A 144,179-nucleotide genomic window follows, 5' to 3' on the forward strand; every position below is an offset into this window, starting at 1 on the left:
GATTTAGGGGTTTCCCCTGTTTGCCCCAGGGTTTGGCCCTAAGGTTTTGCTTTGTATATTCCCTTAGGTCTTTGACCAAAAGGGTGAAAACTCTTTAAACTTCAAAAACATTGGAAAAAGTTTTAAAAACTCAAAAATATTAGAAATTTAAAACATAAAAAAAAAACATATGAAAAACCTTAAAAAAAAAAGGCTTAAAAGTGTTGAGTGTTTCTTTTAGAATTGTAGTTTGAGAGTTCGTTTCGAACTACGTTGGCTTGATCCTCTTCCACGAGGTACGTAGTGCAGCTTGGGAATTTCATCCCAAGTCCAGCCAAACTTTGTAAATAAAAAAAAAATGCTTTAACCCTTCAACTTTAAAACCTTGTTTTTAACAAAAATCTTCCTCTAGAGTTAGGAGTTTGTCCTAGATAGAGAGTTTTAGAGTTAGGAGTTCGTCTTTGATTTGTTGTGTGCTTGTTTGTGTTTGTTTTAGAATTAGGGGTTTGTCCTAGCTAGGAGCACCTCCGTCCGGTCAGTTGGCGATTCACATCGCCGACTGATGACTAGGTCTTGGATATGTTAGCAATCCTATTGTTTTTCTTAGGGCACAGCCTAGTTACACATAGGTTGTAGGAACCACCTGCATTAGCCTAGGGCTAATCTGCATTTAGTTAGGGCATATAGGGTGTCCTAAAATTCATAATTCACTGGAATTTAAATAATCGTACAATAAACTTTAATAATTGGTCCGGTCTTTTAGATCGAGTTTAGGATAGAGGGCTAGGTGTCTTAGGCATCATAGCTTAGAATAGGCGCGAAGAACTACGTTGCCTTGATTCTCGTGGAGGCGAGGATACGTAGGCTTCTTTGGATGAATACCAGACCATCCGAGGACTCGGGCTAATAATTTAGAGTCTTAGGATTTATTGTGTAATTATTGTATGATTTGATATGTTTTCTTACTTTTTAGTACTGATCCTATACCTTTAGCTATAGGTTGCATGTGTTTGCACATCAGAATTTAGACACCCATTAGACATGTCACTCATAACCTAGCTTTGCTTAGGTGACACATTTTTCATTTCATTTTGTATGCTTATTTCTTTATCCTCAGGAAATGCATGCTTAGGTAGACGATTCTTGAGAATTGTTCCTATTTCATATGATTTTCGCCCGAAACTCTTTGAGGTTAATAATAAATGGCATAAGAGACCAAGTGCTTGCACTTGGACGAATTGGGGGTGCTCTCAGACCTTCTCCATTCGTAATCAGGCACGGACCCATATATATTTCTGGTTATCCATGGTATACAGAGCATATTTTTGTTTAAAGGATCCATGGCCGTATACCGTGGATGGCGACTCTGAGTTTGTTTAGGTACGTTTCGAATCCGGATTTGTTCCCGAATCGAAAGGTATCTCTTTTATATCGCCACTCGTGCTATGCTATGAGGGTGGCATCCGTTTCGAGAGTTCCTTGGTAGAGCTCTCCTTCACACGTGGATGATCCAGATGGTGTTAGGGACCCGTTCCCTCGCCGCCTCTCTCGGATCGGGGTCCACAGGCTGGCGACTCTGCTGGGGAGTTCTTGGAACATTGCCTAACTCTATAAAAATGCCATTTGTTACTAACTTTGAAGAATTTTGGGCTAAAATCATTATAAAGGGGAATTTAATCGATTAGAATCCAGGGGCGCCAATTAAATGCGTAAATAAAACAAGGGTTCACACATCACTTTCATCCATGCATATATTATCTGTTTTGTGGTTATTTTCTGCTATGGTTTGCTTTGGATATACTATCAGATGACCTATTCGAGATACTATGAGTAAGAGCCGTGAGGGCTATACCCGCCTTCTAGTGCCACCGCACCAGTAGTATACTCAGCACCTGGACACTTCATGTGTAAAACGGACATAGTTCGTACACTGGACTCTATGTCACAGTGTACAAGTAACTATGCACCCGGCCAGGTGGACCTCACATCGGTACCCCTTCTATATATTGCATTGTCCTCTTGTTTGCATATAAGGACGAACATGTGTTACTTACACTTGTGGAGCCTAGAGTTAGGGGCCTTGTCCTATCTATAGATTAGGGTAGCTCACTTCATGTGGTTACAGACGCAGTTGTAGTACACTCATCAGTCTGTCCAGAGTCAAGATTTTCTTGACTCTGCTAAATTAGACTAGTGATGGTGCCCCTGGTTAGGGTGTATGCATGTATATATATATTTATATTTATTGATTATTAGATTAGGGCCTACTTATTTAGTGAGGTTCCTTATTTAATCCAATCAATCATATCAATCATTTTTTTTCAGATTTAGACCTAGCCATGTGGTTCTTTCTTTGTCACCCTTGTGGCTATGGTCTATCTTTTGATTCTTTCATGGTAAAGTCGATCCTATTAGACTCGAGCCTACTCTTCTTGTGAGGTTTCCTTGTCTAAGTTTATCATTAGTATCAGTTCATCTTTCGGATTTGGACCTGGTCAGTGGATTCTATTTTGACACTATTATGGCTATGGCCTCCATCTTGTTTCGTTGATGATAAATTCAATCTTGGTATTTCTTGATTCTTAGACCAGGACCTACTTCTTAGTAAGAGCTTCTTATCTAAGTTGATCAAATATATCCATCCATCACGTAGATTTTAGATCTGGTCCTTGACCTTACTTTGTCATTCTTATGACCATGATCTATCATCCAGTGACTATCCGTTTGATCCATATTTTACCCTTGGATCCTATCGAGATCATTGATGGAAAAGTTTGATCCTGTTTGTATCCTACCTGTATCCTTTGAGCATGTGATTTTTGTCAATACCTTTCCTTTTGTATCTCAATATTTAGAGTCGACCTCATTCTCATTTTATTTACCTTCCTTGATTATCAGGTGATTTATCATGTCTAATGAAGTGTTGAAAGAGTGGATTTCTGATCGTAGAGGTGGTCGCCTTAGTTTCTCTGGTCATGACTTTTCCCATTTCTACCGTCTGGCTACCCATAAGATTGACTGGAACCTCCTTAAGGCGGCTGCCACTTTTTGGCAGCCGGATGTCCATGTGTTTCGATTCGGCATGCAAGAGGTCTGCCCCATTTTTGACGAGTGGTGTTATTTGATGGACCGTGATCGCTCTGGCCCCTTGGTCAAAATTGATACCAAGTTAGGTTATAATCATATCTTTGAGCAGCTTATCTCCTCTCAAGTTGTTCCAGTTAAATCCATCTTAGGGGAGAAAGGTGTATCCATTAAGCAATTGGTCAAATTTTTTGCTCAGCCTGGTAAGCTAACCAAGGAATTCCAAACCAGCCGTAGTCATGCCCTGGTTTTGTGTGTTTACGCCAAATGGTTACTTTCCCAAGATATCCATTATGCTTCCCCTAAACTTTTGGACTTTGTATATCAAATTTCCAAAGGGAGTAATCCAATCCCCACCATGCTTGCAGAAACCCTAAATGGATTTGATGACATTGTCAATGGAGTCCGTACCACTTTTGCTGGATCCCCAGTCCTTCTGTACATTTGGCTCTGTTTAAAACTCCAAATTTATGTACCTTTGCAAAACAAAGACTTTACCTTGTCCAAGTTTGACCAATGGGAACAGAAAACTTTTTCTTATTCTAAGGCTGAATGGATTGAGTGGTTAGCTTCCCGTCAAGCTGATCAAATTGCTTGGTGGTTCCCTGTTTATCATCAGTTCGTGACCCAGACCCGAGCTAGTAGAATTGTTCAATTTCTTGGTCTGGAGAGAACCTCATTCTATATCCCAGACCGTATCTTCCGTCAGCTCGGAGGATTTCAAACTGAATGTTCGCATGGGGATTTTCGAACTGAGTTTTATATTCCAGCACCTGATCGTCCTCTTGTGCAATTCAATCGTCATATTGCCGAAGAAATCTGTAGAGATTGGGATCATAAAGTAATGCGATTATCGTGGGGCTTGCGAGGCAAGACTTATTGTGGAGTATCCGAGGGGTATTATCAGTGGTTATTGGAGAACATCGAAAATCGTAAACCTAAGAGGGCTAGGTTGGAAGAAAAAGACGATTGAGAATCTTCATCTATCTTGTCCTGAGCATCTTATTGTTCAGAATTTCACTGTTTTGGCCAGGCTATCCTTTCTTTTACCAGTTCAACTGTTGTAATCACAGTTCAAATTTTATCAATGAAAGTGTGTTTGTTGTCTCTTATTTTTATTTGCTCAAAATATCTTATTTCATTCATCACTCATTTAATCTAATATGTTAATTTCCAATCAGGATTCTGAAAGAGAGCAACCATCGCTCCATCAAAAGAAAACCAGTCCAAACCTACCTGGTCTAGATCTTCCTCTGTTTCTAGACTTGTCCGTCATTTTGACTCACCTATATCATCCAGAGAATCTTTATCCCCTACCTTTGAGTTATCTAACTCATCTGAGTCTGACCAAATGGCTGATATAACTGATCCCATGATGGTCATTCAAGAAATGTTGAGAAACATGTCTCGAGATATCTCGGGATTGAAAGAAGAAATGGCCGTGCTGAAATCTCAGAATACTGACAAGACCTCTACTTCTAGAGCGCCTGTCATCCAGCCTACTCCTTCTGCATTTCCTGCTCCCAATAGACCTCATCTTCCTGCTGAGGAGATTGACCTCGACGAGGGCCAATACGCTGAAGAGTATTGCGCTCCGCAGACAAATAGGGAGAATGAGTTATTCAATATGTGTCAGAAGATGGCCAAGGACATTGAAAACATGAAGTTCCAAGGGCCGAAGAGGTTTGATATTTCGGAGTACTTTGAAACTCCGAGTGTTACTTTGCCGCCAAAGTTCAAGGCGCCGGATTATGATAGGTATGATGGCACTGGATGCCCGAGGAACCATGTCAGATGGTTCATTACCCTTTCTCAGCAACACGGGTTGAGCCGTGAACAAATGGCTCAGCTATTTCCCATGTCTCTCATAGGAATAGCTAAGAAGTGGTTTCTGAGGTTAAAGCCTGAAGAAACCAGATCTTTGGATGATATATCGAACCTGTTTGTTGAACAGTTTTCGATGGAGGAAGGGATCGAGATAACAAAGAGAGACCTGAAGCAGCTAAAGCAAGGTCCTCAGGAAACTTTCACGTTGTTTATCAGGCGCTGGAGGCGCAAGTCTGCACAGTTGAGTCAGAGGATGTCAGAAGAAGATCAGATCAAGTTAGTGATCAAAAGCTTGTCTCCGCAGTACTTTCATTTCATCGCACCCCAGCATTATCCCAGTTTTGATCATTTGATAAAAACTGGCACCCAGACAGAGGACGCTATAGCCAAAGGGCTTAGAGCGAAGGCGTTGTCCGATGTGCGGGAAGGCAAGAGGCCTATGGCCCCACCTAAAGAGATTCATGCAGTGAACTATTTCAAGCCAGCATTCAGACCAGAGGTCAAAGCTGTTGCTGAGGTGGCTAGACCAGTAAGGAAAAATGTTTTCAGGCAATTCGATCCCCTCCCTTATCCTTTACCAATGATATTGAAAAAGCTGGTGAGGGACAAAAAGATAAAGCTTCCGGATCTGAAACCTGTGCCAAATCCATTACCACCATACTGGAGGCTAGATCAGCATTGTGAGTATCACAGGAATTCTGGTCATCTAACTGAAAATTGCCTCGCCTTGAAGCATGCAATTCAAAATCTGATTGATAAAGATGAGCTCTCAGTTAAAGGGCCGAATATTACTCAGAATCCTCTCCCGAATCATCGTGCTGCTCCTCCTCCTACAGTAAATGCCATCTTTCGTGATGAGCCCATTCTTGATCCATCCACCCTTATATGTGCTATCATGACAGATAACACATATGTTTTGGAGTTCGATGAGGAAGAACTTCAGGATGTGAAAGGGAAGCAGCCCTATGTTTTGTCATTCAGTGACATAGAGATTGCGGAGTCTTCTTCATCTCAATCGTATCTTTCTCATAATGATGACACGAGGAAAGGAAGAAAGACCGCATATGTTTTAGAAATGGATGACTTTGAGCAGGAAGATGTCAGAGTTCCTTATGTTTTGAGTATGGATGATGATGAATTACTGTTGCTGGATGATCAATGTGACGAGATGCGTCATATGACCAGAGGAGGGAGAGTCTTTAAACCTCCTGAGTTGAGCGCTGACAATCCGGCAGAGATTGCAAGAGCTGCTGATGGTCAGAGGCAGAATCGGTTCGTGGTGAATGAAGAAGATGATAATCTTCTGAAGCAGTTGAAGAAAACCCAAGCAAATATCTCTGTTTGGGGTCTATTGATGTCATCTTCGAAACACCGGAAAGTGGTGTTGAAAGAGTTGAATTCTGCCCAGGTGTCTGTTGAGATAACTCCTGACGAGCTTGTCAGCGTAGTTTCCGTGGCCAGAACAGCAAAGACTCTTTCGTTCACAGACAGTGATTTGCCCCCAGAGGGGAAAGACCATACGAAGCCGCTTCGAATTACTGTCGTTTGTAATAAAAAGAAAGTGCCCGAAGTCCTTATTGATAATGGGTCTGCACTGAATGTATGCCCTCTTAGTACAGCGACTACTCTTGGTTTCGGACCTGAGAGCTTTGTTCCTTCTGACCAGGGTATTCTGGCTTATGATGGGACCAGAAGAGATGTGATCGGGACTCTAGTCACAGAGGTATTGATAGGAGGAGAAGAATTTGATATCGAATTCCAAGTGTTAGATATTAAAGCCTCCTTTTTGTTGCTCTTGGGGCGTCCTTGGTTACATAAAGTTGGAGCTGTCCCATCCACCTTGCATCAGAAATTGAAATTTATTTTGAACCATAAGGTGGTCACTGTTAAAGGAGACCCGGATTTGGAAGTGGGTCAAATTTCGCAGGAATTGACCCTGGGAAGGGAGGGAGATATTAGTTTGACTGGTTTCTCCTTAGAAGTGGCAACTATAACTATTAAAGAGGCAATGAATGAAGAGATTTTCTTCTTGAGCAGTACAAATTCCAAAGTTGTCAGAATGATCCGTATGCAGGGTTACATCCCAGGGGCAGGACTTGGCAGATACCATCAGGGTATGACTGAGTGGCCAGTGTTCAAAACCTTTAATGGTTTGTTTGGGCTTGGGTATGAACCAACCGGGGCAGAGGTTAAAGAGATGAAGCGGTACATGATGAAATGGGCAGAGTGTCGCCGCAGAGGTTTGGATTTGCCGATGGGACCATTTGATTTAAGAATGAATGGGCGTTTCCGTAAGGAAGGAGCAAATTTCCCTTTCTGTGGCTTTACAGAAACCTGGATAGATGAGTCTACTGGGCAGAGACTTCCTGGGTTGGAGATTTTCTTTGACTGTGATTTAGAGGATGAGCCGGTAAGCTTACAAACCGTTGAAATAGACTGGGCAGATACAGTAGGGTCGAATGCACTGAGCTCCCTTTTCCATGAGAGTTCGCAGACTGTAGCCGTGATCAGCAAGAGCCCGCTCATACTGAATCCTACTCACCTTATCACCCCGGCTGATGGACCTTTGACTAATTGGACCTCTCAGGTCCTACCTCAGGTTACTTTTCAGTCCTGTCATTCTCCCTCAAAAGAGTCAGTTGTTTATAAGTATGTGTCATTCTCTGAGTCTAATTCAGAGTCTTCCATTTCTAATGATTCTTTTAATGCAGGTACCGTAGAGGTCAAGTCTAGTTCTGAGGTCGGTGATGAGTCCATCTCACCTAGTGAAGTCAATTTGGAGGCTGTTTCTGCTGATGAGCCTGGCGTTTCTTCTTTACATTTGTTTGAATCGGTTGATGCTGATGTCAACCTATCATTTGAGTCTGTAAATACATTTCATGAGTCCATTGTAAAGCCTGATGTGGGCCATTCGTCATTGGATGTATTCAATTCTACTTTCAATGAAATAAAGGAGTTTTCTTCTGTGTACATTCCTGTTTCTGTTTCATCTACTGAATCTGCTTTAAAATCTGATAATAATAATGATAATCAAGATTCCCCCTCTGATGAGGATGCCGACGAAACTTCCCCTGAAATCAAACACATGATTCAACAGGAGGAGAGTCGCCGAGCAAAACCACTAGAAGAGGAAATTGAAATCGTGAATATTGGTGATGAAACCTTAATTCGGGAAATAAGGATTGGCAAAACTTTATCTCTTGAGGAGCGCAAAGAATTAATCTCTTTACTTAAAGAGTTCAAGGAGGTTTTTGCTTGGTCTTATGATGACATGCCGGGATTGAGTGAGGAGATTGTTCAGCACAAATTACCCTTGATCCCTGGCATTAATCCAAAGAAGCAAAAACTCCGAAAACTCAAAACTGAATGGGAGTTGAAAGTTTATGAAGAAGTCAAGAAGCTCCTAGAGGTGAAATTCATCCAAGTGGTTGAATACCCTGAATGGCTCGCTAATGTAGTACCAGTGCCCAAGAAGGATGGGAAGGTTCGAATGTGTGTTGATTTTCGAGACCTGAACAAAGCAAGTCCAAAGGACGATTTTCCATTGCCAAACATTGATCTCCTGGTGGATAATACTGCCGGACATGCTCTGTTATCCTTTATGGATGGGTTCTCGGGATATAACCAGATCAAGATGGCACCCGAAGACATGATGAAAACAGCGTTTATCACTCAGTGGGGTACTTACTGCTACAGAGTAATGCCATTTGGTTTAAAGAATGCTGGTGCAACTTATCAGAGGGCAGCAACTACTCTTCTTCATGATATGATTCACAAAGAAGTTGAAGTCTATGTAGATGACATGATCGTTAAAGCAAAGACTAGACCGGAGCATACAATTGCTTTGAGAAAATTCTTTGAGAGAATCAAGAAATATCAGCTTCGCTTGAATCCCAACAAGTGTGTATTTGGAGTTACATCAGGGAAACTCCTTGGATTTATGGTCAGTGAAAGAGGAATTGAGGTTGATCCTCAAAAGATCAAGGCAATCCAGGAAATGGAGCCGCCAAGAACAGAAAGGCAGATCAGAGGTTTCCTTGGAAAAGTTCAATATTTGAGGAGGTTCATATCTCATTTAACTATGACATGTGAACCAATTTTCAAGCTTTTAAAGAAGAATTCCTCGAAGAAATGGAACGAGGAGTGTCAGGAAGCTTTTGAAAAAGTTAAACAATGTTTATCTTTGCCTCCTGTTTTATCTCCTGTTATTCCAGGTGAACCATTATTGTTGTATTTGTCCGTCACAGCGACAGCGATGGGTTGTATGCTTGCTCAGCGAGATGCAGGGTCTAAAAGGGAGAAGCCAATTTATTACATCAGTAAGAAGATGCTAGAATATGAGTTAAAGTACACTGTTTTGGAAAAGACTTGTCTAGCATTAGTTTGGGCTACTCAAAGGCTTAGGCATTATCTTTTGTCGAATAAGGTACTTTTACTTTCACGGATGGATCCGTTGAAGTACTTGTTTGAGAAACCCGCCCTTACAGGCAGAACTGCAAGGTGGTTATTATTGTTATCTGAGTTTGACATCATTTATGTCACTCAGAAATCCATCAAAGGACGGGTTATAGCTGAGCAGCTGGCTGATTTTCCTACAGAGGAGAATGCTTTTCTGAAAACTGAGTTTCCTGATGAAGAGATCATGGATATTGAAGAGGAAACTCCGAGTACCAGATGGTCGATGTATTTTGACGGAGCAGTCAATAACCGAGGTCAAGGAGTGGGTGCCGTTTTGATATCTCCGAAGAAAGAATATATCCCTATATCCATCAAGCTGCAGTTTGAGTGCACGAACAACATGGCAGAATATGAAGCTTGTATTGCAGGGCTTGAGGCAGCTTTAGCTCTTCAAATTCAAGACATAGATGTGTTTGGGGGCTCAATGCTCATTATTTGTCAGATCAATGGGAAGTGGAAAACTCGAGAGGATAAATTGATTCCTTATAACACATACTTGGAATATCTGGTTAAAAAATTTAAGAATATCATTTTTACTCATTTGTCAAGAACCAGGAACCACTTTGCTGATGCTTTGGCTACTTTGGCTTCGATGCTTAACATCTCTGCAACTATGGAGGTCCAACCCTTAGCTGTTAGATTACAGTGGGCTCCTGCGCATGTGAATGCAATTGAAATATTAGCCAGGTGTCCAGATGGGAAGCCGTGGTTTATTGACATCAAGACCCTCATTTCTGGTAAAGGACATCCTCCTGAAGCTTCGAGCAAAGAGAGGAAGACTCTTCAGAGATTAGCTGCCAACTTCATCATTTGTGGTGAAGAGCTGTACAGGCGATCTTTTGATGGTATTCAACTCTTGTGTGTGGATGAGGACAAAGCAGCAGAGCTTATTGAGCAGACTCATGAAGGAGTTTGTGGTCCTCATATGAATGGGAAAATGTTATCCAGAAAGATTTTGAGACTTGGATTTTATTGGCCCACAATGGAAGCAGACTGCTTTGCCTTTGTGAAGAGATGTCACAAGTGCCAAGTCTATGCGAATCTCATTCATATTCCTCCTTCAGAGTTGCATTCTTTGTCTTCACCATGGCCATTCTCAGTATGGGGGATAGACATCATTGGGAAGATTTATCCGAAGTCCTCAAGCGGGCATGAGTACATTTTGGTGGCTATCGACTACTTTACGAAGTGGATCGAGGCTGCATCTTATGCTTCCATAACTTCGAACACAGTTGCGAAGTTTATCCGTACAAATATTATTTGCAGATATAGAGTACCTCACGAATTGATTTCAGATAATGGATCACATTTCAAAAAAGAGGTTTTACACCTGTGTGAAGAATTTAAGATCAGACATCATAAGTCGTCTCCTTACAGACCTCAAACAAACGGGGCTGTAGAGGCAGCGAACAAAAATATCAAAGTCATTATCAGTAAGATGACTGAGACTTATAAAGACTGGTCGAGCAAACTTCCATACGCTTTATGGGCTTATCGGACATCGATCAGGTCTTCGACAGGTATGACCCCGTATTCTTTAGTGTACGGAATGGAAGCGGTTTTGCCGGTTGAGCTGAGAATTCCCTCTTTGAGAGTGATGATGGAGGCTGATTTACCAGAGTCTGAGTGGGCAAAAGCCAGACATGATGAGCTGCAGATGATAGATGAGAAGAGGCTGAGAGCCTTATATCATATTCAGGGATATCAAAGGCGGATTGAGAGAGCTTTCAACAAGAAAGTTCGTGTCCGAGACTTGAAGCCTGGAGATCTTGTTTTGAAATCCAATAGAGCACCAATATTTGACCCGAGAGGAAAATTCAGGCCAAACTGGTCTGGTCCTTATATTATTGATGAAGTCCTGCCTGGAAAAGCCGTAAGACTCTTCAATGAAAATGGAGAAAAATTAAATGAACCTACAAACCTGGATCAGCTAAAAAAATATTACGCCTGATATACCAGGAGGCTATTTTTGATCAATTTGAGCTTTGAGCCAACAACCTATATGTTTAAAACCATTTGCAAACCCTTTGAGCCAATAAAAAATATATTTCCTTTCTTTGACAAACTCAAAACCAGGGGCATCTTTTATGACTTGCGTCATAAAAGATATTGAACCTGAACTACGTTATGACCTGATCCCTTTTTAAGGGTACGTAGGTAGCCTGATTAATTCAGGTTCGGTCAAATCTTTCGTAACATTTTGAAAAAAAGAAAAGAAATCTTTGAAACCCCAAAAGGGCGAACTACGCAGACCTGATTCCCATTTTCTTCAGGGATACGTAGGCAGTCTGGAAGGTCCAGATTCGGTTTAAAAACATTCAAACACACCAATGTTTATCCTGCTTGAACCTAAACCTACCTGAAAGTCCTTTTGATGTATTTTAGGTCCAGGTTTGTAGAGAAACAGAAAGAAAAAAAATGATGGAGTCTTAGACCCGCTAGACCGAAAACCCGCAAGGGCAGTCTAGGCAAAAGTTAGGGTCATTCACCCGCTAAGTTGAAAACCCGAAAGGGCGGCTTAGGCAAAAATTAGGGTGCAGAGCCTGCTGGATCGAAAATCTGCAAGGGCAGACAGTCCAGGCAAAAATTAAGGCATACGGTCCGCTAAATCGAAAACCTGAAAAGGCGATTTGGTCATAGCAGTGACTTCATGCAGAAAGGACAATTCCAAGAGCCAGTTAACTTTCTTCTTCTTTGGCCCTACTTTAATGTTTGAGTAAGCACTAGCAAGGCTTTCTTTGATACTCTTTGATTTAGGGAGGTTCAGACTAAGCAATCCAAAGAGATAATAACCATGACTGAAATACCGAAAAAAGGAATAAAACACCTTTAAACGCGGTATTCAAAAGATTCTGAGAGTGGTCGACTTTTAACCTTTTTTAAAAAAAAAAATTATCAGTCTAAGAAGCAGATTCAGTATCTCTTAGTGTAAAAGTCATGTGTTGTCAAAGTCTTCGTTTGTTTTGTCAAAGTCTTTCCTCTGTTGAGTCGAGTTCAAGTTTTGAAGTCTTGTTAGTCAAAGTTCTCCCAAAGCTGAGGTGATAAAAAAAATCCCTCAGAAAAGAAGAGAAATAGCGGCTCCTGTGGATAATGTGAGACTGAGCAGAGTTCAGAAAGTGGCAGACTCTTAAACTCCTTTGCAGTATCAGCAGATGGCAGAAATGAAGAGAATTTCGAGCAGAACAAGTTTCTTGTACCCTATGAAAAGCCTTGTAAATTCAAGTGTTCGTAAGAAGAATCTTTTGTAAATCCCAAGTGTTTGATAATGAAAAACCTTTGGCCTATTTTTCTTGTGTTGCTCTATGATGAATCTTGTTGTGGAAGTAATCATACTAGGGGCATCTTTTATAACTTACGTTATAAAAGATGTCAATCAAGTAATGATTTCTGAGATGGATATTTTCATTGGATAGCGACTAGAGAAGTTTGAGCGTGCTCTTTTAAGTCTAATTCCTCAGTCCGGTTGTTCTCCTTTGAAGTCAAGTATTTTTTTTGAAAATTCTCTACCCCAGTGGAGTCTAGAATTCATTCTGGCAATCTTCAAACCTTTGTTGAATGTTTTTTTTTTTACTTTTGAAAAAGAGTTGATACCCGAGAATTTCTTCAAGTTACTCGAGTCCGGTCTTTGACCGAGATTTTTTTTTAGTTACTCTTTGTGAGAGATGATTTGTTCATCAATGAAATCTATAAGAGTCAATCTTTTGCTTCTTTGTTTTGAGATTTTTTTTTTAAGGTAGAAAGTTACCAGAGTCTGTATCTCATGGCCTGGTACTTTTCTTTCATCAATTTGAAAGTTTTTAATGCCTTTTCCTTCAAATCATCCATTTGTGTTAAGTTTCTATTAAGATTAGAATTTGAATGCTCCGTGTTTCACGGTCTTGGTTTTCATTTAGCGTTTTGAGAAGTTTCCAATGAAGTTGGAAATTACCGGAGTTTGTGCTATGCGGTTTGGTCTTTTTCTTTAATTTTTAAAATGAGACTCTTTGAGTGTTTGGTTTTATAATCTGTTTTGGTGAAGTTTTTCTTACTCTTTGAGTGTTTGGTTTTGTATCTGTATGGAGCTGGTTTATGCGGCACCATACATCCGTAATGTGTCGCTACCTAACTGGTTAGGAGTCAGGCATATCTGCGAAGAGGTTCATATGGATCTGATTTTTGCAGAATCATATGAATCTGGGTTTACATGGAGCTGGTTTATGCGGCACCATATAAATCTTAGGTGATTCGCTACCTTGAAAGAGAGGAGTCAGAGTTACCTGGATAACTAAACAGATGGATTTTCAGCAATGGTCTGTATAGTTATCGCCCTGGTTTTAAACTCTTTGAGTGTTTGGTTTTATGCTTATTATCGTATATCTGTGAAGGACTTATATGGATCTGATTTTTGCAGAACCATAAGAGTCTGGAAATATGAGAAGCTAGTTTATGCAGCATCATATATAAAAAAAAAAACTCTTTGAGTGCTTGGTTTTATGTTTGTTTTAGTATGTCTAAGAGGAGGTTCATATGGATCTGGTTTATGCAGAGCCATATGAATTTGGATTTCTATGGAGCAACTGGTTTATGTGGCACCATGTAAAACAAATTTTCTCTTAGTGTTTGTGATTTCAAAAAAATAAAAAAAAATAAAAAAATAAAAATGAAGGAGTGTTTGTGTTTTCTGTTTGTTGAGTTGAGTCATAAGCATTAGAAAAATGTTGTCTATTAAGATATCATGGTTACCTTTCTTTTTAAGGGTTAGTGAGAGATCACTTCCCTATTTGCTTTGAGTCTTGTAGTTTCTTGTTGTTGTTTTACTTTTGTGAATATCATTTTTGAACCAAAAAATCAAAAATTACTTTCTTTTGTTTTTAGGTCGATCAAAATGTGTTGTCTGTTCGACTTTGGCATTCGCGTGACAAGCATGCTCTGCCAAAGAGGGGCATCTGTAGACACCCCATTTTGACCGTACCCCAAACTTCCCGTGTTTGTGTAAAACCCCATCAAATCAACTAGGTAAGATCCCAAACTTCACCCTAGGGTAGTTTAGGATCCTAGGAAAGTTCCTTTAAAATTTCATTTAAATCTGTCGCAGTTTACCTAGCGAGCGAGAGAGGCAGGTGGTGTAGTGTGTATGTTATAGAGATAAGGGGTGTGCATTATCCTGACCAGGAGGTGGCCTGTTAGGATTAATATGTGGGTATTTTTACAATAGATGGGTGTTCTTGGGTAATTAAAAGGGTGCGAATTTGTTTTTTATTTTTCATTAAAAAATTTTCTTGTGGACCACCACATTTATTTCAAAACAAGTTAGAATAATTTGAAAAGGGGCTGTCCAGAGCACATTTGGGGGTTGAAAAATTTTTAAAAAAAATCTATAAATAGTAGTGAGGGCTTTCGTTAAAAAAAAAAGAAAAAAAAATCTTCTTAAATCTAGAGAGAGAAAGAGCGAGAGAAAGAGAAGATTTTAGAGAGGGAAAGAAGATCTGATCTTCTCCGATCATCCTCTCCGGCAACATCGTCGGAGTTCCGTCCAAGAAAATTTGTTCATCTTCTTCCTCATCTTCCGCAGAGTTTGTTGATTTTGATTTTGATTTTTTTTGTTTCCATTTCAGAAATTTTAATCCCATTTTCTTTCTTCTCCGGCTGTACTCCGGCTAATCTCCGGTGAAACTCCGGTTTTTCTTTGTTATTGTATTCACTGACTTCGATCCTTGCTTCATTTCTAGGTCTAATGTTTTTATTGTTCTTGAGAAAGAGAAATCCCTAAATCCTCGAAAACCTAATATCTTTCATCATCTTCTTTGATCTTACATCGGCCATTTTTTCCGATCATCTTCTCATCTCCGATCACATTCCGGTGAGATTCCGGCAAGATCGCCAGTTATTCTTCCTTCACCACAGATCGCACTATTTCCTCTTTTACTCCAATCTTTAAGCCCTAGCTTCTAACCGTAACCTTAGATCTCATCGATCTTCACTTTCTTTGATCGATATTTTCTTCATTTTCCAGATTTGAAACCCTAGCTCCTTCTTCTTCGGCTCGATCCGGCAAACTCCGGCCGGTTAATTCAGTTTTTCATTCCTTTTTCTTTCTTTCTTCTTCTTCTATCATCTTTTCTACTTCTTTCAAACCCTAGAGCTATAGATCTGCCATTGCAAAATCTTTGAATGAGATGATTTTCTAGATTTCTATTATTAAAGCCTAGACCTAAACTTTTAAAGTCTAGATCCGATCATTATTTTTTTTTTTACCTAAAACCTTAGATCTGTTTTTCCTTTTCTAATTAATCCCTAAGTCTGAGAGATTCTTATTTTGTCTTGGAATATCTACACTCGAACCTCACTTTTCGTGCTCAGGAAAGGCATAAGTTTGAGATCAGAGCTTTGTTCAAAGGTGAAAGCGAATTTTTAGCTCAAGAAAGAGAGCAGTTTGGTGAAAGGTATGTTTATTTTATATAGAGTGTAAGGATTTGTTCGCCTATGAATTGATTATATATATATTTTTTTATTATTATTCTTCTTCGCATGATTTCTACGATTTAATATTTCTTTCTGTGAAACTTGTTTTCGGTAACTATCTCTACGATTCCTCATCTTTGTTGTAGATTGTGAGAGATATATAGTAATAAAATTTGTTCTTTAGTTGGGATATATATGATGAGAGATCCATGTTATATAATTTCTGTCATCAATTTTATGAGACTCATGAGATCTGTTTGTGATAAGCTATGAATTGTATATATTTGTCCATAGCTTTTATAAGATTTTTAGAGGTTTAATGCTTTCATATTTTGACCTGACTAGTGACACGAGTCTCATTGTTTCAATTTTTTTATGAACTTTTACTTTATATGTCAAAGAAATTTGAGTATTGTGTGGCTGAATAAAAAATATAGAGGCAAGTGTTTCAGGATCAGATTTTAAGATGATTGATGGTGTTCAATGTTTGAGTTGGTTTTAGAAAGGTTCATCTCAGTTTTGAGCCATAGGCAATATTGTAATGGTTGATTTTTTTTTACCATGGATTTGATCTATTTTTGAATATGCTGAGATTGCATGTGGATTACGATTTCTTTATGCTATGCAATTTTAAATTAATTTGAATAACATTGGGAAACAGAATGCTCATTAAATTGTGATGTACAGCTAGAATAATCAGTTTTCCTTTTGAATGATGAACATAGGATTTGTGTATAATTTAAAAGATGATTTTTTCTGTTTTGAATCTCACATTCTAAAAAAAATGGTATGGTTATTTACCTTGATGTTTTTATATAAGTCTTTAGTAGTTGTCCCTGTATTGATAAAAAAAAAATGTGTAAATGAGTTTATTTTAAGAAAAAGAGAAAATCAATTGGTAGGTCCTTTGTAATCCGAAAATGTAGGATTAAGGTCAGTAAACGTTATGATTCACTATGTTCATGTTGTAATTTCTTTTGCAAGATCATTTTTTTTTCTCCTTCTTTTGCCTTCTATAAGTTTCAGCGTGTATTATTTTTATAATGATTTATTCTGGCAAAACCTTTAATTTTTGTTCATGGTTGATTGATTGCTCATTATGATCTTTTAGAAATTGCAATAGCTCAGGTGGCTGTTTGAGAATAATTCATGAAATACGGTTATGCCTTATATTTTGGTGAAATATGTGGATGATATCACTCAGTTCGTTCGTTGAAGGTTGAAATGAAAATCATAGTGATTGAATTGTCATGCCTGAGCTGTTAAAATTCTTCCCTAATTAGCTGTGCTGAAATGAGACAGACTCATGTGTTGATAGATATGTAAGTCTTGTTTGCTTTCCCCATTTTTCTTCTTACTAGTTATGCCATATATATTTCCTTTGTTTTTGTATTTTATACGGTGTGTTTTCAGGATTTTAAACTTCATTAAAGAGGGCAAATTTATCTTGTCTCCTGTGCAATGATATGTACTATAGGGTTGATAGTAACATCTCCTTAATTTTTTTTCTACACTATTGCATCAATTTTTTCAGCCCATTGTAGATGAGTATAACACTTTAAAATCTTTCCCAATTCAGCCTACAGTTTTTTGCGCAAATCTGCCCCTGTTTGGCCTCAGGTTCTGTCCACAAAATATGCCTTGTTTTGGCATTAAAATCAGCTCTCATTTCAACCTTGTTTTACACAGATCCAACCCCATTGCCACCCCTGTTTCAGCGTAAATTCTATCCCTAGTTCTGTCCAACACTTCAGCCCTCTGTTTAAGTATAATGTTCACCCACTTCAGCCCCCTATTAAAGCACAGCTTTTCACCCACAAATCTGCCCTGTTTTAACACAATGCACACACGTAAATCTGTCCCTGTTTAACACAGTTTATGCATATAAATCTGTCCTTTGTTTGGCACAATTTTGTCTATCATTTCAGCCCATGTTTGGATATTGCGCAGCCTTGATTTTCTATAGATTAATATCAAATCCTTTGTATAAAATTTAGTTCACATTTTGGCCTAGCTATTACCTCAAGTTTCTACCCATAATTTTCTACTGTTTGGTACAGGTTTTAGCTCATTTTTTTACACAAGATTTATACATGCAAATCTGTCTTGGTTTGGCCTCAATTTTTACATAAAATTTGTCCAGGTTTCGTACCCATTTTTAGTCCACAAAATCTGCACAGTTTTAGGTACAAGATTTGCTCGTTTTCTGCACAATTTCAGGTCCGATTTCTGTACATTTCTGCTCACAATTTAAAGCCTAATTTCTGTACATTTCTGCTCACAACTTAACCCCAGTTTCTGTATATTTTTGCTCACAACTTCAGCCTCTTGCTTCAGCACATTTTTCACCCATTGCTGCCCCAGGTTTGAGCCCAAGTCTGCCTCTGTTTGAGCCCAACTTTTAGCCCCGAATCTGTCATAATTCAGCCCCTGTTCAGCCCTGTTTTGGATCAGCTTTTGTATCTTGATAAGAATTGTATAGTCCTTGCTTCAGCCCCTATTTGAATCAGCCTTTGTTTTACCCCATAACAGTCCTTGCTATTGCTAAGAGCTACTTGTTAGATGTACATCCATGTTTGTTGCAAGTTTACCTGATCCTTCTTTGAGTATATGTGGTTGATTTGCATTTTGTAAGATGCTAAAATTTGTATGACAGCATCGATTGTAATGATTTCATTTAGAATTCAATGTGGACAACATGATTTTTTAGAATTATTTATATTTGGTTGTGCCATGTCTGACAAAATAATGCCCATTACCCAATTTATGCTTATGTTGGTCAATCATTTAATCATGATAACAAGTTCTACCAGTTTAGTTTTGTTCCTTGAATCATTTTGCAAAATTTGGATTTAAATTGAAATTTATCTCAAGTGTATTTGAAGATAAGGAAATGATATCAATACTAGCTGCTGTCCCTACAAGTTTTCACACCCTTTAACTTTCATTTATACATATTAAACACACACACACATATACACAATTAGGTGTTGATAAAGTTCATGTCAAATGATTATCTCTCTGTTATTTAGATTATTTTTTCCAAAATTTCAAGAAGTAAGAATGATTTTTGATAGTGGTTGTGATGCTAAAACAGGGCATGGCCTATGCCATTGTTTCTTGTGGAGAATATAATCATTCATGTATAATGTCACCCCCACTTTGTGTTAATTGCCAAATGATTTTGGATGCGTGGTGGATTGATGTGATGTTGACACCATTTTTTTTAGTTAGTACAACTTTATCTGTAATTTACATCACTTAGACTTATGTTCTTCTTTCTCAACTAATTTATAAGAAGCTTTTAAAGTAGCATGTGCATATGATAGTATTTTTGAATATTATAAAACAGCATGTCTTTGTGGAAGTTTTTTAAAAAACAAAACATGGTAATGTTGTTATCAGCCCACCCATTTATCTGATCATATCTTGTTGGTGTGTTTAGAATATTGAAAGGGAAGGCCAACTTGTAAAACCTTGCCAATTCAATTGTATTGATAACAAATTTGTGAGGCATTCTTCTAACTTGTCATTTTTTTTATTAACAGTTCAGAGCAAAGTCCCTTAATTTGAAATTGTATTCTTAATGTTTATAGAATATCCCTTATGGCCCTGTGTTTCTAATGTATGTCACCTCTGATTTTTTGTTCTCATCATTATCCTTAACTTCAATTTAATCATAAACTTATCCTACTTTTATCAACCAAAAGTTCACACTTTTAGTAGGGTATCATGATCTTGTACCTTCACACTTTGTCTGTTATATCTATTTCAAAATGTTTTAATGATCATTTCTCTTTATATTAAAATAAATGAGGATATTTTAGACAGAGTGTTCATTACCTGTTAATAATTAAGGGTGGTTTATATTTCCTTTATCGTAGTATTTGGCTGTTTCATTTTTGCATAAAAGTCTGTTTGTTTTGTCATTAATTCATTGGATAATCGATTGCAATCTAGACCTGTTAAGGCACCTTATTGAATGATTCTTGCTGTGATTTACATTGTATAACTTGGAAATTTCTAGGATTTGTCAAGTAAGATATCTCCATTTTTTTTTCCCTTTAGAAGGCTTATCTAGCCTCATGTTGTCTCCCTCATTTCTAGAGCGAGTCTTTGGCTCATTTACCCTCCTTTATAGAACAATAGAGAATTTTGGACTCATTGGCTTCCCATTTAGAATTGGTTATCCTGCATGTTGGGAATTCGCCCCGTAACCTTTTAGTTCGTCTTTTAGATAGAAGTTTATCATTTAAGTTGTTTTACCTGTTAGGATTCTTAGATCATTTTCTTTGTTCTTGAGATTTTTGTCTACTTGTTTGTGGATTATTACAAATTGTTTTGAAATACTAGTTTGTTGGTTTGGGGTTTCCCCTTTACCCTAAGGGTTTTACCTTAGGGTGTTTCTTTGTGTGTTCCCTTTGGCCTTTGACCAAAAGGTTGAAAACATTTAAAATTTTAAAATCCATAAACCATTGAAATCTTAAAATCACAAGAGCATTGAAGTCATTTAAAATCAAAAAAAAAAAAAAAACTTAGAAAAATTGAAACCTAAAAACAATTGAATATTTAAAAAAATAAAAATAAATAAAAAACAAAAAAAAAAATTTGAAATATCATTTAATGTGTTTCTATAATCTGTTAGAAATTTAATATTTCTCTTTCATACTAAGCTTTGAGTTAGGGTTTGAAGATGGTGATGAATGAATTATTCAGGTGAGACTATCTAGAAGTTTATTATATTTGTTTCTCTTTTATTTAAATAAATTGTTTAATTGAAGAAGGAAATCAGATGACTACTCTATTCGATATTATCGACATGAGTACTGTCTGATTTCAAGGCGGTTTGTAGGAATATTATTATATGTGTATTGAAATCAGATGATTACTTTGGCATCATCTGATTTCGCTGAGTCCCCGTATTGGGGTTTGCGGTTGGCATTGAAGTGTTTGATATTGTTTTACTTTATTAGGCTATCCAGCGGCTGGTCTGGACTAATTAATGTTGTTTATCATTTTATGATTGCTATTCTTACAGATTGTGCGCTCTTTAGTTGTAAATCATACTTTGCTAATACTTGATTTGTTTTTTTATAATAATTGAATGGAAATTTGAGATTACCTGGTAGCCTTTTTCTTCTCTTTAGTTGTCGTTGCTCTTATTTGTCTTAGACTAGCACAGTCTCATTAGAGCTTGGCCTCTTGAGGTCCTTTCTTTTTCCTTGCCTTTGGCATTTGATTACTTGATTTAGGGGTTTCCCCTGTTTGCCCCAGGGTTTGGCCCTAAGGTTTTGCTTTGTATATTCCCTTAGGTCTTTGACCAAAAGGGTGAAAACTCTTTAAACTTCAAAAACATTGGAAAAAGTTTTAAAAACTCAAAAATATTAGAAATTTAAAACATAAAAAAAAAAACATATGAAAAACCTTAAAAAAAAAAGGCTTAAAAGTGTTGAGTGTTTCTTTTAGAATTGTAGTTTGAGAGTTCGTTTCGAACTACGTTGGCTTGATCCTCTTCCACGAGGTACGTAGTGCAGCTTGGGAATTTCATCCCAAGTCCAGCCAAACTTTGTAAATAAAAAAAAAATGCTTTAACCCTTCAACTTTAAAACCTTGTTTTTAACAAAAATCTTCCTCTAGAGTTAGGAGTTTGTCCTAGATAGAGAGTTTTAGAGTTAGGAGTTCGTCTTTGATTTGTTGTGTGCTTGTTTGTGTTTGTTTTAGAATTAGGGGTTTGTCCTAGCTAGGAGCGCCTCCGTCCGGTCAGTTGGCGATTCACATCGCCGACTGATGACTAGGTCTTGGATATGTTAGCAATCCTATTGTTTTTCTTAGGGCACAGCCTAGTTACACATAGGTTGTAGGAACCACCTGCATTAGCCTAGGGCTAATCTGCATTTAGTTAGGGCATATAGGGTGTCCTAAAATTCATAATTCACTGGAATTTAAATAATCGTACAATAAACTTTAATAATTGGTCCGGTCTTTTAGATCGAGTTTAGGATAGAGGGCTAGGTGTCTTAGGCATCATAGCTTAGAATAGGCGCGAAGAACTACGTTGCCTTGATTCTCGTGGAGGCGAGGATACGTAGGCTTCTTTGGATGAATACCAGACCATCCGAGGACTCGGGCTAATAATTTAGAGTCTTAGGATTTATTGTGTAATTATTGTATGATTTGATATGTTTTCTTACTTTTTAGTACTGATCCTATACCTTTAGCTATAGGTTGCATGTGTTTGCACATCAGAATTTAGACACCCATTAGACATGTCACTCATAACCTAGCTTTGCTTAGGTGACACATTTTTCATTTCATTTTGTATGCTTATTTCTTTATCCTCAGGAAATGCATGCTTAGGTAGACGATTCTTGAGAATTGTTCCTATTTCATATGATTTTCGCCCGAAACTCTTTGAGGTTAATAATAAATGGCATAAGAGACCAAGTGCTTGCACTTGGACGAATTGGGGGTGCTCTCAGACCTTCTCCATTCGTAATCAGGCACGGACCCATATATATTTCTGGTTATCCATGGTATACAGAGCATATTTTTGTTTAAAGGATCCATGGCCGTATACCGTGGATGGCGACTCTGAGTTTGTTTAGGTACGTTTCGAATCCGGATTTGTTCCCGAATCGAAAGGTATCTCTTTTATATCGCCACTCGTGCTATGCTATGAGGGTGGCATCCGTTTCGAGAGTTCCTTGGTAGAGCTCTCCTTCACACGTGGATGATCCAGATGGTGTTAGGGACCCGTTCCCTCGCCGCCTCTCTCGGATCGGGGTCCACAGTGGTGCAACAAATGGACAAGCTTGGAACTAATGGTGTAACTGGATATTCGAAAATTCGATAACCGTCCACATCCGAATCCGTTTAAAGCGAAAATTATCTTTATCCGTTTAAAGTGGATATTATCCGAATCCGTTTATGAGATATCCGGCTCTTAGCCGATGCGAATCTGGTAAATGGTATATACGGTCCGTTTAACATCCGAATCCAAGAAGTACATCATTTTTATTTATTATTAATAATATCATTCATATTCATTTTTAGTAATGACACACTATCTTTTGTTTCTAAAAGAAAAGTGAAATTTCTTTTTAGAAAAAAAAAAACAAAAAGTGTTTTGGGTAGGAAATGGAGTAATCTCTTATTTTATGGGCATTCTTGGTGTTTGACACGACTTCTTTATGAAGCAACAAATGTGAACTGTATGATTAAAGAGACAAATGGATGATGGTGATTGAAAGAAGATAGCATAGCTTCTAGAGAATTCTAAAGCAAAAAGGCCATCTAGGTCATTGATGGTAAATGCACGGCTTGGATCAATTTTCCAACTTAGGGTTGTATAAAACCCAAAATGCAATTAAAAGAGAGGACTTCTAAGGTTTGCAAGAAGAAGCAAGAGAGAGGAGAAATGCCTTTTACGATGGTCCTTAGCAAATCCCATTTTATTTTGTGTGATATCTTTTATTTAAATAAGTTTTCACCTCATCATTCTTGTTAGGGCTGCAACTCGAGCCGGGTTGAGCATTCAAAAGCCCGCATGAATCTCGGGTCGAGCCGGGTTTAAAGGGGCCCGACCCGATCCGACCCGACCCGAGTTACATAAGTTATAGTAGTTACATTTTTTTCTATTGTTAGTTAAAAGTTAAAAGTGAAAACCCACGCACCCACTGTTATTGCATGTGAGTGTAATTTCTGCTTCTATGAGTTGAGTTGATTCAAGTGTTTGATTCAGCATTGTAATTACAACATCGTTTGATTACAGCATTGTTTGATTCAAGTGTAATGTGAGTGTAATTACATCATTGTTTGATTCAAGTGTAATGTAAGTGTAATTTCTGCTTCTATGAGTTGAGTTGCCTTGCCAAACAAGAATTTTCCTTAAAAAATTGCGTCAACGTGAAAAAATCCGAACCGACCCGACCCGAGATTTATCATGGGTAGGGCCGGGTTTGGGAATCGTGGGTTTTCCGAAAACCCGACCCGCCCGACCCGAGTTGCAGCCCTGATTCTTGTCTATAGTCCTCTGGAAGCAAATCTCTCATTTCTTCAACCCCTGAAAAACCCGTCTGTCTTTTCATCTCTAAACACCCAACAAGGAAAAAAGACCCAAAAAAGAAAAAGAAACAGAGAAACATAACCATGTCTTCTCCAAGCAAACGCCGAGAAATGGACTTGATGAAACTGTAAATTCCCTCAAAACCTCTTCTTTATTTTATTCTCATTTTCCCAGAATTTTTTATGAGCTCTATGTTCATTTTTCTGTAGGATGATGAGTGATTACAAGGTAGAGATGATCAATGATGGCATGCAGGAGTTTTATGTCGATTTTCACGGACCTAGTGAGAGTAAATCACCAATTCCCATATCCTATTAGCTCTTTTAATTTCGTGTCTTCGGGTTTTAGTTTTATGGAATTCTAGTCCTTTTTGTGATGTATGTTAAGTTTTTAATTTCATGTCTTTGGGTTTGTAGATTTGATGTCGGTTCTGATGAAATTATTATCATCCTTACCCATATCTCAATTTTCTTCTTTTTAATCTCAATATGGAAGAAATAACTGCATTATTTTCTTAAGCTCTGTTTGGATTGCAAGATTTTTTTTGGAAAAGTTTGGAAAGGAAAAATATTTCTAAAAGAAAAAATTTCCAATCCACAATCCAAGCCTCTGCTTTGCTGTCCTCGGAACATCCACCCGTTACCCAACCTCTCTTGAGACCCTTTTCTCTCGACTTTCCATTTCCTTTGCCTAACACTCTGTTCACCAACTGTTTGCAGGAATGCCATAGAGAAGCCCCTCTATGCTTCCCGCAGGAGAACCCCCCATTGTGCGGGTTCCCTCCCTCCCAATCTCAGCTGATGACCTCCCCCACTCCCTCCCAATCCCAGCTCATGACGTTCAGGAAATTACAAACCTGCTTCACTTTAGCAACTCCATGACAAATCTCACTGAATCATTCAAGATCTGGGTCCTATGGGATGCTTCCCTCTCTATAAGCCGGATCTCCTCTAATAACCTAGCTTTGATAGTCGAGCTAGTCCATATGCAGAGTGGCTCTAAAGTCTTGATGTCACACATTTATGCTAGTTGTTCCACCTTGGGTAGGATAGAGCTATGGAGCTACCTTAGGGAATGCAGCCAGTCCTCCTCAAAAGCATAGATAGTAGGCACGGACTTTAATGCCCTACTCCCTGATGATGAAAAACTAGGAGGAAAGCCTCCTAACCCTAACCCCACATCCTGCAAAGATTTCAATCAGCTATAGATGATGCTGGCCTCATTGATGCAGGGTACATTGGAAGCAAATTCACAAGGTGCAGCAAACGCAGGAATGAACAGTGTATCAATTTGACTTCCATTGGCTAAACTCAATCCCCTCAACCGCTGTTTCCCATCTTTCCCACACTTGCTCGGACCATTGCCCCTTCTAATAAATATCCGCCCCACGTCAGCACCCCAAATAAAACCATTCAAGTTCCAAGCAATGTGGACTAGACATCCCCAATTCCATTTAATTGTGAAAGAAGCTTGGTCTATCGATGCCCTAGGCAACCCCCTTGAGATCCTGTCTGCAAAACTGAAAAACAGAAAGAGAATTCTTAAAGCCTGAAACAAAGAGATTTATGGTGATGTCTTCCAATACATCAAAATCAGGACAATGTCCTCAAAGCGGAACTTAGCCACCAATCAAACCCAAATCCTGACACCACTGAAACCTTAACCGAAGCCAGATGCAAGCTAAAAGAAGCCATCGTCCATGAGGAAATCTCCTCAAACCGAAGACAAAAGAGAAGTTGTTAAAAGAGGGGGACGGAAATAGTAAATTCTTCCACACTGCATTGCACCGCCACCGAAACCTTGGTGGAGTCTCCAAGATCAAACATGAAGGATCGTGGATCATTGACAGACGTAGGATAAAAACATGGCTTGTGCCTACTTTGAAAATGCCTTAGCAGAGGACAACCAGTTAGTTATGGCTGATCCATCGGAAGAAGAGATCAGAGAGACCATCTTTAGCAGCCCTCTTGAGTGTGGTTCAGGGCCGGACGGTATGTCAGTTCAACTTGATAGAACCTCTTGCGAAAAAGGTCGATTTTCTCCCTTTTATGCCTTTTCCACAAGAAATAGATTGTGATACGGCGGAACTTGGAATTCCTCTTGTTAGTCCCCATTTCGTGTCAGTTCAGTATAGCCAATCCATGCTTGCATGGATGAGTTCCCATTTTATCATGAATTTTGGCAGCTTATATCCAAGTCCGCGGTTTATATGTTGGGAAAAATAACAACAGTCCAATTTTTTTATTTGCTGAGTTGGCCGTTGACTGTTTTTGGTTTGAGGTTTTTCTGTTTAGCAGGGAAATATATTTGCATTGTGTTTAGGGTTGATTTCTGGTTGTAATGAAGTTCTGATGGAAAACAAATGGATATTTGTTGAACGGATTCCAGTTTAATTAGTGGGGCCAGTTGTATGAGATGGGCGGAGAGGGAAAGACTTGGGAGTGTGAGTGAGGGGAGCATGAAAAAACATATTGAAGATGAGTAATTATTTTTTTCGATGTTATTAGGGAATCATCATGCTCCATCAATGCTATTCTTAAGAACGGGTTAGTTGTGTGGGATTTTAAATCCCGTCAGAACTTCCTAAACTGTGGGTCACTCTAAAGAAGTCCAACAGATTGTGGGTAACTCTGGGAATGCGTGGGACTCCTCGAACAGAGACTTTAGTCTGGATTTTAGTGACTGAGGTTTTGGAGTTTTCCGCTAGTCGTGAAGAAATGGGGAAGTGTAAAGTTCTTAAAAGTTTTACATTCTATTTTTTTACCATTACAATAAGGAGTTTGTGGTCCCTAATTGTAGATCCAAATGAAATGAATAAATAAATGTTGCAAGCCCTACTAAAGGATTCCAAATATTTCTAGTAACACTTAATTTGATTAGTATTTTTTAACCTATGGAACATCTAAGTTGGAATTTGGGACTAGTCGCTTGGATCGGCGATGTAGTCATCAATTGATTTGACCTCATCAATTCTTCATTTATTAGGTCTTTAGAACACTGCTGGCTCCAAGTCTTTGGCCCCGGTAGGTTTTGGATTTTTAGAATAAATTTTGAATTCAAAACTGATTACTGGAGTCAAATTGTGTTTATGACTGAAAATCCAAAACATAAACGAGCTTAGAAAATTCCATGACTAACCATTTGTAGTGAATGAGAGTTTGCATACGTGTCAGAAAACGGGTCACAAGGAGTCTAGGCATTGGAGTTACTAGTTAAGTCGCTATTTGTTTTGGATTTAGAGAATCATTTTTTAGTCCAAAAACTGGTTATACTTTGGACTAAAAATCAATTCACCCCAGGCCCCGCCCTTTTAGAATAGATTTTTAGTCCAAAACTGATATTATGACTCAAAATAAAACTTAATTACAGTCCAGTAATCGGTTTTGAATGCAAAATTGATTCTAAAAAATCCAACACCAACAGGGCTGAAAGCTCTGGGCTGATATCCAATCTAAAGACCTAATAAATGAATGAATTGATGAGGTCAAGTCAATAGATGACTCCATCGCCCGTTCATGTAACACGTACGTGGAAATTAGGAGTTCAAATTCCATAAAAAAAAACGTTAGATAAAATGTAGTTGTTAGTAAATGCAACATCAATTCGTTCTGTATAAAGGTCGAGTGTGATCAAATGAAATTGGGAGACAAAAAATAAATAAAATCTTGTCTTTGCTCAGCACAAGAACAGCTTCAACCCGGATGGAGCTACCAGGTATGAGTCTTCTTAGTGTGCTTTGGTCATTTATCTTCTCTGTAAATCTCTTCTTTGCCATGAACGTAGTACATTCGAATTCTGCAACCACCACCACCTTACTAGGAAATGAAACCGATCGAATGGCTCTGCTCGCTTTTAAGGATGGGATAACAAGTGATCCTCTTGGAGCCTTATCATCATGGAACCATACTCTCCATTTCTGCCAGTGGAGTGGAGTCACGTGCGGTCGGAGGCATCAAAGGGTCACTGTATTGAACCTTAGTGGGCAGAACTTGCTTAGTGGGCAGAACTTGCTTAGTGGGCAGAACTTGGTGGGTACTCTATCTCCTGCCATATCCAACCTCACCTTCCATTATGGAAATCCACCTCCAAGAAAACAGCTTTAATGGCCAAATATCCCAAGATATTGGCCGTCTATTCAGACTGCGACATCTTAATATGAGGGGAAATTCCATCCCATCTCACCCACTGTAGGGACCTCACAGTCATCGAATTGGGTTCCAATGAGTTGACAGGGAAAATTCCCATCCAACTTAGCACTCTACCGAAGCTATCCCGTTTCTTGCTAATAATAATCTTACAGGGAGCATTCCACCTCAACTAGGGAACGTTTCATCTCTCACCCGTCTCTATCTATTTGAAAATAGTTTGGTGGGACACATCCCAGATGACCTGGCCCGAATTAATAACTTGAAATGGATCGTCCTTTCTGTAAATTTATTATCCGGTACGGTTCCTTCCTCTTTTTATAATAATCTCTCGTTTCTTGTGGCCTTTAGGGGTGTAAATGGATATTCGGAAATTCGATTACCGTCCGCATCCGAATCCGTTTAAAGCGAATATTATCCGAATCCGTTTCAAGCGGATATTATCCGAATCCGTTTATGAGATATCCGGCTCTTAGCTGATGCGAATCTGGTAAATGGTATATCCGATCCGTTTAACATCCGAATCCGAGAAGTAAATCTTTTTTAGTTATTATTAATAATATCATTAATATTTTTTTTTAGTAATGACACACTATCTTTTGTTTCTATAAGAACAGTGAATATTCTTTTTAGAAAAAAATAAAATAAAAACAAAAATAGCCCAAACCCATTCCATCAAAATAACCCAAACCCATTCCATCAAAATAACCCAAACCCATTCCATCATATACAAAAAAAAAGGAAAAACCCAAAGACCACTACCAACACTATCATCTATCCCCATCGCCTCCCTCTCTCTCTCTCTGCCTTTGTTTTAAAAGGAAGAAGAGGATCTCATATATTTTAGGGTTTGAGAGTTAATTTTGTGAAGAGAATGTAGAGGTCTAGTTTTAGGGTTTGGAAAATTCATTCGAGTAAGTAGGAGAAAAAAGATAAAGTGCTGCAATAAAATGTTCGAATTTACCGGATAAACGGATACGGATAATATCCGAATTCGAACAATATCCGACGGATACGAATTCGGTAATAGATATTAAATATCCGTCGAATCCGAATCCAAATCCGAATTCGGATAGTGTATACTGTAATCGAATTCGGACATAGCCATATCCGCTCCGAATTCGATCCGTTTACACCCCTAGTGGCCTTTGAGGTGGCAGGCAATCAATTTACCCGACACATTCCACCCAACATAGGATTCTCTCTTCCTAATCTCAAATATCTACTTTTAGCAGGCAATCAATTTACCGGACACATTCCAAATTCATTATCCAATGTTTCAAGTCTTGAATGGCTTGAAATGGATTATAACCAGTTTAGCGGACCAGTACCTGAAAATATTGGATGGGCAAGGAATCTACTCATATTTGAATTGAGCTATACTTACCTAGGCCTTGGTAGAGCTGATGACTTGAAATTTATCACTTCTTTGACCAACTGTAGTTATCTAAATTTGTTGGGCATAGAGAGATCATTTTGCTGGCCCATTTCCCAACTCAATAGCCAATCTCTCAACTCACCTTTATCTGTTGGGAATAGGACAAAACCAAATTTCTAGTAACATCCCTAGTCAGATCGGGAATCTCATCAACTTAAAAGCTTTGGGTAAATATTCAACCTTCATCACGGGTTCTATTCCCACTTCAATTGGGATGCTCCAGAACTTACAACGACTCTACTTGGGAAGTAATAGTTTGTCCGGGAAAATCCCATACAATATTGGAAATATTACTCAATTGACCAACCTCCATTTAGAATATAACAACCTGCAAGGAAGCATACCTCTATCTCTTGCAAAGTGTACAAAACTTTTAGCATTGAGCCTTTCTCGAAATAACCTTACAGGTATGATACCAAAACAAATTATTGGACTTTCTTCGCTATCAATGGCACTCTATTTGTCTCAAAAAATTTTTACTGGCTCCCTCCCATCAGAAGTGGGTAACTTGAAAATTCTAGAGCTATTGGATGTTTCTCAGAACAAATTGTCAGGTGAAATCCCAAGCACTCTTGCAAATTGTAAGAGCATGCGAGTACTTTATATGCAGCGTAACGCCTTCCAAGGAGATGTTTCGTCAGTTTTTACTACATTAACATCCATTGAAGTCCTTGATCTGTCATACAATAACTTCGCAGGAAAAATTCCAAAATATCTAGAGGGGTTTACGTTTCTACAGTATCTAAACTTGTCTTTCAATCATTTTGAGGGTGAAGTACCAAAACAAGGTGTCTTTGGAAATGCTAGTGCAATTTCAGTCGTGGGAAATGATAATCTTTGTGGTGGTATCCCAGAATTAAAGTTGCCTACATGCCCAGTGGTAGCTAATGACAAACGAGGAAAAGCCCACGTTTCTAGAGTAATCATCCTAGTAGTAAGTGTGGTTGTATGCTTGGTTTTCTTATTGTGTGCCCCTGCTTCACTTTACTGGATAAGAAAGTCAAGGAAGAAACCATCTTCTCTATCTTCTATGGACGGCTGGCATTTAAAGGTTTCTTATTCAGAGCTCTTTAAGGCAACAGATGGGTTCTCTTCAGCCAATTTGATAGGCACGGGAAGTTATGAATCAGTGTATAAGGGAATCCTAAGTCGCATTGAAAATGTTGTTGCTGTCAAAGTGCTCAACCTTCACTTGAGGGGAGCTTCAAAGAGTTTCATAGCTGAATGCAACGCATTGAGAAACATTCGTCATCGAAATCTTGTGAAGATCATAACTTCTTGTTCAAGCATCGATTTTGGAGGTAATGATTTCAAAGCTCTCGTGCTTGAATTCATGCCAAATGGGAGTCTAGAGAAGTGGTTGGATTCAAAATTAGATGGTGTAGACACCCCATTTTGACTGTGCTCTAAACCTTTCAAGTTTGACCTAAACCCCATCAAATGAATGAGTTAAGGTCCCAAGCTTCACCCTAGGTTGGATTATGGTTTTCTCTTCCCCCCTGCAAAATTTCATCGAGATCAGGGTTCGTTTGCTTAGCGAGCAGATTGAGAAGATATGTGTAGTGCAAGGAGAAGGTGGCCCGCATTGTTTCCTTGATTTACCCCAAAAACCTTGTATTTTAGAAAAAACCAAACCAAATCAAGCCCCTAAGTGCCCATGAATACATTTTTAGAAGCCTTATAACCTCAGAAAAATCCTCGCAAAATTTCAGAAAGTTTCGCCAAAAAAATTCGGAAAAGACAAGCGGAGTTAGTGCAGTTATCAAGCTGTAAGGGGGTGAATCATCCGGTCAGATTCGCGCATTTGTGCAATTATCAAATAGTAGTGCCGTTATCAATTTCCTTTTTGCCTATAAAGATAAAAAAATTTCGTTTAGAAGAGAAGAGAATTTTTCCAGATCTGGAATTTTCGAAATCCCGAGATCCATTTCCCTCTTCTTCTCCGTTTGTTTTCCGGCGAAGCTCCGGTCATGATCCATTTTCTCCGGCAAGGTGACTGGAATTTCGTTTATTTTCACCATGATGTCTGACTATCCTCTTCAGCCATTACTCTGTAACTCTAACTTCAGCTGAGAAAACCTAATCTTTCATGCTTCTTTTCCGATCGAAATCCGGTGAGATTACGATCATTTTTTGATCAGATTCTTCTTCCACAAACCTTTGTAACCTATTCTATTATCAAGATCTAAACCCTAGCTCCTCTGAAATTCCTAGATTTGTAATTTTCCCTAAATTCCTAAACCCTAATCTCTCTTCCTTTCTTCTCCGGCAAATCCACCTCCTCCGGTGAGCTTGAGCTCCGGCCGATCATCTTTTCCCACAAGTTTACTAGATCTGTGAGAAAGAAAGAGAGAGAAAGTGTGTTCCGATCATCTTCTCCGGTGTGCTCCGGGAATTAGAGTTCTTTGATTGGCTATCACGGTGGAAGAGTAAGGGAATCAGATCTTGCATTGAATTCGTAAAAAAGAAAATCAGGTCATTCTCTTCTCCAGATCTGGTTCTTTTTCTCTTTTTACCTGCAATTCTCGTTGAAATTTTTTTAGATCTTACGCATTTTTTTTGAACAGGACATCGTATAAATCTCGTTTTCATGCTTTTTTATATTCTTTTCCTTGCCGTGTGATGTAAATTTGAATACGGAGATTTTATCGATCTCTATCTGCATTTTCGTTGAATCCTCCATAGATCTTGTAAATGGAGAGTTTCTTCGATGTTCTTGGGTACTGGAAGTTTGTTTAGACAAATTGGATATACATAGTGAGAAATCTTTCCGAGAAACAAGAATTCGTTATGTTGAGAGTCAGCTAATGTAAATTAAGCGTTTGATTCTACAGAAGCTTCTGGTGTATGTTTGAAATATACTTTGGATTGTGAAGATCTTGTAAAAGATGGAGGTTTCTAGTGGAAATATTTGTAGAGTTGCTTTGGATTCTTCGGAAAATGAAGGATCTGAAGAATCAGGGTTACAGAGCCCGAAATTCGAACTCTCTGGATGTGGTATCCCGCAGAGCTTTGGTTCTGGCCAACGTTTTTACTCAATGAATGCACTGGAGATCTTGGGAGAAACCATTAGGATCCTTCGTTTCAATTCCATAGGTTTCGTGGTGATAGTGGCAGTGCTTATTTGCCCCATATCTGCAATCATCCTCTCAAATTCACTAGTCAATCAGTCCTTTGTAAAGAGATTATCCATTAGATTTTTGTTGATCGCTTGGTCGAGTGGACTTCCTTTGAATCATATAGTCAAGCGGTCCTGCCAACGTTTATCCGAAATGGTTGTCTCCCGCATATTCTGTTTCCCTCTATTCATCTCATTCTCTCTGTTATCCAAAGTCACGATTGTCTACTCAGTAGCCTGCACATATTCTGGTAGAAAGGTTGTTACTTCCAAGTTCTTTGCTGTTGTTATCAAAATCTGGAGGCGTGTATTTTCAACATATCTATGGGTGTGTATGATGGTTGTGGGTTGCCTAGTCTTGTTTCTCGTTCTCTTGGTCACTGTCTGCAACACATTTGCAATGTTAGGTTTTCCTTCGGAGCTAATTCTCTACCCCGCATTTGTAGTGGCAGTTGTATTTTAAGTGGTTTTCGTTCATGCGATTATTGTCTGTAGTCTTGCCAGTGTCATATCTGTTTTGGAAGAGGTATCAGGACCACAGGTTTTAGTTAGGTCAGTTTTTCTGATAAAGGGTCAGACTCATGTGGGGCTTCTGATATTTCTTAGATCCTCGATCGGGATGGCTTTTGTAGAGGGGTTGTTTGAGCATCGAGTGAAGACTCTGGAATATGGAGACGGGTCTTCCAGGATATGGGAGGGACCTCTGTTGGTGATTATGTATTCCTTCGTGGTGCTCATTGATTCTATGATGAGTGCAGTGTTCTACTTTACTTGTAGATCTTCTAGTATGGAAGCATTGGTTGGAGATGATCAAAACCTTGAAGAATTAAACACAATTTCCCCTTGATCCAACCTGCTGTTGTCATTTAGTAGCCTTATCATTGCTAGGGCGATGAAGGCGATAGCCCAAGCCCATCTTTAGATGGATTTACCTGGTCATGGTAGTCCCCCCTTCTTTCTTCTTCACTCTCTATAGACTTACATAGTCTTTAGAAACCTTTAGAATTTGTCCTTTCATTGCAAGGGCAATGAAAGAGTCATCTAGAGCCTTCTCTTAGGAGACAAGCTGTGTCTCAGAAAAATCAAACCCCTTTTGGAGATAGGCTTTGTCTCATCGGCCCCACTATTTGCACAAATCTGCTTAAATTTCACTCTCACAGTTTTTACATTTGAATCTGCACAAGTTGATGCCCTGTTATGTATTAAAATTTGTACAAATTGAAAATATCATTTAATGTGTTTCTATAATCTGTTGGAAATTTATTACTTCTCTTTCATACTAAACTTTGAGTTAGGGTTCGAAGACGGTAATAAATGGGTTGTTCAGGTGAGATTATCTCAAAGCTTATTATATTCATTCCTTATTATTTAAATGAATTGTTAATAGGAAGGAGGAGATCAGATGACTACTCTATTCGATATCATCGACATGAGTACTGTCTGATCTCAAGGCGGGATTAGAAATATTATCATGTGTATATGATATCAGATGATTACTTTGGCATCATCTGATTTCATTGGAGTCCCCGTATTGGGGTTTGTGGTTGGTTTTGAAGTGTTTTGATATTGTTTTTACTTTATTAGGCTATCCAGCGGCTGGTCTGGACTAATTAATGTTATTTATCATTTTATGATTGCTATTAGATTGTATATTCTTCTTTGCTTAGCACTTGATTTATTCTTAGAATAAAATTTGCGATTATCTGGTAGCCTTTTCTTCTCTTTTTGATAGACTAACACAGTCTTATAGATTTCTGTTAAAATTCTTTGATATTAGAATTCCCTCTCGTTGCAAGGGCGATGAAGGCGCTAGCCTAAGCCCATCCTTAGGGGACTCGCTTAGTCCAAATAGCATTCTATTTTCTCAAAAGACTTGCCTAGTCTTTTAGATCCAAATCTTTGGAGACAGGCATTGTCTCATTAATGAATCAACCTGAGTTAACCTCTAGAAGACTACCTCTAGTCTCATAGGTCTTAAACCCTCCTTTTTGTGCGTCGTTTGGTTTTGGGAGAACACCCTGCCCGGCTTGGCAACATACCCCTTACCCTTATGGGTATTGGGTTGCACATTTGTTGCACCCTAGGGCTAGGTAGCTGTCCGGCCCGGCTGGGTGTTTTACCTTTGCCAAATATGCACAAGGTCTCTTTTTCCTTGTTAGTATTTTTCTCTATCCTACCTCTGTGTCTAAGAGACTTACCTAGTCTCATTTTCTTGCTAAACCTCCTCTTTGTGCGTCATTTGGTTTTGGGAGAACATCCTACTCGGCTTGGCAACATACCCCTTACCCTTATGGGTATTGGGTTGCACATTTGTTGCACCCTAGGGCTAGGTAGCTGTCCGGCCCGGCTGGATGTTTTACCTTTGCTAAATATGCGCAAGGTCTCTTTTTCCTTGTTACTTGTGAGTTTTATCTTAGCTTGATAGTCTCACTAGCACCCTTCTTTATCTCTTTTTCTTTTAGGAGACAGGCTTTGTCTCATTAGCACCTCCTTCTTAGAATCCTATTTTCAGAGTCAGTCCTTAGCCTAGGAGTCTGTCCTTAGCTAGAGAGTCTGTCTTTCTTTCAGGAGTCAGTCCTATCATCATAGGGGTTAGGATTTTATCCAACCTCTCATCAAATCTTGTGTTTTTCTATCCGTTCTTGTAAGGTATAGGATGCTGTCCAACCCTTGCAGAGTTGTTATTCTGTTCTTTTCCCCCGCAAAGCATAGGATGCTGTCCAACCTTTGCGGGATATCAGGAGTCTGTCCTCCCCTTATGATGATAGGATTTGTCCCCCCTTGAGTCAAAAATATTTAAAAACAACAAAAACATCTAAAAAACCAAAAATCTCAAAAATCTTGAGTCATTAGGAGTAGTTAGGAAATCTGTTCCGAACTACGTTGGCTTGATCCCTTTCAACAGGGTACGTAGTGCAGCTTGGGATCCACATCCCAAGTCCAGCCAAACCTTTAAAAATAAGCATTTTAAATCTTTCAAAATTACAAAAATCTTTCAAAATATTGTTTTCTTCGAAAGGATCTTCCTTTAGAGTTAGGAAGTTATTCTAGTTAGAGAGTTTTTTAGTCGGGAGTTGCTCCCTCGTTCGTTGTTTGTTTGTTGTGTGTTTCATTTGTTTGTGTTAGAGTTAGGAGTGAGTCCTAGCTAGGAGTTTTACGCCTCCGTCCGGTCAGTTGGCGATCCACATCGCCAATTGATGACTAGGTCTAAGATGCGATAGATCCTACTGTTTTCCTTAGGATATACAGCTTAGTTACAAATAGATTATAGGAACCACCTGCATTAGCTTAGAGCTAACCTGTATTTAGTTAGGGCATATAGGGTGTCCTAAAATCTACAATCCATTGGAATTTAAATAATCACACAAGAAACTTTAAGAACTAGTCCGGTCTTTTAGATCGAGTCTAGGATAGAGGTCTAGATGTCTTAGGCATCATAGCTTAGAATAGGTGCGAAGAACTACGTTGCCTTGATTCTCGTGGAGGCGGGGATATGTAGGCTTCTTTGGATGAACATCAGATCATCTAAAGACTCGGGCCTAGGTATAGATTAGAGTCTTAGGGTTGTATGGTATCGAGTCTTTTTCTATGTTTTGCAGTGTTTTCTTACTTTATTGCGCAGACCTTATACTTTTTTGGTGTGTCATGCATGTGTTTGTTCATCAGAACTTAGACACCCATTAGGCATGTCACTTATAACCTAGCTATGCTTAGGTGACACATGTTTCTTTTATTTTATCTTGTGTGCCTTTGATTTCATCTCCGAGACATGCATGATTAGATAGACGTCTTCTCGGAGATATTTATTCCCATTCCATATGATTTTCGCCCAAAACTCTTCAAAATTATTAAGTAAATGGCATAAGAGACCAGGTGTTTGCACTTGGGCGGATGAGGTGCTCTTTAGACCTTCCGAATTCGTAACCAGGCACGAACCCTTATTTTATATCTCTGGTTATCCGTTGCAACAGAGCATAGTATGGGATCCAGGGCCCATTTGCCTTTTTCCTTGGATGACGACTCTTCTTTGTTTAAGATACGCCTCGAATCTGGGCTAGTCCCCGAATCGAGAGGTATCTCACCTTTTATCGCCACTCATGCTGTGAGAGGCACATTCTTTTGAGAGTTCTTTGGTAGAGCTCTCCATTCACGTGGATGATCCATAGAGACTTCGCGCGTGGGGCACGTCCCCCGCCGCCCCTCTCTCGGATCGGGGTCCACAGGCTGGCGACTCTGCTGGGGATTGTTCTCTTTCGAGAAATTGCCTAACTCTGTTAAAATGCCATTTGTTACTAATTTTGAAGAATTTTGGGCTAAAATCATTATAAATGGGAATTCAATCGCTTAAAATCCAGGGGCACCAGATAGGTGTTTAAAACAAGGGATTCACACACTGCACAGCATACATCACTTTATTTTATTTTCTTTTCTCTTTTATTGATTTTCTTATTATTAGCTCCATGGGATAGATATAATGCGTACCTCATGGGATATTACTATCCAGATGGTGCTGTTGTATCTATTACCAAGCTATGCGCCAGTGCTGCAGTCGTAAACACTAGGCGTACTTGTGTTTACAGCAGCCGATGAGCAATGAAGCATACTATGTATAACACTAGGCGTACTTGTGTTATACATTTTAAGTATGGATCATAAGCATAGTACCCGATATATTGAGTCCGGAGCTCTACTTTCATTTTACATATATTATGTATATGAATATATTTGCTAACTTAGTGGAACCCAATTAGGATTTGCATGTGCTTATATATATATATATTGCATTCATATAAGGACGAACATGTGTTGCTTATACATGTTGGAGCCTAGATTTAGGAGCCTTGTCCTATTCATTGATTATTGTAGCTCACCGTATATGGCTACAACGCAGTCCTAGTACACTCACATGTCTGTCTTGAGTCAAGTGTCTTGACTTTGTGGGATTATATTTATGGCTGGTGCCCCTGGTTAGGATATATATGTATATATCTATATATTGATTATCAGATTGAGGGCCTACTCTTTAGTAAGGTTTCCTTGTCTAATCTAATCAGTTGTGTCAGTCCATTTTTCAGATCTAGACCCGACCAGTGGCTTTTACTTGCCCCTCTCATGGTCGTGGCCTCTCTGTTGTTCTATTTATTGAGATTATGTCCCTATATCTGTTGATTATAAGATCAGGACCTACTTTCTAGTAGAGATTTCTGACTTGGATCAATCAGTCATGTCTATGCATCTCTCAGATCTAAACCTAGCTAGTGGCTTCTACTTGTCACCCTCATAGCTACGGTTTATTCTTTGACTCGGTGATCATAAAATTCATTTGTTTTTATCCCTCAGATTGAAGCTTCATTTATCCATTCTTTAGCTGGGTCATATATTATTCAGATTGTTTTTCTTCTTTCGTCTTTAGATATGATCGACAGTTTGTCTGCTGTCTTTATGGTCATATTCTATTATTGATCTCTTTGATCGTTCAATTTTGACATCCATCTTCCAGATTTAGATCCGGTCTATGATCTACTTTTGTCATTTTGTGACCGTGGTCTCGTTTCTGAGTTTCTGATCATCTTTGATCAGTAGTGGAACATTCGATGTCATCCATAATATCCTTCTTATGCTTGATCGTTAAGTTCATTTTTATTCTTTATTTATTCGAAGTTATCTTCATTCCCTCATTATCCCGTCCTATCTTTGTGTCAGGTCTGATTATGGCAAACCTTTTGTTGGACAACTGGATAGCCGATACCATTAAAGCTCTTCCGCGTGAGCAGTCACAGAGAAATATGGCTGATCATTTCATCAATTCGTTCACCTATTTGAACAGTCGGGATATAAATTGGAAGTTTCTCCAAGCAGCTGCTAGACTTTGGGATCCTGTTCTTCATGTCTTCCGATTTGGCCGTTTTGAACTTTGTCCCATATTTGAAGATTGGTGTACCATGCTAGAGCTCCCATCTGAGGGACTCTGGATCAAACCTTCAAGGATAGAATCTCCTCATGGTCTGTTTTGTAAACTGTTCAAAAATGAGACTGTGGATTCTCTGCCATGTTTAACGGATACGTGCGTAAAAATTCAAGACTTTATTAAACTTTTTTCGAAAAACGTCGATCCTACTAACTCTCGTTTTCAGGATTGCCGACGTAATGCTTTGATTTTTATGGTCTTCGCACGTCATGTTCTTCGCAGAAATTCTCATGTCGCATCTTTGATACTATTGGGAGTGGTAGATCAGATCAATGAGGGGAGGAATCCTATCCCTACCATGTTAGCAGAGACCTTCTTGGGACTAGATCTTATTGCTTCCCAAGAGATCAAGGACAATTTCAATGGATGTGTCAAGTTATTGTATGTCTGGCTTGGTGAAAAACTTCAAATTCTTCAGCGACAAAACCAAAATCCATATACCCTGAAGAATTTCCATACATGGAAACCAATAGCCCATCAACCTCAGTCCATCGATGAATGGCACAATTGGTTGCAACATGTAGAGGAGAGTCAGTTTCGCTGGGTAAGTCATTCATGTTTCCATGTTTTTACATGCACTTACCCGCATTCATTTGTTTACCTCATGGGTACCGAGAAATCTTCCTTTTATGCACCCATGCGAATTCTCCACCAGATTACGGGAATTCCGTGTCCTCCCGGAATCATAGTCCCTCCTCTTTGTGAAGATCTCACTCCTGATCTTGTCCGATCCATTGTGGCTGCTTGGGGAAACAAAAATGTAGAAAGAAGGTTAGGTTTATCTCGCAAATTCCGACGTGGAGAAATATCGGAAAAGCCCGCAAGCAAAAGAGCTCGGATTGAGGAACCTTGAAGATCCGTATCATGTTTTGTTATTCTGATTTTTGCATTTCTCATTTTTGTGAGTCTGTTATCCAGTTGTGATTAGAGATTAATATTTTTCATCCTTTGTAATCACAATTCGAATTTTATTAATGAAAGTGTGTTTTTGTCTCTTTTGTCATTATTTGATTAAAATAGTTTATCTCGATTATCAAAATTTTAATCTAGTGTTTATATTTCCATATCAGGATTCTTGATTGAGCAGCCATTGCTCCTAAGAAAATCCTCGTTTCAAAATCAACCTGGTCCCGTCAGTCCGCTGATTCCAGGCTGAGTCGTTTTTCTTCCTCACCAATTTCTTTTACCTCCCCTGCATTACCTTTCTCCAATCTCCAGGAAATCCCTTCGCCCGTTCAATTTACTCCTGAACAGATGGCTGAATCTGCAAACGCTATAGCTGAGATGAGTGAGATGATGAAGGCTATGCTTCAACAGATGAATAACATGAATGAGGAGATAGCCCGCCTGAAAAATGACAGAGTCTACCTCCAGAGAGCATGTAGCTCAGCATCCATCAGTTATACCTCCTCCCCCTCCTGCAATGGCCGGGCCTGCGGTCTTGAACGTCGAAGACGATCTTGATAATGAGCAGTATGAAGAAGAGAATTGTCATCCTAATCTGGATAGAGCCAATGAGGGCAAAGCAATATCGGATAGGATGGATAGGCTGGCCCAAGAAATGGAAAACATAAAATTCCAAGGCCCGAAAAAGTTGAACATGGCAGATTTTATGTTATACCCAGGAGTCACACTGCCTCCTAGATTCAAGGTGCCGGACATGGATAAGTACGATGGGACAGGTTGTCCTAAAAGCCACTTAATGTCTGTCCTTCCGCTCCTTCAACAGCATGGTTTATCTCCAGATCAAGTTGCTCTTCTGTTCCCTAGATCCCTTGTTGGAGTGGCTAAGAAATGGTTCTTGAGCCTAAAGTCTGAAGAGATCCGAACCTTGGAAGACATTGCAAATAGGTTCGTCGAGCAGTTCTCCATGGAGGAGGGGATCGATGTGACCAAGAGAGATCTGAAGGCTTTGAAGCAGGGCCATAATGAAACCTTCACTTCCTTCATCCGTAGATGGAGAAGGAAAGCTGCCCAGATGACTCATCGGTTGTCAGATGAGGATCAGATCAAGATTGTGGTGAAAAATCTATCACCACAATATTACCACCATATGGCTATCCAATATTTCCTTGATTTTAACCATCTTATTAAGACTGGGACTCAGATAGAAGATGCATTGGCTAAAGGCCTGAGATCTAGAGTACCATCTGATGGCAGAGAAGGGAAGCGACCTGTGATGGCGCCGAAAGAGATCCATAATGTCAATTATGTCAGGCCGCCACCACCCAGAGTAGTTACTGAAGTAAGAAGGCCGACAATGGAGCAGAAGCCTCTTCGTCATTTTGATCCCCTTCCGTATTCTTTGTCCGTAGCTTTGAAGAAGCTATTGAAGGACAAGAAGATCAAGTTGCCTGACATTAAACCTCCTCCCAACCCGTTGCCAAGATCCTGGAGAGAAGATCAATTCTGTGATTACCACCGTAACACGGGCCATATCACTGATAGGTGTTTAGCTTTGAAACACCAAATTCAAAATATGATTGATAGGAAGGAGTTGTCAATCGAGTTACCAAATGTAACCAGAAACCCTCTTCCAACACATGCAATGCCGCCTCCACCTTCAGTCAATGTCATTTGCGCTGAAGAGTCTGTTATTGATCCTGCTTCCTTCATATGTGTTGTGGAATCCGAAGAACCCTATGTTTGGAAATTTGAAGAAGAAGATCAGTGTTCAGAATCCGAAAAACCCTATGTCTTATCCTGGAATGACCCTGATGTGGCTGGGCCATCAAACCAATCCTACATTCTCCAGTGTGAGGATGAAAAGAAAGAAAGCGAATCTCTGTATGTCTTAAGGGTGAGTGATGATGAGGAAGAAGAAATGCAAACCCCATACATCCTTAAGATAGATGATGAAGATTTGTTGCTATTGAACGATCAGTGCGATGAACTCCGCCACGTCACACGGGGTGGACGAGTCTTCAAACCAGCTGAGCTTAGAGTTGAAAATCCCGCTGAAGTTGCAAGAGGAGTTGATAGTCAGAGGCAGAAACAGAGACTTGATGAAGAAGAAGATAACCTGCTGAATCAGCTTAAGAAGACACAAGCTAATGTGTCCATTTGGGGTTTATTGATGGCATCGCCGAAGCACAGACAGGGTGTACTTCGTGAATTGAACTCGTCCCAGGTATCAGTTGAGATCACTCCTGACGAGCTGGTCGGTTTGGTGGCCATGACCAAGGCTTCAAAAGCCTTATCTTTCTCAGATGAGGACTTGCCTTCAGAAGGAAAGGATCATACTCGTCCTCTCAAGATTACCCTACTTTGCAATCAGAAGAAAGTATCAGAAGTACTGGTAGACAATGGGTCAGCTTTGAACGTGTGTCCTTTGAGCACTGCCACTACTCTGGGGTTTGGGCCTGAAGATTTTATTCCGTCTGAGCAGGGTATACTAGCATATGATGGTACTCGAAGGGATGTTATCGGAACATTGGCTACTGAGATTGTCATTGGAGGAGAAACCTTTGACATTGAATTTCAGGTGTTAGATATCAAGACTTCTTTTTGTCTGTTGCTTGGTCGACCTTGGCTGCACAAGGTTGGAGTTATCCCTTCCACACTTCATCAAAAACTAAAATTCATTCGAAACAATCGGGTGATCACAGTCAAGGGAGATCCCGAGCCAGAAGTCGGACAAATATCTCAAGAGCTTGTTACTGAAAACACAAGAGATATCAGTCTGACAGGATTTTCAGTGGAGGTTTCAGCTATCACCATGAAAGAAGCTATGAATGAAGAAATTATGTTTCTTTCTAGCACTAATACTCGGGTAGTCAAGATGATGCGCCGATTTGGGTATCTCCCAGGGGCAGGTTTGGGAAAGAATATGCAGGGTCCGACTGAGCGGCCCGAGTTGAAAGCATCTGATAGTTTGTTTGGGTTGGGATACAAGCCAACTCGCAAGGAGATACAAGAAATGAGAGCTTACATGTTCAAATGGGCCGAGTGTCGCCGCAAGGGTTTAGAATTTCCAATGGGACCCTTCAGTATGATAATGAATGGCAGATTCCGGAAAGAAGGAGCTGATTGCCCTTATTACGGTTTTTCAGAGCCATGGGTATGATGAGAGCGGGGTAAAGCTGCCTGGTCTTGAGATCTTCTTCGCAGATGAGCTGCCAGTAGACTTTTTCGGTAAGCAGATTGCAGAGGCAGTTGTGACAGAGGAATCAGATTTAGACTGGGTTGAGAACTTCGAACCGGAACTCTTGAATTCTTTGTTTCAGACCGAGGCACCAGTCATTGCTATGATTGGAAGAGATGCACCTTTTCTGAACCCAGAGGACTATATCACCCCAGCCGAGGGACCTCTGGATAACTGGACCTCACAGGTTATACCCCAAGTAATCCCTCAGTACATTCCAGTCCCTTCAAAAGAGTCAGTTATTTCAAAGTATGTGTCAGTTTCTGAGTCCGTCCTAGAGTCTGTCATTTCTAACTTTTCTTTTGATGCAGGTACTGTAGAAGTCGGGTCTACCTCTGGAGTGGGTGACAAGTCTGTCCTTGGTGGCGTTGAGTCCGAGTCTGAGGGCATATTCATTGATTCTTTGGCTGTACATGTTTCTAGTTGTGTCGATACTGATGTCGACTTATTTTTTCATCCTGTTTTAGAGTCTGTAACGCCTGATGTGGGCGAGTCATCTGATGTAATCATTGATTCTGATGAAATAAAAGATTCTTTTGCTTATATTCCTGTACTTGTCTCTTCTGCTGATTCTGCTTCTGAACTTGATCAAGTAACTACTAATAACAATCAAGACTCCCCCTCTAAAGAGGAAGCCGATGATACTCCCCTTGAAATCAAACGTATGATTCAACAAGAGGAGAGTCACCGAGCTAAACCACTTGAAGAAGAAATTGAAACCGTAAATATAGGTGATGAAACCTTAATTCGGGAAATACGAATTGGCAAAATTTTATCTCCTGAGGAGCGTGAAGAATTAATCACCTTGCTAAAAGAGTTTAAGGAGGTTTTTGCTTGGTCTTACGACGACATGCCAGGATTGAGTGAGGACATTGTCCAACACAAATTACCTCTAATCCCTGGCATCAAGCCGAAGAAGCAAAAACTCCGAAAGCTTAAAACAGAATGGGAGTTGAAAGTTCATGACGAGGTTAAGAAACTACTCGAAGTGAAATTCATCGAAGTAGTTGAATACCCTGAATGGCTTGCAAATATTGTACCGGTGCCCAAGAAGGACGGGAAAGTCAGGATGTGTGTCGATTTCAGAGATCTGAACAAGGCAAGTCCAAAAGATGATTTTCCGCTTCCGAATATTGATCTCCTGGTTGACAATACCGCTGGACATGCACTCTTATCCTTTATGGATGGATTCTCAGGGTATAACCAGATCAAAATGGTGCCTGAGGACATGATGAAGACGGCATTTATTACTCAGTGGGGGACATATTGCTACAGAGTGATGCCATTTGGTCTCAAGAATGCTGGTGCCACCTATCAGAGAGCTGCGACTACTCTTCTTCATGACATGATTCACAAAGAAGTCGAGGTCTATGTAGATGACATGATTGTCAAAGGCAGGACTCGGCCAGAGCATACAATCGCTTTGAGAAAGTTCTTCGAGCGAATCCGGAAGTTTCAACTTCGCTTGAATCCAAATAAATGTGTATTTGGGGTCACGTCAGGGAAGTTGCTTGGATTCATGGTCAGTGAAAGAGGAATCGAAGTGGACCCTCAGAAGATCAAGGCAATCCAAGAAATGCAACCACCAAAGACAGAAAAGCAGATTCGTGGATTCCTGGGCAAAGTGCAATATTTGAGGAGATTCATATCTCATTTAACTATGACGTGTGAACCCATCTTCAAGTTGTTAAAAAAGAATTCTTCCAAGAAATGGAATGAAGAATGTCAGGAAGCATTTGAAAAAGTCAAGCAATGTTTGTCTTTGCCGCCTGTTCTATCCCCAGTCATTCCTGGTCAACCATTGTTGATGTATTTGTCCATCACAGATACAGCAATGGGTTGTATGCTTGCTCAGCAGGAGGCAGGGTCTAAGAAAGAAAAGCCCATTTACTACATCAGTAAGAAAATGTTGGAGTATGAAATCAAGTACACTGTCTTGGAAAAGACGTGTTTAGCATTGGTCTGGGCGACTCAAAGGCTTAGACATTATCTTCTGTCGAACAAGATATTTTTGCTCTCACGGATGGATCCGTTGAAGTATTTGTTCGAAAAACCCGCTCTTACTGGAAGAACAGCCAGATGGTTGCTATTATTGTCTGAGTTTGACATCACTTATGTCACTCAGAAATCAATTAAGGGACGGGTCATCGTGAGCAGTTGGCTGATGCTCCTGTTGAGGAGAATGCTTTTCTGAAGGCTGATTTTCCTGATGAGGAGATCATGGACATTGAAGAAGAGACTCCGAGTTCCAAGTGGCTTATGTATTTTGACGGAGCTGTCAATAATCATGGTCAAGGAATAAGGGCTGTTTTGGTATCTCCAAAGAAGGAGTACATTCCATTATCCATTAAGTTGCAATTTGAGTGCACCAATAACATGGCAGAATATGAAGCATGCATCGCAGGACTTGAGGCAGCTTTGGCTTTGCGAATTCAAGACATCGATGTATTTGGAGATTCAATCCTGATCATTTGTCAAATAAATGGGGATTGGAAGACAAAAGAGGCGAGGTTGATCTCATATCACACTTATCTCGAATCTCTGGTCAAAAAGTTCAGGAATGTCACCTTCACTCATCTGTCGAGGACGAGGAATCACTTTGCTGATGCTTTAGCCACCCTGGCATCAATGTTGGACATTTCTGCTACAATGGAAGTTCAACCTTTAGCTGTAAGATTGCAATGGGCTCCAGCACATGTGAATGCCATTGAAATATCTGCCAGGTGTCCAGATGGAAAGCCATGGTATACAGATATCAGAAATTTCATTTCAGGCAAGGGGCATCCGCCTGAAGCTTCCAGCAAAGAGAGGAAAACTCTTCAGAAGTTCGCTGCCAACTTCATCATTTGTGGTGAAGAGTTGTACAGAAGGTCATTTGACGGTATTCAGCTTCTGTGTGTTGATGAAGATCAGGCTGCAGAGCTCATAGAACAAACACATGAAGGTGTTTGTGGTCCTCACATGAATGGTAAGATGCTGTCAAGGAAAATCCTTAGACTTGGTTTCTATTGGCCCTCAATGGAAACAGATTGTTTCGCATTCGTGAAGAAATGTCATAAATGCCAAGTCTATGCGAATCTTATTCATGTGCCTCCGTCAGAGCTGCATTCTATGACCTCGCCATGGCCATTCTCAGTATGGGGAATTGATATCATTGGCAAAGTCTATCCCAAATCGTCAAGTGGGCACGAGTACATCTTGGTGGCCATTGATTATTTCACGAAGTGGATAGAAGCTGCTTCATATGCTTCCATAACTTCCAATACAGTTGCGAAGTTCATCCGTGCAAACATCATTTGCAGATATGGAGTACCTCATGAATTGATTTCTGATAATGGATCTCATTTCAAGAAAGAAGTAGTGCACCTGTGCGAAGAGTTTAAAATCAAGCATCACAAGTCATCTCCTTACAGACCGCAGACAAACGGGGCTGTAGAAGCAGCGAATAAGAATATCAAGGTCATAATCAGTAAGATGACCGAGACTTATAAGGACTGGTCGAACAAGCTTCCTTTTGCTTTATGGGCTTACAGGACATCGATCAGATCCTCTACAGGTGTAACTCCATATTCTCTAGTGTATGGAATGGAAGCAGTCCTCCCTGTTGAAGTGAGAATCCCGTCCCTAAGAGTTATGATGGAAGCGAATCTGTCAGAGTCTGAGTGGGCAAGAGCTAGACATCAGGAATTACAGATGATTGATGAAAAGAGGTTGAGAGCCTTGTATCACATCCAAGGGTATCAGAGAAGAATCGAAAGAGCCTTCAATAAGAAAGTCAAGGTCCGAGAGTTGAAGCCAGGAGATCTCGTCTTGAAGTCTTACAGGGCACCGGTGTTTGATCCCAGAGGGAAGTTCAGACCAAATTGGTCTGGTCCTTATATTGTTGATGAAGTCCTGCCTGGAAAAGCCGTAAGACTCCTCAATGAAAATGGAGAAAAATTAACAGAACCTACAAACCTGGACCAACTAAAAAAGTACTATGCTTAGATACACCAGGAGGCTGTCTTTGATCGATCAAAACTCAAAAGCCAACAACCTCAAAGTCAAAAACCATTTGCAAACACTTTGGGCCTAAATAAAAAAAAAAACTTTCATTCTTTGATAAACTCAAACCAGGGGCATCTTTTATGACTTGCGTCATAAAAGATAATAGCCTGAACTACGTCATGACCTGATCCCTCTCTACAGGATACGTAGGTAGCCTGATCAATTCGGGTTCGGTCAAATCCTTCAAACCTTTCAAATCCTTAAAAAAAAAAGGAGGAAAGAAAGAACAAAATAAACAATTTTTGAAACCCAAATGGGCGAACTACGCGGACCTGATTCCCATTTCTTTGGGGATACGTAGGCAGTCTGGAGGGCCAGATTCGGTCAAATACATGAAAACTTACCAAATGTTAACCTGTTTGAACCCAAGCCTACCTAAAAGTCCTTCTGGTGTACTTAAGCCTAGGTTTGTAGAGAAACAGAAAGAAAATAAAAAAAATAATGGAGTCTTAGACCCGCTAGACTGAAAACCCGCAAGGGCGGTCTAGGCAAAAGTTAGGGTCATTTGCCCGCTAAGCTGAAAACCTGAAAGGGTGGCTTAGGCAAAAATTAAGGCATGCGGTCCGCCAAATCGAAAACCTGAAAAAGCGATTTGGTCATGGCAGTGACTTCATAAAGGACAGAACCTCTGAAAGCCAGCAAGACTTTCATTTCTTCGGCGGCACTACTTCAAAGTCTGAGTAAACACCGACAGGAATTCTTCTGACACTCTCAAGGCTAAGGGGTTAAGACTAAGCAATCCAAGGGAATAATAACCATGATGGAAATACCGGAAAAAAGAATGAAACACCTTTAAATACGGTTTTCAAAAGATTCTAAGAGTGGTAGACTGTACCATTTTTAAAAAAATACTTATCAGACTAAGAAGCAGATTCAGTCTCTCTTAGAGTTTAAGTCATTGTGCCCGTCGAAGTCCTCGTTTGCTGGTTGTCCAAGTCTTTTCTATGTTGAGTCAAGTTTAAACTCCAAAGTCATGTGTATTTAGTATCTTTCCCAAGGCTGGGGTGATGAAAAAAAAAATGATGAATTTGTATCCCCTCAAGGGTGATGCGCAGCAGAGTGAAGTTCAGAAGATGATTGATTCTCAAGTCCATATGGCAATCTTCAAGCCCATATGAAATGGCAGAGATCGTCATAATTGAAAGGCAATTGTCGGGCAGATACAGCCTGTTGTAAACCTGAAAGCTTTGTAACCTCAGATATTCAATGAAATGAAAATTTTTGACTATTTCCTGTATTTTGCTCTCTTATGAATCTGTCATGGAAGTATTTCATACTAGGGGCATCTTTTATGACTCACGTAATAAAAGATATCAAGCGTGATGATAACTGGGATGACTATTCTCAGCAAAAGAAAACCAGAGAAGCTTGAGTGCAATCTTTTCTTTTGAAGTCCAGTTTTTAGAAAATCTTATCCCTAGCGGAGTCTAGAATTTGCTCCCCAACCTTCAACCCTCAGCAAAATGTTTTTCACTCATTCTAAAAGGGTCAATACCTGAAATTTTCTTCAAGTTCCTTGAGTTTTATCTTCGGCAAAGATCATGCATTTTCAATCATTCTTGGCAAAGAATGACTTATTCACCTTGTGAAATCGATCAAAGTTGGTCATTTCTTCAATCGTTTCAATGAATTTTCCTTTCATTTAAAAAATATATGTCTGCCAATGGCTCCGCGATTTGGAGTTTGGTCATTTCTTTCACCATTTGAAAGATTTTAAAAGTTGTTTTTGCCAATGGCTCCGCGATTTGGAGTTTGGTCATTTCTTTCACCATTTGAAAGATTTTAAAAGTTGTTTTTGCCAATGGCTCCGCGATTTGGAGTTTGGTCATTTCTTTCACCATTTGAAAGATTTTAAAAGTTGTTTTCGCCAATGGCTCCGCGATTAGGAGTTTGGTCTTTTCTTTCACCATTTGAAAGATTTTAAAAGATGTTTTTGCCAATGGCTCCGCGATTTAGAGTTTGGTCATTTCTCTCATCATTTGAAAGATTTTATTTCACATGGCATTCCAAGTCCATTTTCACATGGCATTCCAAGTCCGTTTTCACACGGCATTCAAGGTATTCAAGTCCGTTTTCACACGGCATTCAAGGTATTCAAGTCCGTTTTCACACGGCATTCAAAGTCATTTAAGTCCATTTTCACATGGCATTCTAAGTCCGTTTTCACACGGCATTCAAATCATTCCAAGTCCGTTTCCAACCGGCATTCAAGTCCGTTTCTACACGGCATTCAAATCCATTTTCTCTCCGAATTTCAAGATCATTTACAATCAAATCTGTCATGTAATATTTTGCAGGAGAGGCTATCTCACTAATATATCAATTGTTGAGTTAAGAGTTGGAGAGAGACTATCTCACCAGTGTTTGCAGAGTCAGAGTCCGGTGAAAAGCTATTTCACCCATTTACATTGTGAGTATCATTTTCAAAAATCCAAAATTTTACAACTCTTTAATTTTAGGCCAGTCAAAATGTGCTGTCTGTTCAGCTTTGACATTCGCGTGACAAACACGCTCTGCCAAAGAGGGGCATCTGTAGACACCCCATTTTGACTGTGCTCTAAACCTTTCAAGTTTGACCTAAACCCCATCAAATGAATGAGTTAAGGTCCCAAGCTTCACCCTAGGTTGGATTATGGTTTTCTCTTCCCCCCTGCAAAATTTCATCGAGATCAGGGTTCGTTTGCTTAGCGAGCAGATTGAGAAGATATGTGTAGTGCAAGGAGAAGGTGGCCCGCATTGTTTCCTTGATTTACCCCAAAAACCTTGTATTTTAGAAAAAACCAAACCAAATCAAGCCCCTAAGTGCCCATGAATACATTTTTAGAAGCCTTATAACCTCAGAAAAATCCTCGCAAAATTTCAGAAAGTTTCGCCAAAAAAATTCGGAAAAGACAAGCGGAGTTAGTGCAGTTATCAAGCTGTAAGGGGGTGAATCATCCGGTCAGATTCGCGCATTTGTGCAATTATCAAATAGTAGTGCCGTTATCAATTTCCTTTTTGCCTATAAAGATAAAAAAATTTCGTTTAGAAGAGAAGAGAATTTTTCCAGATCTGGAATTTTCGAAATCCCGAGATCCATTTCCCTCTTCTTCTCCGTTTGTTTTCCGGCGAAGCTCCGGTCATGATCCATTTTCTCCGGCAAGGTGACTGGAATTTCGTTTATTTTCACCATGATGTCTGACTATCCTCTTCAGCCATTACTCTGTAACTCTAACTTCAGCTGAGAAAACCTAATCTTTCATGCTTCTTTTCCGATCGAAATCCGGTGAGATTACGATCATTTTTTGATCAGATTCTTCTTCCACAAACCTTTGTAACCTATTCTATTATCAAGATCTAAACCCTAGCTCCTCTGAAATTCCTAGATTTGTAATTTTCCCTAAATTCCTAAACCCTAATCTCTCTTCCTTTCTTCTCCGGCAAATCCACCTCCTCCGGTGAGCTTGAGCTCCGGCCGATCATCTTTTCCCACAAGTTTACTAGATCTGTGAGAAAGAAAGAGAGAGAAAGTGTGTTCCGATCATCTTCTCCGGTGTGCTCCGGGAATTAGAGTTCTTTGATTGGCTATCACGGTGGAAGAGTAAGGGAATCAGATCTTGCATTGAATTCGTAAAAAAGAAAATCAGGTCATTCTCTTCTCCAGATCTGGTTCTTTTTCTCTTTTTACCTGCAATTCTCGTTGAAATTTTTTTAGATCTTACGCATTTTTTTTGAACAGGACATCGTATAAATCTCGTTTTCATGCTTTTTTATATTCTTTTCCTTGCCGTGTGATGTAAATTTGAATACGGAGATTTTATCGATCTCTATCTGCATTTTCGTTGAATCCTCCATAGATCTTGTAAATGGAGAGTTTCTTCGATGTTCTTGGGTACTGGAAGTTTGTTTAGACAAATTGGATATACATAGTGAGAAATCTTTCCGAGAAACAAGAATTCGTTATGTTGAGAGTCAGCTAATGTAAATTAAGCGTTTGATTCTACAGAAGCTTCTGGTGTATGTTTGAAATATACTTTGGATTGTGAAGATCTTGTAAAAGATGGAGGTTTCTAGTGGAAATATTTGTAGAGTTGCTTTGGATTCTTCGGAAAATGAAGGATCTGAAGAATCAGGGTTACAGAGCCCGAAATTCGAACTCTCTGGATGTGGTATCCCGCAGAGCTTTGGTTCTGGCCAACGTTTTTACTCAATGAATGCACTGGAGATCTTGGGAGAAACCATTAGGATCCTTCGTTTCAATTCCATAGGTTTCGTGGTGATAGTGGCAGTGCTTATTTGCCCCATATCTGCAATCATCCTCTCAAATTCACTAGTCAATCAGTCCTTTGTAAAGAGATTATCCATTAGATTTTTGTTGATCGCTTGGTCGAGTGGACTTCCTTTGAATCATATAGTCAAGCGGTCCTGCCAACGTTTATCCGAAATGGTTGTCTCCCGCATATTCTGTTTCCCTCTATTCATCTCATTCTCTCTGTTATCCAAAGTCACGATTGTCTACTCAGTAGCCTGCACATATTCTGGTAGAAAGGTTGTTACTTCCAAGTTCTTTGCTGTTGTTATCAAAATCTGGAGGCGTGTATTTTCAACATATCTATGGGTGTGTATGATGGTTGTGGGTTGCCTAGTCTTGTTTCTCGTTCTCTTGGTCACTGTCTGCAACACATTTGCAATGTTAGGTTTTCCTTCGGAGCTAATTCTCTACCCCGCATTTGTAGTGGCAGTTGTATTTTAAGTGGTTTTCGTTCATGCGATTATTGTCTGTAGTCTTGCCAGTGTCATATCTGTTTTGGAAGAGGTATCAGGACCACAGGTTTTAGTTAGGTCAGTTTTTCTGATAAAGGGTCAGACTCATGTGGGGCTTCTGATATTTCTTAGATCCTCGATCGGGATGGCTTTTGTAGAGGGGTTGTTTGAGCATCGAGTGAAGACTCTGGAATATGGAGACGGGTCTTCCAGGATATGGGAGGGACCTCTGTTGGTGATTATGTATTCCTTCGTGGTGCTCATTGATTCTATGATGAGTGCAGTGTTCTACTTTACTTGTAGATCTTCTAGTATGGAAGCATTGGTTGGAGATGATCAAAACCTTGAAGAATTAAACACAATTTCCCCTTGATCCAACCTGCTGTTGTCATTTAGTAGCCTTATCATTGCTAGGGCGATGAAGGCGATAGCCCAAGCCCATCTTTAGATGGATTTACCTGGTCATGGTAGTCCCCCCTTCTTTCTTCTTCACTCTCTATAGACTTACATAGTCTTTAGAAACCTTTAGAATTTGTCCTTTCATTGCAAGGGCAATGAAAGAGTCATCTAGAGCCTTCTCTTAGGAGACAAGCTGTGTCTCAGAAAAATCAAACCCCTTTTGGAGATAGGCTTTGTCTCATCGGCCCCACTATTTGCACAAATCTGCTTAAATTTCACTCTCACAGTTTTTACATTTGAATCTGCACAAGTTGATGCCCTGTTATGTATTAAAATTTGTACAAATTGAAAATATCATTTAATGTGTTTCTATAATCTGTTGGAAATTTATTACTTCTCTTTCATACTAAACTTTGAGTTAGGGTTCGAAGACGGTAATAAATGGGTTGTTCAGGTGAGATTATCTCAAAGCTTATTATATTCATTCCTTATTATTTAAATGAATTGTTAATAGGAAGGAGGAGATCAGATGACTACTCTATTCGATATCATCGACATGAGTACTGTCTGATCTCAAGGCGGGATTAGAAATATTATCATGTGTATATGATATCAGATGATTACTTTGGCATCATCTGATTTCATTGGAGTCCCCGTATTGGGGTTTGTGGTTGGTTTTGAAGTGTTTTGATATTGTTTTTACTTTATTAGGCTATCCAGCGGCTGGTCTGGACTAATTAATGTTATTTATCATTTTATGATTGCTATTAGATTGTATATTCTTCTTTGCTTAGCACTTGATTTATTCTTAGAATAAAATTTGCGATTATCTGGTAGCCTTTTCTTCTCTTTTTGATAGACTAACACAGTCTTATAGATTTCTGTTAAAATTCTTTGATATTAGAATTCCCTCTCGTTGCAAGGGCGATGAAGGCGCTAGCCTAAGCCCATCCTTAGGGGACTCGCTTAGTCCAAATAGCATTCTATTTTCTCAAAAGACTTGCCTAGTCTTTTAGATCCAAATCTTTGGAGACAGGCATTGTCTCATTAATGAATCAACCTGAGTTAACCTCTAGAAGACTACCTCTAGTCTCATAGGTCTTAAACCCTCCTTTTTGTGCGTCGTTTGGTTTTGGGAGAACACCCTGCCCGGCTTGGCAACATACCCCTTACCCTTATGGGTATTGGGTTGCACATTTGTTGCACCCTAGGGCTAGGTAGCTGTCCGGCCCGGCTGGGTGTTTTACCTTTGCCAAATATGCACAAGGTCTCTTTTTCCTTGTTAGTATTTTTCTCTATCCTACCTCTGTGTCTAAGAGACTTACCTAGTCTCATTTTCTTGCTAAACCTCCTCTTTGTGCGTCATTTGGTTTTGGGAGAACATCCTACTCGGCTTGGCAACATACCCCTTACCCTTATGGGTATTGGGTTGCACATTTGTTGCACCCTAGGGCTAGGTAGCTGTCCGGCCCGGCTGGATGTTTTACCTTTGCTAAATATGCGCAAGGTCTCTTTTTCCTTGTTACTTGTGAGTTTTATCTTAGCTTGATAGTCTCACTAGCACCCTTCTTTATCTCTTTTTCTTTTAGGAGACAGGCTTTGTCTCATTAGCACCTCCTTCTTAGAATCCTATTTTCAGAGTCAGTCCTTAGCCTAGGAGTCTGTCCTTAGCTAGAGAGTCTGTCTTTCTTTCAGGAGTCAGTCCTATCATCATAGGGGTTAGGATTTTATCCAACCTCTCATCAAATCTTGTGTTTTTCTATCCGTTCTTGTAAGGTATATGATGCTGTCCAACCCTTGCAGAGTTGTTATTCTGTTCTTTTCCCCCGCAAAGCATAGGATGCTGTCCAACCTTTGCGGGATATCAGGAGTCTGTCCTCCCCTTATGATGATAGGATTTGTCCCCCCTTGAGTCAAAAATACTTAAAAACAACAAAAACATCTAAAAAACCAAAAATCTCAAAAATCTTGAGTCATTAGGAGTAGTTAGGAAATCTGTTCCGAACTACGTTGGCTTGATCCCTTTCAACAGGGTACGTAGTGCAGCTTGGGATCCACATCCCAAGTCCAGCCAAACCTTTAAAAATAAGCATTTTAAATCTTTCAAAATTACAAAAATCTTTCAAAATATTGTTTTCTTCGAAAGGATCTTCCTTTAGAGTTAGGAAGTTATTCTAGTTAGAGAGTTTTTTAGTCGGGAGTTGCTCCCTCGTTCGTTGTTTGTTTGTTGTGTGTTTCATTTGTTTGTGTTAGAGTTAGGAGTGAGTCCTAGCTAGGAGTTTTACGCCTCCGTCCGGTCAGTTGGCGATCCACATCGCCAATTGATGACTAGGTCTAAGATGCGATAGATCCTACTGTTTTCCTTAGGATATACAGCTTAGTTACAAATAGATTATAGGAACCACCTGCATTAGCTTAGAGCTAACCTGTATTTAGTTAGGGCATATAGGGTGTCCTAAAATCTACAATCCATTGGAATTTAAATAATCACACAAGAAACTTTAAGAACTAGTCCGGTCTTTTAGATCGAGTCTAGGATAGAGGTCTAGATGTCTTAGGCATCATAGCTTAGAATAGGTGCGAAGAACTACGTTGCCTTGATTCTCGTGGAGGCGGGGATACGTAGGCTTCTTTGGATGAACATCAGATCATCTAAAGACTCGGGCCTAGGTATAGATTAGAGTCTTAGGGTTGTATGGTATCGAGTCTTTTTCTATGTTTTGCAGTGTTTTCTTACTTTATTGCGCAGACCTTACACTTTTTTGGTGTGTCATGCATGTGTTTGTTCATCAGAACTTAGACACCCATTAGGCATGTCACTTATAACCTAGCTATGCTTAGGTGACACATGTTTCTTTTATTTTATCTTGTGTGCCTTTGATTTCATCTCCGAGACATGCATGATTAGATAGACGTCTTCTCGGAGATATTCATTCCCATTCCATATGATTTTCGCCCAAAACTCTTCAAAATTATTAAGTAAATGGCATAAGAGACCAGGTGTTTGCACTTGGGCGGATGAGGTGCTCTTTAGACCTTCCGAATTCGTAACCAGGCACGAACCCTTATTTTATATCTCTGGTTATCCGTTGCAACAGAGCATAGTATGGGATCCAGGGCCCATTTGCCTTTTTCCTTGGATGGCGACTCTTCTTTGTTTAAGATACGCCTCGAATCTGGGCTAGTCCCCGAATCGAGAGGTATCTCACCTTTTATCGCCACTCATGCTGTGAGAGGCACATTCTTTTGAGAGTTCTTTGGTAGAGCTCTCCATTCACGTGGATGATCCATAGAGACTTCGCGCGTGGGGCACGTCCTCCGCCGCCCCTCTCTCGGATCGGGGTCCACAGATGGGCAACATCAATTAGGAAGTTTAAACTTCATTCAAAGATTTAACATAGCAATTGACATAGCTTTTGCGCTGGATTATCTTCACCATCATTGTCATACACCGATTGTTCATTGTGATCTAAAGCCAAACAACATTTTTCTGGATGAAGACATGAATGCTCATGTGGGTGATTTTGGGTTAGCCAAGTTTTATCCAAGAATCATTCATAGCTCATCTGAAGATCAAAGTAGCACAATTGGATTAAAGGGAACTATTGGGTACATTGCTCCAGGTACTAATTTTATCAATTTTCGTCATGCAATCTATTTTCAATGAGTTTTATAAAGTATTTCTCACTTATTAGGTATATAATGTTGCAACAAAGGCTAAATTAGCACCCTTGAACCAAAAAAACTACTGGATAGCATATCAATATTTATTGACAGAGTATATAGGAATGTTATTTTACATACAGTAGTCTCGTACATGTCATTCTAATAATAGGCGGCCTTTTTCGTACCTATGATCATGAGTTCTATATGCAAAATAGTCGTGTAGAAAATGCTGATCATGTAAATGGTTAAAAAGTTATAATTTGGAAAAAATTCGGAGAAGTAATTATTCAATAAAATATCAAATATTATTAAAAAATAATGAGAAATTTTGTAAATAAATTTCCAAAAAACCCATGACTAATGTTTCTCAACAAAAAATAACCCTAAGATTTGGGTAGTTACTAATATCACTGTTAATTTCTAAAATATTTTTTAACATGTCGTACCCTTTGTAAAGCATGGCCTATTCTTTTAGATGAGCATGTATTAGAACGTGGCAACTCCATAGTGTTACATTTAATATGAATTAATCTGTGTTACGTAAAATAGTAGCATTGTCATATTATAAAATGATCGATTATAAGTTTAATTTTTATTGCTTATATTTTTTGGGTCTTTAATGTGGCTAGCGAAAAAGCTTATGTTGAAACCTCTTTGTGTGGCATACGACCTACACTTCCCTCTAGACCTCAGTGGAGGATGGTTCCCCACACTTAGAACCCTTCCTTTCTTTCTGATAAATAGTTGTTTCTATTAATCCCCAGTCATTCATTTCAACTTTTGGGGATTTTTTTCATAGAACAGTGGTTTGGAAGAAATATGAATTAGGTTCTCCAAAAGAGCTTGAGCACATGACAAGCGACAGTTTCCTAGCCTGGTTAGATGGTTCTAGACAGAGTCATGTCCGGGACTTAGGGCCCATAATCCCTATGTGGTGATCCTAGAGTAATAAGTGGTGCATTACCTCATTCCTTCTAGGATTGGCTCACCCCTCGCATTTCTCTCAAAATATACCACTCTTCATGGAGGCAGTGCATGTTTCTAATCCAAGGAATTTTTGGCAATCCTCGGAAGAGAAAAGAGGGAGGAATTGGTAGAATAATGATATAAAGTAAATTTAGGCAATTGATTGGTGATTTTGGTAAGGCTACTTATATCCGCACAATTGTCCTTTAATGAGTCAAACTTACCTTGTTTTTATTGTTTAACCAGCTATCAAAAGTTGTTACAATTCTAAAAAAATCTCTCAGTAGCCCATTAGAAAGTGTAAAACAATTTGAGTCTTCCTCATTATGAAAACATGATCATGCTAATTATCCTAAATTCCTTTTGCCAATTATCCAAAATTTAAGGTGTTCGATAAATATAAGTCAAGGAGGTTTGTAAAAATAATTACTAATAATAAATACGAGACTTTTGGAATAAAGTTGTGACTGAAATAGTGTTTCCCTTGGAAAGGAACGTAAAATGATGCCATTTCCCTTTTCGAGACACGTTTGGTTGGCTTGCACTATTCATTCTACTTCCTTGTGTTTAATGGATTTTTCAACAAGTGCCTTTTAAGCTGCCTCTCCCAAGTCAACATGAAAGTGAAATCAAAGATGATATTTACAACTATTTTGTTTGTAACTAGAAAATGACATCATTTCACTTTCCTCCTACTTCTACCTATTTTTTACCTTATAATTAGTATGAGGTTTAATTTGATCTACTTTTGTAGTGCTTTTGCATGTGCAATCAATGAGACTTGGTTGGTTTCCGATGAAAAAATCATGTTGAGAAATTATCATGTTCCAAAATTGGCTAATAGTTTTGAGTAATACATAGTGGAATGCTATTCATCACTCACATGACTTGATTGGCCAAAACCCATTTGATATGGATTCTTCTAAATGGGTAAAGTACCTATGTGGGACATGTACGTCTCAAATTGCAGCAGTCTCTAAGACAGTTCTAGATCTGTTTTGTCTGTTTTCTGTTTTTTCTAGATGCTACTGCGGCAATTTTATAATTATCGCACATTTTGAATTTTACCCATCCTATTAATAATTTTCTTAAAAAGAAATAGAACATTATATCTACTTAACTTATTAATAAATATGTTGATGGTTAAAATAATATTATTATGTGAAAAAAATTAAAATTTGACAAATAATTAAAATACTTTGGCGAATTTACAAATCATTCTTTTTGAGGTTTACTAAATTTGACACTAAATACCCATGTCAGATTCTAACACTCGTACCTATACTAATGCAACATAGGACATTACTTCTATATTTTCTTTCATTGTGCAAAATCGTTTCTCATGTGTTTCTCTAAAAATTCTAGACTCTTTCCATGCAACTTAGGTTTCGAAATGTGAAGAGATCATTCAATTATGTATCATCTCTTTGATAAAATTTCTACCTTTTTTTCAAAATCAAACCTCATATTTACTTTTAGTTTCTAACCGGTATCTTATATCCTTTATCACAACAAAAAGTGTAAAAGATGTGTGGAATTGCAGAATATGGGGCAGGTGGTCATGTGTCCACAGCTGGAGATGTGTATAGCTATGGGATTCTTTTATTGGAGTTTGAAAGCGACCCACAGATGACATGTTTAAGGATGGGCTAAGTCTTCACAAATTTGTCCAGTTGTCTTTTCTTGATCGAGTAATGGAGATTTTGGATCCATTAATCTTTTTGGAAGATGATGAAGAAAGAGCTACACACATTGCTGAGAATTACAATGATAAGATGCGTCGTTTGCAGGAGTGTTTGGAACCTTTAGTGAGGATTGGAGTGGTGTGTTCTGCAGAATCTCCGAGGGAACGAATGGAGATGGGAGACATTGTAAAGGAAATGTGTTCTATTAGAAACGTATATCTTGGTGCCGGGATATATCCATAGAGAATGATGAAATAAGGCCTTATTTATCAGTGAAGATTCATCTTACCTTAGTAATTTTTGAGATACTATGGAAAAAAATAATATGGACAAAGATTAATATCTTATATATTATTTCTTCGATATGTTTGTGAGTTAATGGTATATTATGTGTTGTGGTTAGTGGTGCCACTTGCAAGTACTGCTTTTTTCTCATATCTATATTTTCTCCACTTATTAATACAAAATTACTATCAGATCTTGATTGTGAAGGTATCCATTGCAATACATTGATCATTCCATCATGAATTAAAAAAACATCACAAAGGATCTTTTGATCATATGGGATATTTAAGGAAGATGATTACCAGGCCATTAATTAAATCAAGGTAGCTATGAACCATGTTGGAAATTAAAGACAAGTTTGTGGAAGAAGGCTTTATCCTTCATTCTCCATTTTTCTCCTTTCATTTGAATTTGTATGTGATGAATGTGTTTCTTCACATTCAGTCTTGGAGAAACCCTCTCTCCAAGTTTGTGTGGAGTGAGATAGGCCTATTTTGATGAGAAACACTCTCACCTGTTTTTTCTCCTTTCACTCTCCTTTGAATTTTTTAGGTTTTGTTTTGCTTTCTCTTTGATTTTTCCTTCCTTTAGGTAACCCCTTGATTTTTTATGTTATTCGACTCATCACGCACAAACCAATTAATTAATCTTGAGGAATAAAGGCGTTTTATATTACTCCGTGATGTGTAATATAGAACCATTTATAGGAAGAATAAAGCCTGGAACTATTGTCCTAAAAGATCAGTGAAGAATACCCCGTTTTAGGAAGGGTCAATGATACAACACCACCTTCTACTCTATTCTAATCACATGAAAATTAGAAAAGAGTTTTCCAATCCAATCCATTGAGGGATGATTAATTGAGTTTGAGGTTTCAGATTTTAGATTGGAGATTGGTGGGTTTTCTGTCAAACTATAAGAGAAGTAAAAACAAACAGTAGGTAACAAAAGACAAAAGCCACTTATAGTTTGTTTTGCCTCACTCTCCCACTTCCAATTCCATTTTCATGATAGTGTTTTGACGAAAACAAAACCCCTTCAATTGAAGTTTGAAACCATATCCACCTGACACTATTTTTTTAGGTGTGATTCTATATTCAAATCCTTATCAGGAATCCTAAGGAACTTACCTCCTTAAGCAAGAAGCTACTTCCATCCATGCCTTCCATTTCTTTGAGGATGAACTTTTTTAATTTATGTTTATCAATAGCCATCCTCAAAAGCATCCTTTTTCTCAAAAATGTAATTCAGCAAAAAAGGAGAGAGGAAAAATTCGAGTTTAATACGGTATTGGTTCAATAAAACGTAGTCAAGAAAACGATAACAATGGAGTTTTACTATAAAAAAAAATTAAACTTAGTATTAAATGGCAAACAAATAACATGCATTTTTTTCCCAATTGCTAACTATGGTCCCACAAGGATTCTAGCACATTTGGACTCTAACCCCACTACAATTCTAGGGGTTAGTCTCCTACTTGTACTTTTGGGGTTGAAAATTTATGAAGTTGTCAATATTCTAGTGTTTTTTTTGTTGTTGTCAAAATGTATGGAATTTATCATTACATTCCTTAGATTTATTAGTTTGTTAAACATGTTGTGAGTGTTTTCATGAATAATATTCCAGAGACATTTTCCTTCTCTAGTGGATCCTAGTGATTATCTTCATATTATTTACCAGTCACAAACTTTACGTTCACTTCGTTGCATTAGTTGGTATCACAGCGAGGATTAACCTAGTCTAAGGGTAAACTAAGTCAGAGATTACAACTTTAAAAATGATTACCATGGAGAAGTTCTTCTGAGGGCTTAGTGCATAAATCACATTAGCACATGACGTGTTTTCACTATCTTGTATAAGATACTAAAATTAGTTATAATTTATTTGGATAATCAAATTCGATTTACGTATTGATTATTGTATAACAACTCTTTTCTGCCCCTGGAGCAAATTCCTAGCTCCGTCCCTGCTCGAAACTAATGGAAATTTGTAATGGGGATTGTGGAAGTGTAGGAATAATATGAGTGAATTATAAGGGTGTTTGTGAAGGTGGGAGTGAAGAATGGAGGGAGGGGATGGATTTCAAAAGGTTGTTTGAAGGTTAAAGAAATACCCTACGAATAACAAGAACACTTTAAACAAGATTAAATGCTACGATAAATTTTGCGCAATCAAGAGATGGAGAAGGGATGCAAGGTCATTGGTGAAGAGTCGCTTAAACACATCTCACGCCACACAAACGGCCATTCCCAATTACGCCGTAAACCCTTTGGAGAAGTTCACCTCAAGGTCTAACTCTCTCTCTCTCTCTCTCTCTCTCTCTCTCTCTCTCTCTCTCCCCCTCTCTCTCTCTCTCTCTCTCTCTCTCTCTCTCTCTCTCACACACACAGACACACACTCATTCTATGTGGTTTGTAATTGAATCAATATTGATTTTTTTAGATATTTTCGTATGTTAATTCTGATCCTTCTTTGAATTTAGGTTGTTTTTTGGAAGAGATACAAGATTGAATTTTTTTTATTTTTTTTTGGTAGGTTAGCTTGGATCGAACCTTCGACCTTGATTTTTTTTCTCGTATGTTAATTCATATCCTCCTTTGAATTTCAGTCATTTTTGGTAATAGATTCAAGACTGGTTTTTTTTCGGCTGTTAATTCTAATTCTTCTTTTAATTTAGGTTGAATTTTGTAAGAGATATAAGATTTATTTATTATTAGTTTTTTATTTTCATTTTTTTCGTCTGTTCATTCAGATCCTTCTTTGAATTTAGTTTTTTTTTTTTTTTTTTGTAAGAGATACATCATTGATTATTTTTTGTCTGTTAATTCAAATCCTTCTTTTAATTTAGGTTTTTTTTTGTAAGAGATACATGATTGAAATTTTTGATGTTTTTTTCGTCCGTTAATTCATATCCTTCTTGGAATTTAGGTTGTTTTTTTGGTAAGAGATACAAGATTGAATTTCTTTGACTGTTAACTCATATCCTTGTTTTAATTTAGGTTGTTTTTCTTTGTAAGAGTTAGAAGATTGATTTTTTTTTTTAATTTTTTTCGTCTGTTAACTCATATCCTTCTTTTAATTTAGGTTGTTTTTGTAAGAGATATAAGATTTTTTTATTTTTTTATTTTTTTGTCTGTTAAATTAGATCCTTCTTTTAATTTAGGTTTCTTTAATTTTTTTTGTTATTTTTCTCTCGTTCCTAGCAGTGCCAACGATTTGGCTGATCGCCTTGCCAAATCGGGAGCTTCCAGAGCTCACTTGTATATGGGGCATTATCTGGCGTGCATTTGTAATCTTCTCTGATTTAATTAATTAATGGCATCTTTTCAAAAAGCTAAACAATTTCTTTTAGGGAGCTACTAGCAAAACATGCAAATGGGAGCTGATGATAGGGTAAGGGCATTCAAGTCATTTTCTCTTCTGTCTTTTTCATTGAAATGGAGATTTCCAACTTACGAGGGGCCGTTTGGATATACGGAGTTTAGAATCCAAGTTTTTAGTTTGAAAACAGTGTAAAAGAGGGGTCATGATCAAGCTGCGGTATGCTCTCCTGACAACGTTTCTTGGATTTTGAGTGAGATATTCAAGTTCTAAAAATCTCTACCGCATCCTGCGATTTCTAAAACCTTGAACTGCTACTTTCTTTCTAACGGAAGGAAGGGCGAGAAGTCAAAAACAAGTAAAAAACGACGGCTGGTCCTCTTCTTCTTGCTTAAGAAGAAGTAAAATACTTTTACAATCGATGGTATTTGAAATCAAAACATCATTGTGCCCCTACATATAGATAAAATGGCAAAAAATCAATGGTTTAGCTTTCTTGGTGAAACACAAAACGAGACTTTATCAACACTTCAGTTCGGATCCACTCATGTCTGGTCCAAATCCGTTTAGATCCCTAATCAGTATCTTTTTCAGTTTTTAGGGAGATTTTATATGGTGCAAACCCTTATAGTCCCGTATTTTTCGAAAAGTACTGTACGGACCACACTATAGGATGATCCAAACCATCCGTGTGATGGAACACAACTTAAATAGGTTGTTCCCCAAAAATCATTTCAATATGAGGATCCTAGCCCTCGCATCTATAAAGTTTCCATAATATGTAGTTCCTCTATAGATCGGAGGGGTGGGATAATCCTATTGAAATGATTTTTTGGGCAACACCTACTTATGTTACGGCCCATGACACGGACGGTTTGGATCATCCTTTCGTGTGGTCGTACATTACTTTTTGAAAAATTCGGGACTATAAGGGCTTACACCATATAAAAACTCATTTTTTTGGATCAGTACTTTCTCAGTCCAGGTCACAATCTATTTCAAATCCGATTGTATATTGCTTGGTTCTACTTACGTTGTACACAATTAGGACTTCGGGTTAGTGAAGAAAGAAGGAGGAGACTCAAGAGAGCTAGGAGAATCGTCAATACGAAAATAAACAATAATAATATGGTGACCGAGTTGGGGACAAGAGTGGAACCGAACAAATAGCATCTTAACGCACAAGCAATCATTCCCTTGTTTTTCACTTTTTCTCTATTGCATGTGGGGATTTGTTAAGTTAGACTCTCGGTTCCATTCTCAGTCTTGGTTGCAACACTCGAAAATAAAATGTTCTTCGTGGTTTTGAGTAGGTTCTTAATATTACAAAAAATACCCCTCATAAATAGACATAAATAAACAAAATTATGAAGGGCATTTGTTTACATTGGCGCCCTACTTTCAATTGCAAACGCTAAAGCTGAGTCGGTGCCTTTTGTTCACTAGATTGTTAATAGAGCCCTCCCTTTCTATTACCATTTGTCTAAACTAACCGCTGGGCATATAAAAAAACACATTTTATCAGTCGCAGTAGATCGCAGCCGCGTGGTCGGCCGGATGTGGTAGACCGTCCGGGTTCAGTAGACCACTAGCGTGCTACTGGTCTTTTTTATTTTTCCAGCGTATAACCTCGCAATAGACCGCAAACTCGCAGTTGACTGAGAACCAGTATATTTCAAATTTTTTATTTAAAACTGTTGAGAAAATCCACCGGGTAAAACAATTCGATCATGCACAAATTAAACGGAGAGTAAAATAAACACAAGACAAGCAAGCCACAAGATGAACATCAAGATTGTATGTGGTTCTGCCAAGCCTACTCCACGGGCGAGAAACACGATCTTCCACTATGAGAAAAACAAAATACAAGGATTACAATGAATTAATCTCAAACCCACAAACCCGCAACCCTTTCCATGCTTCTCAACCCAAGACCGTACAAGAGATTACCCGAGAAAAATCCCAAGAGAAAATACCCAAGAGGAACCCGAGAAAAGGCCTAAGAAGAAAATGAGAGGAATAAACCCACTTCTCTTCTTCTTCTTCCTTTCTCTCTCTTTCCTTCTCTCTTTCTCACCTTCTCACTCCACGGCCAAGTCCTAGCCCTCTTGGAGGATCCTATTTATTTATTAGTGGGATAAGGGTATTTTCATTACTTTCCATGAGATAAGGGTATTTTCATTATTTTTTATGAGACAAAGGGCATTTTGGTTATTTTCTATTACATAAAGCATTTTAAGATTTATTATTATGATTTGGTTCTATTTTGATCATTTTATGAGATAAGGACATTTTTGTCATTTTAAGTATCAAATTTTCTATATGCTCATTTTTGTGAAAAGGGTATTTTGGTCATTTTCATCACATGAGTATTTTGATCATTTTCATGACATTAGAGTATTTAGTTTTCTTTATTTTAAGATATTTTCTATATTTGTTTTTTTTTCTCATTTGCCCATAAAATATGCGTATTTTGGCCATTTTCATGAGAGAAGGGTATTTTGGTTATTTTGCATCACGGGGGAATTTTAGAATTTATTTCTTTTTTATAATTGTCAGTGTCATTCTTTTCCCCCTTTTCTTATTTTCCATGAGATAAGGGCATTATGGTTATTTTATGTGATAATGGCATTTTGGTCATTTTCTATGCTACATGGGTATTTTAGGATTTTTATAAATTTTAGATTTTTATTCTTTTCTATTCATTTTGTTTATTATATATGGATATTTTCCATATCTTTGGTCATTTTCTATGATATGAGAGTATTTTATGATTGTTTCCTTTTTAGGATTTTTTTTCTATTTTTTCCAAATTTTTATCCAATGACAAGGTATTGTGGTCATTTTCCTTGAGTATTTTATGATTTTTTTTTAATAATTTTTCTATTTTCTTTTTTTTTTTATTAGATAAGGTATATTGGTCATTTTTCAAGAGAGGAAAGAGTTGCCGATTTTTTACCCTGAAATTTATCTAGGAACCCGGAGTGGCACCTTGAATTTTATTGATGAAAGAAAAGAAAAAATTACTGGAGGGGGGACATTCCACCTTACCTCAACTTACAACGGATGTTTGGATTACCCAAAGCATCACATCTAATAGCACCCCTAGCATTAAAAAGAAGATCCTTCCACCGACTAAATGCTTTATTACCTTTTACTTTTTCAAGCATAATTTGCCAAGGAGTAGGCAACTTGATTGGCCTCTCTATAGGCATGGGATATCCTAGGCTCCAGCTCCATGATCAACTATATTAGTCATGCTTTGACGATAGATTTTTAGCTAAAGGGTTCAACGTTGGTCACTCTTAAGTCATGCTTTGACGATAACAAAATACAATATTTGATATTAGTTGTTATACTGATCTTTGAATGTTAATTTCTCTTCAAAGGTCAATTTGAAGCATATTAAAGCATGGATCAAAGCATAAAACTTGGAGCACGAAGAAAGAGTTTGAAGATACATTAATCAGGCATAAAGAATGAAGAATTGAAGAAGATTGAAGTCTTAGCAGTAAAAGTTAGTTTGTAAACTAACCCCTCATGCATCTTGAGGTTAGTGGCCCTAAGGGTAGTCTAATCAAACCTAAAATGACTAAAAATGAAATTGAAGTCGTTATTCATATGTGGAAAGAGAGAAATTGAAAGACAATGAAACTGCCCAAAAACAAGAATTCACGGGACTGAGCACGGTTGACCGTGGAGGTGGACGATTAACCGTCAAGAGGCCTTTTGCAAACATCCAATCTGCAACGGCTAGTTCATCAGCCGACCATGGTTGGTCCAACCAAGATGCTTGCACGCACAGGTGACATCAAGACTTTCCACTATAAGAAAAAAGACGAAACAAAAGATTACAACTGATTATTTCAATACAAAACCGTAACCCTTTTCTATTTCAAAAAAAAAAAAAAACCGTAACCCTTTTGATCCCTTCTCTTCTCAATCAAGGTTGAACAAAAATAAACAGAAAGAATAAACCCTTTGAATTTCTCATCACAAGAGAATCCTAATTGAAAACCCTTTCAATTTCTATTTATAAACAGAAAGAATAAAGATCTTCATAGTTGCTGAACATCTTGATATACATTAGGAAAATGATTTTAAGGAAGCTGTGTGTAGTCAGGCCAATTCGCAGGGTGATGCAAATGCCTTCCAGCTCTGTGTTCCCCCTACCACGTCCTGCTAACAAACTTCTATACAATAAATTAAAGCAGCTTGATTGAAAATGAGCAAAATTTGGAGACATACAACTTAGACTTCATCTTCATCCCCTTCGGGAAGACCAACGTCATCTCCAATACCTTCAAGAAGAGAGTCGATGTCCTTGCCCAATTCTGCCAACCTTGCACACAACTTCTCCACCTTGCTCTGTTCTTGGCCCAGACACATAAGCAGATCATTCAACTCTACCTCGCTCTCCTTCTGAGCTTCTACCCTTGCCTCCACTCTCACTGCCTCTATGTTAGGATATGCCTCACTCCCACCCTTCGTCAAGATCTTCAATTTTTAATCCAACAGAAAATTAGCCTGCTCTAAGCTGTTGTAGGCGTCCAACAGGCTTTTTAGATTAGACTCAAGCTTCACAACTAAGTTTTGATACATCAATGCATCGGCTTCAATCTTTGCTTTCTCCGACTTGAGCATCTCTACATGTTGCATTGCGTCTTGAAGGTCTCGACGGAGAGTCACAAATTGTGTACCACCATGGACTTTCTGATTAGAAGAGGAAGCACCGCATCCACCCGACTTGGCCAAATCCTCAGCTAAAGTCGCATTTCGGCCAAGAAGGTCCTTAATAACATAAAAATCCAACATTTCAGAAAATATTTAGTAAGTGTAGTGCAATTAAAGGCGTTGGGCGTGCTCAAAGGCACCTGAATTCACTTCACTCTCTCGAAAGAATCACATGCAAGGTATGTACAGACTAACCAGAATTTCACTGCACTGCTTCTCTAGGAATAACTTTAGGCGCTTTATATAATCCACATCCCTCTCCCCACCCTTCTGCTCCAATTCCGCAAATTGATTGATTCGCCTCCGGAAATTGGCCATTTTGTGGAAGAATTTTGAGTTGTTGTCTCCCTCCTTCAACCATGTAACCCGGGATTTCTGTCACCAGTTGATCTCTTCTCTCCTTATGATCTCTTCATAGGTTACTTTCAACTCCATCGGCCGTTGACGTTCGCTATCCCGAAGAGAATGAGATTCTTCAGATTTTTCCAATTCACTCAGTTCAGCCAAGACTTCGACTTTGGCACGTTCCTACGTTTCGCGAGCAACCTTTGCCCAATTCCGAATTCTAACTTTGAGATGTTTAAGTCTGATGCCGAATACGAAACCATACCATCCAGAAGTGTTCAATTCATTCCACCATCCCTTTATGAGATCCTCAAAATCTGGCAATTCGCATAGATCCATATCGAATCTGAAAGGTCTTGGGCCACTAGTATATTCCGATAATTCGAGCATGATGGGGTTGTGATCGGAGATCGGCCTAGGAAGCGCCCTTTGACTTATGCTGGGAAACAAGTCTTCCCATTCCTTAGACAATAGGATCCGATCAAGTCTGTCGAGCACTAAAGGGTCTTGACTATTCGTCCATGTGTATTTATCTCCTTCCAGGGGAAGATCTAACAATTTGAAGTCTAAGATAAAATCGGATAACCTGCGCATGCTAGTGTTAATTCGGCCAATCGGAGTTTTCTCCTCCGGGCATCGAATTGTATTGAAGTCTCCCCCGATTATCCACGGACCCCCAATCCAGTCGCGGATATTCTTCAGTTCCGGCCATAGATGTTTTCGGTCCCTCGCCCAGGCTAGGCCATAAACCGTTGTTAACAAGCAGTTAAGATTAGAGGGAATGTGATTCAGTCGTGCAGTTACCGTGTAACGCTCTGTTTCAACCTCCATCATTGACATAATGTCATCTCTCCAAATGATGATGATACCCCCCGGCGTTCCCACCACCTCCTTCGCGACCCATTGCCTATTTGTTCTCTCCCATATATCATTTATCAGCTGCTCAGTAACCCGCATGGTCTCTGATTCAATTAAAACTAAGACATCCGGCTTTTTGTGTTTGCGGAGATCCTTGACGGCCAACCTTTTTCTTTCGGACCCTAAACCCCTTATATTCTAGAAAATCATCTTTATGAAGCAATTGTTTGTTTCCCGCATTCCCTCGGACTGCTTTATAGCAATCGCCTCAGTTCCCTCGACCCCTTACCTTTCGGCCTGGTAATGGATTGAGGAGCGGTATCCCTTTCAATGACCTCCAGAATCATCTCTCTGGATGCTTCATTATCTTCCAGAAATTGAATCTAGGGCTGTGCCCATTTTTTCCATCTCGCGTAGCTCAATTTCATTACCACCTTCACAGTCCATGATAATGGGTTTTTCACCTTCCACGGCTATAGGTTCAAGAAGGCAAGGAGGTGCTTCATCTGCAGTCACACCAGCCAGGCATTCACCACCACCAATGATAGGATTACCTCGGGAAGAGTTAGAGTCAGTCTCCGCTACCGTCCTACCGATGGTGATCGATCCAACGGTTGTAGTTTATCAGCAGGTTCACCAACCAAGCTTTCAACTGTGCCAGTGATAGGATTTACTGGTAAAGAACTGGAAGTAGGAGTACCACGGTATTTTCCCACCAATATCACTTCGTTTCTTTAAGACGTAGGTGTTTAAACTTTAAAATGGGGCCAAAAGTGTATTATGAAAATCTTAAGTGACAAGGGTAATTGAGTCATTTGTAATTAATCACTCAAGTTTAAGTGATTCCTAGGGCCCACCCTTGCAACTTAAAAGAAGTCTAGTAACCTATTGGTGGTTGGAGATGTTCATGTATGTTGTTCTAGTTAAGTTAGGAATTCTAATTTCTCTTGAGTTGGTATTGGGATTCTACTACAATTAATGGATCAAGTATTTAAGTCCAAGTTTTATTTTCTCTATAAATGTAGGACCTTTGGCCACTTTTGATAACACACAATAGAGAAAGAAGCTTTTTGCTCCCAAACTTGGTTGAACCATAATCCAGGAGAAAACCCTAAAGGGTACACTACCTCTCTCCTCTCTTTTTACCTCTTTATGTAATTCTTTTCTCTGATCTTTACCTTTAATTTCTTTTTTTAGTCCTCTTTATTTTCAGTTTTTGATCTGTACATATTATTCTTGATCCATGCACCTCTTAGGCTCCCTAAAACTCTAGCTATGCTTTTCCGACATGTCTGCACCTTCTCAGCATATGTTTTTACCTTCCCGGCATATGTCTGCACATTTATGGTGTAAATCTACAGTCTTTTAAACCTACTCTAAACCTAGTAGAAATACTTTCCAATCTAAACACAAATTTTATGATCCAAAACTGTAATTTTCACCCATCCTTTTCACCCCCTAACGCTCCTCCCATAGATCGTCCCACGCCAACTTGGTATCAAAGTGGCATGTATAATGATCTTTCCGTAAACTCATGCATTAGTCTCCCAAGCTCAACTTTGAAGGTAGAGTAGCAACCTAGGTCCAACTGGCATTGGAGGCGTCTCTGAAAATGGAAAAACATGGTAGTGAAGAAAAAAACCTTCTTAGTGTAATTAATGTGAATATGAATTTTAAAAGGTTTGGTATCGTTTTGTTTTTATTCTAATTCCGTGATGGACTTGGTTAGAATGAAACACAATCATCTTTTTGGTATAGGTATAATCCTTTCGACCATTTCTCCATTTGCAGTGTATGGAAGATTTGGAATAAGAGCAATAGAGAAACCTTAACGTAAATAGTTGCTCCATTGATTAAGATCATTATGGATATAAAAATTACATCATCTATTGGGAACTATGAAGAAAAGAATTGGGGAATGATAGTTCAAAAGCACTGTATATTGGAAAAAGATACTTTATTAAGGTTACGTGTGATAGAGGAATGTGGTGATGGAGGAATACGTATAAAACGGTGTGCAACATCCCCTTAAAGCGGTTTTAAATTTTGGAATGCAGTGGGGTGCCACGTGGCGCCACTCGAGCTTACCACATTCAGCTTTATATATATATATATATATATATATATATATATATATATATATATATATATATATATATATATATATAGATGTAAGTGGCACTTAATAGGACACTCCAATTTGAAATGGATCATGACTAAGACATAAGCACATCCAATCCGAATTAGATCCGTTGACACCCCTACTTGGAGTCATCTAGTTTCTGCCACATGTCATCACACCAAATTCCCCACCAGTTTTCTTAATCTTTAAAATGGATCGTGACTAAGACATAGCTGGATCCGATCCGAAGTGGATCCATTAACACCCCTACTTGGAGTCATCTAGTTTTTGCCAAATGTCGTCAGACCAAAACCCACCAGTTTTGTTTTCTTTAAACATTTTTAAACTTAAGCATGTCTAACTGCTTCATTAAAAACACATTTCCCATTCAAAAGTCTTCATGGGACTAACGTATGAGATTAGTTTTTCGTTGTTTGGCAGACGTATAAGGATCAAAGCCAGGGTGACAAATGACAAAAAATCATTCTCTATTTTGGATTTGTATGACAAGTTTGAATACAAGGATTATTAGGAATAAGAGGGTTAAAGGGAAAAGAAGCACAAAATGGATCCCAACTCCACCGGATTTCACCAACTTAATAGAAAATTGACATCCTTTTTCATGTTGTCAGAGAATAGCGAATGATATAGATGACTCAGTAGCTAGAGAAGTTTAATTACAACCGATCTTCATGTGGGACAGTCTCTGGCACTTCCGTAAGGGTTTTCTGTCAATAATATACCCGTTTCCATCTAAACAGATAAATGGTAACCTATTCAGGACCAATAAAATTTGAGGATATAAATTAAGTGAGGTTTGCAGACTACTGGAAGGGTTCAATATCTTTTGTAGTTCATTACCAAGACAACTCATTGTTGAGAGAAAATATCCCAATGCCATTATAACATTTGACAAGAAGTCCAGATTAATATATATTAGAGGATGAGGGTTTGGATTTAGCAAATGGACATCTCGCATGAGGCAAATAAAATAGCCAATGCTCTTCCCAGACCAAATTGATGTGTTGACAAAGTTCTTTCATCCTATATTGTTATCTTTCTATATTCACTAAGGAGCTTTTTGGATACATGGTTTTGAGAATCCAGGTTTTAGTTTGAAAGCAGTGTAAAATTCTGGATTTTAAGTAAGAAATCCAGGTTTGAGAAATCTCTATCCCATCTTGAGATTTCTAGGACCTGGAAACACGGGACGATCTCCTGCTCTCTCGCTCGACGGAAAGAAGGGCGAGAAATCAGAAAACAACGGAAGGTCTCCTTCTTCACTCGTCTCCCATCCAGGATTTTGAGGAAATCCAAGATTCCAATATCCATGTATCCTGACAGCCCTGAAATGTTTTTGTTATACATCAAGAAAAGGAAACTCATCACATTACCTCAAGATCCCCATCAGCATCGCTCAAAATAAGACCATGTAATAGCATGCTGTCATAGAAGAACAAATTGCGGTAAGTTAGGTAGAAAGAAAATGGATAAAGTTTTTAGGCTAAAAATAGGGGCATTTAAATAGAAGAGAGGTTAGCAATCCCATAGAACTGAAGATGAGAGAAATATCCACATACAGTAAGAAAATCAAAATGGAGTGTTTCATCTCATTCTTCATGTACCTTCCAAATGGCATGATAATATTGTCCTCAAAAGTGGCATGAGAAATTGAAAGTGGTTGAGTCATTGCAGATGCTAACATTGCTTGGCCATCTGTATTTTTCTGCTTCAGAAAATAAATCATGATGAACAGGATGTTGAATAGAAAGATATTAGTCTGCATAGAGAGGCCCATCATGTTAACATAAAATAGAAGCATGATGTAAGACAATCAAAGAAGCAGCAAAATTCCTCTATGTAGGTGTCAAATAAGATGGCTTAGAATCTATACCAAATGCAAAGCATTGCCCCTTTACTGAAGCTGAAACGAAACAAGCCTTCGCCCTTCCGTGCCACGGTGATATGACAGGCATCCTTCAAGACGACCAAAATGTGAAGAGTTTTTAAATTGCATGAACTGAGCTTTCAATGGATTCTATGGCTTTGTTCGAAACTTAATGACTCAACAATTACTACAATGGAGCATGTAACGTTGCTGCTAGGAAAGGTTTGTAGCTCGGTATCATGCAAAATAAGACATATCAGTGCACCCTCTAGATATTACTTGAATTGTTACCAACAATTATATACCCCTCTCTCCCCCCCGTAGGAATAAGAAAACAATTACATTCCCACCTCAGGAATAACAAAAACATCACCGTAAGGTACTTATATAGATATGTCTGGATCCAATTTCTATATAGATATTTTTGGCATCAGTACTTCTCCAAGTTATATACAAAGGAGTTTGAATGGATGCCGAAGCCCGATGGTCGGAGAGGGATTTCTCCGAGGAGAAAGTGAGAGGCTCTATTTTCCAAGAAAAAGGAAAGATATCCTGGTCCAAATGGCTTTCCTCTAATTTGTAAAAAACCCATACTCATGACCTTCTTTTTTTTTTTTTTGGTCTTAAACCCAGAATTTATTTAGGAACCTGGTCTCACGGGCAAAACTCACCAAGGAATCACTAATTATAATTTGCAAAAAAATATATATGGTATCCATTAACAAACAAATGAATCTTACGATTAAGCAACTATAAGTCCTAAAGAAAAATGAAAATCAAATTACAGTGCATTCATCAATCTAATCAATTTATTTTCAGTCTCCAATATCCATCGAGTGAGACCAATACGACACAATGAATATAATATTGGAAGAATATTTGTTGAGAAAGAGAGACCAATACGATGTAATGAATATAATATTGAAAGAGTATTTGTTTAGTACTTTAGGTCTATGGGATGGGGATGACAACAAATATTAGTTACATATGAGTTTTAAGAAAAGTTAATTATAAAATAAGAGTTAATGAGAAAAGAAGAGGTAAACATTTGGAAAACTGGACTATGGCTCCATGAAAGAATTATGGAACATTTGGAAAGCTGGACTATGGCTCCATGGAAGGAAAAAGGAAAACTATTGTGGCAAGTTTCATTCCTTGCTACAATTTGGGTTTTATGGAAGGAAAGAAATACCTGGATATTCAAAGGTTTCTCAAAGGGAGATTAGTTCATCTTCAACAAAGCGATTGCCTTAATGATTTCTTGGGTGAAAACTTTGCTTTGATCCGTATTTGTTGTTCAGGTTGATCAGAAGGTGCATAAATAGCTAGAACTGAATGCAGAAAGTATGGAAAAACATCTCGTAATTGAAAGAAATATGTTGTGAGGCTAGCAATGTACCGAAAGTAATTCAAGCATGGTTGCTGCCTGCCCAAGGGATTCTAGAGCTAAACCTTGATGGTTCCTTGATGGTTCCAGTATAGGAAATCATGGCCCTCCGGTATTGGAGGCCTCTTGAGAAATGAAGACTAGGTGGTATTATGGGCGTTTTTAGGTCCGATCAGAGTGGCAGCTACAAATGAAGCGGAAGTATGAGCCGTTCACGATGGTATAAAGCTGCTTCATAACGAGGATTTGAATAACGTAGTGGTTGAAGGGGACTCTCTCAATGTAATTAGATGGCTTAAAGGTCCACATATGGTACCTTGGAGATTTGTAGCTTTATTCGACGAGATTTAAGATAGAATTGGGTCGGCCTCAATTTCCTTTATACATGTGAGGAGGTCAGCTAATGGTGAGGCTGATAGGCTAGCTAGAGATGGTTTATCCAAAGAGAGCATTGAGTTTTTCGACTTTATTCCCCTCTAAATCATCGTTCTTTATAATCTAGATCATGCATATTGAGTACGCTCTGATGTTGTATTTTAGGGATCTTCTCAATCTCTTTTCTCATTCATGAAATCCTTTCACCATTAAAAGAGAGAGAGAGAGAGAGAGAGAGAGAGAGAGAGAGAGAGAGAGAGAGAGAGAGAGTAGGCAACTTGGTTGGCCTCTCTATAGGCATGGGATATCCTAGGCTCCAGCTCCATGATCAACTATATTAGTTCCTGCCAATACAATTTAGTAGTCCATAGAGGAGTTTTATTGTCTTTAAGTAAATCAATCAGAATTTTATTGTCTGATTCAATCCAGATATTTGTGAACCCTAGCGCTTTGTAGTATCTGAGTTCATCCAGATATTCTCAAAATTATGCGATGGAAAATATAGCAGTTGAAAAGTATTGAAAAGAAAATGAATTAGCCCAAGGTTCCAACCATAGAGGAACTTTATGAAATCCTTCATATGAAAATTTTGTAAATGTCTTGATATGATTGTTAATATCTTTTTATCAATCCATGGATAAATTGGAAATTCTTCTAGAAATTATCTTTAATTAAAAAAAGGGAAAATATAGATCTCGTCTAAAATTTTCTTTGAAAGGATTACCTATTTGAGACAAAAAAGGTGAGAATGATTCTATGATTTTATTAACATGTTATATCTATGAACTATGACAAAGGATGAAAAATCTAATGCTCTAATTGTTTGATTTATCATGAACCTCCTACTAGTTTTAAACCTCAATTTGAAAAATATGGTTTTGATAGAATTGAATTAAATTTAAATCACTCTAGCCCCATCTTTTTGCTGATGAAAAGTGGGAGAGAATATTGATATTTTGTCAAACTTAGTTTTGAAAATTATTTGTTTTAAACAGGGGATTTGCTTGCCAATTTCGTTGAAAGCCATTTCACGGCTAGCTTTGCATGCGAGAACAGTCACACAGGTTACTTTTTGGTGCATTTTGTCTTATTTAATTCTTCTGAGGTGACTCTTCTCACATCCAAAAGCCAGCCGCAAAATGTCTTTCTGCGAAATTGGCTAGCAAATCCCTTTAAACAAAGTATAAATTAAGAGGGGGCAAATTTTGTTTAAAACAGTCAATGAGGGGGTGCTTAGAAGGGGAAATCATTTTGTGTTTGTGATCATAAAAAAAATGGAGATTTTTAGCCCAAGGGTTCAACTCTGATCACTCTTAAGTCATGCTTTGACGATAACAAAATACAATATGATATTTGATATAAGTTGTTCTACTAATCTTTGAATGTTAATCTCTTCAAAGGTCAATTTGAAGCATGGATCAAAGCATAAAACTTGGAGCATGAAGAAAGATTTTGAAGATACATTAATCAAGCATAAAGATTGAAGAATTGAAGAAGATTGAAGTCTTAGCAGTAAAAGTTAGTCGTAAACCAAACTCTCATGCATCTTACGGTTAATGGCACTAAGGGTAGTTAAAAAAAAACATAAAATGGCTAAAAATGAAATTAAAGTCATTATTCATAAGTGGAAAGAGAAATTGAACGAGAATGGAACCGTCCAAAAACAAGATTTCACTGTCAACCATGGACTGAACACAGTTGACCGTGGACATGGACAGTTGTCTTGTAGTTAGTGGCACTAAGGGTAGTTTAATCAAACCTAAAATGACTAAAAATGAAATTAAAGTCATTATTCGTAAGTGGAAAGAGAGAAATTGAAAGAGAATGAAACTGTCCAAAAACAAGAATTCACGGTCGACGATGGACCGAGCACGGTCGACCGTGGAAGTGGACGATTAGCCGCCTAGGGGCCTTCTGCGAACATCTAATCTCCAATGTCGGTGGTTGGTCCAACCAAGATGCCTGCACACACAGGTGACATCAAGATCTTCGACTATAAGAAAAAAGACCAAACAAAAGATTACAACGGATTACTTCAATACCCAAAAACTGTAACCCTTTTGATCTCTTCTCTTCTCAGTAAAGATTGAACACAAATAAACAGAAAGAATAAACCCTTTAAATTTTTCACCACAAGAGAACCTTAATTGAATACCCTTTGAATTTTTCACCATAAACAGAAAGAATAAAGATCTTCATAGTTGTTGAACATCATGATATACAATAGGAAAATGATTTTGAGGAAGCTGTGCAGGCCAACTCGCAGGGTGATGCCAATGCCATACCGTGCTGTGTTCCCCTTACCAAGTCCTGCTAACAAACTTCTATACAATAAAATAAAAGCAACTTGATTGAAAATGAGTGAAAATTTGGAGATATACAACTTAGACTTCCATCTTCATCCCCTTCGGGAAGACCAGCATCATCTCCAATCCCTTCAAGGAGAGAGTCGTCCTCGCCCAATTTTGCCAACCTTGCACACAACTTCTCCACCTTGCTCTGTTCTTGGCCCAGACACACAAGCAGATCATACAACTCTGCCTCCGTCTCCTTCTGAGCTTCTTCCCTTGCCTCCACTCTCACTGCCTCTATGTCAGGTGGATATGCCTCACTCCCACCCTTCCTCAATATCTTCAATTCCGAATCCAACCGAAAATTAGCCTTCTCTAAGCTGTTGTAGGCTTCCGACACTATAATAGGATGATCTAAACCGTCCATGTGTGGAACACAAGGTAAATAGGTTGTGCCCCAAAAATCATTTCTTTAGGATGATCCTAGCCCTCTGATGTGGTCCGTATAGTACTTTCTAAAAGTATAGGACTATAAGGGCTTACACCATATAAAATCTTGATCATTTGGGATTTTACGGGGCACCCGCGGGTCCACCCACATGGCTCAGTTTTGACGGGACCTGTACGGCCAGGTTAAATTTCATTGGGTTAGGATGATCTAAACCGTCCATGTGTGGAACACAAGGTAAATAGGTTGTGACCCAAAAATCATTTCTTTAGGATGATCCTAGCCCTCTGATGTGGTCCGTATAGTACTTTCTAAAAATACAGGACTATAAGGGCTTACACCATATAAAATCTTGATCATTTGGGATTTTATGGGCACCCGCGGGTCCACCCACACGGCTCAGTTTTGATGGGGCCCGTACGGCCAGGTTAAATTTCATTGGGTCACTAATTTAGTGACCCGGACTTGTAAGTTACGGGTGGTCCGAGTAGACTCGCGGGTCCGGGTCACTTTTTGAAGGTCTACCAGCGCCCAGGCATGCTTGCGCCCACTCAACGGGTCCGACATCTTTTTCAACAAAAAGTGAAAGCCGAATAGTCTCACATTGACCAAACCAAAAACTCGTCTGGTTCCATAAGCTTATAAAAGTGTTTACTCCTCAGCTATGAAGCACGGGTACGGATACGGGGTGCAGGTACGACACGACACGGGCACGTGGGTACGTGATTTGCCAAAAAAACTGGGTGCGGGTACGTTCGGGTACGCCGAATAAAATAATATATTTTAATATTTTATTATATATTTATAAAAAATTTAAAAAATAATTGTAGAGCAATCAAATAACAATAACATCACCAAAATGAAAAATTCTAATATTACTCTTCATTTCATAAGTGATTAAGTTCCATATTTCAGAACATGAGGCATCAATACATCATTCATTAGAAAAAGAAGTCTGTCACCAGTGTGTTGACCAGTGCCTGACAAGATGAATAATTTTTAGAGACCAAATTATGAGATATTTTTTACCGGACTTTTGGAATTTAATAATGTTTGGACACGATAGATTTTATGAATTTTTAAAATTTGAAAAATACCCCACCGTTTGGAAATTAAGAAAGTTAAAATTTTGACCTGACCCTTTTTCTTTGAATTTTGTACTAGAACCGGAGAGTTGACTTTTTTTCCTTTTAGATTTGGGTGTTGAAATTATTTTTAATAAATCCAAAATGGGGATATTCCGTTATTTACATGTAAATCTTAAGTAAATGGACAATAAAATAGTTTTTTTTTTTTTAAATGGGGTACGTACCCTAGACGTACCCGAGGCGTACCCGGACGTACCCGCACCCCATACGTGTCGGGTGCGGGTGTGGGAGCTCCGGGAGAGTACCCGTGCTTCCTAGCTCCTCAGAAGGGAGGAGAATCTTCATCGACCCTAACCCTAGGAAGTAAGACTTTTGGTTAATCCCAAAAGGATTCCTAAGATGCTTCTCACCAATCACAAAGTTTTCCTCTGGGCACACTATTTTTGGCCCCACCAAGCTTGATATCCCATCTCCATTAGTAGGTCAACCTTGAGGAGCCTTGGCCAACACCATTTTAGATTGTAAGGGATAGATTGTACGCACTAGTGCACGAGTTCGAACCAAACTCACTTTGATTTGTTATTATTTGGAGAAATTGAAGGCATTAAAATTCCCAGCTAAGCCTAGAGATAAAATGCCCTGGATAAATTGAAGTACAACTTTTATTATATTTAAGAAATGATATTTTCCCCCTCTGACGGATAAAACCCCCCCGCCCCAACATTTTATTCGCTAGTTTTAAAGGCAAAGAAAAACGTTAAAGGCGTGAATTTAACCTCAAACAGTGAAACATTCCCATAGAAACCGTTGGGGAGGGAGAGGAATATCATTTCCCTATGTTTATGTTGTTTTTTATTTGATGTATGCACGTACAGGGAAGCCACACTGGCATTGCATTTGGTCAATACACTTGTTAAAGATAGACACTGGATATGAGGCAGCACATAACAGGGTACATGGCATTGCCTCGCAACTGGGTAAAGAGTGGTTCTCCAGGCACATTTGTTGTTGTGCTGAGATGACACCTGTCAACGTGAAAGAAAAAAAAAAAACCAAAGAGATTAGTGACCGATGGCAAGGGTATACACTATCAAGGTTCTAAATTTCGGTTTCGGAGGTAATTTCGGTCCTCACCGAAACTAAAATTTTAGCCGAAATCCCGAAATTCAGTAGAAGCGCTCGAAATGTCGTTTTCTTGGGCTGAATTTCGGCTGAAATTTTGTAAAGGAATAAAAAATTAATATTTTATCAAGAAATCTCACCGAAATTTCGGCAATTTTGGTTTCGGAACGTTTCGGTTTCGGACCTCACTGAAGTTCAAAATTTTGGATTTCGGCCGAAATTTAAAACCTTGTACACTATCAAGAAGCTGTTTGGATTTCAGGAATTGTCTAGAAATGTTTGGAAAGGAAAAATACTTTTAAAAGTTCATTTTTTTTTATAACACTAAAAAAGATTACTTGAACCAACCATATTCAATTTTAAGGAAAAATATTGCCTTCAATTTATGATAATATCCCTCTAAACAAACCATAATTCTATCATTTTCCTCTAAATCATGAAAAGAAAATACTTTTCCTAAGAAAAAATTTTCCGTCTGAAATGTTTTTCTTGCAATCCAAACAGAAATCTCAAACCTTTGATTGATTAGATAGGGAAGAGATAAAAGTGGGCCCACAATTTTATTCATGTTCTACAGTCTTTTCATACAAAATCATTTTCCAAAAAAAAAAGCTTGTAAAATAATATCCATGGCAATTCCCAGCTCCTTGAAATATAGTAAAATATAAACAAGTAGATTTTCCAAAAGAAAAAAACAAATAGAAAAGATAAATTTTACCAAACGAAAGTGTGAGCAGAAGGCCCAACATCAAGAGAGGAGCAGAGGATTTCATCTTGGCTTGAGATGAGTTGATAACACATACACCGTATAGCTGAGAATTTGGATTTTGTCGATATCTTTTGAGATTACATATAAAATCTACCTAGCTAGCGGTCCATGTCAATAGAAATAGAAATCTCAGATATACAATAGATTTACAAAATCTCTTATGTGGTGGTGTTGCGTTAAAATTGGGCTGCCTATAGTGTAGTGACCCAAGTGGCAACCCAAGAAGGGGGTGAATTGGGTTTAAGAAATTGCTGCTCTTTTAAAAGATTAATTAAAATTAAAACCTAGAACAATAACAATTAGAGTAATGATATAATGAAGGGTGCCCTTGCAAAAATCAGCTTCAACAGCACCCCTATTGGTTAATTTCTGAATGTGTGGCGTCGAAAAAAGTGGATTGGGCCTAAAACAGTGGAAACCGTGTTGAGTTTAAGCACTAAGAAATAAAATCAAGATGCAAATAAAGATAGAGAGAGAGAGAGGAAAGAGTGCACTGAGATTTTATAGTGGTCCAGCATGAACCGACCTACATCCACTCCACGAATATCCTCTTCATGGCTTCCACTAACCCGGCATCTTACGGGTGGAGTCAAAACCATAAACAAACTTTTTATCCCCAAAAGCTCCGCCTCGAAGTTGAATCCGTGCCTTGTCCACTATTGTGAGCTTTATCCCAACGCTCGTCTTCAGAGAGTTGCCAAGGTACCCTTCGCCGTACTACAAATATGGAAAATAAATTGCCTCCACAAAGGCTAATACAATAATAACCTCACTGCAAGTTTCTTTCAAATGATTTATAGGTGAATCATACTCTAATCCCTCAAATAATATCCAATTAGAAGCACAACACTCAAATTTATCTCCAAGGGTATTCCAAGAGTGTGTCTTAATGTTACAAGGGGGTAGAACCCCTTTATATAGGAAATCCAAACCAAAACTAGTTGTTATGGCCCTCTAAAGGGTAGTTAAAACTTAAAACTAGCCTTTATGGCTATCAGGTGGTTGATATGGGTTTTCAGACGTATGTGCAAACGTTTGTCAAGTTCTCACAAACGCCTATCAATATTTCTGTGTCTGTTGCACTTCACAGATCTTTGACGGACGTTTGGGCAGACGTCTGATGCATTGTTTGTGAAAGGTCTATTCCCCCTTTTTGCTCTTTTCATTTTTATCCTTTTCTTGTCCTATGGGTTGTTGGTCCACTTGACTATTGATTACGTTTAACTTATTTTAAACCATTTTAAGGGCTCTTCAATGCCTCTAGTAGAATCTAAGTGATGAATTAAATTATACAATCTAAAAACTAAAAAAACTTGATTTTTTATCTTCCATCTGGGCTTCTTCTAGCCCTCTCCTCTCCACGGATCTCCATCTTTCCTTTAGCATCATTGATCTTCAAGATTTCTTCAATGCCTTATCCATGCTCCTTGACTTTGATCTTGGATGGAATTTGCAACCTAAACATTAAACCATTACTTCAACTAACTTTCTAATTGAAATGTAGGTCTAGGCAACCAAGAGGGCAGTGAATTGGTTGGGAATTAAAACTTTAAAGTTTCTTTAAAACTTTTAACCCTAATCCCTTATTAATTAATCATGATCGGTTAACACAATAAAAGAGAAATAGAGTATAATAACCACAAATCAACAAACAAAGAAAGAAGGAGATAAGGGAGAAGAGAAAAAGCACACCGGATTCATAGTGGTTCGGTCCCTTAACCCAAGGTCCTACTCCACTCTTCTCGAGTTGCTCTTTGAGGTGCTCCACTCTTTGAATCCTCTACAATGGACAGATTCGAGCCACACCTACAAATCGATCTCCAATAGATTTAAGAATGGTGCCTTCCACCTTTATAATGATAGCACGAGTGAAGTAGATAGCTTTGCCTCCCTTTTAGGGGTTGATTGCACAATGGATAGCTCGAACAACTCTATCTCAAAGTGGATTACAAATCAAAGCCTAAATCCAAACTCCAACGATTAATCTCAAGCCGAGGCAAAAAAATTGGATGAGACAAAATAAGCAAAAAGTGATTAATAAGGCTTAGGAGGGTTGGTAGATCATTAGAAAAACTCTCAAGTGCACATATGGATGTATATATAACCTTCACACCCAAAAACTAGTCGTCACCATGCTCTAATGGCTCTCTCGGATGAGCATCCTCTCAGTCGACCAAACTAGCTACAAAGGCTAGTTTTTTTTTTTTTTCAAAACTATTTCGAGCAATCTCGGTCGACCGGGGTGTCTCGATTGACCAGGTCTGGTCGACCTCCGGGAGTCGGTCGACCTAAACTGGCATTCTGTTACACTTGAATTTTTCCCAGTTTTGGGCCGGTTTACCTAGAGGAGGCCGGTCGACCGGGAACAGATTTTCCCAATTTTAATTTTTTAAACCATTTGATAATTATACAAACTTTTGGGCAGGTTTTAACTTCATTTTAAAAGTATTCTAGGAATGTTTTGAGAGTGCCTTGACTTGAAATAAAGCAAAAGAGAAGGATGCATAGTCTAAGTAAAATCTCACTTCTCTTTGTCTTGGCCTCCAATAATCTTCCAATTGAACTTGACTTGCTTAGATACTTGAATTTGAGCTCCTCCTTAAGAGTACCTCCAAGGGAACCCTTGGGCTAACGCTAATTGATCAACTTGTCTTTGGAATCAATAAAACAAGATTTATAAGATTTCCAAGGTTGAACCATTAGGCTGACGAAAAGCCATTTATGGTAAATGTTAATATGGTCGAAGCCAGATTTTACTAGTCAGTGATTGATCTGCTAAAACTCAAGATCGATCCTCTTGGGAGGCCTATTGAGTAGATCCTAACCCTCCGATAAGTTTTGATAATGGTCAGTCTCTTTATAGACCAGAGGATAAGGATAATCCTATGGAAATACGTTGTAGCCAAACAAATGGACGGCTTGGATTATCCAATGGAATGGGTCATACAAAATTTGTTTTGAAAAATACTGGACTATATGGGCACACACCATATAAAATCCCCATAAAATGAAGTTTTAATTTGTTACGTGCAGTATTTTTCAGAAAGTACTGTACGGCCAACACCATATGAAGAGAATGTAGATGTCTAGTTTTAGGGTTTGGAAAATTCATTCGAGTAAGGAGAAAAAAGATAAAGTGCTGCAATAAAATGTTCGAATTTACCGAATAAACGGATATGGATAATATCCGAATTCGAACAATATCCGGCGGATACGAATTCGGTAATAGATATTAAATATCCGTCGAATCCGAATTCGAATCCGAATTCGGATAGTTTATACTGTAATCGAATTCGGATATAGCCATATCCGCTCCGAATTCGATCCGTTTACACCCCTACCTCCAAGGGATGATGATTCCAATGTGTTCCAACTCCTTTGACATGTGTATGGTTCATCCTAAAGCTTTTGGCCATAGTGTGTGGTGTAGTGCTAGATCGGATCAACCATTGAAAAAACTAACTAAAGCACAACGCTCCAAGACTAGTCTATAAAACTTAATCAATTTGAATTTGTTAAGCATCAAAACAAGGTGATTAGTTGAACCCTTGGAAACCCTTGGGCTAACGCTAATTGATCAACTTGTTTTTGGAATCAATAAAACAAGATTTATAAGATTTCCAAAGTTGAACCATTAGGCTGACGAAAAGCCATTTCTGGTAAATGTTAATATGGTCGAAGCTAGATTTTACTAGTCAATGATCGATCTGCTAAAACTCAAGATCGATGCTCTTGGGAGGCCTATTGAGTAGATCCTAACCCTCCGATAAGTTTTGATAATGGTCAGTCTCTTTATAGACCAGAGGATTAGGATCATCCTATGGAAATACGTTGTAGCCAAACAAATGGACGGCTTGGATCATCCAATGGAATGGGTCATACAAAATTTGTTTTGAAAAATGCTGGACTATATGGGCACACACCATATAAAATCCCCATAAAATGAAGTTTTAATCTGTTACGTGAACATATAGTCAGTATTTTTCAGAAAATACTGTACGGCCAACACCATATGATGGTCCAAACCGTTCATTTGTTGGCCAGAACGTAAATAAGTTATGCCCCAAAAAATCATTTCCATGAGATGAGCCTAACCCTCTATAGCGTCTATAGATCATCATATGTAAACGAATTTTGGGGCTCGTGGCTCAACAAATGGACCGCTTGGAACATCTTATGGAACGGGCCCCACAGTTTTTTTTTACAGAAAAGTTCCAGACTATGTAGGCTTGGCAAACGGGTGGGCCGGGACAGACCCAACCCATATCATACGGGTGGTACGGGTCGGGACACAATTGATCGGAATCTTATGGGTCACTATTTTGTGAACCCAGACCCCACCCATATGGCCCGGGTGGACCTGGGTGTCACACTTTTTTTTTTTTTGCTGTTTTTTTATTCCCACACTATAGGATGATCCAAACCGTCAATGTGACGGGCCATGATGCAAATAGGTCGTCACCAAAAAATCATTTCTATAGGATGATCCTAGCCATCTGATCTATTGGAGGAATTGCATATTATTATTTATGGAAACCTCTATAGATAAGAGGGCTAGGATCATCATATGGAAATGATTTTTTGTGGCACGATCTATTTACGTTGTGTTCCATCACATGGACGGTTTGGATCATCTTATGATGTGGTCCGTACAATATAAAAATCTCGATCATTTAGGTTTTTACGGGCACCCATGGTCACCCGCGGGTTCACCCGACCCAGTTTTGATGCGTGAGGCTGGCTGGGTCAACTTTCAAAGGGTCCCTAATTTAGTGACCCATAACCATAAATTACGGGCTGGCGGGGTGGACCCGGGTCCGAGTCTCGTTTTGCAAGTTCTAACTATTAGACTGTATACGGCCCCAAAAGTGAGAGAGACAGAGTGAAAGAGTGATATAAGAAGGGATTTGCTAGGGGCCATCGACATAAGGCATTTCGCAGATGGTCTGTCGCATGTCTCACCATCTGCGTAGGCATGCGACAGACTTTTCAGCAGATGTTGTAATCATCACGAGGTAGCTGGTATGACATGCAACAGACTAGATGCCTTCTGCATGGTCCCTAGCATATCCCACTTTATTATGTGTGATAGCTCCTATTTAAATAAATTTTCACCCCTCATTCTTGTCTAAAGTCCTCAGAAAGCAAATCACTCCTTTCTTCAACATGATGGAATGCAGGAGTTTTATGTCGATTTTCACGGACCTAGTGAGAGTAAATCACCAATTCCCATATGCGAATAGTTCTTTTAATTTCATGTCTTTGGGTTTTAGTTTTATGGAATTCTAGTCCTTTTGTGATGTATGTTAAGTTTTTAATTTCATGTCTTTGGGTTTGTAGATTTGATGTCGGTTCTGATGAGATTATTATCATCCTTACCCATATCTCAATTTTCTTCTTTTTCATCTCAATATGGAAGAAATAACTGCATTATTTTCTTAAGCTCTGTTTGGATTGCAGGAATTTTTTGGAAAAGTTTGGAAAGGAAAAATATTTCTATATGTTTCTAATTTTTTACTCTGGAACAAAGATAACTCGAACCAACCCGATTTAATTTTTACTTAGGGACCTTCAATTTATGATAATATTCTTCTAAATTACTCATAATCATATCATTCCCCTCTAAATTTTGGAAAGAAAACATTTCCAATCCATAACCCAAGTCTCTGCTTTGCTGTCCTTGGAACATCCACCAATAACCCAAGCTCTTCAGACCCTTTTCTCGCGCCGTCCCATTCCCTTTGCCTAACACTCTGCTCACCAACTGTTTGCAGGAATGCCGTAGAGAAACCCCTCTATGCTTCCCGCAGGAGAACCCCCCCATTGTGCGGGTTCCCTCCCTCCCAATCTCAGCTGATGACCTCCCCCACTCCCTCCCAATCGCAGCTGATGACGTTCAGGAAATTGCAAACCTGCTTCACTTTAGCAACTCCATGACAAATCCCACTGAATCATTCAAGATCTGGGTCCTATGGGATGCTTCCCTCTCTATAAGCCGGATCTCCTCTAATAACCTAGCTTTGATAGTCGAGCTAGTCCATCGGCAGAGTGGCTCTAAAGTCTTGATGTCACACATTTATGCTAGTTGTTCCACCTTGGGTAGGATAGAGCTATGGAGCTACCTTAGGGAATGCAGCCAGTCCTCCTCAAAAGCATGGATAGTAGGCAGGGACTTTGATGCCCTACTCCCTGATGATGAAAAACTAGGAGGAAGGCCTCCTAACCCTAACCCCACATCCTGCAAAGACTTTCAATCAGCTATAGATGATGCTGGTCTCGTTGATGCAGGGTACATTGGAAGCAAATTCACAAGGTGCAGCAAACGCAGGAATGAACAGTGTATCTAGACCAGGCTAGACAGGGTCTTTCTCGACTTCCATTGGCTAAACTCAATCCCCTCAACCACTGTTTCCCATCTTTCCCACACTTGCTCGGGGCCCTCCCCACCTCAGCGCCGCAAATAAAACCATTCAAGTTCCAAGCAATGTGAACTAGACATCCCAAATTCCATTCAATTGTGAAAGAAGCTTGGTCTATCGTTGCCCTAGGCAACCCCCTTGAGATCCTTTCTGCAAAACTGAAATAGACAAAAAGAATTCTTAAAGCTTGAAACAAAGAGATTTATGGTGATGTCTTCCAATACATCAAAATCCAAGAGGACAATGTCCTCAAAGCGGAACTTGGCCACCAATCAAACCCAAATCCGGACACCACTGAAACCTTAAACGAAGCCAGATGCAAGCTAAACGAAGCCATCGTCCATGAGGAAATCTTCCTCAGACTGAAGACAAAAGAGAAGTGGTTAAAAGAGGGGGACGGAAATAGTAAATTCTTCCACGCTGCATTGCACCGCCACAGGAACCTTGGTGGAGTCTCCAAGATCAAACATGAAGGATCGTGGATCATTGACAGACGTAGGATAAAAACATGGCTTGTGCCTACTTTGAAAATGCCTTAGCAGAGGAGGGCGTCAGGTCAGACCAAGGCATGCTAAACCTCGTCGAGGACAACCAGTTACTTATGGCTGATCCATCGGAAGAGGAGATCAGAGAGGCCATCTTTAGCTGCCCTCTTGAGTGTGGTTCAGGGCCGGACAGTTTCCATGGCTTCTTCGACTCTTCGTGTTGGGATCTAATCAAGTCAGATATCCTGCTAGCCGCCACTGCATTCTTCAAGGGAGGGAGCCTTTCGAGACACTACTCATCCACTTTCCTAGCCTTAATTCCCAAAACTGAAGATCCGAAGGTATTCTCTGAATTCAAACCCATAAGCCTATTCAATTTCTGTTACAAAATTTTTTCAAAGCTCCTGGTAATAAGGCTTGCAAAAGTCTTGCCTGATCTCATATCCTTAGAACAAGGAGCCTTTGTTAAAGGCAGATTCATCACCGAAAACATTGCGATTGCTCAAGAGATGATAGTTCGTCTCAAAAAGAAAGTCAGGGGAGGCAATGTGATCTTAAAAATCGACAAGGCCAATGCCTTTGACAGACCTACAAGATTTGCTCGGAAGGTTTGGTTTCTCCACTCAATGGAGGAATCTAATAAAGTAATGTACCGAAAGAAGCTGGTTTTCAATTGTCCTAAGTGGGGAACCCTACGGTTTCTTCGAGTCATCGCGAGGCCTCAGACAAGGAGATCCCCTCTCCCTTGCCTTTTAATCCTAGCAGAAGAAGTCATAAGCCCTCTTTAGAGAAGGTTGAGCTTCCTATTTCCTTAGGAATAGAGGCTGCATCCCCATCACCCACTGCCTCTTCGCAGATGACACGATAATCTTCTCCAGTGGGGCAAATCTGGTCTCAAGAGCATCATGGTCTTTCTTTTTGGACCTAAGGGAAGAAAATAAACAAATCAAAGAGTTGTTTTGCGGTTTCAGTGAAAGCCTCTCCAAGCAGGAAAAGCATCATAGCTAACACTACAGGCTTCCCCAACAAATGCTCTCCAATCACCTACGTAGGCGTCCCCCTTTATGCAGGCCGTCTGAAATCGTGTTTCTTCGATGATCTTATTCGGAAAATCAGATCCAAAATTGAAGGGTGGAAGGGCAGGCTACTCTCCCAAGCAGGCAGACTAGTGCTTATCAACCATGTACTAACTAGTACCCCAATCCACCTTCTATCAGCTATCACACCTCCAAAAGCTTTCCAACAGAGCATTGATAGGCTTAATTCTGGTGGGGAAGTAGTGATTTTGGCACTAGAACCCACTGGGTCCCCTGGGGCCATATCTCTGAACCAACAGCCGAAGGTGGATTAGCCACCAAATCCATGGCGGACCTTGCGGACCTTTGCTCGCCTTTCAGGCTCACGGCTCTCCACCAACTTCACGCCAACTCCTCCCTCTGGAGCTCATTCATCCACTCCATCTACAGCAAGAACCAACACCTGAACCTTATAGAACCTTCCCAGGGTTCCTCTAAAATGTGGAGGGAAATCATTTCTGTCAGAGATATCTGGATCGAAAAATGCAAGATGGATCGTTGCACTAGGATCAATTGCATTCTGGACTAACCTATGGATTGGCAGCTCGCCTTTACTCTCCTTGGCTCTACACAAAGAATCTATCGATATATATATGCATCTACCAAGGACCTACAAACTCCCTTATGGAAGACGGGATTGGTTTAAGATAATTCCCCACTTGCCTCCAAGCACCCTTTATACCCTGAACTGTTCGAACTTGGCTCTATCTCTTCAATCTGCAAATAAACTAATCTGGTGCCCTGCCTCGTCAGGATCCTTCGACACAAAATCAGTGTGGAACCTCTCCAGATCGAAAGCCCAGACCCCTCTGTGAGCCAACACAGTTTGGGCTAACCTTCCTACCCAAATCAGCTGCTTTCTACGGAGGTTGTTCCAAAATGCTCTAGCTACAGATTACCGAATCAAATCCTGCCTAGTGCAACTCCCATCTAAATGTGTCTTCAGCTGTGTCAATAAGGAAGAAACTACAAATCACTTGTTCGTTGATAGAGACCTTGCCCAGAGCATTTGGTCAAAATTCGCTAACCTATGGAACCTCAACCTGATCCCCTTTCAAGCTATCTCGTCTAGAATCCTCCCGTGGTGGTCGGCTGCCACTACTATCTTCTTTGTTGTAGGTAAATGAATTTCTTGCTGGTGCTGTAACTGATGCTCCTGACGTTGAAGAGGAGAATATAACCTCTAGACCCTCAGTTAGTTACTATGATATGTGGGCCAAGACACTGTTAGAAACATGGGAACTAGAGGTAATATTAAAATTTGGAAAGAAAATGAGACATATTTTCTCTAACAAATTGGTATTTAGGAGAACGCAATTTGAATTTGAAACTTACTCATCTTTTTTTAACTGTCGAATGCTGATTTTGGTTTTTGCAGGAAGATGATGCCAGATCTTCGAGAGCATCTTCTCCGGAATCGACTGGATCAGTTGAAACTTCCATATCATCACCTTTCGCTGGCATGAGCTACCCGTCCTTGTTTAGTTCACGGCCAACAGGCTATGGTTCTTCAAAACAATCGGTATCAACCACAAACTCCATGAAGTCACTCTTCTGCTCTAATTTCTGCATCCACTTGGCTATGTAGATGTGAACAAGCCATAGCTTGGTTTTCAATTTATTTTTTATGCATCATTAAGATTTTGGTTTTAAAAGTATTTTTTATGCATCATTAAGATACGTAGACCATGAATGCTAGCCCATGATTAAGTGCCACTAAGTTTGCCTAAACAATGATGCAATTTATGTAATAACCGGAGAGCAAAACAGGGGCAAGCACAAGCAGGTTTAGCAGCACCACTACTGGTGTTCCATCATCAACTTATGAGGGGCTGGGATCTTCGGTTAGCTCTTATTTTTAACACCCAATTGATTTATCTCTTGAGAATGTGATCAATTTTGTAATTGCTAATTAGCCGACTATGTCCAGATCAGAGAAGAACCTCTATCATATACATCATCTATCAGGCAAATATTTGAGTCGGTTGAGAATCCCTTAGCTGGGCGGAGTTTTGGTTCACAGGATGAGAAGGAAACAGCTTCCGAAAATCCTCAGTCTGGAAAAGCCCTTGATGACTTCACTGCTGGTGGGGATGACGAGGTATGTCTCCTTCCATTTAATTAATTTGTCTGTGGTCTTTTGAGAAAATCGTCATCTCACTTCAGTCAGTTAGCCAACAAAGGGCAACTTTTTAAAAAATTTCGGACTTTTTGCTGATTTTCCACATACTAAATTTTCTATCTCTTAAACCTTTCATCCCCTTTTGATGGCGATGATGATGAGCCCAAAAGTCACTGGTAGTGAAGGCTTATTCGCTCCTCCAGCTCCTTCACACTTTTCCATTTTGAACTCTACTTGTTTCCCTTTTTTTCTCTCTCTCTCTCTCTCTCTGTTGATATACATTGTTTCCTTTTTGTTCGGGTAGATAATATACATTGTTTCCTCTCAAATCTCACAGTTAGATTTGTAAACTTCCAATGGATCTCTCATGCACTTCTATTTCACCATCCATCATCCCATTATTTTTTGTAATTTTCCTTCTTCTTTCCCAATTCCTCCTCATTTTCCGAATTCATTCGGCCATGATTGAGTTTAACATTCAGTGACCTGTTAATTCTCTTTCATCTACCAGTTGAACTTGACGGCAGGAGAAGAAGTTGAAATTGATTATGAGGTCGATGGTTGGTTCTACGTAAGTATACAAATACAAATTATCATCTACTCGATTCCATTCTCATACAGTATGAGATGGGCAGAGAGGGAAAGACTTGGGAGTGTGAGTGAGGGGAGCATGAAAAAGGCCCTGAAAAAACAAATTGAAGATGAGTAATTTTTTTTTTTCAATGTTAAGAGGGAATCAATGCTACCTGCCCTCCTGCCCCTCGGATCTCTCCCCCTCCCTATTTCACAATTGAACCAACGAATATTCTATGGAATTATTTTTCATTGTTGCCAAACATGCCCATCATGTTGAAGTTCTCCAAGCTTATTCTTAAGAACGGGTTAGTTGCGTGGGATTTAAATCCCATCGGAACTTCCTAAACTGTGGGTCACTCTAAAGAAGTCCAACAGATTGTGGGTAACTCTGGGAATGTGTGGGACTCCTCGAACAGGGACTTTAGTATGGATTTTAGTGATTGAGGTTTTGGAGTTTTCCGCTAGTCGTGAAGAAATGGGGAACTGTAAAGTTCTTAAAAGTTTTACATTCTACTTTTTTACCCTTACAATAATGAGTTTGTGGTCCCTAATTGTAGATCCAAATGAATAAATAAATGTTGCACCCCCTACTAAAAGGATTCCAAATATTTCTAGTAACATTTCATTTGATTAGTATTTTTTTACCTATCGAACATCTAAGTTGGAATTTGGGACTATTCACTTGGATTGGCGATGTAGCCATCAATTGACTTGAACTCATCAATTCATTTATCAGGTCTTTAGAACACTGCTGGTTCCAAGTCTTTGGTCCGGTAGGTTTTGGATTTTTAGAATAAATTTTGAATCCAAAACTGATTACCGGAGTCAAATTGTGTTTATGACTCAAAATCCAAAACATAAACGCGCTTAGAAAATTCCATGACTAACCATTTGTAGTGAATGAGAGTTTGCATACGTGTCAGAAAACGGTTCACAAGGAATCTAGGCATTGGAGTTACTAGTTAAGTCCCTATTTGTTTTGGATTTTGAGAGTCATTTTTTAGTCCAAAAAATGATCATATTTTGGACTAAAAATCAATTCTCAATATCCAAAACAAACAAGACCTAATGATGTTGAAATCTGACCCCTTGATCCAAGGGTTGGCAGAATTCCAATCTGTGATATCCTATGCTCACAGAGAAAGTGTTAGGGTCCCAGAGTTTTCTCTCCAGGAAGTCACTCCGACGCTCAAGTCAGAAATCGGTACCACGGTTAAAGCTAAATGATGCAACACCCCTAACACCCCCCTCTCTTTCTCTCGCCCCAAGAGAATGAGAGATTGAAAAAAAGGTGGGGCACACCTTTGGCATTCCGACCCATGAGGTAAGGTACTCACCCTGGTGCGCATGTACATCCTTGCCTACGCTTCAACCAGTTCTCCTTTCTCTTGGTGCCTCAGTCTGGCTTGAGTGTTGAATGGTCCCTCCGGATTTCTGACTCCGGATGGGCCTTAACCTTGTCACGATTGGAAACTTTAATGTCACATCCTTGAATCAGTCAAACCGGATGTTCTTATAGTAAATGGGTCCCATTTGACAGATTGGCTCAAGTATGAACACACACTAGAGGGGGTCTTCTATTAACTGTTCATCTTTCTAGATTCCCTATAGGCGCACATTCCTCCACACGCCCAATAAATGCCAGCGTGGCATATACTTTGTTGACCCCACTACAAATGGTTAGTCATGAAATTTTCTAAACCCGTTTTTGTTTTGAATTTTGTGAATCGATTTTGAGTCCAAAACAGATGATTGGACTCAAAACTAAACGCAATTTGCACCCAATAATCAGTTTTGAAATCAAAATTGATTCTAAAAATCCAAAACAAAGAGGGCCAAAAGCTTTGAGCGAGCCGTGTTATTTAATAAATAAACTGATGAAGTCATGTCAATTAAAATATAAGAAGTGATGAAGTCAAGTCAATTAAAAAATAAATAAACGGATTGCGTCGGCCATCAATTGACTTGACTTCATCAGTTTATTTATTAGGTCTTTAAATTTATTTGTAAGGTGCGGCTTTCGTGGACCTCTTCCAAGGGGAAAAAACCAAATTGTAGACTTGGAAGTTTTGGAGTCCGAAGTCCATGAAGATGCTCTACACTAATTGCCTTTCAGCTCACGTACAGGAAATTTTTTAGAGTGGAATTATGATTACAAAAATTTCTTTGTAAGGTGAGCCTTTTGTGAACCAATTCAAAGGGGAAAAAAAATCAAATCGTAGGCTTGGAAATTAGGAGTGGACCAAGTCAAAGGGAAAACACCAAATGGGAGACATGGAAATTAGGAGTCCAAATTCCACAAGACCAAAATTACTCGAGTTAAGAAAAAAAAGAAAGATAGATAAAATGAAATTGGCAGTAAATCATCATTCGAATAATAGGCGGCCTTTTTCGTACCTATGACCACGAGTTCTATATGCAAAATAGTCGTGTAGAAAATGCTAATCATGTAAATGGTTAAAAAGTTATAATTTGGGAAAAATTCAGAGAAGTAATTATTCAATTATTCAATAAAATATCTAATGTTATTAGAAAATAGTGAGGAATTTTGTAAATAAATTTCCAAAAATCCCATGACTAATGTTTCTCGACAAAAAATAACCCTAAGATTTGGGTAATTACTAATATCACTATTAATTGTCTAAAATATTTTTTAACATATCATACCCTTTGTAAAGCATGGCCTATTCTTTTAGATGAGCAACTCCATAGTGTTACATTTAATATGAACTAATCTGTGTCGCGTAAAATAGTAGCGTTGTCATATTATAAAATGATTGATTATAAGTTTAATTTTTATTGCCTTATATTTTTTGGGTCTTTAATGTGGCTAACAAAAAAGCTTATGTTGAAACCTCTTTGTGTGGCGTACGACCTACTCTTCCCTCTAGACCTCAGTGGAGGATAGTTCCCACACTCAGAATCCTTACTTTCTTTCTAGTAAATAGTTGTTTCTATTAATCCCTAGTTAATCATTTCAACTTTTGGTGATTTTTTTTTCAAAGAACAGTGGTTTGGAAAAAAAATGAATTAGGTTCTCCAAAAGAGCTTGACCACATGACAAGCGACACTTTCCTAGCCTGCTTAGATGGTTCTAGACAGAGTCATGTCCGGGACTTAGGGCTAGGGCTGCAGACGATCCGAGATGAACATTGGGGTGTTCGTCTTGGCTCGCTTAGTTTGAGGCTCGGCTTGTGTTCGTTTCGAGTTCGTGATGAGCTTTTTTTTTTTTTTGGGCTAATGTTCGGCTCGCCGAAATTCAACAAAGCTCGAGCTCGGCTTGTTTCGTAAATGAATGAGCCTGAGCCGAGCTGTTAATGAGCCGAGTCAATCCAGGCTCGAGCTTGGTTGGGTTCGGGTTCAGCTCGTTTAGTAAACACATCAAATAAATACCATTAAGTAATATATATATATATATATATATATATATATATATATATATATATATATATATATAATGAACTAATCCGAGCTTTAAAGCTCGGCTTGGCTTTATGAATTGAGCCTAAAAAGCTCACGAGCTTGTCCAATCCGAACTATACAAAGCTCGAGTTCGGCTCGTTTATTTGACGAGCCTAATTTTTGGGCTCGGCTAAACGAACGAGCCCGAGCTGAGCTTTTAATGAGCCGAACCCAAACATGTTCGTGATCTGGCTCGGTTCATTTGCAGCCCTACTTAGGGCCCATAATCCCTATGTGGCGATCCTAGAGTAATAAGTGGTGCATTTCCTCATTCTTTCTAAGATTGGCCTACCCCTGGCATGTCTCTCAAAATGCACCACTCTTCATGGAGGCAGTGCATGTGTCTAATCCAAGGAATTTTTGGCAATTCTTGGAAGACAAAAGAGGGAGGAATAGGTAGAATAATTATATAAAGTAAATTTAGGCAATTGATGGGTGATTTTAGTAAGGCTACTTATATCCGCACGATCATCCTTTAATGGGTCAAACTCACCTTGTTTTTATTGTTTAACTAGCTATCAAAAGTTGTTACAATTCCAAAAAATACTCTCAGTAGCCCATTAAAAAGTGTAAAACAATGTGAGTCTTCCTCATTATGAAAACATGGTCATGCGGATAATTGTAGCCTTTTGGTAACTATCCTAAAATCCTTCTGCCAATTATTCTAAATTTAAGGTTTTTGATAAATATAAGTCAAGGAGGTTTCTAATAATCACTAATAATAAATATGAGACTTTTGGATTAATGTTGTTACTGAAATAGTGTTTCCCTTGGAAAGGAAGGTAAAATTATGCCATTTCCCTGTTCAAGACACGTTTGGTTGGCTTGCCCTATTCATTCTACTTCCTTGTGTTTAATTGATTTTTCAACAATTGCCTTTTAAGTTGCCTCCAACAAGTCAACATGAAAGTGAAATTAAAGATGATATTTGAAACAATTTTTTGTTTGTACTTAGAAAATGATAGCATTTCACTTTCCTTCTACTAATTTTTTACCTTATATGTAGTATGAAGTTTAATTTTATCTACTTTTGTAGTGCTTTTGCATGTATAGTCACTGGTTGGTTTCAGATGAAGAAATCACATTTAGAAATTATCATGGACCAAAATTGGCTACCAGTTTTGAGTATTACATAGTGGAATGCTATTCATCACTCACATGACTTGATTGGCCAAAACCCATGTCATATGGATTCTTCTAAATGGGTGAAGTACCAGCGTGGGACACGTCTCAAATTCCAGGAGTCTCTAAGAAAGTTCTAGATCTCTTTTATCTGTTTTCTATTTTTTTCTAGATGCTACTGCAAGAACTTTATAATTATCGCACATTTTGAATTTTACCCATCCTATTAATAATCTTCTTAAAATAAAACATTATTTCTACTTAACTTATTAAAATTTAAATTTGTTACTGGTTAATATAATATTATTATGTGAAAAAATAAAATTTGAGAATTGATTAAAATATTTTGGCAAATCTACAGATCATTCTTTTTTATGTTTACTGAATCTAACATTAGATACCCGCGCCAGATTCTGACACTCGTACCTATACTAATGCAACATAGGACATAGCTTCTATGTTTTCTTTCATTGTGCAAAATCATTTCTTATGTGTTTCTCTAAAAATTCTAGACTCTTTCCATGCAACTTAGGTTTCTAAATGTGAAGAGATCATTCAATTATCTATCATCTCTTTGATAAAATTTCCATCTTTTTTTTTTTCAAAATCAAACCTCATATTTACTTTTAGTTTCTAACTATTATCTTATATCCTTTATCACAACAAAAAGTGTAAAAGATGTGTGGCATTGCAGAATATGGGGCAGGTGGTCATGTGTCCACAGCCGGAGATGTGTATAGCTATGGGATTCTTTTATTGGAGATATTCACTGGAAAGCACGCCACAGATGACATGTTTAAGGATGGCCTAAGTCTTCACAAATTTGTCCAATTGTCTTTGCCTGATCAAGTGATGGAGATTCTGGATCCATTAATTCTTTTAGATGATGATGAAGAAAGAGCTACAAACACTGCTGAGAATTACAATGATAAGGTACGTCGTTTGCAAGAGTGTTTGGTATCTTTAGTGAGGATTGGAGTGGTGTGTTCTGCAGAATCTCCGAGAGAACGAATGGAGATGGGAGGCATTGTAAAGGAAATGTGTTCTATTAGAAACATATATCTTGGTGCTGGGATCCACCGAGAATGATGAAATTCACTGCTACATCCGCTTTTGTTTCCTATTGGACAAAGATTACTATCTTACATGTGGTTTCTTCTATGTGTTTGTAAGTCAATGTTATATTAGATGCGATGTGGTTAGTGGTGCCACAGGCAGTACTTTTTTCTCATATCTATATTTTCTCCAACTATTAATAAAAAATTATTTTCAAATCTTGAGTGTGAAGGTTTCCAGTGCAATACATTGATCATTCCATCATGAATTACAAATAACATCACAAAGGATCTTTTGGTCCTATGGGAGATTTATGGATGATGATTACTAGGCAATTAATTAAATAATGGTAGCTATGAACCATGTTGGAAATAATAGATAAGTTTGTGGAAGAAGGCTTTGTTCTTCACATTCAGTCTTAGAGAAACCCTCTCTCGAAGTCTGTGTAGAGTGAGATAGCCATGGATTTTCTGAAATTTGATGAGAATCCTTGAGCTTCTCACCATGACGATGAGCTTCTCAAATTTGAGGAGAAACCCTCTCTCCTATTTTTTTCTCCTTTTTATTCTCCTTTGAAATTCATGAATGTGTTTCTTCATATTCAGTCTTGGTGACCCTCTGATTTTTTCCGTTATTGAACTCATCACGCACAAACCAATTAATTACGAAGAATAAGGGGCATTTTATAAAACCTTTTTAGAAAGAATAAAGTCTGGAATTATTCTCTTAAAAGATCAGTGAAGAACACCCTATTTTAGGAAGGGTGAATGTTACAGCACCACCTTCTACTCTACTCTAACCACATGAAAATAAGAAAAGACTTTTCAAATCTAATCCCTTGTGGGGTGATTAATTGGGATTTGAGATTTGAGATTTGAGATTTGAGGTTGGTGGGTTCTCTGTCAAACTATAAGAGAAGTAAAAACAAACAGTAGGTAACTGTGGACCCCGATCCGAAGATAGGCGGCGAGGGAACGGGTCCCTACCACCCTCTGGATCATCCACGTGTGAAAGAGAGCTCTACCAAGGAACTCTCAAAACGGATGCCACCCTCATAGCATAGCACGAGTGGCGATATAAAAAGAAAGAGATATGTCTCGATCCGGAACCGAGGTTCGAAACCGAGACATACATGAAATAAACTCAGAGTCGCCATCCATGGATATGCCATGGAACCCTAAAATCAAATCCTCTGTGCAATGGATAACCAGAAATATATATGGGTTCATGCCTGGTTACGAATGGGGAAGGTCTGAGAGCACCCCCAATTCGTCCGAGTGCAAGCACTTGGTCTCTTATGCCATTTTTAGTAACTCCAAAGAAGTTTGAATAAAAATCATGTGAAATGGGAACAATCCTCAGGACTCGTCTACCTAAGCATGCATTTCCTGAGGATAAAAATAATAAACACATATAAAATAAAATGAAAGAATGTGTCACCTAAGCATAGCTAGGTTATGAGTGACATGCCTAATGGGTGTCTAAGTTCTGATGTGCAAACACATGCAAGCTATAGCTAAAAGTATAGGATCAGTACGAGAAAGTAAGAAAACACATCAAAATATGTAATAACAACACAATAAATCCTAAGACTCTAAAACATTAGCCCGAGTCCTCGGATGATCTGGTATTCATCCAAAGAAGCCTACGTATCCCCGCCTCCACGAGAATCAAGGCAACGTAGTTCTTCGCGCCTATTCTAAGCTATGATGCCTAAGACCCCTAGCCCTCTATCCTAGACTCGATCTAAAAGACCGGACTAGTTATTAAAGTTTCTTGTACGATTATTTAAATTCCAGTGAATTGTGGATTTTTAGGACACCCTATATGCCCTAACTAAATGCATGTTAGCCCTAGGCTAATGCAAGTGGTTCCTACAACCTGTGTGTAACTAGGCTGTATTTCCTAAGGAAAACCAAGGGTGGACTAGCGTATCTTATTCTAGTCATCACTCGGCGATGTGGATCGCCGACTGACCGAACAGAGGCGCTCCTATAAGTCTAGGACAGATCCCTAACTCTAAAACAATCACCAACAAGCACACAACAAAACAAAGATCAAAACCTAACTCTAAACTCTCTATCTAGGACAAAGTCCTAACTCTAAAGGAAGAGCTTTTCGAAATCAAATGTTGTTTATTCAAAAAGGTTTAAAACGCTATTTACAAAAGTTTGGCTGGACTTGGAATATAAATCCCAAGCTGCACTACGTACCTCGGAAGAGGATCAAGCCAACGTAGTTCGAAACGAACTCTCTAACTACTAATTCTAAAACACTCAACACTTTAGGCTTTTTAAGGTTTTTCAGATGTTTTTTCGTATTTTTAAAGTTTTCAAAAGTTTTTGAAGTAAAGCGTTTTCACCCTTTTGGTCAAAGACCTAAGGGAAAATACAAAGCAAAACCTTAGGGCCAAACCCTAGGGCAAATATAAGAAACCCCTAAACAAGACAAACTAAGCTAAAAAGACAAGAAAAAGATCTACGATCTCAAAAAGGCAAAGCTACAATGAGACTGGGCTAGTCTCCAAAGAAGAAGGAATGACAACAAGACTATGGAGAAACTCCTTACTAACAGTATCAAAGAAGACAAATGAGCCACAGACTCTCTAATACTACAACTTAGAGGAGGAATGAGTCAAAAACTCCCAAATAACGCCAACTAAAGGATAAATGAGTCAAAGACTCTCTAAAAGAAATGGAAACACGAGTCAAAGACTCCACTAACACCAACTAAAGAATAAACGAGTCAAAGACTCCCTAAAAGAAAAAGAACACGAGTCAAAGACTCCACTATTACCAACTAAAAGATAAATGAGTCAAAGACTCTCTAGAAAAACCAATAAGAGAAAGATTGAGTCAAAAACTCTTTAATAACACCACCTGAAAGACAAATGAGTCAAAGACTCCTCTATAACACCACCTAAAAGGCGAATGAGTCAAAGACTCTCTAATAACACTATCTAAAGGATGAATGAGTCAAAGACTCTCTAATCAAGGCTGACTCCTATGCGAATGGACTATCGACTAAGGAGAGGCTAACAAGCAAAAGGAATAAGAGACCTTGTGCATATTTGGCAAAGGTAAAACACCCAACCAGGCCGGACAGCTACCTAGCCCTAGGGTGCAACAAATGTGCAACACAATACCCATAAGGGTAAGGGTATGAAGCCAAGCCGAGTAGAGTGTTCTTCCAAAACCAAACGACGCACAAAGAGGAAAACTAGCGAGAGAATGAGACCGGGCGGGTCTCCCAAACACATACAAAGATGGGCTCCAAGTAACCTTATCATTGCCCTCAAGGGGTAAGCAAGGCTAAGACAACTAATTGACCAAATTGGTCTCTAATTAACAGAGGAACAAATTGAGGTGCAACCTCAGAGAGGATTCTACAAATGAGGCTTGCCTCCAAAGGAGGATTGCCTAACGAGACAGAGTATGTCTCCTAGTACAGGTTATAGTATCTAAAGAAATCTAACAGAAATCTAAAAGACTGTGCTAGTCTAATCAAAGAGAGGAAAATGCTACCAGATAATCGCAAATTCCAATCAATTATTATAAAAACAAATCAAATATCAGCAAAATATGATCTACAACTAAAGAGTGCACAATCTGTAATAATAGCAATCATACAATGATAAACAACATTAATTGGTCCAGACCAGCCGCTGGATAGCCTAATGAAGCAAGAAACAACATTAAACACTTCTATGCCCAACCACAAGTACCACTGCCCCGATATGGGGGTGAAATCAGATGATGCTAAAGTAATCATCTGATATCACAAATACACAGGATAATATTTCTAAGCCCGCCTTGAGATCAGACAGTACTCATGTCGATAATATCGAATAGAGTAGTCATCTGATCTCCTTCTTTCCTAAAACAATTTATTTAAATAAAAGACAAGTTTATGAACCTCAAGAGAGTCTCACCTGAACACCATTTATTACTGTCTTCAAACCCTAACTCAAAGCTTAGTACAAGAGAAGAATATTAAAATTTTTAACAGATTATACAAATGCATGCAATGATATTTCTGATTTTTATAAATTTTGATGTATAACAGGGGGCATATCTGAAAGGTTGAGTAGGCCTACTAAACAAAAGAGGGGAGCGCTACTTAGATTGAGCGAGTCCCCTAAAGATGGGCTTGGGCTATCGCCTTCATCGCCCGATACAAGCATTAGAATCAATATAGGCTCAAAACAATCTAAAAAAAAAAAAAAAAGGGTGAAATTTCCACCCAACATGTAATTTTCACCAAAAATGGTAAAAAACGCCAAACAAAACATGGGAATGATTCAATATATGATTTAAAACTTGCTACCAAGCTCAAAACATCCTAAACACTCATTAAAATTGAATAGAGCTCAAGTTGTCCATGATTTTCAAGAAATAGCACAATTATGACATATAGTGTGAAAATGCAACCTTGCACTGACTTTTGGACCCTTCAAACATCAAAAGCATCAAAAACTCTACCAATCAAAATTGTAGATCTCAGCATGAACGACATTCTCTCAGTTGACCATTTCGTTTGGATCTGGCCAGAAGTGGCCGGAAAATGGCCTCTTCCGATCCATCGCCATTAAAAGACATATTAGTGTTTTAACTGAAAGTTCGGGCTCAGTTTTGACACTTAAAACATCGCTTCTGGAAAAATTCACTCAAGGACAAAGTATTAGAAAATCTTGCGAAGAACATTTTTTCTTTGTATGGCTTCGGACAAAACAGACCTGGAATAGCCTAAAAATGGCCAACAAGCTGCTGTTGCAGAAATGACAGTTTTTTTAGAAAAACTGAAGCTTGCAAGTCATTTTTGACATATTAAAAATTCTTTATGGAAAAATTTGCTCAAGAAGACAGTTTTAGGAAGTATTATAGCAAACACTTTTCCAGTTGACAGTTTCGAACAATTCTGATTAGAAGCAGCCCAAAATTTATTCGACATGATAATTTCTAAAAAAAACTTTAAAAACAGCATTGTGGACTGAAAATTTTAAACGGGCATAACTCTCTCGTCTTTTGGCCAAATTTGGGCCGCCATATGTCGAACTGACCGGCTCGACGAGATCTACAAGATTGAGAAGTTTGTTTTTGATGATTTCAAGCTTTAGAAATCCGAAAATAGAAAACAAAGGGCTGGACAGCAAGCATGTACAGTTTTTTTTTTTTTTTTTTTTTTTTTTTTTAAAAAAAAAAAAATATCATCCAAGGCTTTCATGAGCTACTGATTCCATAAAAACGAAATAGTAAATATATATTTGAGTGGAAAATATTGATCAAATTGTATTTAAAACATAATGATGAAAAACAACATCAAGGTGTGCAAGGGCTTCCATTAGTTGAAACTCAAACATCTCTATCATTCTCACATGACAATCAAAAGAGTGGAAGGGAAAGAGGAGGGCACGAATCATCAAAATGAATGTGGTTATACAGATATTCCAAAGTAGGGGCTAAAACAGGGGCTGAAATGTGGATTGAACTGTGGACAGAATCATGCCTCAAACAGGGGCAGAAATGTGCTTAAAAATGGGCTGAATCAAAAACTATTCCAGTTCACATTATCCTCTCATTTCGAATGAAATCAATTTCTAGACAAATGGAGTAATGTACGCATGAATTCAAGCTTGTGAGCTGCTATTTTCCTCTATTGCTCTACTTTTATCATGCTCAAATTTTCAACACAGCAGGTATAAAGTAATCTCATTATAAAGACAAAGTTTATTACACAATCATCAATTACCATTCTATCACCTTACAACTGAAATCAAAATCACAATCAAAACATTTTATCTATTAAAAGATAATCAGATAAACCTGATGACTCTTGTGAAGCACACTAAGGAATATTCAGTGGGAAACAATGTAAAATGATTAACCTGAGAACCATTAAATCCAAACAAAATTAGAGTATTGGACCTACAATTTCCTTCACATTTTCAGATAGAAGTACATTATTCACATGCACAGACCCCAAAAAGAAAACAAATTGAGGCCAAAACCAAGACACATTGCTCAAGACACATTGCTCAAACATGACATAACATCCTTTAAATACTCGCACATCATCCAAACAAACCTACCAAAGGCCATTACTACAAAACAAAATCAACATTTAAACCCTCCTTCACTACTATCTTCTAAGCATATACAAAATATATCAAACTGATCATACATAAAGACAGATGTCAAAGCCTTATTTCTACTTTTCATTTGAGTACAGATAGCTCCAAAAAAATTCAGAACCAAATATTCCAAAGTAAAATTAAGTCAAATCAAAATGTGAAATTCAAAGTAGGATCTATCAATTGGAGTTTTTAGAAATCCATTCTCAAGAGACAACACTAATCTAAAATCATTGAAGAGAAATTTTACTATTAAAAGTAGTCAAGATTTTGATTCGAATTATAAATTGAGTAAATGTAGAAAAGAGTACCTGAATATGTTTTTGGCAAAAATCTAATCAAGTGGATGAATTCATATTTTGCTTGGGGCTGAATCTGCTCCTTTTTCTTTAACACCAAACCGAATTTATCCTTGCTCTATTCTTTTATAGAAACCAGCTCCGATTGAATTCGTCAAAGCGCTTGGAATAAAGGATCTAACCCGAGAAGCTTGCCGGCGGCAATTTTGCCGGAAAATGAATAGATCCAGAAAAATGGAGGAGAAAGAGTAGATCCGGTTGGACTTTTGGAGGATTTTAGGAATCAAGAGAATCAACAAATTTGATAAACAGCAGGGGGAAAAACAAGGTTTAGAATAGATCAAAGACCGGCCAGAGCAAATGCCGGAGACTTGCCAGAGAAAAAGATCAGAGCTCAAAAACGTAATTTCCTTTCTCTCTATCTTCAAATTTCTAACGAGGAACCCTAAAAATGAGAAGCTTCCCCTCTAATTTTCACTCTTAAACCCTCTGCAAATGAGAAAATTCCAGATCCCCTTTTCTCCTCTTTCTCTCTGCAATCTCTCTAACTCTATCTATCCCAGATCTAGTGGTGAAAGAAAATAAGAACCGAGTTCCAAAATTGAAGAAGAAAATAATGGAGTGATGGTGGGGGTTAGCCGATTGGCCGGAGCTCCGGTCAAACCGCCGGAGAAGAAGATCAACACTTCTTCTCTGAATCTGTCCAGATCGGAAAGGATTACCTGAGAAGATGACGAAACGCACAAAGGTATGAAGATTTTTGAGATTTCTCTCTTCTCAAATCTCTTCCTCCCTCCAAAATTCTTCGACGAAAAATCAGATCCATCCTTCTATCTTGCTCTTTTGATACAATATTCTCCTTTAAGCAAATCTAAGACGGAGCTCCGGCAAGGTCGATCGGAGAAAAAATCCGAAAAACCCTTTTCCGATTTCTCTTTCTCTCTCTCTCTCTCTCTCTCTCTCTGTGAATTTCTCAACGAGAATGAATCCTCCCTCTCTTTCTCTCTCAACGGCTTATATAAACTAAGAAATGGTCGCTGATAACGGCACTCCCCATCTTGATGGGCGCACACACTTTGATGGGCGCGCGAATCTGCCGCGGCCCAGACGAGATAAATCACCCTCCTTTCATCTTATATTTAATGGCTTTGTAAATACACCCCCTGGTGCAGATAAATTCGCCCCCCTTTTGGTCTGCATTGCGCTCATTCTCTCGGCTTGTTTACTGAGCAGACGCGCTCGGATCTCGACGAAATTTTACAGAAATCCGAGGGAGACCTTAAGCTACCCTAGGGTTCAATTTGGGACCCCAGCCCACTGATTTGACAAGGTTTCGATCAATCAAATTTAATAAGGGAGCGGTCAAAATGGGGTGTCTACAGTAACAAAAGACAAAAGCCATTTATAGTTTGTTTTGCCTCTCCCACTTCCATTTCCATTTGTATGATTTGATGAAAACAAAAGCTCTTCAATTGGAGTTTGAAACCATGTCCACCTGACACTATTTTTTAGGTGTAAGTCGATATTCAAATCCTTAACAGGAATCCTAAGGAACTTACCTCCTTAAGCCAGAAGCTACTTCCTTCCATGCCTTCCATTTCTTTGAGGATGAGCTTTTTTAATTTATGTGTATCAATAGCCATCCTCGAAAGCATGCCTGGAGCCCTTGCAATGAAAGAGGCCAAACCAAAATTTTCTTTTTTCCATGTGATTGCACCCCAATTTTCGTAGCATTACTCCCTTTTATTTGTCGCTTCCTAATGTTGATGGCATTTATATGTGAAAGAGTAGATGTAATGATTTTGAAGAAATTTATCATTGTAAATACCCAAAATACCCCTACTAAAATTTTCGTCCCCCCTTGAAAAAGAGGGGCGTTTTCGTCAGTTAGAATTGGACTCTGTTTAGGGCTTTCTAATAAAGCCTATAAATAGATTTTGTGTGGCTAAACAAACCCTAAATCGGTTGTGCAGCCCTAGAAAGAGAAATCAGCGAAAGAGAAGAAGAAGAGCAAGGAGATCACGAATTCGGAGTCGAAGCTGCGAATCCAGGTAAGATCTGTGAACTGTGAACTGTGAATAATTTGGATGATAAGGAATCCTGAATCAAGGATTATATGAATAAAAAATAGAACCTCTGGATTGATTGTGAGTTTTCTTAGGTTCGATATTGTTTTACGATCCCAAGGAACTCGAAACCGATCAAATAGAATAAGAATTTAGAAATCAGAACTTGGGGAGATTTGAATCAGAATCTTTAGCGATTTTTCATAAATCGTGTGTTGAATTCGGAGCGTGAAATTGAGTTTGGTGGATTCCTTTCGTTGATACGAATCCATTGGATCCAATCTCACGTAATTTGAACTCCGATCGAAGAAGATTAGATTTATTGAAGTTTTGGAAATTTTTCGGGTTTTTACCGAGGCAGTCGACTGGATCGTATAATGCCTGCAACCATAACCGAGGCAGTTATGGCACGGCAGTTGACTGGCTCATAGCAGTCGACTGGAACCCCAAAATTTTGTACTGTTTTTAAAACAGTAGTTTGGACTTTTTGGGGGCAGTCGACTGGATAATTTCAGTCGACTGGATAAGGATCCGCCGACAAATTTGTCATTGCGAACCAGTCGACTGGTGGTACCAGTCGACTGGAGCGCCAACGTTATGTCTTATGACTGAATCAGCAGCTAAGGGCCAGTCGACTGGCCAAGACCAGTCGACTGGGACAACCCGAATTTTGGATATGAGTTTGAACTTTGACCTTTAGCTTTTGGGGTTACCTTTATGGGACCTTATGTGTTACTTATGCTCTGTTCAGATAAGGGTATTGAACTATAATCGGGAATCGGACATCTTTGAGATACGTAATAACGTACTATTTTGGGTATTGTAAACCCTCTTTACTTTGAATCAGTATTGACATTGGAAACCTGTTTTGACGCCTTTTGAACTATTGAATTAACTTCAAGTCTAGCATGCCATCTATCTTAGCTACTGTTACTCTGAAATAACTCTATTGAACTATGAACTCTGAATATCTGAAACTATTGTTTAGAACTTTGAACTATCAGAACCATGTGAACACCTTGAACCATTGAATATGAACCTTAGACACTCTCGAACACTTATGTGGAGGCTTGGATTACTTTTGGACCCTGCCTTATGGGGGTAAAACATTTGGCAATTCTGGACCCACTGTGGGGGTAGTACACTGAAATTTCTGGCCCGTCAGTGGGATAAAATGCTGGCCCTGTCGACTTGTATCTAATTTTATAGAATTAGTTCTGACACCGTTGACTGTCGGTGAATAAGCAATAACATGTCTTCTGACACCGTGGACTGTCGGTGGATAACAATAACATGTCTTATGAACCATGCCGATGACCCGAGAGTGTATTTTGAACTTTGAACCCTCTGTATTGAAATTCTGAAAACCTCTGACTTGATCAGAACTTAGACATTGAACTGCGGTATTGCACCTTTTGACTTCAGAACTCATATTTGACACTGTGATCCTTTTTGAACCTTGTCATGCCTAGACTGTGCTTAGAATAGTGCTTTATTATGTACTGAGCTTTTCAGCTGACTGTGGATATTTAACATTTTTCAGGTCTTGATCCTCGTGAAGTTAACGAGGAATAGGACGCTTCGCTGGAATTTGGACTTTGGCTCAGAACTATATTAGTTTATTTGATTTCAGTTTATTAGGAAGTGAGTACTTGAATAAGATGTAATGACTTTATTATTTATTTGTTTGACTCTTGAGGAGAGATGAGATTTGATTTGACTTTGATGGGTCCGCATAAATGCAACTTTGATATTTTAGTTATGGAATGTCAGGTTTATTTTGTTATTGCTTTGTAGCCTTGTACAATTGTGGGATTCGTCTTACAAGTGTACGGCGCTGTCATTGTCCTACGCCCAGGGTGGGGTTTGGGGCGTGACAATCATTACATTCCTTATATTTTATTAGTTTGTTAAACATGTTATGAGTGTTTTCATGAATAACATACAAGAGACATTTTCTATCTATTTCTCTCCTCCTTTAGTGGATCCTAGTGCTTATCTTCTTATTATATACCAGTCACAAACTTTATGTTCAATCCGTTGCATTAGTTGGTATCAGAGCGAGGATTAACCTAGTGTAAGGATAAACCGAGAAAGATACAACATTAAAAATGATTACCAAGGAGAAGTTCTTTTGAGGGCCAAATTTTGCATAAATCACACTACAAATGACACGTTTTCACTATCTTGTATGAGATACTACAATTAGGTATAATTTATTTGGATAATCAAATTCGATTGACGTATTGATTATTGCATAACAACTCTTTGCTGCCCCCTGGAGCAAATTCCTAGCTCTGTCCCTGCTTGAAATTATAGGGGTGATTATGAAGGTGGGAGTGAAGAATGGAGGTAGGGCAGGATTTCAAAAGGTTGTCTGAAGGTTAAAGAAAGGTGGTTAAAGGTGAATTAAAAAATAAGAAGTGGAAGTTCATGGGTTGCGATGATCATGGAGGGTAAAGGGAATTCTTGACTTGTTAAGGAATTCAAAAAGTGGTGGTTGTGGTGTAGCCAACGATCAATAAGGAGCACACCCATGACTAAGAGAGTGGAGCTTACCAGATGCACATGGTTTATGGGTGATTGCACGCATTCTTAGGGAATAGTCCCGCCCTAAAAATTAGGGGTGGGGATACCCTATGTCATAAAAAAAAGATAAAGAAGGCCAAGAGTGGTCGGCTGAAAGTATAAGAGGGTCTCGGTGAAAGTGTAAGGAAGAGGAATAGTGTGGCAGTTGGGTATAAAGATAAGGAAAGGTTTCTAGTGGGTTATATTCAGCTACATAAACAAGGTGGATGGGTGGTTAAGTGGGTGAAAGCAAAGGCTTGTTTAGACTGAGGCTGAATCGATTAAAATTCTAGGTCTATTTTTGTGAAGGGGTGGCCATTCTCGAGGATTCTGGGTGTAATCGGTTGGTGTTGGGATTGGGGCCGTGGAAAACAAACGTTTTAACTTTAGATTGTGGGTTGGCAGTTTATGAGGCTGCTTCGCAACGGGCCGGTTTTGGAATGTCTTAGATGCAGTCCAAAAAATTAGCAACAAATTTTGAGGATATATATTATGGAAGTTTCACAAACATGAAAATCGGAAACTAAATCATGAGGAATAAGGTATATTTTAGCAGCAACATCCATGAAGTTGGTAGTTGGAAATATGAAAGATTTGGATATGGGAAAGTTTCTATTTACACTGAGTGTTATTTTTTTTTATATTTTAGCTATTTCTTCTCCTTTGCAAATTTTGTAGCTAGCCTTTCCTATTTTGTAGCTATCTCTTAGTATTTAAGAATCTTAGAAAATGTGAGAAGAGAGATGGATGACGATGTTTTTTGGTGGTGAAAATAATATTCACATCTTTGTGTTTTGGCTAGACATAGCATACGTGAGATTTCTTACGTCTTTTTTATACTTGTTCTCTTCTGATACAAATCTGGCGAATCCAAGCAACAACGAAGAAAGAATGCGAAGAGAATATAGGTTCGACCCACACAGGTACACCATAAAGATGCTCACACTATGCTTATGGCCGGAGTTCATACTATGAATGTTGGTAGGAGTTTAAAGTATCTGTGGCATGAGTTCACAGAATAAGTTGATCTTGATAATAATTCCGGACAATTTTGTTTTTGAAAATCTTACTTTATAAATACTTTGATACGGGGCACATGCAATCAAGATAATTAGGTCTATCTATTTGTACTGGGTGTGAGTGGAATTTGATTTAAAATTTTTTTAAGGCCAAGTGAGAGAGTGTTAGTTGTGTTACCTTTAAAATCTCTTCATTCCTATTGGCTGTTGTTGTTTGATACTATCTTTAATTTCTTATCATTTTATCTTATCCCACTTGATAAGAACCAACAACAAATAAAGATATTTTGATCATATCTTCATTCTACATGTCTAATGAGAGAGATTTAGAGTGAACCTAAATTATAAACGGAGGATCACCCCCTGGCATTGTCATTGTGATATCTCACGATCCGCCCATTGGATTTTCCATTTTGACCAAGGTGTATGACCCAAGGTTGCCATAGCGGGAAGCGATAAGCGGGGGGAGCGAAGGCTCTCATGAAGGTGGGAAGCGGGAAGCGTGAAGGGCCGGAGAATTTTTTTTGAATAGTTAAATTTTTATAAAAATTTAGAAAATAAAAATTACTAAAAATATAAGAAATAATTATATAAAGCAAATATTTTAAAAAATACTTTTTTATTAAAAGATTCAACATTTACCTAAAGGAAAATCACAATTAGCAACTGTGTTGACCAGTGCGTTGACCAGTGCCTGACAGGAAGAAAAAAATTTAGAAACCAAATTATGAGATTTAATTTACCGTATTTTTGATACCTAACAATGTTTGGACATGATAGAATTTATGTATTTTTAAAATTGGAAAAATACCCCATCATTTGGAAGTTAAGATTTTGACCTGACCCTTTTTCGAATTTTGTACTAGAATTGGAAAGTTGACTTGTTATCCTTTTAGATTTGGGTTTTGAAACTATTTTTAATCGATTCAAATGGGGGTTATTCCCTTTTTTGCATGTAAATTTTAAGTACTTAAATTACTTTACGTGTAAATACTACGAAGAGGAAAAGAAGAGGAGTCAAGGAGGGTAGATAGGAAACGGCTTCCCACTCTATGGGAAATTCGCTTCCTATAGAGTGGAAATCGCGTTTCCCACGTTCACAAAACGGGATTCCCAAAATTTGAGGAATCGAGAAGATTCCCGTTTCCGAATTGATTTTCGGGGAATTGAGACTTTCATTCTGAGTAGAGATTCCTGCTTCCTTGGTATGACTATGACCTCCCTCAAGGTGGGTTTTAATTTTATTTATTTATTTATCTTTAAATTATTTTAAATTCAATATGTTTATCATATTCGCATGAGAGAGAAGCAGAGAGCTTAAGGCCCGTTTGGATTGCAAAAAAAAATTCAAAGGAAATGATATCAACACTCACATGTTTTAATAAGAGACACTCAAGTCTACTGTCGTTTAGCATTTAAAGGGCTGTCATAAGTATATTACAGTTTTCAAAAAGCCCTTTCAAACCCTTTAAATGCTAAGCGACAAGACACTTGAGTGCCTCTTATTAAAACATGTGAGTGTTGATATCATTTCCCTTTTTTTTATAAAAGCGTAAATTTTAAATGTTAGATACGAAAGATCTAAGCTTTTTTCTTTAACCCAGATCAGATAGCGGCCCCGGGGAGGACCTCAAAATATTATATAGTATTTGCAAAATTATTATAGGAGGGCTAATCGCCTAGCTCTAAATCTGAACCCAAAAGGGTGAAAAAAAACACATTCCCTATATACCGCCCACCACCTAGGTCATCCTCATCCGGAGATTTGGAAGTCACATCTTGCAGCCCCACGGGCCGTAGTTGGCATTTCTTACTAGCCCTGAAAAACTCGGTTCGATTTAGTAATGACTGCTTCATTTGCGAGTGCATCTGCAATTTTATTGCCTTCTCTGAATTAGTGTTGATGGGAGGGGCAATGTTGTTCCATGAGTAGCATCATATCCAACCAGTAAGAGGAGATGGACCATGGGTGGCTCTCTTTCTTTGAAATGAGATCCATCAACACCTTGCTATCTGATTCTACCACGAGGTTCACTATTCCGAAAGCTTTGCATAGCCTAAGACCGTCCAAGAGCGCCCTCGCTTCTGCCTCCATGTTGGTGGATGCCCCATAGAAATAGGCGAAGGCAATGACAACCTTTGCTTTAGAGTCACGCATGACTCCTCCGCCTTCTGATTCTCTTGGGTTTTCCTTTGCTGCCCCGTCGATGTTAAGCTTAACAGGACCACACACAGGTCTTTCCCACCAAATCCAGCTTTCCCTGCTAATTCTTTGTTGCCGAACGTCAATCTTCAATTCCTCTAAAGCAAGCCGGTCTACCATGCTGATTTCTTTTGGGAACTGTTGGCTAGTTCTCACTGCTCTTAAATCGCTCACAACTTTCTCTATTACCTAGTTTATGTTGTTGATCTTGCCTTCCATTCTTCTCAAGCAGCGTTCCTTCCATATGTGATAAGGGATAAGCAGGGCTGACATTCCAAGGAGGAAACGTGCCTGAAATTTCCTTACGCATCCAATGGCCATCCAATCTTTAATTCGGCTTCTCACTAGTTGCAGGGGTAGGAGTTGTATTGCCTAGAGACGAGCAAACAAGTCCCATATACTGCTTGCTAAATCACCATTCCCTAGAAGGTGGTTTATAGTTTCTTCTTTGGAGGAGGAGGAGCAGTTGCACTTTAAAGCCATCTGTATATGCAAATCCTTGATTCTGTTATCTGTCAGGATCGCATTGTTGAAGAGTTTCCAAGCAAAACAGCCCACCTTAGTGGGAGTATGGTCCCATATTCCATGCGACCAGTCTACATTTTCACCTCTGCTTCTGCTTACTTCCCATGCTGATTTGGTGCTGAAATTCCCTAGAGACATTTTACCCAAGATTAATTTGTCTTCTACTTGGTTGATAGCTAGGTGAATGCTATCCAGAATGGATTGCCATCCGTCAGGTAAGAATTGCACTATCAACTCCTTGACCCCTCCTCCTTCACGGTTGATCAAATCACTAATTTTGCAGTTCAAATCCATACCTTCTGTTCTAATCAAATATTCCACAATCGACTTCTTCTCTATCCATAGATTTGTCTAGAAACACACATCTCCATTCCCAATAGACCACATCGCATTTTCCTACGACAGGCATTTTGCACGCAGGAAGTTTCTCCATTGTTTTGACGATGCTACATTTGGTTCCACAGAGTTGAGGTGGTGACCCCTACAGTACGTAGATCTCAAGAATGAGCTCCTTAACCCTAGATTTTGGTGGAGCCTATGGAGGAACTTCATAGAGAAAGCAACGCACAAATCAACCATTGCTTTTGTACCTAAACCCACTTTATCTTTGGGCTTACATATTTGCTTCCAAGCGACCCCAGTGGTTCCTTGCCCCAAAATCTGATTTACCCCACCAGGAGTTTGCCATTAGGTTGTCAATGCGTTGAAGGACTTTCTTCGGGGGGGGGGGGGGGGGGGGGGGCTCACAGCTGACAGAATGAAGATGGGCATGCTTGCTAGAACATGGTTGATTAGTACTAGCTTGCCCCCTGCAGATAACATTTTTCCTTTCCAACCTTCTATCTTCTTCTAGACTTTATCAACCAAACGATCAAAGTAGCATGCTTATTAAGCTTAGTTATTTATTAAGCTTAAAACAACAACACTACCTTGCACACAAGAGTTTTCAACTCATATTGTTACCAATTGTTGATGGAAGGGCTAACTTGCACAAAGCCCAGGCAGAGACAATTGTATCAGCCTGTCTAATTCAGCAGAGCAATCTGAGATTCAATTCAACAGAGCAATATATGTTATTTTATGTCATGTTACAACTATCTCAATCATCGAGGTGGAACACATGTAAACTGATAATCTATGATATTGGTCAACGAAAAGAGTTGAATGGTCATTGGACAAAACTCACATTAATTTAAGGGCGATGATATTGTCACCCCCCCTAAATTACGCATTCGCTCCCCTTTTGGCTTGATTTGACGTCAAAAAGCATTAATAAGGGGGGCGAATGCGTACGCAGGGGGGGGTGACAATATCATCGCCCTAATTTAACAACGCTAATATTCTTGAACATGTAACAAAAACGGGCAATTGCTTGCTAAGAAATGATATCAGCACAACCATTTTTTGATATTTCCACAAAATCGGATTGTATTTTAATATTTAAAGAGCTTGCAAAAGGTTATTACAGTTCCCACAAGATAACTATAAAGAAAAGACAAGCTGGGAAAGTGCAACAATTAAACATGGTTGTGCTGATATAATTTCCCTTGATAAAATGAGGCAGGCGGTCCTTACCACCAGCAAATGTAAAACATCAGCGATTATTTTAAGCCAATTTGAGGCGATCAATAAAGATGATAAGAAACGAATGAATGCTCTCTTCAATTGAGAGTGAAAAAAAAAGAAGTTTAAAATATTAAATAAGTTTGAAATTTTAAAGCTAGGAACGGAAGAATTTTATAAAATTTGGGATTTTAATCTTGCAAGCAAGTAAAAGCTTGTAACTTAAGTCTAGGTGGGAGTGGGTTTCAAAGGTTAAGATTAGGACCTAAATTTTGGAACAGATATGGGAGGATGTGGCTTATTGGCGTGGTTCGCAATTTGCTTAAATTGCTTAAATGGGAGCAGGTTTTAAGCTACTAACCTCTTGCGGTGAGCTTGGCCCAATTGCTTGGCAGCGAGATTGATAAGGCAGAAAAATTATATTGACCGTTACGGAAGTTTTGTTGATTGGTGAGTTGAAGGACCGGTGTGCGACGATGAAGAGGTTCCCTTGGGCTGTCTTAATGTGCTTTATAATCTGTGATGAAGGGCGAAACTGATGTCCGAAGTGCACACCCCGAGTGTGCTATCGCAGACGAGGTCGATGCTGTGGTAGAGATATGGCGATGAAGGATTCTATTGGCTGCGTTGATAACTTTTGCGATATAATAAGCAAACAAGACAGAATACACTAATACAGAACAATGAAAAATCAACTGGGTTAGTATAGCAAATTAAGATTCAAGATGCAAATAATTTGACGAGATGATTCAAAAGAGTGGTTTAAAAAAAAAACCACGTGCTTACAGGATGATTCAAACCATTCATTTGTTGGGCCCCGACTTAAATGCGTGGTGCCCCAACATTCATCTCTATTTGATGATCCTATCCTTTTGATCGATATACGTTAAAAAATGGACAGCACCGTATCGGAACATTTACTGATTGGAGGGTTAGGATCATTCTATGGATATGATTTTCATGAAAGACTTAACTCAAACAGAAATCTCAAACCTTTGATTGATTAGATAGAGAAGAGATAAAAGTGGGCCCACAATTTTATTCATGTTCTACAATCTTTTCGTACAAAATCATTTTCCAAAAAAAAAAGCTCGTAAAATAATATCCATGGTAATTCCCAACTCCTTGAAATCTTTTCATACAAAATCATTTTCCAAAAAAAAAGCTTGTAAAATAATATCCATGGCAATTCCCAACTCCTTGAAATATAGTAAAATATAAACAAGTAGATTTTCCAAAAGAAAAAAACAAATAGAAAAATATATTTTACCAAACGAAACTGTGAGCAGAAGGCCCAATATCAAGAGAGTAGCAAAGGACTTCATCTTGGCTTGAGATGAGTTGATAACACATATACCAATTTTTATCTATAGCTAAGAATTTGGATTTTGTCAATATCTTTTGAGATTACATTTAAAATCTACCTAGCAGTCCATGTCAATAGAAATAGAAATCTCAGATATAAAATAGATTTACAAAATCTCGGTTTACAAAATCTCATATGACGTGGTGTTGGGTCAAAATTGGGCTGCCTATAGTGTAATGACACATGGACACGGTATACGCCCATAGAAACATGAAGCAGCCCGTTAGCCCAAGTGGCAAACCAAGAAGGGGTGAATTGGGTTTAAGCAATTGCTGCTCTGTTAAAAGGTTAATTAAAATTAAAACCTAGAACAATAACAATTAGAGGAATGATATAATTGTTATTGAAATTTGAGGGTACTGTTGGTGATGAGAGAACAGAAATGTGTTGTTTCAAGGCGTGATATCACTTTCCTTAAGACAAGATTCACCCCCACCAGTAGTGTGCAAAGGGGATCCGTGAATTGCCTCCAAGATACAATGAAGCCTAGTAGGGAAGCCCTACTAATGTTTGATGACGCCTAGTACTAGCGGAATCAAACCCGAAATGCCTTTCCGAAATTTCAAGCCTTAGGTAAATTTCTAGATACCGTTTCTGCAGAAGAACAGTATCTAGAACAGTACACAAAAGAAAAAAACAGTATGTAAAAAATACTTGGGAAATTTGTAAGAATGTAGAAGTGTGTTTAGAATCTGTCAGAATAGCAGAAGAAATAGGTAATTCGATTTTGTATCCAAATGATAGAAATCTGCTCTTTTTATAGAGTCTCAGGTGTCTTTTATGTGTAAAAAACACTTCTACAGGGCACCTTTCCAGAATGTTTGAAATCTAACCGTTAGATCGCATCCATCCATGATTGGACGGTTCTGGTTGATCCTGAAGATGACTGTTGGTTTGAGTAAAACCTCTCTCCAACCCCGTCATCGTTAGATCAACTATCTATGAAGCGGATCGCACTCCATTGGCTCTTGACCGTTGGGGAAAGGGACACAACCCTTGATGACACTCCATTACCGTTGGAATACTGGCCGACCGTTAGGCCCGAGTCGAAGCCCAACCCAACCGAACCATTAGGCACTTGGCTTGATGGGCCTACAAACCCTTTGGCCCACCCATCCAACCGATCCACCTCCATCTAGATCTAACAGTCAAGATCAAATCTAAAAAATTAAATGCTCCAATCGCTCCTTGCGACGTTGAGTACGTGCAAAGGGCGCCTAAAAAAGTGCCAATATGCGCCCTATAGCCCATTGCCCACGCCGCTCGCGTGTGCGAACAGTGCGTTGCACCGTCCCGCGGGTCCAACCATGGGTTCAACCCAATGTGCAACTAAACAAGTTTAGAGAAGGCTAGTGTTATATAAGCTCTTCTCTCATTCGGTATGGGACTATCTTTTCAACTACACTTCTACATCCTTTTGTAAAAAGCAAAACTTTCCAAGAAAACATTTTTCTTTTTCCCAAACGCTTTTGAGAAAACATTTTTTTAAACACTAAAACATAGCAAAACTCATGATTTTGAAAATCCAAAATCACTAACAATAATGAAGGGCGCCCTTGCAAAAATCAGCTTCAAGAGCGTCCTTATTGGTTGATCTATCGCATTTTTTGCGATAGATCAAGAACCAACTTCAGAAAGAACCAGTGAAGGCACCTAAAAAGAACGAGAGTTTTTATATGGTGGCAATTTAGAAGGGTTTTTTGCAAAAGAAGACGTCTACTTTGCTTTATTTTCATAACGAGTCTTTTTGTTTGGGCAATTTTCAAATAGAGTCATCACATTTGAGGGAATTTTGCAAATCACATCATTCGACAAATTTGTGAGTATAATACACATGGTAGATTTTTTTAAACTCAAAATCGAATCGACCTTTTCTCGATTTTTAGCCATATCTCATCACCGGGAACACTAGTTTCCTGAACTTTTTCTTATTTTCATCTCCACTTGGAGAAATGGATTTATCATGAAAACAAATTCATGGTAGCCAGATGTGCCTTAAAATGATGAAAATTACCTTGTGAAATGATCAAGGTATATGTGGCGCTCCATTAAAGCACGAGGTGTAAAATAGTGGACCTACGCTATGCATGGGCTCGGGTGGATATTTGGACCTACCCCATCAAAACATGAGGTAAAAGGGTGACCCCCACCCGATTCATGAGCTTGAGTTTAGTTAGTTAGACTCACCCTATTAGGATATTGAGGGCCCCACCCCATCAAAACATGAGGTGTAAGTGCTGCCGAAGAGTTGGAAAATTTATTTTGAAAGTTTTGTTAATTAGCATTTGAACATTAGATTCTATTGACTTTTTACTTTAACTGATGGATGAAATGAATTTGACTTATTGAATTTATTTTGAAAGTTTTGTTAATTAGCCATCCGCGAAATGCCTTCTACGATGGATGCTAGTTGTGTGTGTCTATATATATATATATATATATAGGGAAAAACTGTTCGTGCGCTTGAGCCTCCAAAAAAACATGTGGGCGCACTTTTTTGGATGATCCAAAGCATTTATTTGGATGGTCCAAAGAGGGATAGGGTGTGTACAAGTGTACAAAAAATCAGCCAAATAAGATGATCCAAACCCATCCATTTGTGGAGGTTAAAATGGACAAATTTAAACCTCCACTATCCATTTTTAACCTCCACAAATGGAAGGGTTAGGATGATCCTATGGGGCTGATTTTTTGTGCACACTCTATTTATGCAAGAGCCTATCAAATGGATGCTTTGGATCATTCAAAAAGTGGGCCCCCATGGGCTTTTAAGCTCGAGCGCAAATAAGCTTTTTTGCACTTGAGCCACATTTTCTAGTGTGGTGTGAATGTGTGATTATATTATCAGTTCCGGACCATAAATCTCGCCTCTATTATGAAGGGAACTTAATATTTGACCAAGCTTTTGCTTCACTATAATCTTCGACCTGTGATTTAAATGGTTCTTAATCATGAGATTTCAGATTTAATCCAAGCTTATCCAACGGAAATGTATGTGTTGTCTAATGAAAGACAATCCGTAATATATATACTTGATTTTCATTTTTCACTGAGACATCGCCAGATAGGGCTGCAAATGAGCTGCGCCGAGCCGAACTTTGGTGTGTTCGGGCTCGGCTCGCTTAGTTGGAGCATCGGCTCGTGTTCGTGACGAGCTTTATACTATGGTCTTGTGCTCGGCTCGCCAAAATTCAACAAAGCTCGAGCTCATTTATTAAACGAATGAGCCCGAGCCGAGCCAGGCTCGAGCTTGGTTGGGTTCGGGTTTAGCTCGTTTAGTAAACACATCAAATAAATACCATTAAGTAATACACACACACATAGTAATATAACGAACATAATCCGAGCTTTAAAGCTCGGCTCAGTTTTATGCACTGACCCTAAAATGTTCACAAGCTTGTCCAAGCCGAACTATACAAAGCTTGAGTTCGGCTCATTTATTTGACGAGCCTAATTTTTGGGCTCGGGTTCGGCTCGTTTAGTAAACGAATGAGCCCGAGCCAAGATTTTAATGAGCCGAACCCAAACATGTCTGTGATCCGGCTCAGTTCATTTGCAGCCCTAGGGCCAGACTAGCATTAGCAAGTATTAAATCCGACTTTCAAGAACAGGGAGCATAAGTTTCAGTAACCTATGAATGTAATGTAAAAAGAAAATTATTTATTACTGCTATACACCTATTTGACAACTATCCAACTTTATAACATAATTTAGTTTCTGTCAATCAGCCTTAATTTACTTTATGCTACATCATCAATTTATTTTATGTATGTCAGTCTGATAATGAAGTTTAGATAGTTATGTTGTAACTTGCCGTCCTATTTTCAAAACTCAAAAGATTTTGGTTTTCTATTTATTTTTTATGCATCATTAAGATCCATAGAACAGGAATGCAGCAGCCCTTGAATAATTAAGTGCCATTAAGTTCGCCTAAACAATGATGCAATTTATGTAATAACAGGAGAGCAAAACAGGGCCAACCACAAGCAGGTTTAGCAACACCACTACTGGGGTCCATCATCAACTTATGAGGGGCTGGGATCTCCGGTTAGCTCTTATATTTAACAACCAATTGATTTATTTATCTCTTGAGATGTGATCAAATTTGTAATTGCTAATTAACCGACTACGTCCAGATCAGAGAAGAACCTCCATCATATACATCATCTATCATGCAAAGATTTGAGTCGTTTGAGAATCCCCGTAGCTGGGCAGAGTTTTGGTTCACAGGATGAGGAGGGAACAGCTTCCGAAAATCCTCAGTTTGGAAAAGCCCTTTATGACTTCACTGCTGGTGGGGATGACGAGGTATGTCTGCTTCCATTTAATTAATTGGTCGGTGGTCTTTTGAGAAAATCGTCATCTCACTTCAATACAAAGATGGTCAGTTAGCCAAGAAAGTGCTACATTTTAAAAAATTTCGGACTTTTTGCTGATTTTCCACATATTAAATCCAATTATATATCCTCGTAATTCATGCATAACTATGTACTTAATTGTGATTGTGGTGACTATGGTTCATTATATTTGCTATCGGACAGATAGTCTTGTGTTTCAGTACGGGCTAAAAAATACGTTATATTCTGATGTATAACTAATAGACAATACTCTTCTCCTCTTTTGAGAAAGTATAAAAACTCAACGCTACTAAATTTTCTGTCTCTTAAACCTTACATCCCCTTTTGATGGCGATGATGATGAGCCCAAAAGTCATTTTCCTCTAAATCATTACCAAGAAAAAAATTTCCGTCAGAAATGTTTTTCTGGTAGGTAATATACATTGTTTCCTCTCAAATCTCACAGTTAGATTTGTAAACTTCCAATGGATCTTTGATGCACTTCTATTTAACCATCCATCCTATTATTATTTTTAATTTTCCTTTTTCTTTCCCAATTCCTCCTCATTTTCCGAATTCATTAAGCCATGATTGAGTTTAACATTCAGTGACCTGTTAATTCTCTTTTGTCTGCCAGTTGAACTTGACGGCAGGAGAAGAAGTCGAAATTGATTATGAGGTCGATGGTTGGTTCTATGTAAGTATACAAATACAAAATATCATCTACTCAACTCCAATCCTATACAGCTACTTGTTGCCTTATATAAATTAGAACAGCATTTGACTGGTATCTAGGCATCTTGGCACCTCTTGCAGGTGAAGAAAAAACGACCTTGGACGGATGGAAAAATGATAGGGTTGGTCCTGAATGTCAGTTCAAATTGATAGAAGCTCTTGCGAAAAAGGTCAATTGTCTCTCTTTTATGCCTTTTCCACAAGAAATAGATTGTGATATGGCGGAACTTGGAATTCCTTTTGTTAGTCCCCATCTCTTGTCCGTTCAGTATGGCCAATCCAATCCTGCATGGATGAGTTCCCTTTTTATCATGAATTTTGGCAGCTTATATCCAAGTCCGCAGTTCTAGTAGATTTTCTGTAGTCATATTCAATCTCTGCTCATGTGCTTGCAAAGAACCCATTAATTCATTCATAGAATATGTAGATAAATCTTTTGACTCTTCTATGGCAGCAACTACATGATCAAATTTAGGAGGAAGACTCCTTAACACTTTTTCAATAATTTTTTGATCATCTAATTTTTTCCCATAAGTTCTAATTTGATTTACAATAGAACTCACTCTAGAGAAAAATACTTGAATGATTCAGAATTTTCATATTCAAATTTTCAAAATCACGACGAAGGGTTTGTAACTTAACAGAAATTACCTTCGTGGAACCTTGATATTCTTCTTGAAGCAAATCCCATGCTTCTTTTGATGTAGTTGCAGCCATGATCCGTGGAAATATTGGCTCATCCATGGCTTGTTGGATGAGGAAAAGAGCCCTTGCATCTTTCTTTTTACTCTCCTTCAATTCGTTCCTTTGTGCCGTGGTCGGTCTTTCAACTTCTGCAAAATTTTCATACCCATTCTCCACCAATTCCCACAATTCGTAAGACATAAATAACGTCTTCATCTTAATTGACCAAAATTGAAAATTATCTCCTTTAAATAAAGGGATACTTTGTTGAAAATTTGAGGAATTAGTGTTACCTGCCATGTTGCGAACTTACCGAAGCCTTGCCGGTGTTTTCTTGAATTCGCCTTGACTTTTCTGCTCTCTACTCGATTGAGAGATCCCAAAACCTTCTGCTCTGATACCACTTTGTAGAATTGAAAGAACTAGAAATACACAAATAGATGAAGAGAATTGTAGAGGATATCAAAAGAAAGAAAACGTATATGCACTGTTTTTTATTATTTTCTTCTCATGTGAAACTCCTGACATAGCATCTTTAAATAGATGTTCTCGGTTACAAAAAATCCCACGTTTTTTGTCTCTTTTTGTTCTACCTAGATATGGACTCTAAATAGATAAGCATTTATAGTTGTTGCTCACATCCAACAACAGTAAAAATAACTCACACGTTTCTTCTTTTCCTAAAACTACTTGAACTCAAGACCGACTCAACTTTAAAGATAAAAAGAAAACCGACTTGGGTAGGCTAGTGTGGCCCCACATAATTGAATTAGAATTCCAACAGGTTCTACGTAAGTATACAAATACAAAATATCATCAACTCGAGTTCAATCTCATACAGCTACTTGTTGCCTTATATAGATTGGAACAGCATTTGACTGGTAGTTGGGCATCTTGGCACCTCTTGCAGGTGAAGAAAAAACGACCTGGGACGGATGGAAAAAGGGCAGGGTTGGTCCCTGTTCTGTATGTCAGTTCAAATTGATAGAAGCACTTGCGAAAAGGTCAATTGTCTCTCTCTTATGCCATTTCCACAAGAAATAGATTGTGATATGGCGGAACTTGGAATTCCTTTTGTTAGTCCCCATTTCTTGTCAGTTCAGTATGGCCAATCCATGCCTGCATGGATGAGTTCCCATTTTATCATGAATTTTGGCAGCTTATATCCTAGGGGTGCAACTCGGGTCGGGTTGGGTTGGGTTGAGGCCAACCTGACCCAACCCGAGGAACCCATTTTTCCAACCCTACCCGACCCAACCCGATTTCCAACCCGACTAGACCCAACCCGACCCAACCCGATTTGTAATTTTCTCAACCCGACCCAACCCGACCCAACCTGATTTCACCATTTATTTGATTTCTCCATTTTATTTTTGTATTTCCATCTCATCCTAGTCATTAGATGTTCCCCAACAAGAGGGTTAATTAGGACAACTTTCACCAATTTTTTTATTTCTTTCTAAATTTGAGTTATATAATGACAAAACAAATATAGAAGTAAAATTTTTTTTTTTGAAGAAGAATATAGAAGTAAAAATTTCATACATATTGGAATTGGAAATCGGGTTTCAAGTCGGGTCGGGTTGCCCAACACCCCAACCCGGTTTCCAATTCGGGTTGATTTTTCCCAACCCAACCCAACCCGATTTTTAAAAAAACCCAACCCAACCCAACCCAAATTCGGGTTCAACCCACCGGGTTCGGGTTCAACCCGACCCAAGTTGCACCCCTATTAATATATCCAAGTCCGCAGTTTATATGTTGGGAAAAATAAAACAGTCTAATTTTTTTATTTGCTGAGTTGGCCGTTGGCCGTTGACCGTTTTTGGTTTGAGGTTTTTCTGTTTAGCAGGTAAATATATTTACAGTGTGTTTAGGGCTGATTTCTATTTCTAATGGAGTTCTGATGGAAAACAAATGGATATTTGCTGAATGGATTCCAGTTTAAATTATAGAACATGGTAGCTTGTTTGGCAACCATGAAAAAATATTCCTTGGAATATTAGTGGGGCCAGTTGTATGAGATGGGGAAAGACTTGGGAGTGCGAGTGAGGGGAGCATGAAAAAGGCCCTGAAAAAACAAAATTGAAGATGAGTAATTTTTTTTTTCAATGTTATTTGGGAATCATCATGCTCCATCCATGCTACCTGCCCTCCTGCCCCTCGGATCTCTCCCCGTGCCTATGTCACAATTGAACCAACGAATATTCCCCTGGAATTATTTTTCATTGTTGCCAAACATGCCCTTCATGTTGAAGTTCTCCAAGCTTATTCTTAAGAAAGGGTTAGTTGCGTGGGATTTTAAATCCCGTCGGAGCTTCCTAAACTGTGGGTCACTCTAAAGAAGTCCAACAGATTGTGGGTAACTCTGGGAATGTGTGGGACTCCTCGAACAGGGACTTTAGTATGGATTTTAGTGATTGAGGTTTCGGAGTTTTCCTCTAGTCGTGAAGAAATGGGGAATTGTAAAGTTCTTAAAAGTTTTACATTCTATTTTTTTACCATTACAATAATGAGTTTGTGGTCCCTAATTGTAGATCCAAATGAATAAATAAATGTTGCAAGCCCTACTAAAAGGATTCCAAATATTTCTAGTAACATTTCATTTGATTAGTATTTTTTTACCTATCGAACATCTAAGTTGGAATTTGGGACCAGTGACTTGGATTGGCGATGTAGCCATCAATTGACTTGAACTAATCAATTCATTTATCTAGGGGTGTCAATGGATCCAGACGGTCCGATGGATCGTCCGAATCCAAACGTTAATGAACATGATCTAAACATATGAATAGGATCCATGGGCATATTTTGGATCATCAAATCTGGGATCCAAAAAATTTCGGATTGGGTATGGGCACGCCACAGATGCCCATTGGATAGTCACGATCCGAAATGGTTTGCAAAAATACCCTCCAAATTTTGTTAATGCTAACCATTCTATGAAGGGTATTTTGGTCAAAACCTCTCTTATCACTTAGGCTCTGTTCACTTGCGTTCCCGGGAAAGAAAATCCCTGGAAAACAGCCTCTTTTTCCTTGACAAGACAGAATTCTGGTGTTCACTTGCTTTCCTGAGAAAGTAACAAGCCTAGGTGGAAAATGTCAAATAATGACATGGAAATTGCCAAAAATGATGTGGAAATGTCTCTTTTCTCACAAGTGTGGGAAACCAAATCCCACTATTTTGGTCGGATTTGCTTTCCCGGAAAAACTAATGAAAAATGGTGGGCAAGCAGTTTCTCGGGAAACCTTTTCCTGCACAGTTCTGCGCACGTGAACAAGCGCGGGAAACCTTGTCCTACACAGTTTCCCTGGATTTCTTTTCCTAATGCCACGTCAGATTCCCGGGAAACCTTTTCTTTTCCTTTCCCGGGAAAACAAGTGAACAGAGCCTTAATGAATTGGATGGGAATACGATTTCACTCATTTCAATCGTTTCATTTCATATTTTCACAAAGGAAAAGAGATAGGGGTTTTGTTCTTTATGCATCATATTCTTTGATAATAGTTATACATTATATTTGTGTATGTAATTTTGATTAGTTTTATTGTTTACAAGCATTATTATACATCGATTAAACATAGATAAATTTTTAATTTCGTTGAAGAAAATGCATAGAGACCGATAAGGAATTTGAATGGATCGTGACTGTGACATAGGTGGATCTGACCCGAAGTGGGTCTGTTGACACCCTACATTAATCAGGTCTTTAGAACACTCCTGGCTCCAAGTCTTTGGCCCGGTAGGTTTTGGATTTTTAGAATAAATTTTGAATCCAAAACTGATTAACGGAGTCAAATTGTGTTTATGACTCAAAATCCAAAACATAAACTCACTTAGAAAATTCCATGACCAACCACTTGTAGTGAATGAGAGTTTGCATACGTGTCAGGAAACGGGTCACAAGGAGTCTAGGCATTGGAGCTATTCGTTTTGGATTTTGAGAATCTTTTTTTAGTCCAAAAACTGATTATACTTTGGACTAAAAATCAATTCTCAAAATCACAAAACAAACACAACCTAATGATGCCGAAATCTGATCCCTTGATCCAAGGGTTGGTAGAGTTCCAATCTGTGATATCCTATGCTCACAGAGAAAACGTTAGGGTCCCGGAGCTTTCTCTCCAGGAAGTCATGCACTCCGACGCTCAAGTCAGAAATCGGTACCACGGTTAAAGCCAAATGACGAAACACCCCCAACACCCCCCTCTCTTTCTCTCCCCCCCAAGAGAATGAGAGATCTAAAAAAGTGGAGCACACCTTTGGCATTCCGACCCATGAGGTAAGATACTCACCAAGGTGCGCATGTACATCCTTGCCTATGCTTCACCCAGTTCTCCTTTCTCTTGGTGCCTCAGTTTGGCTTGAGTGTTGAATGGTCCCTCTGGATTTCTGACTCCGGATGGCCCTTAACCTTTTGTCTATGGATGCAGGCCACAGGTCAAGCCAACCCACCGTGCAAAGCTCAATAAGAGGCAGGACCCTTTCATCTGGATCGTTTACATCCAAGTATAGATCCGACCAGCATCACCCATTATTCGCAAACACCAGATAATAATTTCGCGGAAATGAGATTGAAAAGTGGGTCTCCTATAGTCCCACTTTCTACCTAGATCAAGCAGTAAAATTATTCACCCACTCCAAAATCTCTTCTTCCTATATGTACTGTTAACAGCACAAAGCCCATAAGGAAGGCAATATAAAATCAAATTAAGTAGTTAATCTAGATATTATACTAGAAAATTGGTACGACTTAATTAGCTTTAAAATATAAACCAAACTTTCATTTAAAATATCGACTTCCTTATTTTTTTTAGATTGAGGCTGGTTTGAAGAAGCTTTTGGAAAACATAGATGAATCATCGTGTAGATATCTTACAACAAAGTAACTGATAATCAAAGCAAAGCACAAATTATTTGGCCATAGGATTTGCAGTACCTTGGTAAATCTCAACATTGGAACTTTTAACATTGGATGAAAAAAGATGGCACCTCTTCATTTGTAACTTGTATTTGATGAAGTAATGGTTTGACGAATTATGGATCAGACATAAACATTAAATTTGCACGGGTTCTTCTGAATGAGTGAACTACCTATGTCAGACATGTGACGGATTCCAGTCCTTCGGGATTCAAAGCGAAACTTCTAAATTTCTTTGATCATTTTCTCCTTAATACTACTACCAAACCTTAATTACTGCATGTTTTGCGTTTTATGCATGTTAATAGTTAGTTTTTAAAGTAGAAATAAAATATTAAATTTGCTTAGTCTATTAAAATTTTCAATATATTACTTGTTATAATCATATTACTTTGTAAAACAAATTAAATATTGAGAATTGATTAAAATATTTGGGGAACCCATGATTATTTCTTTATGAGGATTGTCGGATTCGACAACACTCAATACCCATGTCAGATTCCGATACTTGTACCCTTACTAATACACCATAGCTGACATTTTGCAAAATTCTTTGCGAAATGCTCCCACTATTGTTTCTGAAATTTCCTTGAGTTAAATCCATCAACATTTAGGTGAATTGATCATATGCTCACATGTGCGATCAGCCTTGATGTTTTCGACCACCCAATGTTATGTCGATCGGCCCGGTCGAATCTCAAAACCAGATGAAATCATTCCTTTTTCGTCTACCACTAAAGCAACCAAACATCTATTTCCATAATTATCTTATTCTCTTGCTATGTTTATCATCTGAGTGTTCTATAAAAACACTCATTGTGCTTAGTGTAACCAGCCAAGAATTAGTGAAATCTACTCAATCTTTTTATCATGTGGCACATGAGAGTTGATTTTTTATAGCTACAGTTACGAAAAGTAAAGGGTACAAGTGCTTAAAATAAAAGATAAAATGCTAAAAACATGTTTGGATTTGGTTTTGTGACCTCTTCTATGGAGACAAACGTCTCTTTATATAGCTTTGTTCTAGTAATCGTTCTTCATTACCCCACGTTCTCTTGGAGGGAACATTTTTTGTAACTACCCATGATGGGTTCCCTTATTCTCAAGTCCTCCATTGTCCAGATGGTTATCATCCACTTTATCAGGATTGGAAACTTTAATGACACATCCTTGACTCAGTCAAACCGGATGTTCTTATAGTAAATAGGTCCCATTTGACAGATTGGCTTAAGTATGAACACACACTAGAGGGGTCTTCTAATAACTGTTCATCTTTCTAGATTCCCTATAGGCATATTCCTCCACACGCCCAATAAATGCCAGCGTGGCATATACTTTGTTGACCCAACTACAAATGGTTAGTCATGAAATTTTCTAAGCCCGTTTTTGTTTTGGACTTTGTGAATCGATTTTGAGTCCAAAACAGATGATTGGACTCAAAACTAAACGCAATTTGCATCCAATAATCAGTTTTGAAATCAAAATTGATTCTAAAAATCCAAAACAAAGAGGGCCAAAAGCTTTGAGCGAGCCGTGTTATTTAATGTAAAGACCTAATAAATAAACTGATGAAGTCAAGGCAATTGATGGTTGGAATGTAGTCCCAATCACCATACGTAAAGAGAACGATGATTTTTCCTACTCACAAAAAACGTTGACGTAATGTGTGGTAAAGAGAACAATGATTTTTCCTCCTCACAATCTGTGTGGACAGTCTGTTGATACGTATGCAAACTCTCGTTCACTAAAAATGCTCTACAATCCGTGTGGACAGTCTGTTGATACGTATGCAAACTCTCGTTCACTAAAAATGGTTAGCAATGGAATATTCTAAGCCCATTTTTGTTTTGGATCTTTAGAATTGATTTTTAGTCGAGACCGAGCCTTATTGCAACGGTAAGGTTGCTCTATTGTGACCTGGTCCTCACCGGTTTGAGTCATGGAAACATCCTCTCTGCAAACTAGGGGTAAGGCTGCGTACGTCTAGCCCTCTCCTTTAAGAATAGATTAGCCCAAAACTGATAATAGGACTCAGAATAAAAGGTAATTTCAGTCCAGTAATCAGTTTTGATTGCAAAATTGATTCTGAAAATCCAACACCAACAGGGCTAAAGATCTGGGCTGTTATATAATCTACAGACCTAATAAATGAATGAATTGTAAGTTCCTAAATTTCGGTCGAAATTTCAGTCGACTTTTGGAAAATTTCGTCCAGATTCCGTTGAAATTTAAACAACATTTGAAATATCAAATATTTAGGGTGAAATTAAATATGGGAGCTGATATTTACGCCCCTTTTTATTCTGCGGACACCCGTGTTTCCCACTTGTGACCGGTTAAAAGTGGTTCTAAGTTACAAAAAAAAAGACTAGTGCTGAAACGACGAAAATGCCCTTTTATTAAAATCCCGATTCCATCTCTCTCACCCGCCTGTAACCCTCGCTTCCTCTCTCTGGCCGACCCTCTCTCTCTCTCCACAGAGAAACAAAATTTCAGAATCTCTCTCTTGAAATCCATTAAACCATAAACATGGTAAACATCTGATGCGAAGTTCGGAGCAATTGAACAAGGCAAACTCGTCCATTAACACCTTTTCTCGTATGGATTCCCATACCAAAATCCTTTATAATCAACAATCTCATAAGCATGTACGAAGTTTTGTATGATAGGGGAAGTACACCAGCTGTTTGTTAAAATGTCTGAACGTAAGGTTGTTTCTCGGACTACAGTTATTTCAGCTTATACTAATTAATTTTAATTGTTGATCGCTTGGAGACTTTTTTTCCCTAATGCATAGAGAAGGGGTGAGTCCTAAATTCCTAGTATGTTCACTTTTTTGTCAATTCTCCGAGCCTGCGATGAATTGAGGACCCTTTAACAGATCCCTTGTAGTATAATTGAGGCTGTCTGGTTTAGAGTCCGGCATCTTTGTTCGGAATTCTCTCAACGATATTTATGCGAAATGGGGTGATCTGGAAAACGGGTTTCATGTTTTCAGAGACATGGTCACTTGAGATTTAACGTTTGGAATTTGATCATCCGAGCATTTGCTTAGAACTGTAATGGTAATGGAGCTCGAAGTTTGCAGGAACTTCTGTTGAATGGTGTTGATGTTTGTCTCTTGCATTAAAGTTTGCTGTTGAATTGTAGTTATTGTGAACTGTAATGGAATGTAAGGGACTGGGCTCAATCACCCGGTGGATGCTAACTGACAGAGGAGCCCAATTAGTTCAAAATTCTACAATTAGTGGCTCATCTTGTCACCTCTTGGTCAAAACAACTATTGGCTTAGCTTGCATCCTTACTTCTTTTGACAGCCTAATCACCACTGACAGAGGCTTGTCTTGATCTGAGAGATGAGAGGACTTGCATTTATCATCCATACTCTTCACTGAGTCAAGGCTTTTGCCAAGATCCTTCTTTGCCTTCTTCATAGAGCAAATCAAAATCTCTCATGGCACCACATACCAACAATCTAAGTGACCCATCCAAGACCTCCTCTGCACATTTCTCTTGTTGACGATGGGCAAGTGCTAGTAGGGTGAGCAGTAAAGAAGATCCTTAACACACTCATACAGATCCTTGATTGCCTTGACATCCTAATTCCTGCAGCCCAAACAAGCTCATTTCACCTATGCAAACAGCAACTTAAATGCCCCTGTACACAACAAGTTGTGCACGGTCCTCCGTCAGAAAGAGGGCGCCTCTAGCCGCTCTTATCTTAGGCGTAAAGCTCCATCCAAATTTCACAAAATTTTGAATTCTTAGCAGCCCAACAATCGCCACTCAAATCTTGATTAGAGAGGGCTCAACAAAGACAGCAACTGCCGCCCCTATTCAAGCCAAATTACAGGTGAGTTTGCTGCTCTGAATAGTGCAAAATTCTGCACTTCTTTCACACTGCTGTCAACTTCTCAAGTATACCATCCATCTTCATTTGTACCAGCCCGCCTTCTTACCGTTCCTTAACCCACTTTCCTTTCCTTCCTTGAAAACCAAGCCTTTTTTTTTTCCATTCACTAAAGGCCTCTAAACTTCACCCCAAGCCTCTTGGCCGACTTTCATCACCCAGTGTAAAAACTTCTGTCATCCGTCAAAGCACACAAGACAACCAAACCTCTTGGCATGAAGTTATTCTTTTTAGGAGTAGGAGCAGATTAATCCAGAAGATGCAGAGAGAGAGAGAGAGAGAGAGAGAGAGAGAGAGAGATTATGGGGCATGCACACGAGATCAGAGATGGAATTGGGCTTTTATTAGAAAGGCATCTTTGTCATTTTGAGAACTAGTCTTTTGTTTTAACTTAAAACCCTTTTTAGCCGGTCACACCATGTAAATGCGGGTGTCCGCAAAATTAAAAGGGGCGTAAATATCAGCTCCCATTTGTTTTTGTAACGACCCGGATTTGGGCCAAATCCGGGTCGTTACAGTTGGTATCAGAGCTTAGGTGTAGGTCCCTAGGGCTAGTATCTAACAAAGATGTGATATAGGTAAAACTAGTCAAGGAGCATATAAGAAGCGACACAATAAATTCGTGTGTATTGCAGGCACATGAGTCAATTGTGTTGTAAGAACCACCTAACGAACTCGCGTGCACCGGGGACGCCTGGTTCGACATGTGAACAAGTTATGTTGGCAGAAGCTAAGAAAGGTAGCTGTGAGCTCCAAGGGCAATATTAGTCTTCTCACATAAATTCAGAGTGTTATACTGTTCTATGTGCCAACAAAGACATTGGGCCCTACATGGGGGAGGAGGCATATCACCTTAGTCTTGTAACTTTAATACAAAAAACCTGTTAACTTAAGGGAATTTAGGGAGTCGAATTTCGGGGACGAAATTCCTTTAAGGGGGTAGAATGTAAAGACCCGCTCCCAACAAGGGCCTATAAATATTCAAATCCTAATTAAATCTAGATCGTAGATTTTTCGATCAAAGATTAACGGCTAGATCTTCGATTTTGAGTTTTCGGACCGTAGGATATGTATATTAGGTAATGGATCAATCCCCAATCTGTAATATTCTTGTGTATTTTCTATCCCGCATTAGATTAAACGATCTAAAAAAATCAACGGTCATATTGTATTTTCGTCACTTTTAGTATAACCTATTTTTGGGACACCAAATCTTGTCCGTTCAGCAAGATTTTGGTCTCGGTAGATGGGTATTTCGAATACCTATCCAACGGACCCAAGATTTAGCGATACGGACGTGATTTGAGCAAGTTATGACCCTTTTTCTATTAGGCTTAGGCATAGTTACGAGTTTTGTCTTATTAGGCAACTTTAAGGTTGTTTTATTTCAAAAAAATAAAATATTAAAGTAACCTAATATAACCTAAATACTAATATATTGATATTTCCACCCTTCTTAAATTAGTATTGGATTATAGTTAGGAATATAATAATTAGAATCCTTCTAGAAATAAAACTTTAGGCTAAAGTTATAAATAAACCCGGTTATTTTTAATTACCTAAAAATTGAAGGAAAAGAAAAGAAAGAGAAGAAAAGAAAGAAAAGGAGAAGGAAAAGAAGAAAAAAAGAGAGGAAAGGGAGAAAAGAACCATTGATTTGATCTTTCGTCTTCGAGTAAGTGCCTGAAATCATATTTTCATGATTTCTTGTTTAAATTCAAAGTTTTTACTTTTGTTGATATTGTTTTAACATAATCAAGGTTTCAACAATGTTTTATTGATTTCTTTTGAATCAAGAAACTTACTTTAAATTTTCTTTTCAAGATTCTATACCCTAAATATATATGTATTGTATTTTCTTTATGTAAAACCATAATTTGAGTAATCTAAAGTATAGCAGAGATGGTTTTTGGATGCCTAAACGTATGTGTGATTTTATGGGGGATTTGTCACTGATTTTAATACAAATCAGCACACGATAGTGGTTGTTTTGCAAAGATTTCATCGAATAATCGTTATATACCTTATGTAAATTATTTTTCATGAAGGGTATGATACGTAAGTATATCGCATATGCTTTAAAGGGTGAATATTCACAAAAATCAGCATAAAAATAATAAGTTTATGGACTGTTTTCTGAAGATCCTATCACATATATATTATATAGCACGTATATGTTGCCTTTTATGAAGTTTGGGATATAACTATAATATATTTATGCTTTAAAGGGCTGATTTTCTAAAAAATCAGCATGTACGAGTGTTTTATGCGTTGTTTTATGTAAACTCTTTTATATACTAGTTATATAATGCATGTATATTATTTTTCATAGAAGATATAATATATATAAATAATATATAAGCCGTGAAGGGCTGATTTTCATTAAAATCAGCACCTACAAAGAATTGGAAAATTAATTTAATTATAGTTTTCAAAAAGATAGGATTTATAAGTATTAAAATAATGATATACAATTGTTTTAAAAAGAAAATCAATATTTAGGTTTAAAATTTAGCCTTAATGAGTTTTTATAAGGAAAATGTCATATATAGGATATGATTACGAAAGATGTCTTCTAAGGAAAGCGGTTATAGGTAGTGTTTATGAGTTGGAATAGATTTGAAATATATTTTTCAAGTGGGAACAAATAGATTAAGAGGAATAAGTAAGAGTTAAAAATATTAGGAAAAACCGATTGACACCTTTGGCATGTTATATTTACAGGTTACCCTTCGATTTGATACTTAGACCTAACTTTTGCCGTCTCATCACACTCACGAAAACTCAAGGCAAGTTGTAGCTGACTCTTATAATAATGGTTCTCGTAATGATTTTGATATTATGATTTTGTTCTTTATCCATCATGCCATTATCTATAATTTTTCTATGCTTTAAGAACTTTAGAAGTCCCTATTTAGGATCTTTTTATTTTGGCCCATATGCATATACATGATGTTTTTGTATGGTACTCTTATTTGATCTATATATATACAAAGGTATATATATAATGACCTTGATCCGCATACAATGAGTATGTGATGTATGATCCATGTATATACATATGACGCTATAGATTGAGATATATTTCCACAAATGGTGTGATACTTCGTTTTTAATTATCCATAATTGTATTCTTTTGACATCTTAACAAGTTACACTATTGATATTCCATATTATGTTGATTCTCTCAATTGCCTATATTGGTTACCTTCACTCGTCTTTCGCATGATTTTTTTGAGGCACTCGTTTTGCTTACTTTGATTGATTGCCTATCTAGGTTTGATGCATTTAGATCATTATTTTAATACAAATTCATTATGGTTCTTTTATTATACGAGTCTACTATAAACTTGTGCAGCTTGCCTGACTCAGTTATTACAGTTTTTGTAGGTTGACATGACGTGAACAAAAAAATAAAGGAGTTTAAAGAGATCGAGGAAATAGTGTTTGGCCATGTGGCCTTGTCTGGCAAAGTGCCTTTACCTTGTGAGTTTATTGGGTTTTTTTAGTCCGCTTGTTTCCCTTTTGGGGTAGCGATTCGGATTTTGGGATTTAAAAACAAATCATGTCTAAAAAAAATTTGGCCCAAATCCGGGTCGTTACAGTTTTTTCTCATTTGCCCATAAAATATGGGTGTTTTGGCCATTTTCATGAGAGAAGGGTATTTTGGTTATTTTGCATCACGGGGGAATTTTAGAATCTTAGAATTTTTATAATTGTCAGTGTCATTCTTTTCCCCCTTTTCTTATTTTCCATGAGATAAGGGCATTATGGTTATTTTATGTGATAATGGCATTTTGGTCATTTTCTATGCTACATGGGTATTTTAGGATTTTTATAAATTTTAGATTTTCTTTCTCTTTTCTATTCATTTTGTTTATTATATAATTTTGGTCATTTTCTATGATATGAGAGTATTTTATGGTTGTTTCCTTTTTAGGATTTTTTTTTGTATTTTTTTTCCAAATTTTTATCATTTTTCTAATGACAAGGTATTGTGGTAATTTTCCATGAGTATTTTATGATTTTTTTTTATAATTTTTCTATTTTCTTATTTTTTTTATTAGATATGGTATATTGGTCATTTTTCCAGAGAGAGGAAAGAGTTGCCGATTTTTTACCCCGAAATTTATCTCTAGGAACCCGGGGTGGCACCTTGAATTTTATTGGTGAAAGAAAAAATTACAGGAGGGGGACATTCCACCTTATCTCTACTTACAACGGATGTTTGGAATACCCTAGCATTAACAAGAAGATCCTTCCACCGACTAAATGCTTTATTACCTTTTTACTTTTTCAAGCATAATTTGCTAAGGAGTAGGCAACTTGATTGGCCTCTCTATAGGCATGGGATATCCTAGACTCCAGCTCCATGATCAACGATATTAGTTCCTCCCAATACAATTTAATAGTCCATAGGGGAGTTTTATTGTCTTTAAGAAAATCAATCAGAATTTCAAATTGAGGTTGCCTATTTGAGACAAAAAAGGAGAGAATGATTCTATGATTTCATTAACATGTTATATCTATGATCTATGACAAAGGATGAAAAATCTAAAGCTCTAATTGTTTGATTTATCATGAACCTCCTATTAGTTTTAAACCTCAATTTGAAAAATATTGTTTTTTGATAGAATTGAATTAAATTTAAATCACTCTAGCACCATCTTTTTGTTGATGAAAAGGGGGAGACAATTTTGATATTTTTCAAACTTAGTTTTGAAAATTATTTGTTTTAAACAGGGGATCTGCTAACCAATTTCGCGGAAAGCCATTTCGCGGCTGGCTTTTGCATGCGAGAACAGCCACATGTTACTTTTTGGTGCATTTTGTTTTATTCATTTAATTCATCTGGGGTGACTCTTCTCACCTGCAAAACCCAGCCGCGAAATGTCTTTCTGCGAAATTGGCTGGCAAATCCCTATAAACAAAGCATAAATTAAGAGGGGCAAATTTTGTTTAAAACAGTCAATGAGGGGGTGCTTAGAAGGGGAAATCATTTTGTGTTTGTGATCATAAAAAGGGAGAGATTTTTAGCCCAAGGGTTCAACTTTGGTCACTCTTAAGTCCTGCTTTGCCGATAACAAAATACAATACGATATTTGATAGAAGTAGTTATACTGATCTTTGAATGTTAATTTCTCTTCAAAGGTCAATTTGAAGCATATTAAAGCATGGATCAAAGCATAAAACTTGGAGCATGAAGAAAGAGTTTGAAGATACATTAATCAGGCATAAAGATTTGTAATACCCAGTCCCACCTAAAAACTGAGCTTAAGGTTTTATTTTTTTAGGAACTAGGAATTTGTGTATTTACCAAACGGGAGCATGGTGCTTATGGCATGTGGCTAATTAAATTGATGGAGTGTCAATATCACAATGTTATAAATTCACTACACTCTTAAAGATTAAGTTTAAGAAGTCCTATAATATATCCTTTTTTATTGGGTGAGAAACGACTAGTGGAGCAACAGTTTACCTGGGTGAAATCCTAACGGATCAGATTTCCGTGGGACATTAATTTCCGTAGGAATTGATATCAGAACCTAATAAAGGGTTGGATTTTACCCTATTAAAGGTATAATAAAAAAAATGAAATACAAGACTGCTGTTGTGGGCCTTGTTATCCTTTTATTTTATGATCTATTTAAGATAAGAAACTCCTTCCATAAATAGTAACGATCACAAAAGATAAGGAAAGAGAGATTGTTTCCTGATTATTAGCATAGGCTAAATATGTTTGGTTTTGAAGGGAGATGGACATGTGAAAGGAGTTTCCCAAAACATGTGGTCTCTTAGTGTGTGTACTTGTTTGATCGGCTAGGAGGGTTGGATTTTACCCAATGTAACTATAACTCTCTTTTATTGGCAAATGGAACTACTCCATATAAAGTAAATAGGGATGCACGTTTGGGGGCATTGGGAGGTCTGTTGGAGATTCAGATGGCTTCATATACCTTAACTTTGTATTGAGAGTTGGAAGTTGAGTTTCCAACAAGTGTTTTGGGTTAGTGAACCGATGGACATGGAGGAAGTGGTAGGCTTTCTCATGGATTGGTTGTTTTGTATTCAGTTTTCAACTCCTAGACATAAGAGCAAAAGAGGAGATGACTTCCAGCTTCGTGTCTGTTACAAGTTGGTCTAACCACTTCGTTTTTGTTTTAGCGTGAGATGCTAGAATCCGTAGTCGAGTTCCGATCCTAGTGCAAATTGAGACCTGCACATGTTGCTTTCTTGTTGGCTGCCCTTATCCAATTTCAGCATATGTGTTGTTCTTAGCCTCTGTCTATTAGCCTCTGTCTACAGATCAAGACCACAACCATAGCAATAAACCTTGATAGGGAGTGGAACTTTTGTAAAAGCCTAAATATGATCTAATTCGATTATGAGTTCTACTGTGAGAGAGGGACCCCTCCTACAAATTGTTGTGAAACTTGGCCGTGCAAGTAGAGATGGAGAGAGAAAGAAAAGACAAGAGGAATGATGTAAATACCCAAAATACGCCCACTAAAATTTTCGTCCCCCCTTGATAAAGATGGGTGTTTTTGTCGGTTAGAATTTGACTCAGATTAGGGCTTTCTAATAAAGCCTATAAATAGATTGCTTTGTGGCTAAAACAAACCCTAAACGGTTGTGCAGACCTAGAAAGAGAAATTGGAGAAAGAGAAGAAGAAGGCCGAGGAAATCACGAATTCGGAGTCGAAGCCGCGAATCCAGGTAAGATCTATGAACCATGAAAGCTTTGGATAATTAGAAAATCTAACTCAAGAGTTTTGAAGAGAAAAGAAATAAGAACTTTGATTAATATAGATTAGGAATAAGAAACCTCCAGATTGATTTTGAGTTTTCTTGGTTTCGATATTACTCTACGATTCCAACGAACTCAAAGTCGATTGGAAAGAATCTAAATTTAGAAATTTGAGTTTTGGAGATCTGAGTAAGAATCTTTAGCGATTTTTCATAAATCGTGCGTTTAAATTCGGAGCGTGAAATTGTATTAAATAGATTTCTCTCCTCGATACGAGTACAACGAATCTAACCACGCGCGAATCGGAGCTAAAACGAAGAAGTTATGGCATTTTAAAGTTTTCGGGACGAATCTGGAATTTTTCCGAAAAACCCAGTCTGCGACCTTCGGATGTCCGAAGAAACCTTAGGACGTCCGAAGAAACCTTCGGACTTCCGAAGGGAGGGCAGTAGAATTGGTCCGAGGCCTTCGGACTTCCAAAGAAACCTTCGGACTTCCGAACTCTGAAAATGTGTAAAACTTAGAAAAATCATAACTTCTTCATCACTTGTCCGTTTTCGACGCTCTTGTACTCTACGGATATGCCTAAAACATCACCTTTCTGTTAAAAATAGTTTCAAGAAGTTTTGAAAACTTTACAATAACAATATCACCAAAATACAAAGAATAGCCATGGAATGGGTTACCTTTTTTGGCCCTTATTTGTTACTTATGCCTTGTTCAGATCAGGATATTGAATCGTAATCCGAATTAAGAAAGGAATCGAGCATCTTTGAGGTACGTAATAATGTACTACTTTAGGTATTATAAACCCTGTTTCCCTTTTGAATCAGTATAGACTTTAGAAATCTGTATTGATACCTTTGAACTTCTGAACTAGCCTTGGTCTACTATGTCTGTTTCTGTTTGGCCTATCTAGTGTTTTATCACTATTATTCTGAACCTTAGAAATAACTGTTATGAATATTTGAACCTATCAGTTTGAATTCTGAATTCTTAGAACTATTTGAATATGAACCTTGAACACTTTTGAACACTTTTGAACACTTCTGTGGAGGCTTCGATGATTTCTAGACCCTGCCATATGGGGGTAAAACATTTGGAAACTCTGGACTCACCGAGGGGGTAGTACACTGGAACTTCTGGCCCGTCAGTGGGATAAAACGTTGGCCCTGTTGACTTGTATCTAAACTTGAAAAACTAGTTTCAACACCGTGGACTGTCGGTGTATAAGCAATAACATGTCTTCTGAAGTATGCCGATGACTCCGAAGTGTATTTGAACTCTGAAAACCTTTGAAGATGAACTCTGAAAACCTTTGAACCTTGTCAGAACTCAGATTTTGAATTTGCTTTATTGCACCTTTAATTCAGAACCATATTTGACATACACTTATAACTGTTTGTGCCTAATGAATCAGCTAAGACCTTTGAACTCAGCTTTGACTTTAGCTATCTGACCCTATTGATTCGTGTCATGTTAAACTGTGCTTAGAGTAGTGCTTTATTATGTACTGAGCTTTTCAGCTTACTGTGGTTATTTAACATTTTTCAGGTCTTGACCCTTGTGAAGTTAACGAGGAACAGGACGCTTAGCTGGAATTTGGATTTTGACTCAGAAACTAAATTAGTTTATTTGTTTCCAGATTCTTTAGGAAGTGAGTACTTTGAATAAGATGTAAAGACCATATTATTTTATTTCCCCTTTGACTCTTGGGGAGAGATGAGATTTGATCTGACTCTGATGGGTCCGCTTAGATTGGATTTGATATATATATATATATATATATATATATATATATATATATAATTATGAATGCCAGGTTATTTCTGTTATCTGCTTTGTAGCTTTGTACATTTGTGGGACTTGTCTTGCAAGTGTACGGCGCTGTCATGTCCTGCGCCCAGGGTGGGGTTTGGGGCGTGACAAAGGAAAAGCGGAATCAGAGGGCGATCCGATTATGTCGGCATCCGTAGTGGGCGTCGGAGTCATCGGTTTGAGGAAATAAATCCTTACGACGAATTTTTTTGGTCGTAAGGATTTATGGGTGGGGCCTAAATTGGGCCCTAATGTTACTGTACGAACCACACCTGACACCATAGGATGATCCAACCCATGGACGGCTTGGATCATCCTATGTTGTGGACGGTACGCTTCAATTTGAAAAATATCGTGTGGGGCCTACGATTGGGCCTTAATGTTACTGTACGACCAACTCCATAGGATTATCCAAACCATGGACGGCTTGGATCATCCTATGTTGTGGACGGGCCTTAATGTTACTGTACGACCAACTGCATAGGATGATCCAAACCATTCATTTGATGGGCCACAATGTAAATAGGTTGTGCCCCAAAAATCATTTCCGTAGGATGATCACAACCCTACAATCTATAAAGGTTGCATAAGATGTAGTTTCTATTTTGATCGGAGGGCTAGGATCAGCCTATGAAAATGATATTTTGGGATGCAACCTATTTACGTTTATGGCCCATCAAATGGACGGTTTGGATTATCCTATGGTGTGGGCCCACCAACTGTTGTGTGTGTGTGGAGATGGGCCCACCATGCTACCAAATGTTTCTGTTGGGCCCACCAACTGTTCCTGTTGTGTGTGTGGAGAGAGAGAGAGAGAGAGAGAGAGAGAGAGAGAGAGAGAGACCGGCCAAATGGTGGGAAACCTGACATATACGTTAAATGGTAACGTTTGAAGTTAGCCAGCCGTCAGGGGGGGGGGGGGGGGTGTGGGGAGATAGCCTACAAGTGGGGGGGGGGGGGCTGGGGGGGGAATATCAGCGCCCTATTATATTTGCTATCGGACAGATAGTCTGGTGTTTCAGTACGGACTAGAAAATACGTTATATGTATAACTAATAGAAAATACTCTTTTCCTCTTCTGAAAAAGTATAAAAACTCAACCCTACTAAATTTTCTCCCTTAAAACTTAAATCCCCCTTCGATGGCGATGATGATGAGCCCAAAAGTCACTGGTAGTGATGGTTTATTCTCTCTTCCAGCTCCTTCACAGTTTTCCATTTTGAACTATACTTGTTTCCCTTTTTTTTCCTATTACTATAAAACAAAAGACTCCATTTCTCACATATCCGTCACCCGTCATCAGTTCACTTTCTCGAGATTATAAACAAAAAAAATATTAGAAAGGAGAGAGAGGGGGTCTGATTACCCATAAAAAAAAAGGGGTTCTGATTATTCAACTGTGTGAAAAGGAATACTCTTGTTTTTATTAGAGAATAGACAGAAGCTATGAAAATTACAGATGGCGAAAGCAATGTTATTGTTGCTGTCTATACAACAATCAAAACACTTCTCTCCCAATAAAGAAAGGTTAAAATTAACGAGAAAATTTGGCGATTCCCTGTCTTCCATGGTTTTTATTTTCTTTTTTCTAGGTAAAGCATTTTTTCAGAGAAAACTTTTTTCAAGTAAAATATTTGAAGGGCATTAGCTGAAAAAGTTTTACCTGAATTAGTTTTTACCTAAAAACCGCACTATAGTTGCCCTTGCCACTTTAGGTAAAAACTAATTTAGAAAAAACTTTTCCAACTAATACCCTTCAAAAGTTATACTTATACTTGGAAAAAAATTTCTCTGAAAAATGTTATACCTAGAAGCTACAAAACAAAAGATCCCCAACAAATTAGAAGGCTCCATTTCCCACAAATCCGTATAACTACCAATATCAACATCAATCTCTAAATAATTTTCCCCTTTCTAATAATTACAAGTCAATGCCATTCCTAGTACCCATTTCTTGTCATTTCAGTATGGCTAATCCATGCCTGCGTGAATGAGTTCCCATTTTATCATGAATTTTGGGAGTTTACATCCAAGTCCGTGGTTTATAAATGAATTTTGAAGGCGAGTAATTTTTTTTTTCAATGTTATTAGAGAATCATCATGCTCCAACCATGCTACCTGCCCTCCTGCCCCTCGGATCTCTCCCCCTCCCTATTTCACAATTGAACCAACGAATATTCCATGGAATAAGTTTTCATTGTTGCCTAACACGCCCTTCATGTTGAAGTTCTCCAAGCTTATTCTTAAGAACGGGTTAGTTACGTGGGATTTTAAATCCCGTCTGAACTTCCTAAACTGTGGGTCACTCTAAAGAAGTCCAACAGATTGTGGGTAACTGTGGGAATGTGTGGGACTCCTCCAACAGGGACTTTAGTATGGCTTTTAGTGATTGAGGTTTTGGAGTTTTCCGCTAGTCGTGAAGAAATGGGGGACTGTAAAGTTCTAAAAAGTTTTACATTCTAGTTTTTTACCATTGCAATAATGAGTTTGTGGTCCCTAATTGTAGATCCAAATGAATTAATAAATGTTGCAAGCCCTACTAAAAGGATTCCAAATATTTCTACTAACATTTCATTTGATTAGTATTTTTTTACCTATCGAACATCTAAGTTGGAATTTAGGACTAGTCGTTTGGATCGGCAATGCAGCCATCAATTGATTTGACCTCATCAATTCTTCATTTTTTAGGTCTTTAGGACACTGCTGGCTCCAAGTCTTTGGCCCCGGTAGGTTCTGGATTTTTAGAATAAATTTTGAATCCAAAACTGATTACCGGAGTCAAATTGTGTTTTTGACTCAAAATCCAAAACATAAACGCGCTTAGAAAATTCCATGACTAACCATTTGTAGTGAATGAGAGTTTGCATACGTTTCAGAAAACGGGTCACAAGGAATCTAGGCATTGGAGTTACTAGTAAAGTCCTTATTTGTTTTGGATTTTGAGAATCATTTTTTAGTCCAAAAACTGATTATACTTGGACTAACAATCAATTCTCAAAATCCAAAACAAACAGGACCTAATGATGCCGAAATCTAATCCCCTGATCCAAGGGTTGGTAGAGTTCCAATCTGTATATCTTGTGCTCACAGAGAAAGTGTTAGGATCCCGAAGCTTTCTCTCCAGGAAGTCACTCCGACGCTCAAGTCAGAAATCGGTACCACGGTTAAAACCAAATGATGGAACACCCCAGCACCCCCCTCTCTTTCTCTCTCCCCAAGAGAATGAGAGATAGAAAAAGGTGGGGTACACCTTTGGCATTCCGACCCATGAGGTAAGATACTCACCCACGTGCGCATGTACATCCTTGCCTATGCTTTGCCCAGTTCTCCTTTCTCTTGGTGCCTCTGCCTGGCTTGAGTGTTGAATGGATGCAGGTCACAGGTCAAGCCAACCCACCGTGCAAAGCTCAACAAGAGGCAGGACCCTTTCATCTGGATCGTTCACATCCAAGTATAGATCCGAGCAGCGTCACCCATTATTTGCAAACACGAGATAATAATTTCGCAGCAATGAGATTGAAAAGTGGGTCTCCTATAGTCCCACTTTCTACCTAGATCAAGCAGTAAAATTATTCACCCACTCCAAAATCTTCTCCCTATATGTACTGTTAACAGCACAAAGCCCATAAGGAAGGCAATATAAAATCAAATTAAGTAGTTAATCCATATATTATACTAGAAACTTGGTACCACTTAATTAGCTTTAAAATATAAACCAAACTTCCATTTAAAATATCGACTTCCTTATTTTTTTGGATTGAGGCTGGTTTGAAGAAGCTTTTGGAAAACATAGATGAATCATCGCGTAGATATCTTACAACAAAGTAACTGATAATCAAAGCAAAGCAAAAATTATTTGGCCATAGGATTTGCAGTACCTTGGTAAATCTCAATATCGGAACTTTTAACATTGGATGAAAAAAGATGGCACCTCTTCAATTGTAACTTGTATTTGATTAAGTAATGGTTTGACGAATTATGGATCAGACATAAATATTAAATTTATGTCTTGGGAGCATGAAAAAGGCCCTGAAAAAACAAATTGAAGATGAGTAATTTTTTTTTTCAATGTTATTAGGGAATCATCATGCTCCATCCATGCTACCTGCCCTCCTGCCCCTCGGATCTCTCCCCCTCCCTATTTCACAATTGAACCAACGAATATTCCATGGAATTATTTTTCATTGTTGCCAAACATGCCCTTCATGTTGAAGTTCTCCAAGCTTATTCTTAAGAAAGGGTTAGTTGCGTGGGATTTTAAATCCCGTCGGAACTTCCTAAACTGTGGGTCACTCTAAAGAAGTCCAACAGATTGTGGGTAACTCTGGGAATGTGTGGGACTCCTCGAACAGGGACTTTAGTATGGATTTTAGTGATTGAGGTTTTGGAGTTTTCCTCTAGTCGTGAAGAAATGGGGAATTGTAAAGTTCTTAAAAGTTTTACATTCTATTTTTTTACCATTACAATAATGAGTTTGTGGTCCCTAATTGTAGATCCAAATGAATAAATAAAAGTTGCAAGCCCTACTAAAAGGATTCAAAATATTTCTAGTAACATTTCATTTGATTAGTATTTTTTTACCTATCGAACATCTAAGTTGGAATTTGGGACTAGTCATTTGGATTGACGATGTAGCCATCAATTGACTTGAACTCATCAATTCATTTATCAGGTCTTTAGAACACTGCTGGCTCCAAGTCTTTGGTCCGGTAGGTTTTGGATTTTTGGAATAAATTTTGAATGCAAAACTGATTACCATAGTCAAATTGTGTTTATGACTCAAAATCCAAAACATAAACGTGCTTAGAAAATTCCATGACTAACCTTTTGTAGTGAATGAGAGTTTGCATACGTGTCAGAAAACGGGTCACAAGGAGTCTAGGCATTGGAGTTACTAGTTAAGTCCCTATTCGTTTTGGACTTTGAGAATCATTTTTTAGTCCAAAAACTGATTATACCTTGGATTAAAAATCAATTCTCAAAATCCAAAACAAACAGGACCTAATGATGCTGAAATCTGATCCTTTGATCCAAGGGTTGGTAGAGTTCCAATCTGTTATATCCTATGCTCACAGAGAAAGCGTTAGGGTCCCGGAGCTTTCTCTCCAGGAAGTCACTCCGACGCTCAACTCAGAAATCAGTACCACGGTTAAAGCCAAATGAGGGAACACACACACACCCACCCCCCCTCTCTTTCTCTCAGCCCAAGAGAATGAGAGATTGCAAAAAGTGGGGCACACCTTTGGCATTCCGACCCATGAGGTCAGATACTCATTCAGGTGCGCATGTACATCCTTGCCTATGCTTCACCTAGTTCTCCTTTCTCTTGGTGCCTCAGTCTGGCTTGAGTGTTGAATGGTCCCTCCGGATTTCTGACTCTGCATGGCCCTTAACCTTTTGTCTATGGATGCATGTCACAGGTCAAGCCAACCCACTGTGCAAAGCTCAACAAGAGGCAGGTCCCTTTCATCTGGATCGTTCACATCCAAGTGTAGATCCGAGCAGCATCACCGATTATTCGCAAACACCAGATAATAAATTCGCGGCAATGAGAATGAAAAGTGGGTCTCCTATAGTCCCACTTTCTACCTAGATCAAGCAGTAAAATTATTCACCCACTCCAAAATCTCTTCTCCCTATATGTATTGTTAACAGCACAAAGCCCATAAGGAAGGCAATATAAAATCAACTTAAGTAGTTAATCCATATATTATACTAGAAACTTGGTACGACTTAATTAGCTTTAAGGACTCGAGCGTATAAAACCAAACTTCCATTTAAAATATCGACTTCATTATTTTTTTAGATTGAGGCTGGTTTGAAGAAGCTTTTGGAAATAATAGACGAATCATCGCGTAGATATCTTACAACAAAGTAACTGATAATCAAAGCAAAGCACAAATTATTTGGCCATAGGATTTGCAGTACCTTGGTAAATCTCAACATCGAAACTTTTAACATTGTATGAAAAAAGATGGCACCTCTTCATTTGTAACTTGTATTTGATGAAGTAATGGTTTGACGAATTATGGATCAGACATAAATATTAAGGGGCCGTTTGGATACGTGGATTTTAGAATCCGGGGTTTCTTCAAAATTGTAGCTAAGAGACAAGAGAAGAAGCGGACCAGCCGTCGTTTTTGACTTCTCACCCTTCTTTCTGTCAGCAAGAGAGTAGCAGATCCTCCCATATTTCCAGGTTTTAGAAATCTCAGGATGCATGAGAGATTTTTAAAACCTAAATTTCTCCCTTAAAATCCAAGAAACACTGTCAGGACAACATACACCAGCTTGATCATGAGCCCTCCTTTACACTGTTTTCAAACTAAAAACCTGGATTCTAAAATCCGCGTATCCAAATGGCCTCTAAATTTGCACGGGTCCTTCTAAATGAGTGAACTACCTATGTCAGACATGTGACGGATTCCAGTCCTTCACGATTCAATGTGAAACTTCTAAATTTCTTTGATCACTTTCTCCCTAATACTACTACCAAACCTTAATTACTGCATGTTTTGCATTTTATGCATGTTAATAGTTAGTTTTTAAAGTAGAAATAAAATATTAAATTTGCTTAGTCTATTAAAATTTTCAATATATTACTTGTTATAATCATATTACTTTGTAAAACAAATTAAATATTGAGAATTGATTAAAATATTTGGGGAACCCATGAATATTTCTTTATGAGGTTTGTCGGATTCGACACTCAATACTGAAATCCAAGTAGTGACTTGGTTTGGCAACCTAGAGGGGGGGTGAATAGGATGTTTATAAAATCTTTACCTTTTAAAAAACTTTTCCTAAGATTTCACCCAAGACTTATCCCTTGTTTAATTAAGTTTGAAATAGTTGAACTTAAACAATATTACAAATTAATATAAGTTCAAAAACCCTTGTTGATTAGCAAACTTAATTAGGTGATTTATAGCCTAGTTAGCAAGGTACCAATATTCAATCAAAACCAAAATGCTAACTACTCACTCAATTCCAAATATGTAAGAATGCAAGCACAAATAAATAAGAAAGTGAGAGGGAGAGAAAGATAGAGAAATACCAACACAAGTGACACAAAGATTTATAGTGGTTCGGCAAACGGCCTACTCCACTCTACTCAAGGTCGCACTTGAGGATTTCCACTATTGAGACCTCCACGACGCCCGGCTCCGAGGCTTTTACACTCCAAGGGAATTAGATAAGGATGCCCTTCCACCTTTACAATGACTCTCCTTCTCCGCCGAGTTCTAAGCGCTTTCTCCCAAGGGAATTAAACACGGATGCCCTTGCCACCGATCGAATAAAGAAGAAGATAAAAGCTTTGCCTCTACGTAGGCTACAATGCAAGTTGAAGCTCCAAGGATGCTCTCAAGAATAAACAAGTTTAAGCCTAAACCAATCTCAAAAGATTTTCTCAAATCAAGGCACAAAGAGTTTGGTTGGTGAGAGAATTTAACCAAAAATAGTTCACAAATGATTTTCTATGGTTTGTTGAAGTTGGACAATGTTCCTCTCTTGTTTTAGACCCATTAGATGGGTATATATGTGTGGGACACGATCCCGCGAGAGGGGCGTGGGGCGCGAGCCGCCGCGCGCTCTCCTTTGGTCTCTCGTTCCCACGCGATTGGCGTGTGCATTTTAATATTGATTTGAATTCGTCTTTCCTGTGGACTTGGGATCACTAAGGCAATCCGAATTCCACACGAAAGAGACTGACAGAGTCGCCACCTAGATGTGGGATCTAGGACCCATAATTAACCAGA

The 144,179-nt window shown here is 38.4% G+C and overlaps 4 protein-coding genes and 2 pseudogenes across 8 annotated transcripts; 5 read left to right on the plus strand and 1 right to left on the minus strand.

Moving 5' to 3' along the window:
* The first annotated feature begins 23,715 nt into the window (after nt 1–23,715).
* LOC143859232 (receptor kinase-like protein Xa21) lies at nt 23,716–95,742 on the plus strand. Of its 5 annotated transcripts, XR_013239200.1 has the most exons (8): nt 23,716–23,981; nt 24,064–24,143; nt 84,981–86,451; nt 88,565–88,708; nt 88,957–89,030; nt 89,117–89,287; nt 89,820–89,879; nt 95,163–95,742. XR_013239200.1 is itself a non-coding variant. In XM_077369931.1 (7 exons), exons 3-6 carry the CDS (start codon nt 86,134–86,136, stop codon nt 89,184–89,186), a joined length of 606 nt encoding a protein of 201 aa, XP_077226046.1. In that variant the 5' UTR covers nt 23,717–23,981; nt 24,064–24,143; nt 84,981–86,133; the 3' UTR covers nt 89,187–89,287; nt 95,163–95,742. The 5 variants fall into 5 exon arrangements, 3 of the variants coding, with proteins under 3 accessions (XP_077226046.1, XP_077226045.1, XP_077226047.1); XM_077369931.1 differs by lacking the exon at nt 89,820–89,879 and having other exon boundaries at nt 23,717–23,981; XM_077369930.1 differs by lacking the exon at nt 95,163–95,742 and having other exon boundaries at nt 23,717–23,981; nt 89,820–89,880.
* On the plus strand, nt 32,326–34,257 carry LOC143859374 (uncharacterized; annotated as a pseudogene).
* On the plus strand, nt 38,070–40,101 carry LOC143859399 (uncharacterized). The gene is made up of 2 exons (XM_077370117.1): nt 38,070–39,067; nt 39,594–40,101. Exons 1-2 carry the CDS (start codon nt 38,150–38,152, stop codon nt 39,600–39,602), a joined length of 927 nt encoding a protein of 308 aa, XP_077226232.1. The 5' UTR covers nt 38,070–38,149; the 3' UTR covers nt 39,603–40,101.
* Nucleotides 50,754–52,685, plus strand: LOC143859373 (uncharacterized; annotated as a pseudogene).
* On the minus strand, nt 65,806–68,339 carry LOC143859362 (golgin candidate 6-like). The gene is made up of 2 exons (XM_077370084.1): nt 66,709–68,339; nt 65,806–66,570 (listed from the first exon to the last, which is right to left on the minus strand). Exons 1-2 carry the CDS (start codon nt 66,829–66,831, stop codon nt 66,286–66,288), a joined length of 408 nt encoding a protein of 135 aa, XP_077226199.1. The 5' UTR covers nt 66,832–68,339; the 3' UTR covers nt 65,806–66,285.
* A 16,677-nt stretch (nt 95,743–112,419) lies between the features above and the next one.
* Nucleotides 112,420–120,018, plus strand: LOC143859437 (actin cytoskeleton-regulatory complex protein sla1-like). Its single transcript, XM_077370148.1, has 5 exons — nt 112,420–112,488; nt 117,225–117,310; nt 117,400–117,571; nt 118,238–118,297; nt 119,930–120,018. The coding sequence occupies exons 1-5, from the start codon at nt 112,420–112,422 to the stop codon at nt 120,002–120,004; spliced, it is 462 nt and encodes a 153-aa protein (XP_077226263.1). The 3' UTR covers nt 120,005–120,018.
* Nucleotides 120,019–144,179: the final 24,161 nt, after the last annotated feature.

Source organism: Tasmannia lanceolata, unplaced genomic scaffold (genome assembly GCF_043159265.1).
Source record: "Tasmannia lanceolata isolate RefF3 unplaced genomic scaffold, GAP_Taslan_0.1 ptg000029l, whole genome shotgun sequence".
NCBI lineage: Eukaryota > Viridiplantae > Streptophyta > Magnoliopsida > Canellales > Winteraceae > Tasmannia > Tasmannia lanceolata.

Excerpts from the sequence above, each read along its gene's own strand:
- LOC143859399 (XM_077370117.1), top strand. The coding sequence starts at position 38,150 with ATGTCATCCATAATATCCTTCTTATGCTTGATCGTTAAGTTCATTTTT.
- LOC143859362 (XM_077370084.1), bottom strand. The coding sequence starts at position 66,831 with ATGGCCAATTTCCGGAGGCGAATCAATCAATTTGCGGAATTGGAGCAG. Across the intron at positions 66,571-66,708 it reads AGCAGTGCAGTGAAATTCTG|GACCTTCTTGGCCGAAATGC; the intron begins GTTAGTCTGTAC and ends TATGTTATTAAG.
- LOC143859232 (XM_077369931.1), top strand. The coding sequence starts at position 86,134 with ATGGCTTGTGCCTACTTTGAAAATGCCTTAGCAGAGGAGGGCGTCAGG. Across the intron at positions 86,452-88,564 it reads CCAAAACTGAAGATCCGAAG|GAAGATGATGCCAGATCTTC; the intron begins GTATTCTCTGAA and ends TGGTTTTTGCAG. Across the intron at positions 89,031-89,116 it reads ATGAGGGGCTGGGATCTTCG|ATCAGAGAAGAACCTCTATC; the intron begins GTTAGCTCTTAT and ends GACTATGTCCAG.
- LOC143859437 (XM_077370148.1), top strand. The coding sequence starts at position 112,420 with ATGAAGGGCGAAACTGATGTCCGAAGTGCACACCCCGAGTGTGCTATC. Across the intron at positions 117,311-117,399 it reads ATGAGGGGCTGGGATCTCCG|ATCAGAGAAGAACCTCCATC; the intron begins GTTAGCTCTTAT and ends GACTACGTCCAG. Across the intron at positions 117,572-118,237 it reads CTGCTGGTGGGGATGACGAG|TTGAACTTGACGGCAGGAGA; the intron begins GTATGTCTGCTT and ends TTTGTCTGCCAG.